General features: G+C 43.3%; 6 protein-coding genes and 1 long non-coding RNA gene across 8 annotated transcripts in view; 6 read left to right on the top strand and 1 right to left on the bottom strand.

Moving 5' to 3' along the window:
* Positions 1-3,229: 3,229 nt before the first annotated feature.
* LOC125883749 (steroid 17-alpha-hydroxylase/17,20 lyase-like) lies at positions 3,230-7,785 on the top strand. The gene is given in 10 exon segments (XM_049568273.1): positions 3,230-3,325; positions 3,328-3,593; positions 4,066-4,186; positions 4,362-4,500; positions 4,693-4,922; positions 5,863-5,949; positions 6,169-6,384; positions 6,668-6,837; positions 7,317-7,420; positions 7,520-7,785. Coding segments are annotated over 10 exon segments (1,680 nt in total). The 5' UTR covers positions 3,230-3,244.
* A 542-nt stretch (positions 7,786-8,327) lies between these two features.
* LOC125883742 (mucin-2-like) lies at positions 8,328-24,303 on the bottom strand. The gene is made up of 5 exons (XM_049568253.1): positions 24,089-24,303; positions 19,480-20,324; positions 18,178-18,339; positions 17,322-17,526; positions 8,328-16,980 (listed from the first exon to the last, which is right to left on the bottom strand). The coding sequence occupies exons 2-5, from the start codon at positions 19,622-19,624 to the stop codon at positions 14,943-14,945; spliced, it is 2,550 nt and encodes an 849-aa protein (XP_049424210.1). The 5' UTR covers positions 19,625-20,324; positions 24,089-24,303; the 3' UTR covers positions 8,328-14,942.
* Positions 24,304-28,032: 3,729 nt separating this feature from the next.
* On the top strand, positions 28,033-29,182 carry LOC125883818 (uncharacterized). Its single transcript, XR_007448599.1, has 3 exons — positions 28,033-28,073; positions 28,888-28,953; positions 29,152-29,182. It is a non-coding gene; the product is annotated as an uncharacterized LOC125883818 (long non-coding RNA).
* A 566-nt stretch (positions 29,183-29,748) lies between these two features.
* Positions 29,749-41,039, top strand: cnga1b (cyclic nucleotide gated channel subunit alpha 1b). Its single transcript, XM_049568271.1, has 16 exons — positions 29,749-29,780; positions 29,906-30,046; positions 31,314-31,447; positions 32,946-33,011; positions 33,213-33,266; positions 33,384-33,518; positions 33,686-33,790; positions 34,713-34,819; positions 35,190-35,364; positions 37,743-37,879; positions 37,977-38,149; positions 38,425-38,550; positions 38,652-38,804; positions 38,893-39,124; positions 40,153-40,328; positions 40,408-41,039. Exons 3-16 carry the CDS (start codon positions 31,338-31,340, stop codon positions 40,630-40,632), a joined length of 1,974 nt encoding a protein of 657 aa, XP_049424228.1. The 5' UTR covers positions 29,749-29,780; positions 29,906-30,046; positions 31,314-31,337; the 3' UTR covers positions 40,633-41,039.
* A 1,655-nt stretch (positions 41,040-42,694) lies between these two features.
* nfxl1 (nuclear transcription factor, X-box binding-like 1) lies at positions 42,695-71,683 on the top strand. Of its 2 annotated transcripts, none has more exons than XM_049568242.1 (25): positions 42,695-42,738; positions 43,204-43,409; positions 43,494-43,691; positions 43,776-43,885; positions 48,067-48,197; positions 48,310-48,354; positions 49,105-49,238; positions 49,406-49,491; positions 49,605-49,680; positions 51,247-51,344; positions 51,486-51,600; positions 51,781-51,905; positions 51,986-52,108; positions 52,679-52,769; positions 58,731-58,851; positions 58,937-59,093; positions 60,979-61,070; positions 63,107-63,128; positions 63,563-63,685; positions 63,890-64,044; positions 65,738-65,807; positions 67,678-67,782; positions 67,942-68,019; positions 68,118-68,171; positions 70,598-71,683. In XM_049568242.1, the coding sequence occupies exons 2-25, from the start codon at positions 43,223-43,225 to the stop codon at positions 70,790-70,792; spliced, it is 2,691 nt and encodes an 896-aa protein (XP_049424199.1). In that variant the 5' UTR covers positions 42,695-42,738; positions 43,204-43,222; the 3' UTR covers positions 70,793-71,683. The 2 variants fall into 2 exon arrangements, with proteins under 2 accessions (XP_049424199.1, XP_049424200.1); XM_049568243.1 differs by lacking the exon at positions 42,695-42,738 and adding an exon at positions 42,867-42,978.
* A 2,671-nt stretch (positions 71,684-74,354) lies between these two features.
* On the top strand, positions 74,355-109,214 carry corin (corin, serine peptidase). The gene is made up of 23 exons (XM_049568400.1): positions 74,355-74,478; positions 79,105-79,255; positions 85,006-85,323; positions 88,452-88,563; positions 88,761-88,865; positions 89,544-89,788; positions 89,894-90,007; positions 93,443-93,550; positions 94,961-95,083; positions 95,170-95,283; positions 97,003-97,234; positions 97,317-97,459; positions 97,591-97,698; positions 97,838-97,951; positions 98,041-98,151; positions 98,264-98,387; positions 98,506-98,634; positions 99,493-99,542; positions 101,668-101,854; positions 101,954-102,116; positions 102,228-102,336; positions 103,218-103,351; positions 104,554-109,214. Exons 1-23 carry the CDS (start codon positions 74,416-74,418, stop codon positions 104,734-104,736), a joined length of 3,240 nt encoding a protein of 1,079 aa, XP_049424357.1. The 5' UTR covers positions 74,355-74,415; the 3' UTR covers positions 104,737-109,214.
* An 8,325-nt stretch (positions 109,215-117,539) lies between these two features.
* The window catches only part of LOC125883752 (sodium/hydrogen exchanger 9B2-like), a 7,754-nt gene continuing 7,589 nt past the window's right edge, over positions 117,540-117,704 (top strand). Inside the window, exon 1 of the mRNA XM_049568285.1 lies at positions 117,540-117,629. Coding sequence (XP_049424242.1) covers positions 117,612-117,629 — 18 coding nt within the window. The 5' untranslated portion in view covers positions 117,540-117,611. The remainder of the gene's footprint in view (positions 117,630-117,704) is intronic.

Genomic DNA, 117,704 nt, shown 5'->3' with positions numbered 1-117,704 from the left:
TTTGTGATTTGACTTGTAAAGCTGTATTAATTTTCCTGTCTCCATACTCCAAACTAGGAGCGTCCATATTGTCTGTAGCAACAGTCCGTCGCAGTTCATTGGCCTGTGTCAGACGAGCACAGAACTTTCACCTGGTAGCCTGCTGTCTGTGTCCTAGTTATTTCAATAACAACATAGTGTGTTCGTCTGTGTAGCGTTATACATCGAGTGACATATATCACGACATATGTCACATTACTTTACAAACATACATATTTTAAGCCAATCCATGATGTATTTTAATAAACCTCACCACGTGCTTTTGTTGCCTAAACTGAAGCAAGAAAACCTACAAATCAGGTGTTTTACCAACATCCTGAGTTAATCTTGATACAGACTGAATTCCTTTAACAAGCAGAAACCGTACAATTCCTGTGAAGACAGAAGTGTGTTTTGAAAAGACACAAGCATGTAACGAATGTAAACTGACACGACGTCCCTGAACGTCAAAAACTGACACTGGAGGGGCACCACAAGCATCATAATGTGACACGTAGGGCCGTGTATTTATCATGTTGTGAGAATGAGTTGAGTAAAGATCAGCAGCTCCTGTATTCAGGGATGGTAAAACATTGTTTTAATCAGTCTAGTTTTGACGCGAGCAATGTAATGCCTTCAGTTGTCTGAAGCTTTCTGATGCAAACCAATCCCCAGAGATAATGTTGGTATTGTGCGTTTCTGTAAACCACAGATATGTTCCATCTGTACCGTATGAAGTCGCAGATGCATTGCCTAAACCGAACGTGTGGTTCAGTTTAGGGTTGTGGTTATTGTTAGGAAAAAATCATGTCTGGGCGTAAAAAATCCCCACGTTTGGTAGCACAGACGCTGCTGAAAAAGCAACTATAAGATGCTTAATAAACCACCAATATCAGGCATCACAAATGTTGCTGGAAGAGCTGTGATGGCTTGCTTAGAGAAACTCATGCTGGGTGGCACAAACGCTGCTGGAAAGGAAGTGACAAATTGCAAAAAAAAACAGCCACATTAGGCGAGACAGAAGCTGTTGGAAACGCAGCCATTGGTCGCTAATAAACACTAATGTTTGGTGGCACAAACGCCCCTGGCAATGTGGCCAGACGTTTGGTTTGGTGGCACAAAAGCTGCGAGAAATGTGTTCACTAAAAAACACCCACCTTCAGTGGCACAAATGTTGCTGGAGATGTGGTCAGCAGCCACTAATAAACATCCATGTTCAGTGGCACAAACGCTGCTGGAAACGTGGCGATTGGTTGCTAAAAAAAACAGCCACATTAGGCAACACAAAGTCGGTAATAAACACTAATGTTTAGTGACACAAACACCACTGGCAATGTGGCCAGTGGTTGCTGAAAAACACCAACATTCAGTGGCACAAATGTCGCTGGAGATGCGGTCAGCGGTCACTAATAAACACCCACACTGGTTGTACAAATGCTGCTGGAATCACGACCACTCACGTTCAGTTGCACAGACACCACTGGAATGTGGCCACCAGTCACTAAAAGGCCAACATTTGGTGGCACAAACACAGCTGGACTCACAAGCACGGATAGCTAAAAACAGTCATGTTTAATGGCACAAACGCTGCTGGAAACGTGACCATTGGTTGCTAAAAAAACAGCCACATTAGACGTCACAAATGCCACAGAAAACACTGTGACTCATCGCTAAAAACACCCGCGCTCGGTGGTTCAAACGTCACTGGAAGACGGTGATGGCTCACTAAATCATCTTACTTTAGTGTGTAGTGTTGCACATTTAAAATATTGACCTCATGATGGCGCTCTATGAAAACTCAGAGGATCATCAGAGTTAATATAATTCATCCTGAGGGAGCATGAATGATGAACCACATCTCAGCAGTTCCTCCACCAGATGTCGAGATGTTTCAGTGTGAGAGCAGACTGATGCTTGAACACCTTTTTAAAGTTAATAATTAATTATAATTTAAAGATGCAGATGTAAAGCCTCATCAGAAGAAACTAATCAAAGAATAAAATGAGGAGTTCTTTGCACAGCAGCCTTTAATGCAGAGAAATGAGATGTTTTCCTGTTGAGCACAGTCAGAGCTCTTTAGGAGCATCTAGTGGCCGAACAGAGGAACTGCAGCTCTAAACACTTGTTTATTAATACTTCAGCTGCTGTAGATTCATCTGTCAGGACTCTGCTCTTCACGAGTCTCCATGCTCAGAAGCTGCTGACATTTGTGTGTGTGCCCAGACTGACAGAAATAACCATGTGACCGATCAGGCCGTCGTTTGAGCCGTGATGGACGTGAAGAAGCCCCTCTGCTGGGACTATATGTAGAAGCAGAGATGATGGAAGTATGTGTGGGGGCGAGGGAAGAGAGACTGTTGCCATGGCACCGTGCCACCTTCTGTTCCCTCCACCTGTTAGAAATAACACACACACACACACACACACTGTGTGATGGAGCTGCATCGATGTGCTCAGAGCGTCGTGGCGTCAGAAACTCTTCGGCCTTCAGCTTCTGTCATCTGCAGCCACTGACTCACACTTTATGAATCCGTCACATAGAGCAGTCAGCCAGCCGCTCAGGTGTTAAAGGACTATTACACCTGTTCATCCTGCAACACCTGAGGACTCATGGTGGACACGCAGAAAGACAAAGGATCCAAATCGATGCAGCAGAACCAGAGATATCGTCTTCTTTTCCTGGTCTAAACCTGTTGCCTACATTACCCACTGTGCACCTCTCCCTCTGACAGTCGTGTGGTGGAGTGTGGTGTGTTATCCTGCAGCAGAGGACTCACGTCTCTCGAACTCCACACCTCCAGATGTTTGTCTTTGTTTCAAACCTGTCGTCTTAAAGTGACATTGTGTGTGGACGACGTGTTGACGTGTTTCAGTATCTGTCAATGTTTCACTCAACATCAAAACTGGAGACAAATCTAAACAGTGAAAACAGATTTGCGTTTCAGAACTTCTTCTTCTTCCTCTTCTTTTTCTTCTCTCTCGTTAATGTGATGGCCCCTCAGGTTTACCTGGGGCCCTCTGGAGGGGCCGACCCCGAGGTTGGGAACCTCTTAAAGAAGCTCCGCCCTAAATGTTGATACAGTTTCTAAACTCAGATGAGCTGACATCTCTCCTTTAAGGTCGCCATGGCAACCAGAGATGTGCAACCTGATAACATCAAGGCTGACCAAAAGAAAAACACACACACATGGTCAGGGTGAGGACACACACACACACACACACGCTGATGACCCCTGACCTCTTTGAGGTCGCTCTGTGTGTGCGACAGAGTTTAAAAGCAGGACTCCTCAGCCTCCCTCCTCATTCTCCTCCATCACAGCCATGTTCACTCGTCTCCTCTCCTCTCTTCCTCCCTTCATCTCCCCTCTGTCCCTCCCTCCCTCCTTCCTCCTCGTCTTCTTCATTGTTGCTGCGGTTGTCTTTTTCTTGAGCGTCTACCAAACCAATCCTCCGTCCTCTCGTCCTCCAGCTCGGGGCTCCATCCCCTGCCTGCCGACGCTCCCCGTCCTGGGCAGCCTCCCCTGGCTGGGAGGAGGCCTCCCTCCGCACCTCCTCTTCAGCCGACTGGCCCGCAGGTAAGAACTCTGAGCGTCCTTTAATCTTCCTGGAGGACAGGTGAGACACTGGAAGCTCCTGAAGAACACGTGGATGTGTTTGGAAGAACCTATTTGACCAGTTTTTATTGTTCCTTTAACGTTCGTAAAAACTCCTTTATGTTTTCAAGAACTAGTTAATGTTTCGAGTCAGTGTTGAAGAAATCATCAATGTTTAGTTATTACATTTAGAAAGAACCGTTATTGTTTGTAAGAACAAGTTAGTGTGAATAGTTAATGTTTGCAAAGACTTGTTAAGGTTCCTCCTGGTGCAGAGGGCCCTGGGTTCCTCCTGGTGCAGAGGGCCCTGGGTTCCTCCTGGTGCAGTGGGCCCTGGGTTCCTCCTGGTGCAGTGGGCCCTGGGTGAACAGATAGGACTGACTGGACATTACAAAGTTGGACACGTTGACGCTGAGCAGGACGAGTCACTGTGTTTACTTGTTGTGTGTTTGAGGTACGGGTCTCTGTTCGCTCTCTACCTGGGTCCTCACTACACTGTGGTCGTCAACGACCATCGACACGCCAAAGAGGTCCTGCTGCAGAGAGGACGAGACTTCGCCGGACGGCCGAGCATGGTGAGACACACAGAGACAGTTCTGCTAAATATACGACACCATTTTGCGTCCGCCTTCTAAAGATGGCGACGTCTTCACTAAGAGTGAATCAGATCCTGAATTTAAAGCTGTGATTTATTGTTTGAATGAAACAAACTGAGACACGATGGTTGTCACGGTGACCCTCTGACTGCAGGTGACCACCGACCTGTTGACCCGCGGAGGCAAAGACATCGCCTTCTCAGACTACACTCCTCTCTGGAAGTTCCACCGCCGCCTCGTCCACAACTCCTTCACTCTGTTCGGAGAAGGGACGAGTCGTCTGCAGGACATCGGTACTGTGTTTACTGATCCACCAGTTTCCTGTTGTTGACAGATCAACATCCTGACACGTCACACTCGCCGCAACAAATAACAACAAACATAACACTTTTTAAATTCTGATTTTATTATAAAGACAGGAAGTAAAAATATTGATTAAGTGACTGACTCGATGTCTCCATCGTCTGTCCTCCACGTCTCTCCAGTTCTGTCCTCTGTGGACAGTCTGTGTGCCGAGCTGTTGTCTGGTGGACGGCAAGGCTTCGACCCGTCTCCCGCGGTGACCAGGGCCGTCACCAACGTGGTTTGCACGCTGGTGTTCAGCGCCACCTATCGCCATGGCGACGCCGAGCTGCAGGAAGTGATCCGATACAACGACGGCATCGTGCAGACGATCGCCAGAGGAGGACTGGTGGACATTTACCCCTGGATGAAGGTGCGTCAACTCTGACCCTGAAAACTCAAACCTTTAACAGTCCACTCTGGTCCATAAGAAATGTCCTCACTGTCTAAAATGTCCTCACTGTCTAAGATTGTCCTCAACCCCAAAAATGTCCTCACTTTAATTGAAAATGTCCTCACTCTCCAAACTGTCCTCACTGTATAAAATGTCCTCTTTCCAAAACGTCCTCTCTTTCTAAGATTGTCCTTTTTCTCCAAAATGTCCTCACTCTCCAAAATGTCCTCACTGTCTTAAAATGTCCTCACTCTCCAAAATGTCCTCACTGTATAAAATGTCCCCACTTTCCAAAACGTCCTCTCTTTCTAAGGTTGTCCTCTTTCTCCAAAATGTCCTCACTCTCCAAACTGTCCTCACTGTCTTAAAATGTCCTCACTCTCCAAACTGTCCTCACTGTCTTAAAATGTTCTCATTTTAATTGAAAATGTCCTCACTCTCCAAAATGTCCTCACTCTATAAAATGTCCTCACTTTCCAAAACGTCCTCTCTTTCTAAGATTGTCCTCTTTCTCAAAACTGTCCTCATTTTAATTGAAAATGTCCTCACTGTATAAAATGTCCCCACTTTCCAAAATGTCCTCTCTTTCTAAGGTTTCCTCTTTCTCCAAAATGTCCTCACTCTCCAAACTGTCCTCACTGTCTTAAAATGTCCTCACTCTCCAAACTGTCCTCACTGTCTTAAAATGTTCTCATTTTAATTGAAAATGTCCTCACTCTCCAAAATGTCCTCACTCTATAAAATGTCCTCACTTTCCAAAACGTCCTCTCTATCTAAGATTGTCCTCTTTCTCAAAACTGTCCTCACTTTAATTGAAAATGTCCTCACTTTCCAAACTGTCCTCACTGTCTCTAACAGTCCTCACTCTCCTAAAATGTCCTCAGTTTATAAAAGATCACAGTGTGTCTCTGTCCCTCAGGTCTTCCCTAACAAGTGTCTCAGTAAGCTGAAGGACTGCATCAGCGTCAGAGACAGACTGCTGTCCCAGAAACTGGAGGAACACAAGGTAACAAACTCACAGACAGAAGGACTGTGAATAAACTCAGAGGGACGTAAAATGTCCTCACAGACACTGATTTATTAAAAAGAACAGAATGTTTTGGACCCTGTTTGTCCAGAGGACGTCTCTGAGTGAGGGGACACGTCTGCACACTTAAATAATGACTGAAATCAGATCAGACAACCAAAGACAATAAGACAATCTGTGTGACATCACATCCTGCAGGCGTCTCTGAGTGACGGTGACCCCCGCGACCTCCTGGACGCCTTGTTAAAGGGAAAGATGGACAGCAGGCAGGGTCAAAGGTCGGCTGGGTCCGAGGAGGAGAGGATAAGTGACGACCACGTCCTGATGACAGCAGCCGAGGCGTTTGGAGCCGGAGTGGAGACGACGTCCACGACGCTGCTGTGGATCCTGGCGTACCTGCTGCACCACCCTGAGGTCAGACAGGTTGTATTCACACTGCTGTCACTGAGGTCAGAGGTCACGTCCTGGGTCACCAGCTTCAAAGTTACAGTCTTACTGAATATACAAACCTGTGTCACTCTGAAGTCATCACATAGCAGTGCTCGGTCCGTGACTCCAGCGTCACTTAAAAAAATACTTAAGTCATTCTTTGAGTAAGAGATCTGAAGACTTCCTCCTCCGCCACCGTCAGTGCACTGTTGTTTGTTGGTCTTGATTATAAACAGTCGTCGTGGCCTCTTTGCCCCGCCCCCTCCAGGTCCAGGAGCGCGTGCAGAAGGAGCTGGATGAACACGTGGGCAGCGAGCGAGCGGTGTGCATGTCGGACCGCGGCCGGCTGCCGTACCTGGACTGTGTCATCAACGAGGGCATGAGGATCCGACCGGTCAGCCCCGTGCTGATCCCTCACACCGCCATGACGGACAGCAGGTGCGCCTCAAAAATCCTACTATATAATGACGAAAACTCTGTGTGTGTGTGTGTGTGTGTGTGTGTGTGTGTGTGTGTGTGTGTGTGTGTGTCTGTCCCACGTTTTTCTACTCACTGACGTGGTCAATCTGTGACTCAAGTCAAGTAAAAGCACAAAACACCTTAAGTTAAGATTTACCTTAAAGTCCGAGTTAAGGTTTTCTCAAAATAAAATCAGTTGCACAAAACACCCTTAAATATTCTCCTTAAGATTTAGTTTAGAGTTTATTATGATAAATGAAAAACACAACTGTTGTGTTCACAAATTACGTCACTCGCTTGATTTTAAATGTTTATTATGTAAGTGTCATACTTAAGGAGAAAACTTAAGGAGAAAAATATTTCGATTAAATGTATTTAGATGGATTCCATCACTGTAAATAACCGACAGATTTACTGATGATGAAAATGATCATCCACACTGTTTGTCTGTCTCGTAGTATCGGAGGTCACTCTGTCAGGCGTGGGACTCGAGTTTTGGTCAACATGTGGTCGATTCACCACGACCCCGAACACTGGGACAAACCCGACCTCTTCAACCCAGGTAAACACACAAACAAACACACAAACAAACCAACCACCTCGTCAAAAAATACAAGAGAGCACCTGAACACACCACCTCCCTGTCTCCCCTCCTCTCCAGATCGTTTCCTTGACGACCAGGGCCAGCGGGTCGCACCCTCCTGCTTCCTGCCGTTCGGGGCGGGGCCTCGAGTCTGCGTCGGCGAATCGTTGGCCAGGCTGGAGCTCTTCCTCTTCTTGTCCTCTCTGCTGCAGCGAATGAGCTTCAAGCTGCCGGACGGGGCTCCCCCGCCCAACCTGCAGGGGCGGCTGGGTGTGGTCCTGCAGCCGTTACCTTATAAGGTCGTTGTCACTCCGAGGGCGGGGTGGGAGGGCGGGGCAAAATGAAGGGGAGGTGGTGATTGTGGTAAAACTAAAAATTGTGTTGTTTCACTAAAAAAAAATTTAAAGTTCACATTAAATTAATCATCCTGAGCAAATTATGTGAAAGGAACAGACGAAACGACAAACTTCATCTGTACAGCTGCAGGAGTGAGTCCTAAGGCCCAGAAATGAGTTAGCATGTTAGCATGTTAGCACTTCCTGGTTTTTGGTTTGATGTGTGAAATAAGGTCTGTGGTTAAAACAAGCTGAAGAGACTTTCAGGTTTTGTTCTACGACATAAAATACGTCATTAAATACCCCGCTGTGAATTGAGAAGCTTTTATGTGTCTTAAAAAAAGTGGCTTTTCTCCTAATGGGCTTCTGATTTTCTAGAAATGAACATGAAATAAAACGTGACTGTTGTGACAGAGAGCTCGAGTGTGACAGAGGTAATCTGACATCATGAGCATTCTTAATCAATAAATGATTCGTCTCCAGAACGCTGACGGTGTTTCGTGTCATTAGCCGACTGTGGCTTCGCTGCAAGAACAGAGACAGACACGTGGTAGATTCGACAGTTTTATTCAGTATATCTTCACACACTTTTAGAACAGGCTGGTTTAGTTAGGTCACACACACACATACACCCACACATACACACTCACTATTAATTTAGTATCACTAATAATTAGCATTGTTATCATCATAATATTAAGGGGTTTCAAAGACTCATCTCTTCTCTGCTTCCTTCGACTCCTCTGACAGAAACCTCATGCAAACAGGAAGGAGAGAAGAGAGCAAGGTAAAAACGTTCTTTAGACGGAGGCTCCTACAATCGAAGGAACACACGGACGTTTTAGTAAATTAAATCATTTCGTCAAACACCACGGGTGAAGCTGCTTCCAGTCTCCTCATGAAACAAGTGAAAGTTGATCAATGGCCCAAAATGGTGAACATTTAATGAGGCCGAAATCCAGAGTTGTCTAAAACTTTGACTGGGTTCACATTTCAGTCAGGACTGGTGCCCCAGCGCAGACGAACGTGCCAGTATCGGAGGGTATCGCTCATCGTAGGGGATCTCAATAAAATGCATTTGATACAGATCGTGGAAACTGCAGATTGTGTTTGGCTGTTTCATGTTAGGTCTTAATCAGAATGTAGCATTCTCCAGTGAAAACATGGGATATGTTGGATATTACTTGGTTTTTAGGAGCATTCCTTGAACATGTATACACACACATGGAATATGGGTCTCGGGTTTCTACCGTAGTTTGCAACACCAACCTTTTCAAGAAGGTGGTTGAAGGAAGAAGGAGCCAATTGTAGCTTTTAGACAATACTGAACTCGTCAATCTGACATGTTAATGTGAATCCAGTCAGTGTGAAACTCTTCTGTCAGAGAGGACTACTTTAGGATATTTTGTCCACCATCGTTTGATGAAAACTTTGCTCTGGTTTGACTCGACAGATTTCTCAACAAAAAAAGTAAGACAAGGTTTCCAAATGTTCGGGCAGCTCTGACGACAGCCTCGTGTACAGGGAAATCATTCGCGACAATTTATCGGGCGTTCTGCATCGGCCGATATTTGCCTTGTTGACTGCCGTCGGCCTGCTGGCAAATAAGATGACATTCACCGTTGGCAGTGGCCGATGTTTTTCTGTGGTTGTTTCACTGAACATGTTACCCCTAAACACCTCACAGCACCTGCAGTGTTGAGATCATGAGTGTCAGGATCTTCAGGAATTTAACCCCCAACCCTGGCAGTGCCTTGCTGCACCCATGGAGCTACATGGAAACTAACAGATGTTGGGAATCTCTCCTGCTTCACAGTCTGTGATTTCAGGAGCTCTGACGATCCGTCAACCCTGCCTCCATGTCTACTTCTACTTCAGTCAGTGCTGACTACATTTCCCATGATTCCTCTAGAGAAGAAATGGGACCTTCTTCCATTCAGCCGGTAGAAGTGCGTTAAATATTGGCGCTGGTAATTCTGTAGATAATTCCAACCAATTCTTAAACCCACTGATTTGGTCTCTGATCACAAAACCTTCGTCCGTCTGGTTTGACTGTCGAAGTGATTTAAAAAAACAACGCCCAGGTGCCGATCGTTCAGTCTGTGTCAACTCTTCCAGACAGTGACTACGTTTACTTGTTTATTCTACTATTATTCCAATATGACAATATTCTGGATCTGATACGGGGAAAAGAAGAAACCACCTACTTTTAAACATTATGAAAGACTTTGATATCAACAGGTTCACTGTCAGCGGAGAACTTTGAAGAAATAAAAGGAAACCTTGATGCAACAAAGGGCACATTGATCGGCAATCCTGTCTCCTAGAAATTACCCTTGTATGTTGCTGAGCTGCTTTCGCATTTATGTTGTTGTGGCAACAGAGTTAATGCTTGTTCAGAGACATGTCTTTTAGGTAACGAAACACTTTCTTCATGTTACCCTTGAGGCTTCAAACCGAGGTGGTTGGGGAGGATGGTGGGTGGACAAAGTGCAGGACTTTGACACTAGAACTTCGACTTTGCGTCCAAACACCTGTCTTCGGTTTACGCAACAAAAGCACTTTGGTTTTAGTAGGAAAAGAGCGTGATTTCAGTTATAGGTTAGAGCTACTGCAAGTTGCCTATTATGGCAGAAAACAAGTGAAATGCATTGTCACTGAACATTTTGCTGATACACCGAGTATCAACATTTTTGCAGTAACAGAAGCTGTAATGTGTTCGGCATTATGTTTCCGTAAAAATGTATTTTCTGTTTCAGATTAGCTGAATGTAAACGTAAGCAGGCAGGGCTGTGATTGGCTGCATGTAAACACGAATATAAGTGGAATATTTATTTTCATTAGCCGTGTGAACAGGTCAGTAGGAATACTGTCTTTTTTGGAATGAGGGCAAAATCTGGAGTATGTTGTGCATGTAAACACAGTCAGTGTCAACACTCCTGGTACTGTGAGGACATTTGGATAAAATCCTAAATAAATTAGAAGGCGTCGCACCGAAACCAGCTGTGTCTCCTTTTACGAGGCCGATGTTAGAGCCTTCGGAAACCCGAGCTACAACAGACAGATTTAAGACAACATTTCCCAGTCACTCCGGTCGAAAGTCCACACCCACACAGAGCGATAACAGCTCTATCTAATGCTAAGTAGTAACAGTTGTCAAGTAGAAATGGCACTCTGTAACCATGGAGATATATAACCTTATTAGTTCAGGTAAACAAAAAACACCATCAACCACAACATCAACAGCTCGGTATCACCCTTGAGCTTTCTCGAGGAGGTCCTTCGAGCCTCTACGAACTCTTACACCTCAGTCCACAGGCGCAGATCTGGCCTGGGTTCAATTGGACAAGGTGTCTTTTCGATCTCAGTCTGAGACGAATCACGGATGCCATCATGGAATCTGCTTGAGCTGTCCGAACTCCACATCTGCTCCTTCCTGTACCAGTGAATTTTGCCACAAAAGGTTTAAAAAACAATTTTCCTTTTTTATCCATCCATGAGTGAATCCCATCTTGTGCATGCTGGTTTCCAAACTGACGACCAAGACTTACGGAAAACATCCAACCAATCAGAGTTTGACATGGAAACTGTCCACTCTGCTGCCATCATTGTAGTCAAGCCACGCCCTCTTCATGGCATAGCTCTGTCCATGCTACGGGCAGCTCTGTCAGCAAAATGATACCCATCATCCTTTGCAACAAATGGGTGGTGAAGTCTGTGTTGTAATGCAGCATGGACACAGGCTTTAGGGATCATTCAACCAGACTCATACATCTTTACATCAGAGGGGGTTGAGTCAATGATACCCATGACTCGCACAATCTTCAGGTGACCGCGGCGGTTGCCGTAGTTACACAGGGAACACAGATTATATTGCCTGTGTCTTTACTTTCAAAGACGAGAACAGACATTCCCACGTTGCGGTACAATCTGATGTCACTGCACTCTTTCTATTTATACACAGACACTTGCTGATGAAAAATATTGCTCTTCACTAATTACATATTCTAAGGTGACTTCAAACACACCAGCATGTACTACACACACGTTAGTAGCGCTATCATTGACAAAATATACTCTTTCTGTCACAAAATATCAATATCGACACGTCCGTCTTTCTGACGGTGTACGAAAAATGAATATGTTGGAACAATGGCCTGAAAATAAATCCTGAATTACTTGTTGTTCAATTCTTTGATAGGATTGATGTTACTGTCACTTTAAGGCCCTAAAACAGCTCAAGGTGTTGGGTGAATTTTGTAAACGTAGTCTATTAATCGATCAATTCATTAACCAGTAGAATTACTGGTTCTGAATGTGACTATGAAAGGAGAGATGCACAAAGTGAAGGGAATATTTCAGAGTTAAGACTGAACCTAGATTGTGTGCTGTCCACAACGAATTGTTGTATCTGACCTCAAATTCAGGGAAAGAGACAAAGACGGGAACGATGACGTGCTGCCGTCTCTTTGTTTGGCGCTTTGTTTCTGTCTAAAAGTGCCCATTGTTTATTCCCTGTTATGCAAAAGCTTTTCTCTGCCGAAAGTCTGACGCACAGAAAACCAACTGATCCATCAACCCTGAAGCCCTCCATACAGGATCAGATCTGAGAAACCGTCTCTCCCATCTCAGAGACTACCCACCTAATTCCGCTCTCCTGACAGACTTCAAACGTCCCCTCTCATGAATGAATCAGTCTTCCCTCTGTCAGTCAGAGTGAATCACCCGCCCACATCAGTCACTCTTACAGTCCAAAACAGCCAGTTTGTCCCCGGCACGTTTCCAAACCTCCGTCATCACCCAAGACAAGCGAGGTGTCCTCTCCTAAATGTTCAACTATTTAAAGTACTTCTTTTCTTGCTGGTGACGGACGTAAGAAAGAAAATGTCATTTCTGTCAGCAGCATTATGCACGCTCCGGCGACAGAACGTAGCAAAGGGAAAGATTCTCATGTTTCCAACTCATGAGCATTAACGTCATTGGACCAATCAAGATGGTTTTATAATTTAAGAACTGGTTGCATGGGGGTTAAAAATTAGCCTGGGTGAACATGCAACATTACATCTCTTAAATTATTATTTAATTACCTTTAACGATGTCTGGCACTCCCAGTTGTAACCACAGCTCAGATGCTGATGTGAGCTCTAAATCAGTATTGGATAACTGTCGATATTCCTGTATGACATAAACGCCACATTAGCTTTTTGGATATCTCAATCTCACAACCCGTCAGATATTGGTCTGATAACGACAAGAGTCTGAGGGCAACAGAAATATTTCAGGAGATCCGGTGTAGTGAGCAGATATCTGAGCCAATACTTTTCTTCTGTGCACTAATCGTTTCAGGTGATCTCTGTAAACCGATACCTGCATATGAGTGCAGATGCATTTTGTTTTTTAAAGCTAGCAAAAGCTAATCAGCTATCAGACGATAACTAATTGCATTTCGGCAAATGCCTCTCCACAAAGACTTTTTACTTGTCGCTCAAATGTGTTTGGTCAATTCTACTCGGACTACAAACTGAAACCAGAACGCTTCTGATACTAAAATCTTGCCACGTTGTCGACAGATTCTGCGTACATACGCAGATATCTCTTTATAAAGATGATGCTAGCTGCATTTGTGTATTTTTAAACAGAATTGAACAGTGAATAACTGAATGGGCAATTATTGTCTACTTTGATCAAGAGCTAATCAAGTCCTCATTGATTTTGTGTTAAGAAAGTAGAAAGTGTTAGCTAGCCATAGCATCTGTTCAGCTAACCACCACTGTGCAGTTATTAAAATCTTTCAGGAATATTCAACATACAGTAGCAGGCAGAAGCTAGCATTAGCGTGTTGATGTTAACATCTAACACTTGGCTAAATAGGCCTGATAGCTAGTTGCAGCATTGTAGTCAAGACAACCTTTAGCAAGACCAAGTCATGACCAAGACCAGAGTGTATCGAGACCGAGACAAGACCAAGTTTTGAAGGGTTGAGATCAAGTCGAGGTCAACACCAGACAAGTGCGAGTCCCACGCTGCAGGATACACTGAAGATATAAAGTGTACAGGTCATCCAGTGGTGTCCCGCAGATGTTGTCTTGACCACTCTCGAAATGAAATCTCAATTTCTCTACGTAAACAATGCAGTTTTTAAGTTTTTTCAGTGCACAAAAAATTTGTGGGACACCCATTTAAACAATAATGAAGTCACATGAAGGCCAAGGTTTTAGTTTATAGTATGGGTCAAACTCGTACAAGTACAAGTACACTGGATCTCGCACCTCTTATAACGCCACTTAAACAGCATCTTTTATGAGACCCTTCGTGCCGGGTAAATGCACCTGTTGGTAACACAGGTGTCGGATCAGAAATATGTGTGAAATTGGTGGAGTCCACCTCTAAACTAACGCTGGCAGTCTTTCATGAAGACAGAAGTGAATTTACACATTCGTGTGTATCTTTGAGGACAGGCAATGAGTTTTGTAGAGAAGCACAACGAGGTTTCTTTGACTGGCTGTACCTTAGCACCAACTAATTTGAGCAAAAGATGAGACCGTTGACTGTGTCACGTAAATGTCAACAGATAAATCAACCTTGTTAGACTGTTCACTCTGACTGAGGACACAACTGAACAGTTGTACAGACACAACACAACAAGTTGCTTCAGCTAGCTCTCGGTTCATAGTCACTGCTTCACAAACATCTCTCCAAAGTTACTTGAGGGTGGATCGCTAACTTATTTGTGTAAACTGTAAAACGTTTGTTGGGATCAAAATGGAAATCAGGCGTCCTAATCCTGACACTTTACAAACTGCTAACACCAGTTCTGTACTTGTTAAGTTTTTATAGCTCTGGATGCGATCGGAGTGAACGCCTCTCCATGCAGAAACTTCTGAACCACATTTGAGTAAAATTCCAAATCACAGTTGAAGACCCTTTGTTGAAATGAGCTAATGCTTCCTGTTGAATCTCTTCCTAACATGCGACACCTATGCTGGTCTGACAAACAGATGCTGAACAAGCGACGTTTATTAATGTGACGCAACTGATTCCTAATCACAATCGTCAAAACCTCCCCGGTTACAGAACAATCTCAAAAACAATCTCAAGGGTGGATGCCATCAGAACTTCATCCCGTGTCTGGATGACGGATGGTATGATCCGACCACTTCTGTCAATCACACTGTCTCCATGACGATAACGACGTCACCACTGTCCTCAGACGTTGGCGTAGCGGTGGAGGTGGAGTTACACAATATGAGTCCTTCACCTGTGGTTATCTGACCTCTGGCGGGGCAGTCTACGCTGTCATGGAGATCAGTGTTTCCACCTCCTTTTTTATCCCTCTCCGATCCTCCTCCTCTCCTGCCACCCTCCTTCTTTTCCCCCTCCTCGTCTTTCTCCTCCTCTTCCTCATCTTCCTCCTCCACCCGACACCTGCACACCTCGATGCCGGAGTCACCAGTAAGTCGCCGATGTCTATACTGGCTCTCATCGGCTCCCATGTCCTCATCATCATCATCATCATTGTCCTCATCCTCCTGTTCCTCATCACCATCCTCCCAGCTGGGAGGTCCTGGTTCAAAGATGTCCACGCAGGGTGAGAAGAGAGTCTGTTTCGGAGGGGACTGAGTAGCACGAGGGGAGGGGGAGAGAGAGGAGGCGTGGCCAGAAGAAGATCCCCCTTTGTTGGACTGGTGCAGAGCAGTGAGGGGGTCCAGTAGTAAAGCTGGAGCTGGGAGGGAAGTAGAAGACAGGACTGGAGGAGTTGGGAGGGAAGGAGGTGAAGGAAGGGACTGAGGCGAGGATGGGGAGAGGGCTGCAGGGAGGGAGGGAGTGAAAGAAGATTCAGGGTCTATGGTTATGGCTGGGCAGGAGGACGGGGAGGATGCAGGTGTTGGCAAAGTGAGCACTGGGGCAGGAGTGGACAGTGGACCTGATCCAGTACCCGAACCAGCCTGGACATTTGATGGTAATGGACTGATGAGATCTGACTCTGGTGATTGAGACTGGATCAGAGAAGGAACGGGATCGGCTGGTGCTGTGGCTGGATCGAGACAAGCTACAAGAACAGCAACAGACCCTGGGTTCCCTGGGCTGGGAGGAATCAGGGCTAGACCTGACCCAGGTGACACTTTTTGAATCTGACAATGGTCTGATGTAAGTGCATCTGTAGCAAGGGCAAGGTTTGAATGTGCAGGTTTAAGAACTGGATTCGTTTCACACTCTGGCACTACAGTGATTGTGGGTTTTAGGTTTGGCACAAGGGTAAGGGTTGAGGGTAATGGGTCTGCAGCTTGGGTAAGGTTTGTAAGTACTGGGTCTGGAAAGGGGCTAAGGTCTGTGGATACTGGCTCTGGAACTTGGGTAGAATTTGTAGGTACTATGGCTGGAGCTTGGGAAAGACTTGAAGATACTGGGGCTGGTGCTTGGATAAAGTCTGAAGGTGCCAAGATCGGCACAAGGCTAGAATTTGGGTCTGGAGTTGGGAGACTAGAAGAGCCTGTTATCGGGACCAAAGTTCTTCCAACATCTGGGGTTGGTACCGAGGTTGGGCTACTTGGAACACTGACTGTTTCAAAAGTTCTTGGTAGGTCGAGGGTTTTGAGGGTCTGGGTGGCTGTCGGGCGGTCAGAAGTGCTAGCTGTTGGGGTAGAGGGGCCTGACACTGAGGTGGTTTTGGGGTTAGGGGTAGTTTCAGGACCCTCGGTGCTCATTACTTGGATGGAAGGAAGTGTGGTGTCAACAACACTCGGACTAGGGAGTGTACTCGGGCTACCTGTGCTGACTATTGGGGTACACGGTGCCAGGTCAAGGTGTTGCTTTATGGGAGATGTAGTTGCAACAGGAAGAGCCACCTCTGAGCCGGGAGAAGGCAGAGGCTGAGGGGAGGCCGCCCTGGTAACAACCACAACAGTAACAGCCTGGTTGGGAACCGATGAGTCCGTGGCAACAGTTTCCTCTGCTCTGGCAGCATCTTCATCACCGATGTCAACCGCCGCTGAGGCAACCATCCTCTCAGAAACAAATCGTCTCTCATTTACCTCCAAACAGGTTGCCGCTGCAGTGATGGTCTCCATAGTGACATCAAGAGTGAGGGGTGCGGCCTCACTGGGCGTGGTGGCGTGGCTTGTGTCAGTCTCATATGTGACAGGTGCCGATAAGGAGGAGCTACATGGAGAGGAGGGGCAGCAGGAGTCGCAGGAACAACTGGAGCTACAGGAAAGACGCACATTTATTATTCATCTAGATTTATGAAAACATGAGAAAACAATTTCTTCTTGCTTTGCACCGAGTGTGTGGTGCGTCTCATTCTACACCCAAAACAATATCGACATTTTAAGCTTCCTAATCAGCAGTAGTAGAGTTCTAATCAATATTTTATTTTAAATATTCCCAATAGCGTTACAGCATTCCTAGGAATGTCACCACTGTTTTCTGAGCTGCTAACGTTATTTTCCAAATGTTGAGTACTACTGCTTCTCTCCCTGTGGTGTTAGCAGTACTTGCAGTGGCCCCACCATGGCTACCCACATTAGCATCAGCAGCATTGTCACCTGTTGTCGGAGCTGAGGGAGGAGGGACCATCACTGAGCGGCCGGTGCAACAGCGGGTCGTGCTGCGTGAGCAGGTGGGGGTCGGCGGTACGCGGGGGCTGCGGGTAACGTGGGGTGGTGAACACGGAGCTGTACGGTGGAGGAGGGGTGGAGGGTTGAGCCGCCACCTCCTCGTAGGACGGCAGCTTCAGCGACGCCAGGAAACCTAATAACAGAAGAGGTTAGACAAACAGGTTCTTTCATACCTGTAATAACTGATGTTTTTGGCCAGTAGGGGGCGGTGGAAACAAGCTGTGAAAACAACATCATATCAGGTAGAGTACAGCGTACCTGAGCAGGTAGAGGACAGTGGCTGAACCACAATACCAAAGTTGTGACTGGACAAATAAACAACGAGTTGAAACTCGTTGTAAATGAGAACAGTCAGTGGGGGGGGGGGGGGTGACAGGAGATTTTGGATAAACATGGTGTAAGACAAAGGTTTTTGACAAAGGTCCCAGTTTTTTGTTCTACATAACTTGATTTACTGCCCTTCATTTCCCACATGATTTAAATATTTAGGGGAGTTTCCCTTTACGACTGAGGCTGAGCTGTATGTTGCCGCCGGCTGACACAACAGCTGCTTGTGTTATATGTACTGATGCAACAGTGCACTGAAGGAGAGCTCTTGCAGGACATAATCAGAATAAACAGAAGGAAAACTCCACTGGCGTCCGAGCTGTAAATTTCCACTAAGTTGTCACGGCGACAGATTACAAAAGCATTTCGTCACAAAAGGACAAAACACAAAACAAGAGGCGTCTTTATGTCTTTGTGTTGAGAGTTGAATGTAAAAGCAGACGGTCGGTTGTCTTACTGAGGTCCAGCATGGAGGACGGGTAGGAGTTGGCTCCATGGTAGGCCAGCAGGCTGATCTCTCGCTGCCTCTGCTGCTGCTGAACCCTCAGTTTGGCTCGGCGGTGTCGGTACGCACAGCAGCAGCTGAACAGGATGAGGACGGTCCACAGCAGCCAGAACCCTGAGTACAATATTACAGCGTTACTACGACACAAACAACCACTCCAGACCCTCAGTCTGGAAACACCTGTGGGTCCAGTTTAGTCTTCAAATGTCTTTCAGATTCCAGATTAAAGCAGCGAGAGGAGGAAATGGTCCGTGTCTTTTTACTACCCTGGTTATACAATGTAGACTGTGTTCAGAATCAATAAGGAATCGATAAAGAATTGGACTTAGCAGAATTGAGAATGGCATTCGTTTCAATAAAGTCTTTTTGATATCCATCCCTACATTTCACCTTTTTTTAACCATATTAGATTCAAAACTCAGAATCAGTTACAACCATAATCAATAAGCAGAATTGGAATCAGATTCAGAATCGACAAAATTCACGGCCCGAATCTTGATCTTTGCCGCGTCAGTCTGACATCCTGACATGTTGTAGACTCTTCAATCTCTCTAAAAAATTTTTTTTAAAATTTTATAATAATTCTTCAGGGAGTGCTCGTTCCGACAGCTTGACGGACCATCCAAAAGGGGTGTGGCCTAACAAAGGGTTGGTTGCAAGATAAAAAGTTGTACGTTTCTGCAAACCATGGACACGTTATATCTACATGTTATTACATAGCGGATATGTTGAAACTTTACGCTAATGTTAACGTGCGGATAAGTTTAGGCATGAATACCACTTGATTATAGTTCGGACAAGATCGTGTTTTGGCTAAAAATACTCGATGAGTCGCTATGAAACACCTACATTTGGTGTCTAAAAAGCAGCCGGACTCACTAAATCACAACTGCCTGTTGGTCTCAGCAGTCTGTAGCTTGGCAGATGTCTCAGCTAGGGGTTGCGTCAACCATCATCCCCCCACCCTCAGGTGACAAAGTCAACTCATATTCTGTACCACTGATATGATATGTATGAAACATGCCCATGGATTTGTGGTTTGTAGAAACGTACACTTTTCCTCTGCGACTTTCATAGTGAAGGTTGCCGACTCCTGTTCTAGCATAAGAATTAAAATCACCACAGTAAAAGCAAGATTAAATCATGCTGCATATTGCGTGAGATAAAACTATAACACATCCCAGACAAACGTCCCAGATGCCAGTCAGAGCTCTCGGTAACCATGCCAACAGGAAACAGTCCAGTACAACTTACACCAGAGTTCGTAGTAGTAGGTGCAGCAGCCGGTCTCTCCGCAGCAGTGTCCCGTCTCACACAGGTATCCTCCGTTAGCATTGGCCCCGGGGCAGTACCGTGGTCTCCCCAGCAGGGGCAGGCTGCCACCGGAGTGGTACTCCATCGCACCCCTGCTTTGCCCGGACCTAGCTCCGCGCCACCGCTACCTGCTCGCCACTAGCCGCTAGCAGCTAACAAGCCGTTAGCTTGCCAAACACGTAAACCAGGTCGGAGTCCAACTACATTTTTAGGTCGTTTATTTTCAAACTGAATTTTATCTCTGTTTGCTTCGGATCGAACGGCTGCGCTAGCTGTTAGCTGCTAACTGCAAGTAGCTTCAAAATGAAGCTAATCTACATTTTCAGAGCAGGTGAAACACTCGTTGTGTTTGTGCTGCAGCTGAGAGAATTTCACGTTGAAGCAGCTGCTAGTGGAGCAGTTTCATTTTTCTCACAACAAACTATTGAGCTCATCACCTGGAGACCACGTGGAGGAGTCAGGGGCCCAGAATCTGAAGCATCATGCTCGAGAAGCCCCCGCTAAACTCAAGCTAACGAGCTAAGGAAGTCGTGCCCAGTCCGTTAGCACCAAAATGCATTGATACACAACTGGAGGTGTGTTCAAAGCTGCTGTGGGAAGGTTGGCAGAGCCCCACCCCCGCCCCCCACGCTGCTTCACAGGTCACCTCTCTGATGTTTCACTGCACCTCTGCTAGCAAATGTTACTGTAAGAGTGCTGACTGTGAAACACTACGAGTACTGCAGCTGTAGTAGAGTACGGGCCGGTGGAGCGAGACGGGATGACGGCCAATAGGAGGTCCTGAACTGCAGAGAGAGAGAGAGAGAGAGAGAGAGAGAGAGAGAGAGAGAGAAGAGACACAATAGTTTATTGATCAACGACACGACAGAACGTCACACACTACTACAGCCCTGTTTGATATTCATCACTGTGTCGCCTCAAACCACAAGACGACACAATGCTCCCTCTCTCCACGGCACACACACACACACACACGTTTGTTTTACCATACTTTTGAGGACCATCACTTACACGCTGCATTCCCAGGACTCTCACCTTAAAGAAGGTCACAAGTCCATCTCAGAGCGATACTCACATTCCCACAACTACTGCATTTGTTTTCCTGTCCAGAAAAATATCAGTGACCATCGATGATTACAGAACACCCATAATATTCTTGTAAAACAGATCCTCAAGTCCCTCTGTGATCAGTTGCTCTACTGCAGCATTTTAAGCAAAATATAGTGAAATACAAGAGGCCTTTCCTTTTAGTCACTGAGCTTTAGCGCCACATTTCAGATCTCTGTCCATTTAAAGGTGGAGACATTTTAATGTTTTGCCTTTTACTTTATTCTCCATTGGCTCTGCTGACAGTCGGCTAACTGTTAACATATGGAAACAGCACCCACTGCCCACCCTCCAGTCTCACCCCATGTTGCCCAAATGCTTCATTTTGAGCCACAAACCTCTTTAGCATTGTTAGCTATGTTAGCACCACTAGCCATGTTGAACAGTGCTGACAAAGCTAACAGTGATAACAAAGTAAACGATGCTACAGGGGCTTTGTGACTCAAACTGAGCCATTAGCTCACCATGGCAACCTGGGTGGAGACCGGAGGATGGGCACAATGCTTCCATAGCAACGCTGTTGGGGTGGGAAGAAGCAGCGCCACTAGCTAGCTCCCACCAGACCCTGCTGATGCACAGAGCAGAGTAGCCAATGCTAACGATAGCTAAACAGTGAAGATGGACAGTGAGCGCTATGTTTTTACATGTTAAAGCAACGAGCTGTCCGTCTGTCTCCCACCAGACTCAGATTCGGCTGGTGAACAGTGCAGTAAAATGAAGAGTCAACAGAACTGACAGCGTCCTGTCGTCCTGGCAACAACAGAAAACGTGTTTGGTATGGACATAGCTCTCTGCCAGGATGCCGCCAGGATGAAAGGACAGTAAACTCATTACCATCACGCCGGGTTTGCGGCCTATCGTTCTCCTCGAGAGCTTGTTAACGTTAGCCGTTAGCACTAGGAGCTAAGAGAACTAACAGCATTGAGTTACATCATGATGCCTTCAGGCGCTATCCAGTAAAAACTAGTTTTGGTGGAAGGTAAATTATAATGTTCTCATGATGTGTTCAAATGTAACCTTGTAAAATGTAGTTTTTTTAGTGAGAAACTTGAATAAATCAGCTGTTTGAAGAGAAATGTGTTTTCACAGAAACATAAAATAGATATCAGAGAGGAAATGTTTATATAATTAAACTTTCTTTGTTTCCCTGGCACAAATAACAACAGAAACAAAATAAACAACAACATCAGTCCATCTGTAGTTTTGTTTTGGCCCTGCAGAGTCGGTGTCCTCACAGGAACCCTGAACCTCAGACCTTCGGCTGAGTCTTATCAGCTCTGAATGCTGAGTCTAAAAGAAGGACTGAGTTTAACCCTGCAGAAATGTCCTCGCTCCCAAGGCTTTACAACTCCACACACACACACACACACACACACACACACACACACACACACACACACACACTGCTGCAGGAAGCGCTGGTCGTCTGTAAAGAGTTTCTTACCGGGCCAAGTTCTGCCTGCATGCTGCAGTGCTGCACACTGGAGGAACTGCTATGAGGTGACAGCCACTACAGTGTGGTAAATATGACTGTCAGTGAATGCAACACAAACACACTTAATAATAACTTAATTTAAATATATATACAAATATATTAAAACAACAATCGTCCTGATGAAACACGAGTTCACAGGTGAGTTATATCTCTGTTGTATCTCTGTACAGATCTGATAACGAGCTGAAAATACTGCACTACTATTAATATCACTTTAAAATGTCCGTATAACTTGTGACTTTATATATGCCTCCAACATTATCTCAGTGTTTATCACACACGTTTCTCAGCAGACAGTTGATTCTGTTTCCTTCTTTAACATCAGTTTAATATCTACATCACAGTGACAGTGTGGAGCCTCTGCAGACTGACAGGAGACAGATTTGTCTCCCAGTCTCAGGTGCTGCTGCAGAGTCTTTATAAAACACCCACATCCTGACCACCACACCCAGTCTGCTGTTACTGGTCTGTGCTACTGGTTAAGATTTCTACGAGACTGAACAGGAAAACAAACTACTTCAAATATGTCCTGCAGTTTATACGACTGACTCGTTTATATGGAATTAATTAAATACAAAATTAAACATGTTCGGCCCTCGGACACCACGACACACTCAAACTATCACTGAAGGGTCATGTGATGTGACAACAGCGCTGACTCTAAAGAAAATCAAATATCTGACACATTTACATCAAAATAAGTTGTTTTTAACTTTTTTAAAAATTCTCCCATAGTATTTTTAAAAATGAATTTACAGGACTAAAGGTCAAGGGCCCCTTCAGGGGGGTACCAGACGGACAACACTGAGAAACACAACAATGCAAGCAGAATGCAGAGGAGCAGAAATATGGCAGATGAAGAGGCCACTGTGTGATATTCATTTTTTTTAATAATATTTTCTGACTGTTTTACATCAGTAAGACACAGTGAAATTAAATCTATGGCTTCAAAAAGCAACGTAACAGGATTCAAAACAGATTTACATCAAATTAAGAGTTGAAAAAATAAAAAAAAACAGTCACATTTAATTGATGTTTAAAAAAATGTGTCAAAAACATGTTTGCAGACCTTTAAGCCCTGTGGTTAAAAGTACATTGGAGAAATATTTTTGCCTGACAGAAGACAACAGTGAGTGTTTTAAATCATGAAAAAACAAAACCAAAGGAAAACAATGAAAGAAATGAAATTTATTGTGCAAAAATAAAAACAGAAAAACCCAAATATATTAAAGTTATGATGCAAAAGGAAAAAAAGAGTTGAAATTCACTTAAACCTGCTGCGGTCGTTTGCAGCCTAAATATATTCTGCCACTCACACAGCTGACTCCTTTACATCAAACTAAATCACCTATAAATTAAGAAATCGTCTCCAATCGTGTTTAAAATTTAATTTATGAGAATAAAGTCCGCGAAAACGAAGGTCAGGGGCCCTTTAAGGGGGCCAGACGAGATCAGTCCATGACAGCGTCTCACACACACACACACACACACACACACACACACACACACACACACACTGATCACTGCATGTTAAATTAAATATATTTCCTGCCTCACAGAACTCAGCTGTGTTTTAAATCAATTAATTAATCAATTGATTGTTAGACTGATAAAGGCAGGTGATGTGTGCTGTGGGGCTCCTTGATGGGGCCCTCTGGTCAGGCTGGGCCCAGAGTGTGACACCCCATCATACCCAGTAACTGACACAGAGGCCACAGATGTGTGTGAATGTGACAGCAACATCCGGTCAGTGTCACAGTCTGTGTAACATTCAGGGACCGAGTCACAGCACGTTAACATGACTCAATACACACTGTGTGTGTGTGTGTGTGTGTGTGTGTGTGTGTGTGTGTGTGTATTTATAAATGCAGTGTGTATATTCAGCCCGCAGACAGCCCCCCCCCCCCCCCCCCAGCACCGACAGCTAATAAACAAAAACAACCGTACCGCTCCATCCATCCGTCCGTCCTCCTCTCCGTCAGCCTGCGGGCCTCGCTGCTGCTGTTGTCGGTGTGATTAGTGGGAGTGTGTCGGTGCACGGTACCGCCGGGGCCTCCTCTCTCTGCTTCTCCGGTTCCCCGCCTCCTCGCTCTCCCTCCTCGGTGCGACCCTCCGCCAGCCCCGCCGCCATCAGCGCGAGCGGCTCGTCAAGCCCGCGCGTCGCGAGACCACACACTTCCGCCCTGTCGCCTGTGTTGATTTCAAAATAAAAGCCGCTCAGACCTGAAAACTCAAGAGTTTATTATTGTCACAGACGAAAGTCTGACACAAATGCACATTTACAGGTATGAAGTTAAAGTACTGCATTTAGACTGATGCTACAAAAAAAGAGAAAATAAATTAAATTTAAAAAAGGGATTATTATTGGGGATATTATTATTATTATTATTATTATTGATATTAATATTTCAGTTACCTGCGTTTAGAAGCAAATAATTAACTTTTTACACAACTAAATGTATTTTTTTTAAATTTTATTATTTTAGTTACTTTGCAGATTTACATTATTAATAGAAAATACAAATAGAATTATCATAGATTAATCTATTTATTAATATGTATATCTAAATATATATATATACACACATATTAATAAATAGATTAATCTATGATAATTCTATTTGTGTGTATATATATATATATATATATATATATATATATATATATACATGGTAATTAAAATTAGCTCTACTTTTACGTTAATTATTGCTACTTTTACTCAAGTACAAGATCTAAATTCTTATTCCAATAAGTGGTTGATCTTCCTGTAGGCCACAAATGCCATTTAAGGTGCAGTACAAAAAATAAGAGTGCCAAAATATAAATTATGAACATCTTAAATGTTTATTATTATTATTATTATTATTAGTAGTAGTAGTAGTAGTAGTATTGTTAGATAAGTTTTTTCTTAAATGTTTTTTCTCATTCGCTCTTGTTTGCAATAATGCATTAAATATAAAAGTAAATGATAGTACTTATTTATAACAGGGTGGAAGCTTGCTGAGGGTGCTGAATATACTGCATAAGAACATATACATTAGGTTATAGAGTATTTATGTTCATGTTTATGGAAAACTGTTTGATTCAACGTCTGTTTTCTGTCTCTGAGGGAACTTCGTCACATCCTGTGTTTTATTTAATATAGGGGCATGCAAGAAGGTATCGTGCATGTGTGTGTCTTCCCGACCTGTGTGTTAATGACAAAAAGAGTGAAAAAAATTAATTTCCCCTCAGGGGGATTAATACAATATATAATTTTTTTTAATTAAAAAAAAATTACTGCCTTTTTTCCACCAGTGTGTTTCTTTCCTGTCCTGCACGTACGCTATCCATTATACTTTATTATATTTATGTCAATTTAAAAATGAAAGAAGAAGACAAAAGACTGAACAGTATCTTAAACCGTATGTCAAGAAAATTACTTGAGTAAAGGTGATAGATTCCATATCTATTAAAAAAAAAAAAAAAAAAAGTTTTATTTTGTAAAGCAGAAAACAGCCGTGCCTAAACCGGAAGCTCCGCGTGTGTCCGTTATTTGAAACTCGACAGCCCCGCCATTACAGCCACCAGCCGGTAACGGCACCGAGTCCCCTGCAGTGAAGGATCAGCGGACTGTCGGTGATAGAAACGACACAGATGAAATTACACATCAGAAACATGCATCATTGTTTATTGTGATCTAACGGTTATACTGACAACAACATGTTTGTGTTACAGGATGAAACACACATGTTTATAGATTCAGAGTCAGTGTGAAGGAAACACGGTTAAATCAACAGAGGGTTGATACAAATCATTGTATTGATAATAAATGGTAGTATTGATAATAAATGGTAGTGGGCTACTGATGGTGGAAAAAAGAGGGATTATGGATTCTCATGGCGGACGCACTGGCATCTGATTGGCCCGAGGTGACGGGCTGTGGGCCAATCAGAGTGCACGCTGGGGGAGGCTGCCGCTCCTAGCAACAAGAGGAACTTTTATTTTTTGTTAAAGCTGCTGAAAAAAACAAACTCATAAATACTTATCAGAGTTTTTACTCCTTCCTGTCCAGTGATAAGCATGTATCTGTCAACTGTCTGTGAAGGATGAAGTGTTCCTCTATGTGTCGGATGTTTGTGATAAACTGTTTGGGTCTGATTGACTGTAGACATGCAGGAGTGACATTACTGGGGTGTCATTTCAGTCACACTAACATGTTTACACACTTCAGAGGGACCACCCTGATGATGTCACTGTGTTAGCATGTTAGCATGTTAGCATTGTGGCTGTGAGCATGCTGAGACTCTTAGTGTTATCATGGCATGTTAGCACACACACACACACACACACACACACACACACATACACACACAGACGGAGGTCTAATTCCTAGTAAGCCTATCAAAGCTGCCTGTTGAACACTAGTGTGTGTGTGTGTGTGTGTGTGTGTGTGTGTGTGTTATTAGGGTTACACTGCTGACTCAGGAGGATCAGATGTTGTTAATCCGCCCCTCCTCACTTTTCATCACCTCCTCCCTCTCAGTTATTTCTGTCCTCTCTCCCTCTTCATTTACAAACGCTGATGTCCCTGTAGTGCATGTTCCTGACTCCAGAGCCTCTGTGCTGCCTCGTCTCACAGGTTCTCACAGATCAGCGCTGTGCTCGGATTGTTGGTCATTCTTCTTCTATTATTATACACATATGAATTTCAAGGTTCAGAGTTCAGTTCAATGTCATTCAAACATGTTAAAGAACATGAGGGAGTGGAAATCATTACCCAGGTCCAGCTCCATACAGAATAACATTTAATATCTATTATTTTTATACATATGAAATTAAATATTAATAATAGTGTGACTGAGATTTATACCCACAACGTCAGTGTTCTACCAGGTTGAGGACCCCACAAGTTTAGGACCCCACAGTGTCAGTGTTCTCCCAGGTTTAGGACCCCACAACGTCAGTGTTCTACCAGGTTTAGGACCCCACAGTGTCGGTGTTCTCCCAGGTTTAGGACCCCACAGTTTCAGTGTTCTCCCAGGTTTAGGACCCCACCACAGTGTCAGTGTTCTCCCAGGTTTAGGACCCCACAACGTCAGTGTTCTCCCAGGTTTAGGACCCCACAGTGTCAGTGTTCTCCCAGGTTTAGGACCCCACAGTTTCAGTGTTCTCCCAGGTTTAGGACCCCACAACGTCAGTGTTCTACCAGGTTTAGGACCCCACAGTGTCAGTGTTCTCCCAGGTTTAGGACCCCACAGTTTCAGTGTTCTCCCAGGTTTAGGACCCCACCACAGTGTCAGTGTTCTCCCAGGTTCAGGACCCCACAACGTCAGTGTTCTACCAGGTTTAGGACCCCACCACAGTCTCAGTGTTCTCCCAGGTTCAGGACCCCACAACGTCAGTGTTCTACCAGGTTTAGGACCCCACCACAGTCTCAGTGTTCTCCCAGGTTCAGGACCCCACAGTCTCAGTGTTCTCCCAGGTTCAGGACCCCACAACGTCAGTGTTCTACCAGGTTTAGGACCCCACCACAGTCTCAGTGTTCTCCCAGGTTCAGGACCCCACAGTGTCAGTGTTCTACCAGGTTTAGGATCCCACAGTGTCAGTGTTCTCCCAGGTTTAGGACCCCACAACGTCAGTGTTCTACCAGGTTTAGGACCCCACCACAGTGTCAGTGTTCTCCCAGGTTTAGGACCCCACAGTGTCAGTGTTCTCCCAGGTTCAGGACCCCACAGTTTCAGTGTTCTCCCAGGTTCAGGACCCCACAGTGTCAGTGTTCTCCCAGGTTCAGGACCCCACAGTTTCAGTGTTCTACCAGGTTTAGGACCCCACAGTGTCAGTGTTCTACCAGGTTTAGGACCCCACAGTGTCAGTGTTCTACCAGGTTTAGGAACCCACAGTCTCAGTGTTCTCCCAGGTTTAGGACCCCACAACGTCAGTGTTCTACCAGGTTTAGGACCCCACCACAGTGTCAGTGTTCTCCCAGGTTTAGGACCCCACAGTGTCAGTGTTCTCCCAGGTTCAGGACCCCACAGTTTCAGTGTTCTACCAGGTTTAGGACCCCACAGTGTCAGTGTTCTACCAGGTTTAGGACCCCACAGTTTCAGTGTTCTACCAGGTTTAGGACCCCACAGTGTCAGTGTTCTACCAGGTTTAGGACCCCACAGTTTCAGTGTTCTACCAGGTTTAGGACCCCACAACGTCAGTGTTCTCCCAGGTTCAGGACCCCACAGTTTCAGTGTTCTACCAGGTTTAGGACCCCACAGTGTCAGTGTTCTCCCAGGTTTAGGGCCCCACAGTTTCAGTGTTCTCCCAGGTTCAGGACCCCACAGTGTCAGTGTTCTCCCAGGTTCAGGACCCCACAGTTTCAGTGTTCTACCAGGTTTAGGACCCCACAGTTTCAGTGTTCTCCCAGGTTCAGGACCCCACAGTTTCAGTGTTCTACCAGGTTTAGGACCCCACAGTGTCAGTGTTCTACCAGGTTTAGGACCCCACAGTGTCAGTGTTCTCCCAGGTTTAGGACCCCACAGTGTCAGTGTTCTACCAGGTTCAGGACCCCACAGTTTCAGTGTTCTACCAGGTTTAGGACCCCACAGTGTCAGTGTTCTACCAGGTTTAGGACCCCACAGTGTCAGTGTTCTACCAGGTTTAGGATCCCACAAGTTTAGGACCCCACAGTGTCAGTGTTCTCCCAGGTTCAGGACCCCACCACAGTGTCAGTGTTCTCCCAGGTTCAGGACCCCACAACGTCAGTGTTCTACCAGGTTTAGGACCCCACAGCGTCAGTGTTCTACCAGGTTTAGGACCCCACAGTGTCAGTGTTCTCCCAGGTTTAGGACCCCACAGTGTCAGTGTTCTCCCAGGTTTAGGACCCCACAACGTCAGTGTTCTACCAGGTTTAGGACCCCACAGTGTCAGTGTTCTCCCAGGTTTAGGACCCCACAACGTCAGTGTTCTACCAGGTTTAGGACCCCACAGTGTCAGTGTTCTACCAGGTTTAGGACCCCACAGTGTCAGTGTTCTCCCAGGCGGGTGTTGGTAGCGTAGTGGATAGTGCCGGCGCCCCATGTGCAGAGGTGATGCCTCGCTGCAACAGTTGTGAGTTCGACTCCGGCTTGCAACCCTTTGCTGTATGTCGTCCCCTCTCTCTCTCTCTCTCTCTCTCTCTCTCTCTCTCCCATTTCTCACACTGTCCTGCCCATTGAAGGCAAAACGCCCAAAAAAAAAATTAAAAAAATTCTCCCAGGCTTTGTTGCCACTGTGTCAGATGGTAACTGTGATCCACACGATAAATGATAATGTAAAATTACAGATGAATCTATCCAGCAGTTTGTAACGTGATTAAAATGAGCTCCTCCAGCTGCAACATTAAACTGATGAACACATTAATACATCAGTAATACAGTAGCATAATGTGTTATTCTGCATCATGAGTACTTTTACTTTTGGTACTTTAACATCACTTCCTGTGTGTTCTTTTATTCAACATGTCACTGATGCTGCGTCATGTTTGTCTCCGTCTCCTCCACAGGATGATGGTGACTCACTTTCTGCCCCGTCAACTCTTTCAGATCTTTTCCAAACAAACGGTGTGGGTGAAATGTGACGTTACATGATGACAGGTGAAGTGCACATGAGGGTGGATCCCTGAGTGCAGGTGAGACAGAGAGTATCATCCTCCCCTAATCTCTTTATCCTCGTCAGGGTGACAGACGAGACGCTCCTGCTCCAAACACTCCTTCACCTCTCCCATCCCTCCGCTCTCTCCTCTTTTCTCTCCAGACTTTGAAGGATTTAAGGGGTTCAGCCGTGTGACTGTGTTTGTGTCGGGGGGATACTCCTCTGTTTCCATGGCGATGAGTCTGAGGGGCAGTTGGTGCATTTAGGCCACGAAACCAAGGGCGACAGATTATCATCTGACAGGTGAGTAAGGAGATAAAGGCCTGAGGGCAGGGGGGAAATTATTATGCAAAATATATTCATGGTAATCATCAGCATGTGGAACAGTTTATGATTTGCTGCTATAAAAGTTTGATGTGGTCCGATCAGATGTGTGAGACGACTGATCGATATGTTTCAACAAAGCTTTTAAGGCGTAGAATGACCTCTGTACAGATAGACGTTATTTAAAATGAAGGGTTTGTAGAATAAAGTGCTGCACGATGGTTCAAACAGACTGACAGAGACAATCAGCAGTCATTGGTAAAAGAAACTGTTAGCTTAGCATCTGAACGTTTGCAGATTTAAATAGAAACAGAAGCAGCACAGTGGAGATATCCAATCACTGATGTACATGAAATGTCTCCCCTTCTGTTCCTGAGATATGACGTTAAAACATGATGATGTCACAGTCAAGCTGACCTTTGACCTTTTGACCTTCTTTATTTTATCCTGTTAGACATTTGTGTCAAGTTTGGTCAGAATTAGTGAAGGAACTCTTCAGTTATGGCCAAGAACATGTTTGTTGAATCCAAGTTGACATTTGTGCCAAATTGGAAGAAATTTGTACCAAGTATTCTTGAGATAACGCAGTCACAAGAATGAGACAGGCGCAAGGTTACAGCAACCTTGAACTTTGAGATATAAAATGTCACACTTCATTATTTTATTCTTATTAGACATTTGTGTGAATCCTTGATTCATGGCCAATTACATGTTTTTGTCAGGTCACAGTGACCTTTGACCACCAATATCTTTTCAGTTCACCCTTGAATCCAAGTGGACGTTTGTGCCAAATTTGAGGAAATACCCTTAAGGCCTTCTTGACATGAGACTGAGAATAAGGTGGACTCAAGGTCACAGTGGCCTTGACCTTTGGCCCCTGACCACCAAAATCTAATCAGTTCATCTGTAATTAAGTCCAAGTGGACGTTCTGTCCCAAATTTGAAGAGATTCCCTCAAGGTGTGTCCCCAGGTGTCACACCATCCACCATCCCCTCCACCTCCTGATGACAAAGTCAGCTCATATATTACATCACTTGAGAAATGTTGATATGATAGAGATGAACACACCCGTATTCGTGGTTTGCAGAAACGTACAACAAACCCCCTCTCCCCTCCCCCCACACACCTTTAACCATAAACCACATCATCCTCAGTCGGAGTCTTAATGTGTTTTTCTTGTTCTTTTCTTTTCTTTTCTTGTTCCCCTCTTATCCCCATATATCAATAACTTTTCTCTGTGAACAGGAAGTCAGAAGAAACAATATCTCAATGGCCAAAGTAGCTCCATCAGTCCCATCCCCCATCTCCAGGATAACTCCACCCACCATCGTTCTACAAGACATGGAGGAGGAGCCAGGTGAAGTCAGAGAGGGGGACAGGTGAGTGCTCATAATGAGTAATAATGATTGTTGGCAGCTTGTTGGATGTTTTGTCCTTCAAACTCATCCTGAAGAGTTCAAGGATCCCAGAGTCTCTTAATGAGGTTTCAGGGTTCCTCAAGGAGGTTTAAGATGTTTGTGAAGTGGTTCTGCAGATTCTAGGAGTCCTTTAAAAGATCCAGGGGTCCTGGAGGAAGTCTGTGGGTCCTTGAAGAGGCTCTTGATGAGGTTCCAGGGTTCCTCAAGGAGGGTTTAGGTGTTTGTGAAATGGTTCTGCGTGTTCTAGGGAAGTTTATGGGTCCTTAAAGAGCTTATTTATGAGGTTTCAGGTTTCCTCTAAGAGGTTTAAGCGGTTCATTAAGTTGTTCGGCAGATTCCTTAAAAGGATCCAGGGGTCCTTGAGGAAGTCTTTGGGTCTTTGATGAGGTCCTTTTTAAGGCTTCAGGATTCCTTTAGGAGGTTTAAGTTAACTGTAAAGTGGTTCTGTGGATGCTATGGGTCCTTTAAGGGATCCAGTGGTCCTTGAAGAATTTGTATGGGTCTTTTAAGAGTTTGTTTTCAAGGCCTTGCGGTTTCTTGAGGGTTTGTTAAGTGGTTCTGTGGATGCCAGGGGTCCTTAGAAGGACCCAGGAGTCCATGACAAGGTTCTTGGGATTCTAGGCATCCTTTCAAGGATCCAGTGGTCCTTTAGGAATTTGTATGGTTCCTGTAGTTTTCAAGGCTTCGTGGTTCCTTTAGGAGGTCTCAGGGGTTCATGATGGGGCTCTGTGGGGGCAGGAAGTAATGGGTTCTTGAAAGGTTGTACTGGCTCTTTAAACAATACAGGAATCCTTGAAGAGATTTAAGGCCCCCTTGAATATGTTCTAGGGGTCTTTTAAGAGGATCTAGGAGTACTTCGGGACGTTTTATTGGTCTTTGAAGAGATTCTTTATCAGGTTTCAGGATTCTATAAGGGCGTTTAGGGGGCTCATGGTGGAGCGCTGTGGATTCTTCCTTTAAAAGATCCAGAGATCCACGAAGAGATTTATGAGCCCTTAAACATGTTTAAGGGTCTTTTATAAGGATTCAGGAGTTCAAGAAGAGGTTCTTCGGATTCTGGGGATCTTTTAAAGAATCCAACCGTTCCTTGGAGAGGTTCTTTATGAGGTTTCAGGGTTCCTTGAGGAAGTTAAAGGGGTTTGTGAGGTTGTTATTTGAATTCTTGAATGTGTTCTAATGTCCTTTAAAAGGATTCAGGGGTCCTTGAAGAAGTTCTTTAGATTGTTGGATCCTTTAAATTATCCAGGGGTTCCTGTGGAAGCTCGAGGGGTCAATAAGGTGGCTCTGTGGTCCTTTAAGAAGTTCTAGTGATCCTTGAGAAAGTTTTATGGTTCCTTGAGAAGTTGCAGGGGTCACTGAGACAGTTCCAAGGTCCTTGAGGATGTTCTTGAGGTCTACTTGAAACAGTTGAGTGAGTGTCATCAGTTAAATCGTCCTGTCGTCTGATTCTTTGTTTCAGAGCCAATCAAAGAGCCGGACCAGGAGTTCTGTTCAATGTCAATAACAGCAACAACAACGAAGAAGAGTAAGACACACACACACACACACACAGAGTGTAACACACACACCAGCCACATCATGTAACATCCATCAGCTGAAAGACTTCTGTCTCACAGACAGAAGTATCCGAGTACAGACGTCAGGATGGATCTGTCTCTATATATGATGAACATACAGACAGTTACATACATGTAAACTGTGTGATGCGTTTCCTGTTGTCTTCCAGTGAGGAAAAGAAGAAAAAGAAGAAAGAGAAAAAAGAGAAAAAAGAGAAGAAGGAGTGAGTCCTCCTTTAATCCTCACCTGTGAATGAAACACAATCATGTCTCTTTAAGTTTTCATTTGTGATCACGTGAAATTCAGTTTTCCTTCATGTGTCTGTGTTCTTTTCTCCCAGGAAGGAGAAGCAGGAGAAAAAGGAGAGGAAGGAGAAAAAGCAGAAGAAGAAAGAGGAGAAGGAAAAGGAGAAAGAGAAGGAGAAAGAGAAGGAAAAGGAGAAAGAGAAGGAGAAGGAGAAGGCCAAAGAAGAGCCGTAAGTTTGGTTTATCATATATGAATCAGAAAAATATATTACAGACTTTCTTTTTATAATTCTTGAGATTAACCTAACAAGTTAGTCTGGACACTAAAATGTGCCTCCATCATTATTATCACGATTCATGCTGTAAATAATAATCATGATTTATTTCTTGTTTCCAGTCCGAAGGAGATCACAGTGTTTGATCCGGCCGGTAACAACTACTACCACTGGCTGGCTGTTATCACCATCCCTGTAATGTATAACTGGACCCTGATCATAGCCAGGTAACACATCACACTCTACATTCAGTTTCTAACCTGACCTGAACTGAAATCTAACCTTAACTCCAGAAATTAGCAACACAAAGTTAAAGTTAACAGATTCAGTGTGCTGTCATGGTATGGTCCCAACAATGTTAGTATGCAACCAGGTTTGAGTCCCAGCAACGTCTCCTGGCTGCCAGAATTTGGTTCCCTTGGTGCCAGTAAGCTACCAAGTCTTTTCGTCCCCACAAGGTCAACAAGCTACCAATTGCTGTCCTCACAATGTCAGTGTGCCGCAAATTCTGTCCCCATAATATTTGCAGTCTCTGCAGTGTTGAGTTCCTGCCCATACACTGCTGTGCCATTGATCTTGAGCACACCGATTGGCACACACGGCCGTCAGTCATGATGTCAAATAACTAATTAAAACCAAACTCCTCAGAGGTGTGAACACTTGAACAAACACCAGAGTGATTAGACCTACCTCAAACAACCCACTCACTAACATAAAAGGGGCGTGGTTTATGACCTATACTGCATTTAGCCACCAGAGGGCGATCCAGATGTTTTAGCTTCACTTTTGGGAAACTGTCATGGTGTCCATCTTTATATACAGTCTATAGTTCAACCAGTTTGGGTCCCAGAGTGTCAGTGGTTTACCAGGTTTGGTACCCACAGTGTCAGTGGTTTACCAGGTTTGGTACCCACAGTGTCAGTGGAGTGCCAGGTTTGGTCCCCACAGTGTCAGTGGTTTACCAGGTTTGATCCCCACAGTGTCAGCGGTGTACCAGGTTTGGTACCCACAGTGTAAGTGGTTTACCAGGTTTGGTACCCACAGTGGCCGTGGTCCATATGTTTGGGTCCACTTACTTTCGCCCTCACAAACATGTGCATGTAGTTTTGTTTCCTCTGAGTGACACCTTTTGCCTGATGTGTGTTTCAGAGCGTGTTTTGAGGAGCTACAGTCAGACTATTTGCTCATGTGGTTCCTGTTGGACTTTATCTCTGACTGCATCTACATCGCTGACATGATCTTCAGAACGAGGACTGGTATGAACACGCACACCAACAGATGAACATTCTGCTGGGGCTGCTGGGGCTCAGGAGGTAGAGCAGGTCATCCATTAGACAAAAGATCGGTGGTTTGATCCCCGGCTCCTCCTGTCAACAAGATACTAAACCCTGAATACCTCCTGATGTCATCAGTGTTTGAGTGTGATTAAACTGAGCAGCCTGTGTGTGAATGGGTGAATTGGGTGTAAAGGCGCTTCAAGTGGTCGGAAGACTAGAAAGGCACTATAGAAGTGCAGGTCTGAATTACCACACATGAAGGTTGTTTCTGTGTGTGTGTGTGTGTGTGTGTGTGTGTGTGTGTGTGTGTGTGTGTGTGTGTGTGTGTGTGTGTGTGTGTGTTTTGCAGGTTACCTGGAGCAGGGTCTGCTGGTGAAGGACGAGCAGAAGCTGCGTGAACGCTACATGAAAAGCTTCCAGTTCAAACTGGATCTGATCTCCATGATTCCCACTGACCTGCTGTACCTGGTCTTTGGCCTCAGATACCCCGAGATCCGCCTCAACAAGCTGTTCAGGTTCAACAGGTACACCCAAAAAACACCCGTCTGGTTAAAGGGAAATTTCGGTTTATTTCAACCTGTCTCCTATCGTCCTAAATTTGTTTCAAGTGACTAGTGACATAAAAATAATAGTTAGCATGTTAGCCGTTAGCCTAGATACAGCCGGGGCGCATAGTAGCGTCAGACCGCCTCATATCGTTAGGATATGTTTACCATCTAGCTCTGCTTTCCAAAGAAATATACCTGGCGAGCTCTAGATAAAGCCCAGCTGGATACTACTCCAGGTGGAGGTGTCTCGTCCTCGGTCACATCCAGACCTTGAAAATAAGGCTGCAACCGGTCCCATTCCTTGCAACAGAGGCATTCCTCTTCTGTGGGCACTGGGGCACAGCATTCACAGGTACACCACCAATCTCCAGAGCTACGCAGCCTTGCAGCAGCCATTCCTCCTCTCTCGTCCTCTACCTGTTGCGCCTCTCTCTCTCTCCTCCTCCGTTCTTCAATTTCACGAAGCTCTTCGTCAGTGTATTCTGGCTCAAATAAATAAGGGCGGCCATCAAACTCTGCAAAATCAAATTCCTCCTCCACAAAGTGGAAGTCTGGCAAAAAGTCAGCCATTGTTCTATAAATCTTTCATAAAATAAATGAATGAACTTTTCAGGCTACTGTCTGGTTCACTGCTTGTTCTCGCGATATTTCGGCCGCACTCTGGAAAGCAGAGCTAGATGGTAAACAAACATGGCAGCACACCGGTAAGGTAAGACAACACGTTTACATGTCGTTTTCTATATGTTCTCTGACATTTATCCTAACCATATGAGGTGGTCTTTGTGGGAAAAAAAGCTTGTTTAGTGGACTAACTTTGCACTTGAAGGTTGCCCGTTCACTTACGTTTTAACAGGTCTGACGCTACTATGCGTCCCGGCTGTATCTAGGCTAACGGCTAACATGCTAACTATTATTTTTATGTCACTAGTCACTTGAAACGAATTTAGGACAATAGGAGACAGGTTGAGATAAACCGAAATTTCCCTTTAACAATTTATTAAACCGAAAGTAGAAATTATTCTAAAGAGAAAGTCCTGCATTCAAAAATGTCCACGATAAAAAGTACAGAAATATTATCAGCAACATGGACATGAAGGATCAGAAGTTTTAACAGCGTGTGGATGTGAATATAATTGTAGCTACTTTAAATACTGTCAAGTAGTTTAATCTATAATAAGGCATCATGTTTTATAAACGGATGTGTTTTGTGTTCTTAATAAGCAAAGTCACAAGTTACACAGTGTTCAGGGAGTCAGGGAGTACTGAATAGATGCCCTAAAATGTAACTTGTAATGCATTCAATTAGATTACTCAAACTGAGTAATGTATCCTAAATACTTTGGATCACTTTTAGAATACTTCAGAATTGTCTCACTGAGCTCATTTGTTTGGGTCTTATGTCAAAAACCAGTGTTCGGAAGGTTACTTTCACAGTACAGTGTAAAATGTCATAGGTTTATGCTAATGATGTTAGCATGTTGTATTTGTTTGAAAAACGCGTTTAGTATAAAAAAAGTTGTTTATTAGTGAACCTTGTGAATTATAATTAAGCCAAATTTTGTGAAAAGTCCCCGTTGTTCCTATCAACTGAGTAGAGGGAAAGTCCGCTAGCTGCTAGGCTAATTTAAACAATGTAAAATGCCATAAACTTGTGCTAATAATATTAGCATGTTGTACTTGTGGGAAGAATTTGTCCAGCTGTTTTGTCTGTGAACATTCAGAGATATAATGAAGCTGATTTGCGTACTTGTGTTTGAAATTGTCTCTATTAAGTCATGTTTAATGCGTGTTTGAATCAATAGATAAATCATTTCACAGATAACCCACCGCCAACTAGTGTTTTGGAGGCGTAACTGCAGAGTGACACAGACACACCACTGCACAAGTATAAATGCTCACAACAGTGGCCCAGATCCACAGGCTACAGTGTAGGCTCTGCGTAGAGCTGGTGCACAACTATAAATCCGCCTTTACTTGTACTTCGTTACTCCCCAACCCTGAGAGTAACTATAGTTGTGAAATGAATGTAGTGTGCAGACACAGTGGAGCCGGAAATAAATGCTAATGTCACAATGTTAACATGGGACATAAACCAGAGTATAGGACACATTAAAATGTTGACCTGATGATGGCGCCAGATGAAATGTCAGCGAATCATCAAAGTTATTACAGTTCATCACTGTCCAGAGCCAACAGTAGTTTCAGTCTGGACCACATGCCGCTAACATGACCAAGCGCTTCTGAGATGCCACAGTCACATACGATTCTACACATGCTTCAACAACAACACAATACTGAAACCTGGTTGATATGTGCATTCTGAGTTTGACTGAAAATGTTTTTCTTTCTTTCAGGATGATGGAGTTCTTCCAGAGGACGGAGACCAGGACTAACTACCCCAATGTTCTCCGTATCTCCAACCTCGTTATGTACATCGTCATCATCATCCACTGGAACGCCTGCCTCTACTACTCCTTCTCCAAGGCCATTGGTGGGGTCGCTAGTTTGAATCCAGTCTCTGATTGATTGTTTGATTGGTGGTTGCCATATAAAAGCCTCTGACACCTCGTCCTGTTCCGTCCCCTCAGGTTTTGGTGCAGACAGGTTTGTGTATCCCAACCCAGCAGATCCAGAGTTTGGTCGTCTGGTGAGGAAGTACGCCTACAGTATGTACTGGTCCACACTGACACTCACCACCATTGGAGAGACGCCGCCACCTGTGGAGAACTCTGAGTACTTCTTTGTCGTCACTGACTTCCTGGTGAGTGTGGCCTAAAGTGATCAGTGGTTGCCAGGTCCCCACAGTGTCAGAATCCTACCAAGGATTGGTTCCCTGCATATGAGTGGTCTACCAGGTTTGAGTCCCTACAATGTTAGTGGTCTTCCAGGTTTTGGGTCCCCACAGTGTCAGTGTTCTACCAGGGTCTTTTGTCCCCATAATGTCAGTAAGCTATCTTAGAGAGACTCTGCCCCTGTGGAGAACTTTGAAACTTCTTTCTCGTCACTGACCTCCTTTCGTATCGTCTCCTCCTCCAGGTGGGTGTGCTGATCTTTGCCACCATCGTTGGTAACGTTGGTTCCATGATCACCAACATGAACGCTGCCAGAGCCAGCTTCCAGGCTCGCATCGACGCCATCAAACAGTACATGAGCTTCCGAAAGGTTAGCTGGTTAGCTCGGTGGTTAGTCGACTGTGTGTTAGCTTTATTTTGTCAGTTGCTTTTGTTTAACCCGTCCCTCACTTCTTGCCCCGCCCCCTCCAGGTGACTAAGGACCTGGAGAAGCGAGTGATCAAGTGGTTTGACTTCCTGTGGACCAATAAGAAAGCAGTGGATGAGAGGGAGGTGTTGAAGTACCTGCCTGACAAACTGAGAGCTGAGATCGCCATAAACGTCCACCTGGACACGCTCAAGAAGGTCCGCACTCACTTAAATACAGTCCTCATTAAAAACCACTGTGAGCGAATGAAAGAGCATCAGGTTTATGTCTTCTGTCTCTGTGTAGGTTCGGATCTTCGCGGACTGCGAAGCCGGTCTGTTGGTGGAGCTGGTGCTGAAGCTGCAGCCTCAGGTCTACAGTCCAGGAGACTACATCTGTAAGAAGGGCGACATTGGCAGAGAGATGTACATCATCAAGGAGGGCAAACTGGCTGTTGTTGCTGATGACGGGATCAAGCAGTTTGTTGTCCTGAGTGATGGAAGCTACTTTGGCGAGATCAGCATCCTGGCTATTAAAGGTAAACTGACATCACAGCCGAGTGTTTCTTCGAGAGACATTGCACCGTTTTCCAGCCGTTATAGTGCCATAAAGAGGGGTTGCTTTATCAAGGCATTGCTGCGTTTTTAGCGAGGATACTGGCACAAAAAAAACGGTTGTTTTTTTACCAAGACATTGCTGCATTTCCTGCCAGGATAGTGTTGCAAAAGGCAATTGTTTTTTCCTATGACATTGCTGTGTTTCATGCTGAGACAGTGCAATGACAAAAGGTTGATTTCTACTAAGACATTGCTGCATTTCCTGCGGAGATAGTGCATCTAAAGTGGTTGTCTTTTAGAGGGAAATTGCTGTATTTCTAGCCAGGATAGTGCCACAGGAAGCGACAACTGTTTCCCATGACATTGTTGCATTTCCTGTGGGGATTGTGCCATGAAAAGCAATTGTTTTTTTTACCAAGACATCGCTGCCTTTCCAGCTTGAATAGTGCCACAGAGACGATTGTTTTTTAACAGAGACATTGCTGCATTTCTAGGTGGGATAGTGCAAAAAAGTGGTTGTCCTTTGCTGAATTTCTAGCCGGAACAGTACCACAAAGAGCGAGACATTGTTGCACTTCCTGTCTGGATTGTGCCATGAAAAGCAGTTGTTTTTTACTATGACATCGCCGTGTTTCCTGCTGGGATACTGCAAAAAAAGTGGTTGCCTTTAGGGGGACATTGCTGCATTTCTTGCCAGGATCGCACCACAAGAAGTGACAGTTGTTTCCCAAACCATTGTTGCATTTCCTGTCTTGACTGTGCCATGAAAAGCAGTTGTTTTTCACAGAGTTGTTGCTGCATTTCTAGCGGGGATTGTTCATTCTTTCAAACCAAAACACGATCTTTTTATGCCAAAACCGAACCATATTAACCAGCTTTGTTGAAATGTTTTTAACATATATACACATATCCATTGCTACTTGAGTTCTTGACGTCTAAGATTAAATGTGAATGAGGCAGAGCATTAGGTTGATTTTATTCACTGACAGTCCATCTTGTTCTTCAACAGGCAGTAAGGCAGGAAACAGGAGGACGGCTAACATCAGGAGCATCGGTTACTCCGACCTCTTCTGTCTTTCCAAAGACGACCTGATGGAGGCGCTAACAGAGTATCCTGATGCTAAAGCTCTGCTGGAGGAGAAGGGGAGGCAGATCCTCATGAAGGACGGACTGCTGGACCTGGAGGTACAGTCACATGATCCCATACACTGACAACAACAAACAACAATGAGGCTGAATGTAAACACCTGGTGTTGTCCTCCAGGTGGCGGCGCAGGGTCCTGACCCCAAAGAGATCGAGGAGAAGGTGGACAGGATGACGAGCATGCTGGACAACCTGCAGACACGTTACGCCCGGCTGCTGGCCGAGCATGAAGCCACGCACAGCAAACTCAAACACAGAGTCACCAGGCTGGAGAAGAAGCTGGTGCCACTGCCACAAGCTGACAAGCCAAGTGATTCTGCGCCCCCTCCAACACCTGAGACATAGACAACCGAAGAAGAAGAGAAGAAGGGTTAGTTAGACTTTCCCCCACTGTAGCTGAAAGGAACTTTACATCTCTGTGGACTCTGAACATTTGATTGGTTGTTTCTTTGAACGAGAAACATTTAAATTTGTGGCACAGAAACTCAGATGAAGCCTTGGTGAGGCTAACACGAAAATGTAATGAAATAAAAGCTGTTTCTTTGAGTAACAATGCAAGCTCTAAAAATGTAAAATGTCTCTGTAACTTTTTCCCAGACAGACTCTCCTCTCACGTCACCTCCTAGATCGCCTGCTATAAAACAAGTAGAGGTCAAAGGTCAGCAGATATGACGACAGAAAACTCACTGCATGTACGTCCCTAGGTTATTTTTCTATAAAGAAGATTTTGCCTTTATGTATTTATTTATTTTTGTCAGGGCTTGTCCGACCAATCACATCACTGCTTTGTGTAAGACGTCATTAAAGCTGTTTAGTGAAAACATGAACCGAATGAATCCTGGAAGCACTGCGCTGAAATAAAGATATTTTATAAGAAAAAACACAAGTGCCTCTTTTATTCTTAAACAGCTGAGAGATGCATCAGGGTGGAAATTAAAATGGTCAAATAGGTCTGGAAAATAAAGACATATAGAAAATAACTATATATCTTTATTATATCTCAGAGGGAAATATTGTACTTTAAACTGCACCACATTTATCTGTCAGCTTTGATTACTGTACAGATTCAGCCGGTTCGATCCCGGGCGTGGGAGCCCTTCTGTGTGGAGTTTGCATGTTCTCCCCGTGTCAGCGTGGGTTTCCTCCAGGTGCTCCAGCTTCCTCCCACAGTCCAAAGACATGCAGGTTAACTGGTGACTCTAAATTGTCCGTAGGTGTGAATGTGAGTGTGAATGGTTGTCTGTCTCTATGTGTCAGCCCTGTGATAGACTGGTGACCTGTCCAGGGTGAACCCTGCCTCTCACCCAGTGTCAGCTGGGATAGGCTCCAGCCCCCCCGCGACCCTCAAGAGGATGAAGCGGTTAGAAGATGAATGAATGAATGAACATAACGCTGTCTCAAGTATGTCCCTTTACGTACCTGTATTTTCAAGATGGCGCACGTACATGATGAGACACCAGTCGCAATGTATATGTAAATACATACATAGATACGCTGACGGAGGTAAATACACGTGCTATTTGTTTGTCTCAATGAACAACTGAAATTGTTACACATAGTGCCTTTAAAATGTATGTTTATCATGAAATCTTCAGCCTGAACCCAGTACACTGCAAATTATTTCCATTATAATTGGTTTTTGTACTTTTATCTCTGACATGTATTTGTTTATAGTGCGTTACAAGTGATCAACAGGAGGACACATATGACACGTGAAAGACAAAAGGAGGAACTAGACTAACAAACAAACATGACTACTGTTACTTATTTACTCTTTTCCAATAATCATTACTTTTTTTAATTTAGTACTACAATTATTTTTAATTTAACTTTATTTTCAAATAGTTAATGCATTTTTCACATTGAACAAACGAACAGAACCATTACTACTTTATTTATTTGCCTCAGTCATTTAAAAAAATTGCTTCTATTTAATATAACAAATATTTTTTCAGTACTTTGTTACCTTTAATCAATTAATCAATGCGTTATTTAAATTCAAACAAACAAAAACCCCCCCACTAATTTTACTTATTTTCCATTTTTTAAATTACTTTTTATTTAATGCGACAAATATTGTTTAATTTATCTGCGGTGCTACCTTTAATTAATTTAGTAATGCATTTATTCAATTTTAAAAAAAACCCGCCAGGTTTCTACCGGAAGTAGTGAACTTCCTGTAGTCATTTTAAGCAGTCAACAGTTTATTTTGCTGTATTTATTTTTGCTGCAGAATATGAATGAAACGTCTCGTCTGTTGTCGTTGACACGTCGCACTGCCTGCGTGAGTCGCGTACACCGTGGGACTTGTAGTTCTAAATGTAAAGATACCCACTGTGGCGTCAAGCAGCCTCACTTGCTTGTAGGACTACAAGTACCGGCATGCACCGCGAGGCGCTGCGCATGACAATTAGGGAGCAGACTGCACTGCTGCTGCTGCTGAGTGCTGAGGTGTGTTTCACAGAAAGCTGCTTAAATTACTTTAATGTTTGAATTATGATATTAAACTTTTACCAGCGGCTCAGCTCGCGTGCTTATTTATGTTGTAATAACGGCTGCTGACCGGATGTGACGTGTGCTTCCGCCTGTTTTAACTGCTTATTACAACGGCAGCAGCTGGTTAGCTTAGCATAGCTAGCCGGCTGAGAGCAGTTTGAACTGAACTTGACTGTTAACGTGAAGTAACGGCAGGTAACGGGAGTATAAACCGGAAACACGAGCCAGGACTCGTCACGAGCTCCTTGTGAAGGCCTCGTGTTAATGTGTGTTACTGTAGGGCTGGGATTCAACATGTAGTGTGTGTGTGTGACACATGTACAGAGTCCATACATGATCATACAGCAGGCTGTAGTATGTTGACATAATGTCCTGGACACGTGCTGTACACACCTCACCTGTCTTGTTCTCCACCTGTAGAGTCTCAGAGGCGGTTGCCATGGAGCCGGCCTGGCGACAGCAGGGCAGGGGGCGTGGCCGGAGCCAGGAGGGTCAGGGTGAAAGGTCACGGCCCCCACAGAAGGAGAAAGAGAGGCCGGGGGGCGCTGCACCAGGAGTGTGGGGGGCAGGACGAGGAGGAGGAGGAGGGAGGACGAAGTCTGCCACAGCACCTGAGCCTCAACACGGTGAGGACGCCCTCGTGTTGTTGAACACACACACACACACACAACATGATGTAGGCGTTCTGATCGTCTGTTTCCGTCCGACAGGTGTGTCGGTCCAGTCCAAGTTTGAGGAGATCAGGAAGTCAAACCAGGCTGCTGCTCAGCGATTGGTGGAGAGCCGAATCAGCTCCTCCTCAGATGAAGATGATGATGATGACAATGGTGATGTAGAGGTCAACCACACGGATGGAAAGAGAGGGAAGATTTTGGCGTCAACCTTCACGACCTACACCGACCAGACAGGTGAGCCACGCCTGTGTTTGCAGTCTGTATGCTAAGCTAAGCTAAGCTAAGCTAAGCTAAGCAGCAAGATCTGTCTCCCTGCAGGTGGTGATGCCACAGCTCTGGTCAGGACTGGTCAGTATGTCAGCGACCTGTTTCAGTCTGGAGCTCTCACCTGTCTCATCTGTATCGCCTCCGTCAAGAGGACGCAAGCGGTGAGACACACACACACACACACACACACACACACAGGCTACATTTCAGTACCCATGAGCCTCAGCTGCTGTTGGAGGAGAAACTGTCACTAGTGTTGGGTCTCTGTACCGAACAGAACTGTACTCTCTCTAATAACACTGACCAGCTTTGCTTCTCACATTACAAATACTGCAGTTATTCCTCAGAATAAACGTTGGCGTCGTACGTTACATTACATTTACGTGTTATTATGCAGAGGATACACTGAACATTCACATTCATCAGTGGTGCTGTGTAGGTACAAGAAAACACTCTGTGATGGTGACATCATGTGTGGGCTAAAACATTTGGGTTCTGGGTGCTCGATCTCTGCTGGAAAAACACAGATGTCTCAGTGAGAAAAGCTGCTTTTCTATGGAAAAACAACAATGTGTCAACAATGGGAAATAAGTCTCTCCAAACACGAGGGGTGAGCCACCTACGGTACCTTATGATTCGATTTGGTTATTGATTCACAATGCTACGATTCTGCGATTACAGCGATTATCAGTGCTTTTCCCCACACAGGATAGATTTTCCTCTCAATCAGTGGCTACTTGTTACTTTTAAAACAATGTACATTTGTGAATATTAATTAAATCAAGGAAACAAATATTTACTTCCACCATCTTTTATTTACAAATTGAAACACTCACATTTTCCAGAGAAATAAAGTGCACTCTTCAAGTGGAGTGGGTCATTTTTGTCGCGTAAACGTGTACACAGGTTTCACCGCTGGGTGGTACTATTGCATTATACCAGTAAAGCCCCAGCTATCTGATTACCAACTGAACGGGCCATTCAACCAACGCGGTGTTTAACAGAACGGAGCACGTAGGCTACTGACCTGTTGCCTGGTCTCACACCATTATCTTGTCATATTCACAGTTGTTACTGGCCAGCCCCTCGCTTTAAGACGGTGACCGTGTGGATGTGACGTAATAGATGTTGTGGGAAGTAAAGTGGCGTGTAGTGTGTATGGACGGGAATGCACTGTGAAGACAGTACTGTTCATGCTCTGGGTGGTCGCAGTCTGTTTACAGTGTTTAGATAGGCTCCAGTTACAGCATAGTCTCTGTGAGAAGGCCCTGTGTTATGTTATGTTATGTTTTCCTGCTGTAGAGGAGAAATAAATGTGCTTCGGCACGGACGACAGTTCTGCATCCTCGTTCTGCAAGCAGAGGTGGTCCGGACTCCTAGAGCTAGTTACAGCCACGAGCCAGGTTGTAAAGATAATCTACAGAAAACCAGTGTCTCCCAGCTACGGTTCAGAGCGCCAGACTGGAGAAGGTAACACAGTCTGTCACAGTTAGTCAACAAAGGCCCAATCCCAATTCCTATCTTAACCCTCAATCTTAATTCTCAAGCTCAACCCTCAGTCTCACTAGCCCTCAAAACCAAGTGTTAAGGGCTATCTAGTGACTTTAAAATGGGACACCCCTCAAAGGCAAATACGTTTTAAGACTGTCGGGGGCAGCAATACACCAAAACTCCATCCAGTCTGTCAATTCAAAGAAGAAATATATGTCATCAGTAGTCGTCGATAAAAAGACCTGATGAGTTTTTTTCCCCAACACTTTATTTCAATTCTTGTACAAAACAAGCAGTGACAGACGTGAACAGAACAAATATGCCAGGGTTAAGAGAAAAGAAAGAGAAATAAAATAAACAAACAAATAAATAAAAAAGTTCAGCCGCTCAAACAATTAAATTGTTTACATATTTTCAGTCTTTATAGCTTTGGAGTTTGTGAAGTGCTGAACGGTTTCTAAGTATTCATAAAAATTTTGAACAAGGGTTTTCTGTTACAAAATTTACTCTTATGAATATGGAATTTCGCTAAGATAATAAATAGATTAATGATATAGAATTGTTTTTGTTTTGAAATGCTGACATCATAAAATCCAAACAGCACATCTTTGCACAGTAGAGAAAATAGAACATACATGTTGCAACGAATATACTCAACAAAATCTTACAGTACAGTTACCAAACAACAATCAATGTCGTCTGCAGCTGTGCTGATTTCATATTGAAACAGAATGCTTGATCACTTGGGGAACAGTTGCCGTTGTGACTGAGAATTATGTTATGAATATGAACAGTTCACAAGTTACAAATTACTCACTCCCATAGTTTTTTTGGAGTCTGTTTGCTTTTGGGAAACGTGTCTTCATTGGTGGCCCTGAAATTAATCAGGGCTTGTGTTTTGTGTGGTGGCCCTGAAATGGAACAGAGATAACAGCATTACTTTTATTTTTTATTTTTTTGGGCTACCTGTCAGGTATTCGTTAAGTTACTGGTTTAGTTTCATGTAGTATTGCAAGTATTATCACAATGAATGGTTAACATCCAGCAGAACTGGTGAGGCTGTTTACACAGTCACACAAGTGTTACCTGATGACTTTCATCCACGTTAACGTTTCACTCTTTGGGTTATAAGTTGATATTCAAACAAATAAGCTGTACCACAACAACCGACGTAACTTATTCAGCGGAAAGTCACCAGATAATACGTTGACTAACGTTAACCTGCAGCTGTAACGTTACCAGCTGCAGACTCTACGGCTACAGGAGATGACACCGTCCGGTCATCTTACAAAAATGTCGATGCAAACATTTCACGTACATTAAAACAACTTAACAACTACATTATCGCTGAGAAAAGACTTTCGGAACTGAATAACAGCATACTCGGTTATCAGAGAACCGGGGTTACGTGCAGGGGCAAGCGCCCGTTCGTTAGCTAGCCAAAAGAATATGTGTGTTACGCTACAAAGAGGTCTATAGTCCACAAAATGACGTTAAACTAAGATAATGCAATGGTTATCATAATTTTAAAACAACTATTAACGAGGAGAATGCTCACATTGATAACTCTGCTTTCTTACGCCTGTTGCCGCCATCTTGCATTGACTGAATCATCTGTACTTGGCTGGGTTCGGTTGGGCTCGGCAGATGATACGCAAAGGATTCTGGGATAGCACTTACTGCCAAGGGTGGTCCTGAAAAATCTTAAAAGTGAGGGCCATACAGCCCTTATTCTTGACCCTCAACTCAACACTCTGAGAATCGGGACAGCACTAGCACTTCGCGGGAGCACGGATTTTTGAGACTGAGGGTTAAGATTGAGGGTTAAGATAGGAATTGGGATTGGGCCTTAGTATCACCCCCCTCCACCCTAAAAAAAAAAAAAAACGTTTTTCGTATACTGATTTTTCATAACTGTTTATGATCTCAGGACCCCTAACACACACACACACACACACACACACACACACAGAGAACAAAATGTTTCTATACACTGGCTTGTAATCCCGGAGGCGAGTGAGTTGCTCTTTCCTTGGCGGTCATCATTTGAGTCTCCCGTGTGCTTGTGGTGGTCCGCTTGCAACTGGCTAACTTGTCCGAGCAGCAGAGCACGCTACTTTTTTTTTGTTCTGGGTGCTGCAGCTGTGTTGCATTCAGTAATTAATGAATCGATGCTGAATCGTCACGTGTCGCATGGCGATGCATCGCAGAATCGAGTTTTGTTGCCCTAAAGACTACTGGCATAGGAGCCATGGGTCACTAAAAAACAGACAAGTTTGGTGAGTTGAAAAGCAGCTGGAAAAACAGCACCAAGTTCCCGAAGAACACTTTCATGTGGTTCCTTTCAAGCAGCTGACAGAGGAAACATGGGTCACATAAAGATGTTTGGTGCCTAAACATCAGCTGGAAAAAGAGCCACTGGTCACTAAATCACGACTGGGTTAGTAGTTCGGTGGTGCTGAGCAGTCTGCAGCTTGGCAGGCGTCTCTCCCCCTCCACCTCCTGATCACAGTCAGCTCAGACACTACGTCAGTGTGGAAACGTTGATATGACAGAGATGAAACGTACAGTGGCAGCATTTTCTTCTGGTGACTGGAATGCGCAGCGAGCGTTGTCTGCCTGGACTTTCAAAAAGTGTCCAGACTGGAAGTGCATCAGTCGTGTCTTTACCTCGCACACCTCACAGAACAGATTCACTCTGGTTTTAATCCATGCAGTCGTCTGCAGCAGCTTCATGGAGCCTCACTCCTCAGCTGCGCCTCACTGAGACCTGAAGAATTTTAACACCCTTCAGGTCTGTGTAAAAAGACAAAGACAGAGTCAAAGCTAACCTCTGTCCCTCTGTCTGCAGGTGTGGAGCTGCTCCAGCTGTTTCTCTCTCTTCCACCTCCCCTGTATTCAGAAATGGGCCAAAGACTCGGCCTTCCTCGTCTCCTCTGCCACTGATGAAGACTTTGGTCAGAAGCAGCACCCCTGGCCCTGGTGAGGGAGCTCTCCGCTGTTGAATTTAACTTTGACATCCACAGTCACTTCCTGTCACAGCTCCTGTGGTTGTCAGTTCTGTCTGTAACGTTTCCCTGTTTCCTCTCTGCAGTCCAAAGTGTCGAGCTGAGTATCCCCCCAGTGCCACGCCCAACAGGTACGCATCACTGCATCTGCTCAGGCTGTCTGACTACTGCTGGCCAGTTTGGGTCTGAGTGATTTAATTACCCACAATTCATTGCAGTACGGACATGAATGTGTAAAACAGTTATTGATCAGCCAGAAATAACATTTAACCACGTCAGAAAGCCTATTTGTGGATTTACATCTGCAGAGACAGACGAGCAGATGACTCTAACAGCAGTCATCACCTCGCACATGAGTTGTCGCTTGAATGTTTCCACGGCAACAAGTGAAAAAGACTTGACGCCTGTCAGTCAGTCAGCAGCTTGCGGCTTCTGCCCTCGTAGACTTTACGTGATGACAGTGAACACGTCACAGAGCGTCTCACTGACGTCCTGAGGCCTCAGTCTGCAGGTCCAGAGGCTGGACGACTGGACTCAGCCTGTGACTGCTGCAGCCGTCCAGCAGGGGGCTCCACACAGTTCACCTCACATGTCACAGATCAGCTGGTCTCTTTCAAAATAAAAGTCTTTTCATGGAAACAGGCAGAGGAAATATTCTGTTTGTGATTAAACAGAATTATTTTCTGATATCTTTGGATGTAGTTTTGTATGTTTTATTATCTAAATGTGTAAACTGTTAACTGAAGGAACAAACTGTGACACAGCTGATCAGTGGAAACTAATTCATCTGCAGCACTTCTGATCATCGATTGATTGACTCACATGAGTCTGTTGTTGGTTTGTTGGACAAACAAAACTTACTGAAGACTATTTATTATCAGGTACATGTGTTACTGTGGGAAGCTGCAGGATCCTCCGGCTGATCCCTGGTTGGCTCCTCACTCCTGCGGCTCCGTCTGTCAGAAGGAGCTCAAACCCACCTGTGGACACACCTGTCTACTGCTCTGTCACCCCGGTAACCACACACACACGCACACACACACACAGAGTTCCAGTCATTACAGGAGTAATGAGAATAATTAATGTCATGGAGCCTGAAGTCTGTCACAGTTAATGCATCTGCTGTTTTTTAAACTGTCGGTATTTTCAACATTTGATTTGTGTCTGAATGTGTGTGTTCAGGTCCCTGTCCCCCGTGTCCAAAGATGGTGTCCGTCTCCTGTATGTGTGGCAAAGCTAAGCCCCTCCCCCGTCGCTGTAGCAACAAGGTACACCTTCAAAAGATTTAAACAGCTGTTGTTTCAGTGTGTTACTGGACTGAGTTACAGTTTCTACAACTGTGTGTGTGTGTGTGTGTGTGTGTGTGTGTGTGTCTCCGCAGGCCTGGTCGTGTCAGCAGCAGTGCAGCAAGTTGTTACCCTGCAAACAGCACACCTGTACGCAGCCCTGTCACACAGGTACACACACAAGATCTTGTTCTTTTATCTCTGTGAGGACATGAAGCATTTCCTGTTCCCTTACTCTACCCTTAACCTCAACCTGTCCCTTACCTTAACCTCAACCTAATTGTCACCTGGACCCTCAAACAGGCGTCTGAAGAAGAGAGGACCAAACAACACGTCCTCACTGTTGGTTTAAAAACGTCACAACATGGTTCTTTAAAAGTCTTGGAAAGCGTTAAATTAATTAATCTAAAAATAAAGCTTTTATTGGTTTAAATTGTCTTAAATTAATTTGTAATACACTTAAAAACACTCAGACATCAGAAGGATGAATTTATGAATAATTTTTATGCCTCCACGCCGGTGATAGCCACGGCCAGAGGAATTATGTTACCATGTTGTCTTCCCGTCCATACTTACATCTGTCTCACTCTCATGGACGCAACATCTCAAGAATACAGAGTTCTACCAGTTTCTTGAAATTTGGCGCGAACATCCACTGTGAGTCAAGAACAGGGAGCAAACAGCTCGCTTTTTCGGCGACTCTCGCTTTTTTCATGAGGGGTTGTGGCGTTGGCGTGGACGTGGAAGAGTCTGATTAATAATTCCACTAACACAAACGAATTGAGCAGATGACAATGCTGCAACGCCTGAACGCAACACAGGCTCCGCTGCATTGACTGTGTGTACAGTGCCGAGCTGCGGGCTCCAGCCAGGCTCGGACTCTGGTCGGTCTAGTGTGCTCACACGCAAAATAATGTAACTTTAGTTTATGAAGAGATCAGACGGAGCCCTCTCCTCTCCTCTTATATGCTTTACTCATAAGCTCTCTCTTTTTCGACCATGCACCTGTTTGCATCCCTGCAAGAAGGAACTGATTACATTTTGGTGGTCAGAGGTCAGCGTGACCTCACTGAAAATGAGTTATGAAAGCGTACTGTGCGTCCTGTTCCTCTGTCTCGTCTCAGCTGTGTCCCACCGCCGCATTTTCTTCACTGACTCGTGGTAAAACATGTCTAAAGACTCTGACAGACACGAAAGACACGGAAAACGAAACCTGTTCTTAAAACTGTAACAACGCACGAAAGTTTCAGAGTCAGTGTGGAAACATGATTCACACAACGTGAGGTCGTATTTATTTTTAGACGTGCAACAATTTTGGATGAAAAAAAAACGGACTCGGTGTGCAGACACCTTTAGAGGTGAAAATCAGCTGCAGTCTCTCTGCTGTAACGTTATCCTCAGCTGCCTGTTGCACCACACTGACCTCTGGTGGCGCATGATGTGAACTACATGCAAAACATCCTGTCTATGTTTCTGACAGTACTGATAATTAAACTGTGGATTGTTAAACACCCTGGTGAACTGTCATACTGTGACAGCACCCAGACCTGCTCCCTGACCCTCAGGAACTGATGCTGGCTCATGTTTTGTTTTTAGATTTGTTGTATAATTGGTTTTAAATTTTCTTTTCTTTAAAAGTCTTAAATCTAACGTGACTCAGGCTGTAGCTGTCCTGCACAAGTTCAACCTGACTGACTGACTCCTGTGTGTGTTTCTGTGTGTGTTTCTGTGTGTCAGAGTGCTCTCCCTGTCCCAGAGTCAGTGTTCAGAGGTGTGTGTGTGGGAAAGAGAAAGCAGAGAGACCCTGTGCCAGCCCCCAGTGGAACTGTCAACAGGTAAAACTGCACTCACAATACTGCAGTACTGTACTCTGTAGGGCTGCACGGTATATTTCATGCTCTAATCACAGTCCCAGGAATGTCACCAAATATCTCTCCTTCTCCTCCTCCTCCTCCTCCTCCTCCTCCTCCTCCCAGGTGTGTGGCTCTCCTCTCTCCTGTGGGAATCACACCTGTGAGGTTTTGTGTCATGATGGAGTTTGTCCTCCGTGTCCTCGCTCCGTCAGCAGATCCTGTCCCTGCGGCAAGACCAGTGAGAAACACACACACACACACACACACACACACACACACAGGAACATTATTTATTTAGAATGTTTCATCTGTTTGAAGGATTTATTGAATCGATCCAGTGACTCCACATAAATTCATTTTAATCTGAGCTAATCTCTAATGTGTGTGTGTGTGTGTGTGTGTGTGTGTGTGTGTGTAGAGTCGTCTCTGCCCTGCACAGAGGAAGTGCTGCCATGCGGAGACACGTGTGACCGGCATCTGTCATGTGGAAAACACACCTGTTCGATGAGATGTCACAGAGGGAGCTGTGAGACCTGCAGACAGGTGAGATACACACACACACACACACACACACACAGAGAAAACACTGAACCTGTCCGTCTGTCTGTCTGTGTGTCCGTCAGGAGGTGGAGAAGGAGTGCAGGTGTGGTAAATACAGGAAGTTGATGCCGTGTCATAAAGAATACCTGTGTGACTCCAAGTGTCCAAAAACCAGAAGCTGTCAGAGACACCAGTGCAGGAGGAAGGTCAGTACACAGCATCATCATCATCCTCATCATAATCCATGTGTTTGTCGGTCTGTGTGTGTGATGTCAGCCAACACTAAGGCTGAACACACTGACACATCCAGAGGAGAAATCATCTGTGAGTCACGTTAAGAATCATCAAACGATCCAAATGTCAGGATCCAGAAGTTGAGCCTCATGTTTAGATGAAGAGGATGATGAAGATGGTGAGGTGTTGTATGTGTGTGTGTGTGTGTGTGTGCGTGTGCTGGTGTAAATGTCAGAGCGATGCTGTCTAATCAGAGTGTGATCTGATAGTTAAAGGTTGAGCGTCAGATGTGTGTGTGATGTGACGGGATGAGCTTTAACTCTGCGCGCTGATAACAACATGTGATTCTCATCCGTGTGGACTCAAAGCGTCCTGCTGAATGTCGTGTGAATGTCACCTGTGATGTTCTCCGCACGCTTAAGAAACTTTAACTCGCTTTAGACGCGGGGGAAAATCCTCCGCCGCCGTGGAGACAAACGAAAAGACGAAGAAACAGCAGGAGTCTGTTTAAACTCTGTTTCCCATGGTGCCTTGTGTTCCAGTGTTGCCCCGGTAACTGCCCTCCGTGTGACCAGAGCTGCGGTCGAACTCTGGGGTGTCGCAACCACAAGTGTCCCTCTGGCTGTCACCAAGGTAACACACACACACACACACACACAGACACACACACACAATGTAACACAACATGACCGGTGTCTAATTCTATATCTTGCTTCAAAATATATCGACTTATCGCACATGGTCGTGACATCACCCAGCCCTCATCACAAATCAGTTTGCCAACAAAGTAACACCGCTAAAGCTGCCAAGGAGAGAGAGGCAGTATGGGGTGCGTGCGCAACACACACACACACACACACACACACCCCTCCTGTCATCTCCCTATATCTCCCCTTGAATATAGTGTTTCCCTCAAAGACAGTAGAGACAGTAGCTTACATGAAACTATCACGAGCTCAAATCCGACTTTGTTTATAAAGCACTTTTCATACATGAAAATGCAGCACAAAAACTGTGAACTACGAAATAAGGTCACCAGCCCTCTCACATATCCCACTGTCTCAACTAGCCGCTACGACGATAATATGCTAGTCGTCGTCACTTACATTGTACTCACCAGACACATACTCGCACAGCTCCATGTGTGTCTCCGCCTGTGTTTGTTCGAGTACTGAGGTGTGCGTGTGTTGTTTAATTCTTCAAAATCAAATATTGTCAGGATAAATTTCTCGTCTTTGGATTGCATTGTGTTGTCTGTCGCTCGTAACTGCTGTAGCTGCCACAACAAAACAGGAAGGAGGATTTGATTGGCTGCCTGGGCCGATGACGACAATGACGAATGGTGCGACTGGCGTCTGACGCTCAAAAAGTTGAAAATATTTTAACTTTTCAGCGTCTACGCGCGTCTGAAACGAAGCATCTATAAACAGGGTTTCCGCGGGTCATTAAAAAGCATTAAGTCATTAAATAGATTTTGCGAAAATTAAGGCCTTAAATGGCATTAAAAAGCATTAAATTCGATGTCCAGAGACATTAAAAAATTACATACACTTGATGGGAAAAAAAAACATTATTATTCTCGATTTATTTTGATTGTATCAATATGTAATAATTTTGATCGAAGTATAATGTGATGATTGTCAGGCAGAACCCTTTAATTGGCTATTGTTTACGGCCAGTGCATGAAGTCACAACACCTGATGCTTGGAATGCAACGTTCTGTGAGCGTGCTCATGCTGTGGCGAAAGAGCGGAGGGAATATTAGCGAAATGTCGGAAAAATGGGAAAATGGAAGTTCCAGCAGAAGTGATTGGATGAGGAACTATTCAGAACCTGGTTAAAGCCCGTCGACGGTAAACCCGAGAGGCATTTTGCAGCGTGTGCAAAAAGATCTTCAAACTTTGCACAATGGGCGTCAATGCGGTGAAATCACACATGCTGTCAGATAGTCACAAGTCGGCGATTAAAGGCAGGCAGCAGTTAACTGTGCCGAATTTCTTTGCCGTGACCAGCAACGCAACTTCTGCTGTCGCCACCACAACTGCAGCTGCTGCTGCTACCACCACCACGCCTGCCGCTACAGTGACCGCCTCCAGCCTTTTCAGGTTAGAGTTAGTTTTTCACATTGTTCTTCAGGCTGGTTTTGTTATTTTTGAAATGTGCAAATAAATTCTGAGACTGTGAACCGTCTTGTGAGCCATTTCTAATTCACTATAGAGTGACAGTTAATGTAAATTTAGATTTTCTCAAATATTCAAGATTAGCATTGTTAAATGCTTACAATTTTGTCTCTCTCTCTCTCTCTCTCTCTCTTTCTATATATATATATATATAAAATAAATAAATAAAGGACTGTATCTGCAGTTGGACATGGGCATTAAATTTGTTTAAAGTGGCATTAAAAAGCATTAAATTAGATTTGCTGATACCTGCCGAAACCCTGATAAAAGCACACGTCTAAAAAGAAGCGTCTATAAAAACGCCTGTCTAAAAAGATGCTTGAACACCGGTCAGACACGCAGTATCATGGGAAAACAATGGTTCTACTGGCGTTGCGTTTCTAGCGCCTCATTTCTGTGTGATCGCCCCTTTAGGCCTTTCATTATGTACTGTAAGCCACCAAGATCATATAAAAAGCTACTGTTCACAAAAAAACGTAGCACGATGCACATTTGCTCTGATGAGAGTGCACGTCTGTGGTGTGTCAGATTTGACATGTGTGGCTCGTAAATGATTGAGTCTAATATGAAACGGTACGGTTCAAACAGACATTCATTGGGGGAAAGACAGCACATCTAAACGGGGTCTGAAGATCCTCTCCTGGTGTAAAGCATTGTGAGTTAATTCTGCCTACATACGAACAACCCATGTGTGTCTGCCAGCTTGCTTCAGGCTCGGCAGGAGGGAGGACACAGGGTGAACTCAGGGTTTCTTAAAGAAAACCTGCCAGCGAGCAGGTTAGGCTCACAGAGTCAGTTGCCATGGTGATTGACTCAGACTTTCACTTAGCTCTCTGTCTGGAGCTGAAAACCCAGAGTTTCCCTCAGTTCAGTGTTAACACACTCAGAGCTTTCACTGAACCCGCTCTCTGGAACACCCCTCTGTAGCTGTTGAACCAGTGGCAACACACCGTGTCGGCATCAGCTCGTGAAGTGTGTGTGTGTGACACAGTGGCAGAGCTGGCCCCGCCCCTCACACACAGCTCTCCTCTGGACTGAAATACATCAGTGTCGATTGTCTTCATCTTATCACAAATTAGAAACAGAGTAAGTGAGATAAAAACTACAAGATGACTTTTATGTAATTTAAATGAACAAGAAATAAGTCTTCTGATCTGCTGCTGGTTAGATCCATCTATAATAAGGAGTCGGACACATGCTGCGATCTTCGCGCCCTCAGTATCATTGTGTGTAGTGCAGACGTGCAGCAGGTGCGCTCAAATACCAGCGCTGCACCCTGAGATAAAATGAGTTCACCTGTCATGTGACGAGGACCAGCCAATCACAGCCCACAGGTCTCTTTCCTCCCTCAGTAAATATCAGTGTGTGATCAGTATGGAGGAGGAGCTGATCATGTTAGTGCAGAGCTGTCAGAGCGTCTCATCTGTCACACACACACACACACACACACAGGAAGACGTCACTACAGCTGTCAGATACATGTGGTGAAGGATGAAATTACAGAACGTGGAAATACTCGAGTACAAGTACCTTAAATTATACTTCAGTACATGTTCTGAGTTACTTTCCACCGACTCTGATCTTTACCTCACCTCTTCCTGTGTCTCTGTTATAAAACAACTCACACACACACACACACACACACACACACACTCAGAGGACGTCACATCACATCACTGTCTGTCAGATACATTGTGATTTGTTGACGGAGTCACAGCTGGTGGAAGGTCAGAGGTCAAACACAGGAAAATTCTCTCCCATAACACCTCCTCAAGTGTGTGTGTGTGTGTGTGTGTGTGTGTACTGACATTTGTTCCAGCTGATAACACACACAGTTGATTGTGGGAAAAAGTTGACCTCTCCTTCCTGCTGAACATCATTAATCCTTTTATTAACGGTGTGTGTGTGTGTGTGTGTGTGTGTGTGTGTGTACAATAACAGGCAGCTTCCTGTGTCTATTGTTTCCTGATTGAACGATAAAAAGGATAATTTATGCGCCCGTCTGCCTCCTGATTGGCTGAATAGATTAAAGATAATTTATTTGTGTGTCTGCGTGGTGATTGGCTGCTCTGACCTTTTTTAGAAGGTCGCACCGCCGCCAACGCACATCAGCATGCAGATAACAGCTGACACTGTGCCCTCTGTGTGTGTGTGTGTGTGTGTGTGTTTGTGTGTTTATTATTGATGAGTTAAACCAGTGAGTTCACATGACGACTTTTAACGATCCTGGATAAATAAACTCGACTGTGAGTCTCAGCTGTCGTTGCTATGGAGAACAAATCAGAGTTATTGAACTGATCTCAAACTGATCCAGAATCAGAAAGTCGCCGTCTGCGCTTGTTAAAACTGACAGCTGTGATCTTTGTGAACCCAACGCTGGATTTCTGTGACAGACACCGATACTAGGGAGTAAACAAATTCTAACATAATATTCTCCAGCTCGCTCTCTGCGATCAGATACCCTGAATGTGCTGTCTGTCCGTCGCACTCGCCTTCAGACCCGTGGTGATCGAGCTTTCCTGTTTCCTCACGAGCTGCTGACTCTGTGGTTTCTGTTTAAAGCTGAAGACTCACCTGAGATTTTGCCGCTTGGGCAGGAGCCTTGCAGCAGGTCCGACTCTGCAATGAAATCAGATTTTACCCGTTTAAACAGTCAAATCTGCAGTAAAGTTCAGTCAGTTAGACGAACTTCCGAGGTTCCGCAGAATTCGTTGGGACCTGCTGAATTTGTGTTAATCGCTGGGATCACAGCGTCCTGGTGGCACCGTCTTACCTCAGGAATATGTTGTGTAGGCCGAGGCTCCTCTGTGACACCACAGTGCTTCATTTATTATGGGATGTTGTGACACATGTTGCGCGTGGCCACGTTGTGATTAATTGTGCAGCCCTCGTTTTAATCCTTTTTTATTGCTAATTAATGAACAGGTTGTGATTTTAAACACAGACTTTTCTCGACCTCCTCTGTTGCCTCTGACAGCCCGTGGACTGATTTCTTTGCAAAAGATTTGGGACGAATTTTCTGGGAAAATCTGAGGAATGTGACGTTAAGCTTGTTCGTAAGTGCCGTGTCTGTCTTCAGCTCTGCTACAGCGCTAATGGAGCTAACGTTAGCTGAGAAATGGAGTCCAATAGGGCTGCAGTGATTAGTCTTGAAATAAAATAATCTGTGACTATTTTGGTAGTCGACTAATCGGTTTGAGTCATTCTTCGTATAAAAGTCCCCCAAAATACTCTTATTGCAGCTTCTTACGCTCAGATATCGGCAGCTTTACACACTCTCCCATGACGGTGAACTAAAACCCTTTGGCGTGAGTACGAAACAAGACATTAGATGACATCATTTTGGGGTTTGGGAGAGACAGGCCGACATTTTTCAACACTTTAACACATTTTTCGATGAAATGATTAGTCGACTAATCGAAGAAATAATGGACAGATTAGTCCACAATGAAAATAATGGTTAGTTGCAGCCCGAGAGTCCGCTAACATCACCATGGACCAGCACTCACCACACTGTGTTTCTGATATATTTTGCAGTGGCAGCCCGACAGAAACAAACCTTCACTTAGCTCCCTGTAGCAACTCAAATTCAGCTGAAGCACGGATGAGCATCAGGGGTTTTAAATGTGGTTAAAATGGATCCTGAAAATGTCTTAAAGGGCACTGAAGTGTCCGACCCTGTGAGACGACGATTACCTCAGTTAGGTCCTCGCCTTGTTTGTTGCATCCTGTATAAAAGATAAATAAATAATACCAAATGGGTGATTTTTTTTTAAAAATTCTTTTACTATTTTATTTTATTTTGCTTCATGAGATCAGGCTTTTATTTACGCTTATCTGACTTATTAGCTTTTATTTAATTAAAATGTACCAGTTATTCACACTGCCCTCACCACCACCACAGCTGATCTACTGGAAACACTGCGAGTCGTTCAACATGGAGCCAAAGACTGGAATTTAACCTGCCAGTGTGGGTGTTATCTGTGTCAGCTGTGACACACACACACACACACACTCTCTGTGCTATCTGCTGGTACACACTTGTGTGTGTTATGTTGATGGGACTCTTTATAGAAGCCACAGCAGAGAGAGTGTCGACGGACAAAATCCAGACTCCTCAAAGACCTTGTTCAGAAATACTGCCGACTTTAATTCACAGCAAATACACGACATCGTCATGGGAACGTAACTAACGTATGTTGGTATGTTGCTCTGAAGGAAACAGAACGTGATCCTGTTGTCTTTGTGACAGCGGCACCAACAATAAAACCACTTGAAAATGACGATGAGGACGTTGCTGAGGTCGAGAAATATCCGGAGCTAAACGACCCACAGTCCTGTCATGATAAAGACAACCACCGAAAAGATATATGTGTATATGTGAATAACTGAAGCTGTCTCACCTGTCCTTCAGGTAGCTGTTATCCCTGTCCCGAGTCGGTGGAGGTCAGATGTTCCTGTGGCTCCACCGCCCTGGCCGTCCCCTGCGGGCGAGAACGCAGCACCAAACCTCCTCGCTGTAAAGAGACCTGCAGGTAAACTCCCAGCACCATCACCTGCTCTGCCTCACCTGTAACCTTGATTCAGTCACCACATCCTCCACCCTGCTGCCCCCCCCAGGTGTCCTCCATCCTGCCACCACCCGACCAGAGAGAGCCACCGCTGCCACCCCGGGCCCTGCCCCCCCTGCAGACAGCCCTGCCTGCTGCCGCTGCCCAGCTGCAGCCACACCTGCCCGCAGCCCTGCCACGATCGCGTGCTGGTCAAGTCCCAACAGGTCAGACTTTATGGACATATTGGGTCGCTGTTCTTTTACTTTGAGTTAGCTGCTAACTGCTAACTGCTGCTAGCTGCTTTTTAACTGAATGTCACAGCCATCCCGTCCTGATGTTTAGACTGTTAGCACACACGTTAATACGGCGCTGTTAACACCTCTGCTGCTGACTCCCCACTCTACTGTCGTACCGTTTTTACAGAACGGCGAGGTGAAATAACAACACGGCATTCCATGTAAAAGGCTAGAGACACATCGAACCACAGATTCTGAACAAACACAACATTCCAGGAGATGGCGCTCTGCTGCTTCACATCAGACACTAAAGTAGCAAACAGTTAAAAATTTCCTGGATTTCAAGATATTAAATGTATGAAAACAAACATAGTTTGGACTTCCAGCCTCGGCGCTGGTGATAGCCATGACTGGAGGCATGATGTTTTTGGGTTGTCCATCTGTTTTTCTGGCCCATGCTCGTCAAAGGTCAAGGTCGCTGTGATGTTGCATCCATCTCATTCTCACAAACACAATATCTCTAGAACAGCTTGAGGGAATTTCTTCAAATTTGGCACAAACATTCACTTGGAAGAAGAATAAATTGAGCTGTATTTCATGGTCAAGGGTAACTGTGACCTTGAAAAATAAGTTTTGGGCCATAAATCAAGAATTCACACAATAGTTATGACAAAGTTTCACAGAGATGTCAAACAGGATAAAATAATAAAGTGATGAAATCGTATATCCCAAAGGTCAAGGTCACCGTGACCTTGTGTCTGTCTCATTCTCGTGAACACAATATCTCAAGAACACCATGAGGGAAGGTCTTTGAATTTGGCACAGATGTTCACGTTGAGTCACGAATGAACCGATTAGAAATTGGAGGTCAGCGGTGACCTTGTCACTGTGATCTTGGGTATGTCAAGAAGGCCTTGGGGGAGTTTCCTCAAATTTGGCACAAACATCCACTTGGGCTGAAGAATAAACTGATAAGACTTTTTTGGTCAAAGGTCAGTGTGACCTCACAAAACATGTTTTTGTCCATAGCTCCAGAATTCATTCACTAATTCTGACCAAAGGTGAAAAGGTCAAAGGTCAGCTTGACTGTGACATCATCATGTTTTAACGTCATATCTCAGGAACAGAAGGGGAGACATTTGGTCAGATACTGAATTGGTGGGCGGAGTCATATAACCGCGGAGCGATGGCACTAGTTCTCCAAATGTAACAGGATCGTTCAGTTTGTGATTCGTACCGAACCGAAAGCCTCGTATTGAACAGTTCAACATGAATACCTGTGTTGTCACAGCCCTAATTATATATGTATATGTGATAAATATAGTTACTTTGCAGCTTCACATTAATAACAGATATTAATGAAACTAGAGCTGCAGCGATGAGTCACTGATGGACAGAGAATTAATCTGCAGCTATTAACTGATAATCACTCCATGGTTTCAGTTTATTTTAAAGCAAAAATACAAAATATGATATTTTCAGGTTGTCTGATGTGAAGATTTGCTGCTCTCCTCAGTCGAATGTTAAATGAATTTACTATTTTCAGGTTTGGAAATGTTTATTGGACAAAACAAGTGATCTGTTGAAGTGACTTCAGGCTCTGTGATTCTGTAACAGACTCTTCTCTCTGTGCACTAATGTTTGTGGACCAAATGATTCATCAAGGAAAATGAGCTCCACCTTCTTCAGCTGTAAAATTAAAGTGATTGTTTTTGTTTGGTTGATCTCAAACTAACTAACAGCATGATAAAGTGTTTATTTATTTATTTATGTTTGTGTGTCAGAGCGCCGTCATCTGATCTGTCATCAGTTTCCTGTTGTTCTGTCAGCGAGAAGAAATGATGTTTGGATGTTTTCCTCTGTGTGTGTTTAGGTGCAGTTGGCCGGTCCGTGGGAGCAGCCGTCTGAACCAGCGTTTGTCCAGAAAGCTCTGCCCTGTCCGCCCTGTCAAGTGCCCATACCAACGTAGGTCTCACTCACACACACACATATTATTAAAAGAGATTACATAAACGTTCAAACACATGAATGCTGTGACACACTCAGCAGATCAAACAGAACTTTGAGCTGAGGGGAATGACCTGGTGAAGACAAGCTGACAGTTTGTTCCTGATCACACAGGAAGTGTGTTGCAGGCTGCAAATCGCGAGGCAGACTGCCATTTTTGTTTTGTTTTGTTTTTAAATTGAAAAAAATGCCTTTATTGTTGCCAGGCAACCACCCCATCACCTCCTCACCCTCACCTTCCCGTGTAATCACTCTAACGTTTATGTATCCTGCAGTGATCAGTGTGTAGCTGCTGCCATGTTGAGGCAGAGGGTGCTGTCTGTAGCTCTGGTTGAGGGTGAGAGGCTGTCAGCAGATAAACAGAGATCTGTGTGGGTACATGAGACCCTAAAAAAGAGGCTGGATCATGGGGAGTGATGGGAAAACATTCACTATATGTCAGTATGAACACACAGGTGAATAAATGAAACTGAACAGGAGGTGGAGTCTCTCTGTGTGTCGACTGCTGCAGACATTTAAATGACTGTTCTTTGTTTTCACCACGAGGAACCCAGACGACACACACACACACACACACACACACACACACACACAAGGTCTCAAAGTCCTTTGGTCCTGTCATGGATCATTAGACCTGAGATTACAAAACACACTGCATGCTGTGTAGTGTGTGTGTGTGTGTGTGTGTGTGTGTGTGTGTGTGTGTGTGTCGTCTGGGTGTGTTGCCAGCTGCCTGCAGCTCTGTGACGCAGTGAGCGACCAACACCAAACATCTGTGTGCAAGTGTGTGTTGACGTTGAGGAAACTCAGGCCAACAGCCACAAACAGGACCGACACATTGTGTGTGTGTAATGTGTGTGTGTGTCGACCTCACGGGTGTTACTGTGCAGTCATTCAACATTCGGCCATAACAAACTGTAAATAATCAGGTATCAGCAGAAATACAAATATCACAACTTTGAACGGTGAAGTGAATGGAAGTGAAAACAGATCAGAAGTGAAGTGAATGATGATGATTCTGAGAAAGAAGTGAAGTCAATAAAATAATTAATTTAGTTTCCTTGTCTTAGACAATATGTAATTTATTTTTGGCAGTGATGTTCCTGCCAATAAAGATTATTTAAATTAAAGCTGAAGTGAAACGAGACGGTGAATAAGAGAAATCTTTATTGATCCTCGGAGAGGAAACTCAGATGGTGCAGCAGCACAGAGACAAAAATAAATACAGATTAATAGATAAGAAATAAAATAAAAATAGGAATATATATATATATATATATATATATATATATGTATAATTCTAGAATTCGAATAGAGGTTAAAAAAAGAAAATGCAGTTAATAAAGAGGAGTAGTGAAGAAAGTGAATGGAGGTAAACAGAAAATAAATGAATTAAAGTAAAGAAATGATGGAAGTGAATGTGAGGCTTCAGTCATTAAAGTGATTATTCAAGGAATAAAGTGAATGAAGGTCAATGGAAAGTGACTGGATGAAAGTTAAACAATAACGGAAGTGAATGTGAGGCTTCAGTCATTAAAGTGATCATGCCAAGAATAAAGTGAATGGAGGTCAATGGGATGAATGGAACAAAAAATATTGTGATTTTTCCAAGTTAATGAAGTGAGTGGAAATAAAGGGTAGAAATAGGAGTGAGTGTAATGTTTGAAATGAAATAATGTGAATGAAACAAACAGGTAAATTGAGTGAGTGTCAGTGTCAGTTTACACAATGTACAAATAAAGTTATTTATTTGTATATTTTTAATGTATTTATGATTTAATTATCGTTCCTGTTTTTTATTTTTATTCTTTAAATGACATGAAGTTAAGGTCTCGTTTTAATGTTGGACAGTAATCCATGATGTTCCTCAAACTGGTCGAGAACACATTTGCTTCACTGTTATTAGAATTTAATTAAAAACATTAATTACAGTATGTCTGGAAAATAAATGGGAGTCAATGGTTACAGTCAGTCTCTCTGTGTTTGTGTTTCAGGGCCTGTTTTGGAGAACACGAGGTGAGAACCAGTCTGTTTCCGTCATGTTTGTCTCCCAGTTTAACCAGTGTATCACCAGTGCATCCGGGGTCATCACACACACACTGTTATGTAAAATCTTCAGCTGTCATTTTAAGTTTTATCACTTCCTCCCGCCTCCTCCTCTCCACTCGCTGGTGTTTTCTTTTCCAAACGTCTCCATTATTAGTTTGTCCTCCTGACCTCGTCCTCTCTCTCTCTCTCTCTCTCTCTCTCTCTCGATTTGTCTGCTGTGTCCTTCTCTGTCTCCCTCTCTTCCATTTCATCCCATTTAGGCCCACTTTGTATTCAACATACACACTCACCTACAGACGAGGTCAGAACTCACAGATACTTAATAAAGACGTCTGGACTGAACTGTGTGTGTGTGTGTGTGTGTGTGTGTGTGTGTGTGTGTGTGTGTGTGTGTCGCTCAGGTCAGCCCTGTGCCGTGTCACCGTCAGGGACGATTCTCCTGTAAACGACCTTGCGGACGACCTTTGACCTGTGGAAACCACAACTGCAGCCGCGAGTGTCACCTGGTCACCAATAGCAACAAGGTGAGGACCTTTATAGGAACTTTATGTGTGATACGTAGCAACTCTTTAAAACACTGAATGTGGAGTTGGTGAAAAATGTGTTAATAAATATTTATCGACACCTAAAAGACACACAAGTTGACAAAGCTGTTTCCTGTAGGGCAGTAAAGATTGGTTTCTGTTATAAACTGATCTGACCAATCACATCTCTCCGTCTCTCTGCAGTGTGAGGTGTGTGAGGAGGCCTGCTCTAAGCCCCGCCCTCCTGGCTGCCCTCACCCCTGCTCCCGCCCCTGTCACCCTGGCAACTGCCCCACCTGCAGCCAGATGATCCGCCAGCGCTGCCACTGCAAGATCAGCATGCTCTATGTGGAGTGCACGTCAGTACACTAACACACTTTAGATATGTTTATTTACATCTACTGAGGTGATTTATCAGACAGTGACAGATCAAAGAGTAACGGCAGGTTAGAGAATGGCTGAGTGTGCGCCCCATATCAGCTGAGTTCTTTGCAGCAGCACAGGTTCGATTCCAGTCCATGGCTCTTTGTTGTGTGTCAACCCTTGTCTCTTTCATCTTTCCTGCCTGTCTGTCTGACCTATCAATAAAGGCAGAAACAATAATGCTGCAGGTATATTCTGTAAAATGTGAACGTAGCAGAGATCGGAGCTGCTGTCAGAAAAGACAGAGGCTGTGCACATTTACACAGGAGGAGCAGCAAAACTTTGATTACTGGGATCTGTTTGGGATCAATTAAGTGCTATATATCCATTATTTCACAAGCTAAAATTTTAGCTCTGTCAAGTTTTGAATTACAGTTTTTGTTATGATATTTGCTGCAGTGATATTGTGTAAAATGTCAACATAGCAGAGAGCAGAGCAAAAAACAGAAGTAGCGTTACTTAATTTATTTTTTTTTTAGGACCTAAAAGTTTACTTGTGTTTTCTCTGTCAGGTTTCTAACTACAATTATTTGTTATGATATTTGCTGCAGGTATATTCTGTAAAATGTTAACATAGCAGAGATCGGAGCAGAGCTGCTGTCAGACAAGACAGACGCTGTGCACATTTACACAGCAGGAGCAGCGAAACTTTGATTATTGGGATCAGTTTGGGATCAATAAAGTACTATTGATCCATTATTTCACAAGCTAAAAGTTTAGCTCTGTCAAGTTTAGAATTACAGTTTGTTTTTTTTTTGATAATCGCTGCAGTGATATTGTGTAAAATGTCAACATAGCAGAGAGCAGAGCAAGAAACAGAAGCAGCATAACTTATTTTTTAGGACCTACAAGTTTAGTTCTGTTTTCTCTGTCAGGTTTCTAACTACAGTTTTTAGTTAAGATATTTGCTGCTTTGTATATTCTGTAAAATGTGAACGTAGCAGAGATCAGAGAAGAGCTGCTGTCAGACTAAGGGAGAAGTTGTACACATTTACACACGAGGAGCAGTTTAACCTGGTTGATTATTTCAGAAGCTTAACGTTTAGTTCTGTTTCCTCTGTCAGGTTTGTATCCACAATTTTTAGTTTTGATATTATCTGCAGTGACATCACTGCTCGAACTGCATTACTCAGCAGACAACTCCTCGCTGCTCCTCTTCTGACAAATCCGTCATGTAAGCAGCAGTGTACCTGGTGCGCCTGTCTTCTAAAGGGAAAAGGAGACGACACTCTGATTGGCTGAATTCACGTTGAGCCCACAGCACAACTATGATAAATTAAGGGACTAAAAACAACCCATTTGACCCTTGTATCTGTGCACACACATAATGGCCCAGTTAACTAGCAAAAGAAGAATTGGACACACCCAAAAAGCACGTGCGCCATGAGCTTTAGATGGTTTGAATATGACTCCTAATGACTCATCACGTTTCTCTGTAACTGTTGGATACGGAGTAAAGAAACTGATCACAACTTAAAACATGACATAATAATGTTTCTGCTGGAAACAAACAAAACAAACAAAAACATCAGTTACTGCAGGTTCAAGTTCCTTTGTTATCGATACACACGTTCATCTGATTACCAATAAAGTTATATTGAATATGAACGATTGTTTTTGTCTCTGCAGGAAGTTGACATCAGCTGATGACAAGACGAAAGTGGAGTTGGGCTCCTGCAACAACCAGTGTCCTAAAGAGGTGAACACACACACACACACACAGACACACAGACACACAGACAAGACCAACACCCATCTATGGAGACCTCGAAAAGGGCCCCATTGCATCATGGGACTTGTTTATCAGGCTGTAGAAGTGGAGTCACCTGCGTCTCATTACTGTCACCATGCAGAAAATAGTGTTAGGAGATCACACTGTTCTTCCTTCTCGTCTTCCTTCCTTTGCTTCTTCTGCTTTCCTTCCTTCATGATCAATAATCGATAATTGTCAGTGTCATGGCAGCAGTAACACAATACTCCCCATTCTTCTCTCTCCAATAATCAATTTAGCTCTGTGGCGCCAGACAACACACACACACACACACACACTTAGTATCTCTCTGAGTGTGTTTTACTTTCACCTGGGAATGATTTAGTGTTTTCATTCTGTCACTTACTGGCACTGACACACACACACACACACACACACACACACACACACAGAGTCAGATGTTTGTTTGAAGAGTGTGTTAGTGTGTGTGTGTTTTCACAGTCTGCAGTAACTTAAGCCCCTTAGAGCCTCAACACACACACACACACACACACACACACAGAGTTGGAATAACAAACGTACGCAGTGGAAAGTTTGCACAGCGAGCCCCGACTGATTCCTTCTGACAGCTTCAGCTGATAAAATTGATTTTTCCAGTTCAGTTAAAAAGAAAACAAGACGCTTGAAAAAGAAAGAATCTGGAGTTTTCTTCGACATCAAAGATGGTAAAAGTGAAGGATCAAGATGTTTGAAGCCCAGAATTAAAAAGTCAGTAAACATCAAAACCATTTTTTATCAATATACAACATGTATGCTGTACGATGCTGACGTAAAGTCCAGTGGAAATGATGATAACTTACCATTTAATGATCATTAACTTCCATTTGGACAGAGACACATCCATACATCCTGGACCTCAGTCAGAACCAGGATTGTGGACAGCTGCTGCTGCTGGAATCATGTTATCATCAGTATATTAATCAGTCACCCTTTATGAGTTCTGTCAGGGCGTAATGTGTTGAATTAGGGTGTATTGTATGTTATCAAGACACAATGTGCTTTATTAGGACACTGTTTTATTGGGACACTGTGCATCAGTACTTTTTTTCTTTAATTGGACTGTATTATAGAGCATTAGTGTGTGTCACTGTTTCTCTGTGTACAGTATGTGAGATGTATTTACCAGGACACTGTGTTTTATCAGGACACTGTGCATTGATAAAACACACTATTTTAGAGCATTAGTGTGTATCCCTGTGTTCCTGTGCAGTTGTGTGTGAGACGTAGTGTGTTGAGTCGTTCCAGCAGTCTGTGTTCTGTGTTTTGATTGGTCAGAGTCACTGTAGTCTGAGTGGGTGGAAGTTCGCTGCATAGATCAGCCTCTCATTGGGCGGAACGAGCCACCCGCTGAAGTCCCGCCCTACCACCTCCGGTTGCAGTTTTCAACACGTCCTTTACTAACTTTTGCGGTGTTTGATCTTGCGGGGATGTAGCCATTTTTCTGCCATGGTTTGCGTCCTGTAGGTGATATTTTTGTGGGCGTGTTACACCAAAACCTGTTTCCCCCCGGCAATATTTTTGCAAGCACACCGTTGCTGTGGCACCGCCCAGAACAATTGTGATTGGTTGAAAGAAATACAAGCAGCCGGGGCGTTTTTTTCGAGAGTCGGCCCAGCCAGATCTTTCTTTTCTTGAGAAAGGTCTGGTGAGCGAGACTAGAGTCACTGATGAAACAGGATCATGTTGGAGAAACACACACACTGTCTGCAGATCTGCTCTGCCTCACTGAGAACCACAGTGTGACACTGTGTGTGTGTGTGTGTGTGTGTGTGTGTTCATTCTGTGTGTGTGTGTGTAGCTGAGCTGTGGTCACCGCTGTAAGCAGGTGTGTCATCCAGGTGTGTGTGAGGAGAAGTGTCAGCAGAAGGTGAAGCTCAGGTGTCCCTGCAAGAGGATCAAGAAGGTACGCACACACACACACACACACACAGACACACACACACACACACAGACTGTAGTTTCTCTGTAACGTTCACAGCTGCTGTCTTTCAACACATACTCATCTTCTGTGTGTGTGTGTGTGTGTGTGTGTGTGTGTGTGTGTGTGTGTGTGCGTGCGCAGGAGTTCCCATGCTCTCTGTCGGATCAGTCGGTTCAGTGTGACGACGCCTGCAGAGAGCAGCAGAAGAAAGTCAGCCAGGTACACAAACAAACACACACCTGTACAGTGACTGAGTGTGTCACACTTGGATACACACTAACCTCTGTGTGTGTGTGTGTGTGTGTGTGTGTGTTCAGCTGAAGGAGGCGGAGCAGAGAGCAGCTCAGGAGGAGGAGCAGAAGAGACTTCAGGTGAGTCTGCACTTTATTAATTAGATGTTTTAATAAGAACTAGTTAAAGTCAATTAATCAGTATTTAAGTCTTTAATAACTTCACTGTGACTTCAGTCAGTAAACAGGACTTTATCTTAACGAGTCAATCTGTTCACTTAAGTTCTTAATTAATGAGCTCATAAGTCTGAACTAACAAGTATGTTGTATGTTAACAAATGATTTTAACTACATCGGTACACCTTAATGACAGAATTCATACTGGATTGTACATGTATGGTAGTAACTGCATTAGTAAGTTCTTAATTAAAAAGCAATTAAATCTTAATAAATTAGTACTTAAATGGTTATAATGGCAGGATAACTGAGTTCATGATAAACTTAAAAAGTTAGTACTAAAACATCTGTAACTGTGTCAGTGAATGTTTCTGAAAAAACAATAACATCTTAATAAATTAATACTAAGTTGATGTTAATAAAAGTACTATCTTATATATGTTAATTAACAGAGTTCTTAATTAAAAAGCATTTCAATCTTTTCAAATAATATTGCCCAAATGGTTAGAACTAGATTTGTCAACCTTAATTATAAAATGATTACTAAAAAAGCAATCAGATCTTAAAGAATTATTACTTAAGTGGTTTTAATTGCACCAGTAAACTGTAATATAAGTAATTTCTTAAGAAATAAGCAATTAAATCTTAATAAATCAGCATTTTAATGGTAATAACTGCATCAGTAAATGTTAATTAACAGAGTTCTTTGATGAAAAAGTAATTAAATCTTAAAAAAAATTCAAAAGTTATAGCTTCATCAATAAAGTATTTTCTTAAGAAATAAGCAATTAAACTTTAATGAATGAATACTTAAATAGTTATAACTGCATCAGTAAACCTTAATAACAGAGTTCTTAATACACAAGCAAGTACATTTTTTAATAAATTAGTAATTAAATGGTTATAACTATCAGTAAATGTTAGTTGGGAATAAAAAAGTGTTTCAATCTTCAATCTCAAAAAAATTCCTCAAATGGTTAGAACTACATTTGTAAACCTTAATAACAAAATGATTAATAAAAAAGCAATCAGATCTTAAAGAATTATTACTTAAGTGGTTTAAACTGCACCAGTAAACTGTAATAACAGTAATTAAAAGTAAGAAATAGGCAATTAGATATTTTAATAAATTAGTACTTAAATGGTAATAACTGCATCAGCAAATGTTAATTAACAGAGTTCTTTGATGAAAAAGTAATTAAAGTTTAAAACAAACTGTGCTTCAGTAAATATAACTGCATCAGTAAACCTTAATAACAGAGTTCTTAATACACAAGCAAGTAGATTTTTAATGTATTAGTAATTAAATAACTGCATCAGTAGACATTGATAACAGTTTTCTTAATTTAAAAAAGCAATGAAATCTTATAAATTAATACTTATTATAAATAGTTATAATTGTGAGTTAATGTTAAAGTAATATCTTAAGAAATAAGCAGTTACACTAAAATGAATTAGTATCTTTATGATAATAACTGTATCAGTAAATGTTAATTAACAGTTTGTAATAAAAAAGCATTTCTGTCTTTTAAAATAAAATTCCTCAAATGGTTAGAACTACATTTGTAAACCTTACTTACAAAATGATTAATAAAAAAGCAATCAGATCTTAAAGAATCATTACTTAAGTGGTTTAAACTGCACCAGTAAACTGTTGATGAAAAAGCAATTAACGTTAAGAAATATGTCCTTAAATAGTTATAATTGCATCAGTAATTGTTCATAAAAGTAATTTCTTCAGAAACAAGCATGGTTATAACTGCATCAGTAGTGATAACAGAATTATCAAAAACAAAACAATGAAACCTCCAATTATTACTCACATGGTGAATCAGTGAAATGTTAATAAGAATAATTTCTTGATAAATTGATACTTAAGTGGTAATAAATGCATAATCAAATGTTAATAAGAGTTCTTACTGAATAGGCATTAAATCAGAATACATTTTATCTAAATGGTAATAACTACATCAATTAATATTGATAAGAGTGATTTCTTAATAAATTAATACTTCAATGGTAATAACTGCATCTGTAAATTTTAATGAGTCATTTCTTAATAAGTAGTAAACTTAATTTGAGTTTTTGATAAATGAAAACAAAAAAATTACGACTTGATAAACCTCAATAACTTCTGTTATTCAGCCTCAGACAGTATTTGAGCTTTAACAACTTAATTAACAACCCTTTTTCTACCTTACATTATAATACTGTGGTGTTCAATCCTTAATAGTTTTAATCTACAATATAATCACTGTAATTAAAACTTAATAAATGTCTCGTTAGGCATTAATTAAGTCAGAAACTTGTATTTAAGCCTCAATTATTAAATCTTTAAGCTTTATTAATTAATAACATATCGAGTTTGTATTTGACGTCCGTGTGTTCAGGAGGAGCTGGAGGCGTTCGAGAAGCGTCAGCAGCGAGGAGGTCGGAGGAATAAGAAGCGGGGGAGGAGGGAGGAGGTGGATGATGAGGCGGGGAGGGTAGGGAGGTGGTGGAGGAGGTGTGCCGCCTTCGTCCTCGTCCCGTTGGGTGGAGCTCTGCTGTCTGCCGCCGCCTACTACCTCCTGACCACGCCCTGAACCAGCGCATCAACAAAACCACGTGAAAACGTGTCAGCTGTGTTTCTGTTTTCTGTCTTCACGTCATGTTTCCATTGCTGCCTGCAGCTTTATTTTGTTTGACTCTTCCTGTTTGTGACTTTTTCTGTCGGTTTCTGCCTCTGTAATTTAACATTAGTCCCTGTAGAGAAATCTTGTTTTTCATAGTCGTAGTTTAGTTTCTTCCTGCTGAAGGTCAGGTGAAGGTTGAGTATGATTTAAAATAGTTCCCATACCAACGCCAACAAACATCACATGAAATAAACATTTAGTTTAAATCATTCAACAAACTTCTAAAAGTCATCGCTGTTGAATTTCTGAACTACAGCTGATCATTTCCCTCATTGATTATTCTGTCAGTGAAACGTTTGGATGAAAACACAGCGGAAAACGGTGGGAAATATCCGTCAGCATATCCTTGAGCCCACAGTGATGTCATCAGATGTCTTGTTGTGTCCGACCACCAGTGCAAAGACAATAAGATCTTCAGTTTTATTATACCAGAAAAAAAAGACGGAGGTCATTTATCACAGTTTTCTGTTGATTAATGCATCGACTAATTGTTGCAGCAGGTCACGGCCAACTGAGTTTTTAATCAACATCAATGAAAACTGATCAGTAATCAATAATTAATAATCACAAGTGTAGAAATCAAAGTTAAGTTTTATATTTGTTTATGTGTTTGATTTTGGCTCCAGATGAATAAAAGTTTAGTGTTATTATATTTCGTTGTGAAGTCGCCTCAGTAACACGGATCCATCAGATGCTGAAAAGAAACCTTTTACTTTGGGAACAAAAAAAGTTTCCATGTTTTTTGTTTTTGTCTTTTCTTTTTCAAAACATTTGAAAAATAAAACATATAAAACTTTAAAAAAGTTTAATAAAGGTTTGTTTATCTTCGTTTTTTTTATTTAACTATGAATTCAGAAACATGAGTGAAGTTAAAGTGATGGTGCTTTACTGAGCTGAATGTGTTTACAGCGGCGAAAAGAGAGGGGGCGCTGTTCCTCCAGAGCTGACGATGAAGAACTGAAGGTAGTCATTATATTTATACATCATGATGGAGAGTTCCAGTCAACAGTGTAACGTGGAGGTGTTTTTATTTATGTCTGTTAAATCATTTAAAACTTTAAATCATTATTAATCTTTATTGATTCACTTAAATTAGACTTTGAGTTTAGATAAAAATCAGTTTACATATACACACACTGTATGATAGTTTTGTTTCTTGCATTTGATCTGAATGATCTCATAGTGATATTCTTTGAGTTCCTGGCATCGTTCTGCTTTATAAACTTTACTAAATGAGAAGTCAGAGTGGATGTTGGTGGGGGCGGTTTAAAAGGTGCTCATGAGAAGAGCTGCCCACTGAGGAGCTCCCCTGAGAACGACACCGAACAGAAACTTAAACCAACACTTTTCTTTTTGCTCCTGTTTTTCAAATCTCATACTCCTGTCAGTACACTTCAGTGTTGTCTCAAATCGTGCACTGCTGTTATGTACTTCCTGGAAGTGACGATGGCTTTTTTTTTAACTGCCTCGTCTTCTTCTTTGAGACGGTGGAGCTCTATCGCCAACATTTGACCGCTGTCTCCACCCACACACAAACCAAACCTGCACCACAATGTCAATGCTGATTAAATGTGCTGCTGTAGCTAGCAGCAAGCTAGCATTAGCCCTCACATTATTGTTGATGGTACCAAATCATGACAGACGGCTTCTATTCAACAACAGTATTTAGCGCTAAGAATGTATTAATAACGTGGTGGTGTTCACTGTAGCCAGCTCAGGCTCCTTGCTGTCCCCAGCCGCCATGTCAAAAGTTAAGGAGTTTGCTACGTCACAAAGATGGCGGCCATTGAGGCTGAGAAATGTCCGTCATTCCACACTCAACTTTTGGACTGTTTTGAGTGCTCCAGCAGTACACTGTGTTCTCCTGTACTGTGCGGTGTGAACACACTCAGAATATGAAGTGTTTTGTACAGAAGCAGGTCTGAGACACTGTTAGTTAAAGATTTAGATTTCTTTCCATTAAAAAGATAAATTTCTGTCAAATTTTGGTAATGTTTTTTAATATCCGTGTCAGTGAGCACTTCTCCTTATCCAAGATAATCCATCCACCTGACAGGTGTGTCTGATTAAACAGCATCATTACTACACAGGTGTGTGTTGAGACGTCACACTTAAACCTGATGTTAGATCGCATGACACAGACGGAGCGTGTTGTTGTTAACATGTTGACTGTAGGAACGTGCACCCGAGCTGTCGACTGTCAACTGAGTGACGTCTCCAGTGTTCTTTCCGTGAATTTGCCAGTACATCCAACCGACCTCACAACCCTGGTGCTAATGATGAGCCTGCAAATTAACTTCTCTGAGGCGGTTTCTGATGGTTTGTGCAGATATTTTTCAGTTGCACAATCTGTGTCTACGTAGCTCTCTTTTCCTCAGCGCTGGCGTCTTGCTATGCCTCCACACCGGTGGTAGACGTGGCCGTAGGCGTTATGTTTGCAAGATGTACGTCCATCTGTCAGTCCCATCCTTATGAGCACGACGTCTCACGAGTGCCTCAAGGAATTTAAAAAAATTGACACAAACATCCACTTGGACTGAGGTCGACTTGGCACGCTGACTGCAGGAACATCCACCTGAGCTGTTGTCTGTCAGCTGTGTGGTCAACCCTCTGTTAACGTAGCGTTACGTTAGCTACCTAGCTAATCTTAGTGTAATTAATGTGTTGTTGGGAGCAGTTTTTTATGAAGCGTTCCCAGCGCCCTGCCACCGCTTCTCTGCTGCAGAAAAACGCCATGCGGACACAGCCGAGTGTCTCAATCTCCAGATGCTCCACAGCCGAGCTCCTCCTGAGCAGCGCTGCTCACGCGGGCAGTGCGGCTGCTGTAACCGGTTGACACAGGTGCGGGAACAAAAAAATCTGTGACGCACACGTTGCTCACGCAGGCAGTGAGTTCTGGGCCTAACTGCATCAACTTACGAAAATAACGTCATCTTTGGAGCGTCCTACTAGCAAGCAAACAGAGCAAAAAGGGGCGGGGCTTAGCAAGGGCTAATTGTGAAACATGTCAACAGGATTCAGACTGATGTTAATTCTAGAACGAAGTTTTTAAAACAACAATTTGAGGCGACGACCGCACAAAATATCCCCACTATTCCAAATGTCCTCACTTTGACAGTGTGAGGTCTAATTGGTCCTCACAAAGACAGCAGAACACACACACACATGGTATAATTAAAGTTGTGTAGCTGTGTGTGTTTCTAACAAGTGTGTGTTTGGGGGTATTTAAGACGCACACAGGCACGAGGCTCATGTCCCAGCATGCACTTGACCGCGAACTGTGTTTAATCCCATGTTAAGGCTTCGTCACGTGCAGACAACTTGAGCAGTGTGTGTGTGTGTGTGTGTGTGCGTGCGTGCGTGTGTGTGCGTGTGTGTGTGTTGGAGGGAGGGCGGTAGAGGGACGCGGACAGAGAGAGAGAGAGTCTGAGGGGGCGGAGCCAGCGCGTCTCGTGCTCGGTTAGTTAGCGGAGCTGCTCGCGGGCAGCAGGCAGAGGGATGGTCTCGCGCTCAGCGGCGGGCAGCATCAGGTCATGTTGTCCGCGCGGCGGGAGACCTGCCCGCGTGTCACCTTCAGCGGAGCGGGAACTGTGACGGTGAGTCGGGTGTGTGTGTGTGTGTGTGTGTGTGTGTGCGCGTGTGCGTGTGAGAGTGAGTGTGTGTGTAGCTGTGTCCTCCTCCTGTCTGCGCTGCTGTCCTTCAGCTCTGTCTCCTTGTGTCTGTCCTCTGTCTCTCTGTCCTCTGTCTCTGTGTCTCTGTCGGTGTGAGAGCTGCTGTGCTGCTTCAGTTGAACCTCTAATAATCAGATTAATCAGAAAACCTGAAACTCTAAATTAGTTTAATTATTAACTGGACAGAATTAATTTAATAACAAGTCGTTTTTCTTATTTTCAGTTTCAGCTGAATCAGAGTCACGTTTACTGAGAAGTAAATTTTCACTGAAGGAATTTACTTTGTTGTTTTAATGGTGCAAAGAAACATAAATATATCGAGAATACAGAAAAAATACATTAAAATATTTAAAAAATCCAATGCAAGTCTTTGAAATCAAAGTGCTGCAGGTGTGAAGGTGCAGCAGTATTTTTCCTTTGGGATAAGTAATTACTAAAAATAAAAAGTGTATCTGAGATAATCTGAGCTGCAGCTGATTAATCTGGAGATTATTTTCATAAATTTCTTGTCCCATCATGTCTAACACACAGACTGAGTACTATTAATGTCACTGTCTGTTTTATTAGTTACATAAATCATAATTTTGTCAGTAAAATGTCAGAAAACCGGTCAACACAGTTTTCTTGTGCACAAAATGATGTATTTTAATGTCTTTGTAAATCCTAAAAACAGTTCAGATTAATTACATTTACTACACTGGAGTCTTTGCAGATTAAGCAGATTAATTTGATGTCTTTTGACTTAATAAATTAATTGTTGCAGCTTTAAAATGAATATTTGTTTTCCAACTGTTGGTCAGATTAAAGAAACGCCTTTGAAGCATCTATCAGCAAAAAGTTTAGATCGTTTAGTGCACGGGAATGTTTGTTTTATTATGTTAATGTTTTGAAGCTGACAGATTTTTTAAAAGAGACGTGTTCACATAAGGGCGGGAAATTTGTTCAGAATTTAGGGAACACAAAGTCTTTGATTTCTGAAAAATGAAAGTCCTCTGTAACTTTCACGTCTTTGTTAGGAGGGAAAATGTTCTAGATGTCCAGAGGGACGTGTCCCCTGCGTCCCCCCAGACGTCTACGCCCGTGCTGTCACATCACCAGCAGTTATTTTATCAATAACGATAATAAGAGCAGCTTCAAACTCAAATCACGTCTGAGCCCTCCAACAGCTCTCGTTGATAACACACATCATTGATCAGTGAGACGGGACGGAAACAAGCCTGTGATTAAATGAATCAAACTCACTGTAGCCAATGAATATTTTTATATGATCAGTTTATCTCCTGATCATCATCTTGATTTTAATATTTTGCCTATAAATTCATTAAAAAAGGAGCAATGCCTGTGATTATTCCCACATTTCCCCCTCACAGAAGACAAAAACATCAGATCCTCATGTTGCGTTTGAAAGAAAGACGTTAGTAATAATTGATGATTTAGTGACGTGTTGTTGAGCTGCAGTTTAATGACTGTTACTGACCGCAGTATTTAAAGTTTAATTATCAGTATCATATTTGGAAAAAGGTTTTATTCACGTCTTTATTCACTGCTGATAAAACAGACAGAAATAATTATGTTTTACAGCAGCAATCAGAGCTCGACTGATAAAACCAGCCGATATCGACCTATCACAGAAGATATATCGGTATTAACGTACATGTTTTTTTTTTTTTAAACATTATGCAGGAAAAGATGTTTGGGATAGTTTATAAGTATTAAATCACTGACGACTGTTTCACTGACCTGATGTCACAAGAGGTTTGACTGAAACCTTAAATAATAAATGTGTTTGTAGGGATCGGGGAAAAGATCAGTGCAGCGTAGTATCGGGATGTTTTTCTGTGGCAGTATCTTATCAGTGTGGACACCAAGTATACATTTATTGTATTCTATAAATATCTAATATTACGAATCCAAATGTAACTGTTGGTCGCCTACTTAACTTTTTCAGTTCACTACATAAATGCTGCTGTAATAAAAATGGCACAGGGGACATCATTTACAGCTGAACAAAGGTAAGAAGTCAGAATGTATATTATCATAATTCTCAGCATATCACAACACGTTTAAAACCCTGCTAATGTTATATCATGAGTTAAGTATCGTAATAATGTGGTATCGTGGCTCCTCTGGTGATTCTCATACGCATCATGGTTTTGTCACATTGGCCGATACATCAATATATTGGTGACGCCTCAGCAGGAGACGAGATGTTTCGGGGTTGTCCCTTTGTCTCATTTTTGTGAACGTGATATCTCAAGAACACCTCAACGGAATTTATTTGAATTTGGCACAAACGTCCACTTGGACTGACGAATGAATTGATGAGCTCAGAGGTAGAGCAGGTCATCCATTAATCGGTGGTTTGTTCCCCGACTCCTCCAGTCCGCGTGTTGAAGTATCCTGAACCCCAAACTGTTGATGGCTGTTCAGTCAGTGGTGCCGCATACGGTCGCCTCGGCAACCAATGTGTGAAAGGGTGATGTGAATTCTCAAAGACGTGATCTGAGCGATGTGTTGATGTGTCGCAGACGCCTGAGAGACACTCAGTCCCTCCAGGACTTTGTGAGCTGTTTCTGTGGTTGTTGTCAAATGCCTGATGTCACAGAAGCTTTGCCACAAATCTTCGATGTGCGTTGTGATGTTGACGCCGTCGTTCGCAGTGAGCTTATTTTTTATGACCCTTCAGCGGGGGCGGGGCAGACAGCTGATTGCTGACCAGGGTTTTAGAGATTTACTGTGATATTAAAAATAGTTGACAGTCATACCGTGTACAGTTGCTTATCTACGATACTGGAAAGAAGACGTTGAATCTCTGCTTTATTTGAGTTATATTCTAAGGCGAGACTTTGGACACAAACTTCCACTTCAAGTTTCATTTATAGTAATAAAACGTTTGTTCATCCAACAATACCATCATCATCCTCACTGTGACCTCGTCACATGTCCACGTTTGGTCATGGACTTTCCACGTCCACATATGACGTCCAAGGTACCCTGGGTGTGTTGGTTGTTGACGTTCTGGGACGCCGTGTCAACTTCAGCCTGTTACATGCATTGTCTGTTTTCAAAATACACTTCTGTTTTCACAGGAAATGTACAGTTTGATACACTCTCTTTCAAAATAAAAGCACTATGTCAGTACAACACCACCAACTAATGTTTTTTCGTTAAACAAGGACAAAAGAACAGGGTTTGACTTTACAATCTTGCTCTCTCAGGTGAAAGTCGTTGGACCCATCCACCACTTCTCCCACCAGCCCCACTCGGACATTTGGCGCCTTAACTTTCGTCCTTGTCTTGCCGCGTTTCCCCTTGATGCCGCTGGGCGCCATTAAACTATAACAGCCACCTGCTTTGTATCACGCCAACGTTAAAGAACAGCTTTTTTTATTGGTTTCTGACGCTGTGAGTTGCTGCCTAAGTGCCGGATTGCGACGACTCATTCTGGATCATTCTGACTGATAATATAAATTCTGTGATACCATGAAACTGTGACACTTTCTGACACGTTCATCGTACCGTGAAAATCTTTCACAGACATTAATGGAAACTGACTCATAGCGATAGTTCTAGTTAACGTCCTTATGTCAGCATCAGCCCCAAAAATCAAGTATCAGCTGAGCTCTAGTAAAAACTTATATTTATTGATCCTCAGAAGTTGAGCTGACACGATTATTCAAAATGTTATGGGCAGTGATCGAGTGGTGACGTTAGGGTCGTGTTCTCGCTCTGAATTGTGAATATTTGCTGGTTTTCTTTGTCTTCTGTGATCATTAACTGAATGTTGTGTGTTGTCAGATTCAACATGTTAGTCTGGAACCAGTAAAATGTTTTTCTGACATGAAATAGATCAAATAATTCAGTGATTGATAAAATAAACAGCAGACTGATATTAATAGGTAGTTTGCACCTGTGCTAATAAACAGTCATTCAGTGACAGTTGGACTCTTTCAGTGTGTGTGTGTGTGTGTGTGTGTGTGTGTCACAGTCAGCTGATCTGATCTGAGGTCAGACCAGATAAAAAACCATTAGAGTAAATGTGTGTTTGTCCTTTCAAAATAAAAGCTTCTTTAAATGAGCACTAAGTTAAGACAGCCGACTGACGCCCATAAAACCAACAGTATCTGCAGCTTCTGACACAGATCTATGGGCTATATGTGACCTGTGACTCGATCAGATCAGTAATCAATACTCCTAATGATTCAATAATCAAAGTATTGGGGGGGGGGGGCAGAGGCAGAGGGAGCTGTATTTAAAGCAGGGAGGTCGCTGTGTGGTGTCGAGTGTCGGCTCGCCGTCACATCACTTTAAAAATAACTTCAACATGTCCAACGGAAACTCTGAGCGGACAGAAACACCCCGCCCCCCCCTCTGCTCGTTAAAAATAACCTGTGGAGCAGGGGGCGGGGCTTACAGTGGACTTAAAGGGTCAGCGTGGCGTTTCCCAGCCCGCAGCTCTCCTTCACTCAAACCACCTGCTGATGTAATGACCTGGATTCAGTTGCTTGGTAACGTCTGCTGGATGTGACCTGGTCTCCGTGTGTCCCCTAGGCGCCGGCTCGAGGACCCGAGGTCGGGATGGGAGGGGAGGCGTGTCCTCACAAGCTGGGGTCGACCAATCACCTTCGACTTCTCCTCTACATCCTGATTCCCACCGTGAGCCTGCTGGCCGGCCTGCTGCTGCTCGTCCTCGCCCTCACAGGTACACACACACACACACACACACCTAATCGGGTAGAGAGAAGGAAAGGAAGGAATGAAGGAAGGAAAGATGGTCGGGTAGAGAGAAGGAAAGGAAGGAATGAAGGAAGGAAAGATGGTCGGGTAGAGAGAAGGAAAGGAAGGAATGAAAGATGGTCGGGGAGAGAGAAGAAAGGGAAGGAAAGAAGGAAGGAAAGATGGTCGGGTAGAGAGAAGGAAGGGAAGGAAAGAAGGAAGGAAAGACGGTCGGGTAGAGAGAAGGAAGGGAAGGAAAGAAAGAAGGAAAGACGGTCAGGTAGAGAGAAGGAAGGGAAGGAAAGATGGAAGGAAAGATGGTCGGGTAGAGAGAAGGAAAGGAAGGAATGAAGGAAGGAAAGATGGTCGGGTAGAGAGAAGGAAAGGAAGGAATGAAGGAAGGAAAGATGGTCGGGTAGAGAGAAGGAAGGGAAGGAATGAAGGAAGGAAAGATGGTCGGGTAGAGAGAAGAAAGGGAAGGAAAGAAGGAAGGAAAGATGGTCGGGTAGAGAGAAGGAAGGGAAGGAAAGAAAGAAGGAAAGACGGTCGGGTAGAGAGAAGGAAGGGAAGGAAAGAAAGAAGGAAAGAAAGAAGGAAAGATGGAAGGAAAGATGGTCGGGTAGAGAGAAGGAAGGGAAGGAATGAAGGAAGGAAAGATGGTCGGGTAGAGAGAAGGAAGGGAAGGAATGAAGGAAGGAAAGATGGTCGGGTAGAGAGAAGGAAGGGAAGGAATGAAGGAAGGAAAGATGGTCGGGTAGAGAGAAGGAAGGGAAGGAATGAAGGAAGGAAAGATGGTCGGGTAGAGAGAAGGAAGGGAAGGAATGAAGGAAGGAAAGATGGTCGGGTAGAGAGAAGAAAGGGAAGGAAAGAAGGAAGGAAAGATGGTCGGGTAGAGAGAAGGAAGGGAAGGAAAGAAGGAAGGAAAGATGGTCGGGTAGAGAGAAGGAAGGGAAGGAATGAAGGAAGGAAAGATGGTCGGGTAGAGAGAAGGAAAGGAAGGAATGAAGGAAGGAAAGATGGTTGGGTAGAGAGAAGGAAGGGAAGGAATGAAGGAAGGAAAGATGGTCGGGTAGAGAGAAGAAAGGGAAGGAAAGAAGGAAGGAAAGATGGTCGGGTAGAGAGAAGGAAGGGAAGGAAAGAAGGAAGGAAAGACGGTCGGGTAGAGAGAAGGAAGGGAAGGAAAGATGGAAGGAAAGATGGTCGGTAGAGAGAAGGAAGGGAAGGAAAGATGGTCGGGTAGAGAGAAGGAAGGGAATGAAAGAAAGAAGGAAAGAAAGAAGGAAAGATGGAAGGAAAGATGGTCGGGTAGAGAGAAGGAAGGGAAGGAATGAAGGAAGGAAAGATGGTCGGGTAGAGAGAAGGAAGGGAAGGAAAGAAGGAAGGAAAGAAAGAAGGAAAGATGGAAGGAAAGATGGTCGGGTAGAGAGAAGGAAGGGAAGGAAAGAAGGAAGGAAAGATGGTCGGGTAGAGAGAAGGAGGGGAAGGAATGAAGGAAGAGTGAGTGAAGGAGAGAAGGTAGGGAGGTAGAGAAGCTGGATGGTGGAGCTGTCACAGTCTGACGCCCGTTAATGGAACCAAACTTCACTACCTGAGTTCCTTCTGGAGACTTTTCGCCGTACGCTGTTGGCGACATGTGCTTAGGACAAGCTGATTGGCTGCGAGTCAGTGACATCATGGCGAGCTCAGATGAAACCTGAGACCTGTCTCCACACTGATTGGCTGAATTTGATGGCAGTATGACAACATGCTGGAGGGACTGTTCGTCTGGCAGGTCAAATATCTGGACCTGGCTGTGAGTCCAGCTCTTGTGGTGTAAGAATGGTTCTGAGCGGCGGCGATGGCGGCGATGAGCTACAGCTGACGAGCGTGTAAGATACAGGGCGAGGGAAACGTCAGATCTTGTTTGTCGTCCAACTAAGGTTTTGTTTTTGTGAGAAATAAATGAAGCCTTTGCCCTCAGGATGTTCAGGACACCTGTTCAGGGCACATCCCAAGTGCTCTTGATAGACACTCAGCGGCCACTTTATCAGGTACACCTGTTCAGCTGTGCATTACTGCAAGTGGCTAATCGGCCAATCAGGTGTCAGCAGCTCATTAACATTCGTCATGTAGACACGGTGAAGACGAGCTGGTCACGGGAGACTGGTTCAAGATGATAGAAAGGCAACAGGAAGTCAAATAAGCACTGGTTCCAGCCAAGGTGTGCAGCAGGATAACGCACCATGTCACAAAGCTCACGTCATCTCAAACATGACGATGAGTTCACTGAAGAATCAGATGAATGAATGACAGATGAAAACATGATGGATGAAGGAGAGACGGAAGTAGAACAGACTGACGGAGGAGTGTGGAGGAGGAGAGATGACACATTTTCAGATCCTCTAATTAATTCACAGGACACTTCATTACATCATACGAGTGGGTGTGTGACACAGTGTGTGTGTGTGTGTGTGTGTGTGTGTGTGTGTGTGTGTGTGTGGTGCTTCCTCTCATCACCATGACAGCAGGAAGTCCCTCGGCCAATCAGAGTGAACGTCTCAAACATTCAGACAGAAAGAATTTCAAATATTTACGCAGGTTGTAAAACTGAACCTCCTCCTTTTATCACCCCTCGTCATAATACTCTCCTCTCCTTTATCTTCTCTCCTCCTCCTCCTCCTCCTCACCTACTCTTTACTCTTCATCTTTCTCTTTTCTTCCCTTCATCCCTGACTTCTCCTTCATGTCTTCATTTCAACATCTTGCCTCCCTCTCTCCTCCTCTGCCTCCATCTTTATCTTCCTCCCCTCTTTGATCTCCTCCTTCACCTTCCTCGTTTCATCATCCCTTCATTTGTTTTCTCTTTGTTCGTCTGAAGTCCTTAACTTCTTGTCTTGTCTTTTCCTCCTTTGTAGTTTTTTTATTGATGTATTTCTATTTTATTCAGATTTTCTTCGTCTTTATTTTTTATTTTTCTCTCTGTTCTTTTTTCTTGTTTCTTTCTTTCTTCAAAGTCAGTTTACATCTGTTTGTCAGTGTGAGCTCTGCTTTTCTTCTCCTGTCATCTCTGCAGCTGTTTTCTGTTGTTTCCTCCTCGACTCATTAAACACACACACACACACACACACACACACACAGAGCTTTATGATGGATGTGTGTGTGAGTCGTTTCCCGCCATTAAACAGTTAATGGTCTCTGCAGCCTTTCATACGTCTTTGTCTCCTGCCGTCTGTTCACACGTCTCTTCTGTTCGATCGACGTCCCTCTGAGTTCAGAATCACCTCCTTTGTTTCAACATTGAATTTAAATTCTTACAGTGTCGTGTGTTTCCACATCCTGAGTGAACAGCGTGACACATGACAGAGAACAAAATCAAACTGATGTGGACACCATCATGGATGGATTACTGGACATGCCGACTGGTCACAGGTCCAGAGGCCCACAGTGTCGTGCTCCTGTGTAGAGAGGTGGTGAGAACAGCAGGAGTGCACTGCTGTATAGTCTCTGTTAATGCACGTCTTTCCTTAAAGAGACACTTACCTTTCTTTTTGTTTACGTTAAAATGCTATTAATAAGCTGACACACTAAACTGTAAGTGAATTCCAGCAGAGATACAAACTCATAATCTTCCTCACGTGGAGGCCTCCGACTGACGTAGCCGCTCGCGTAACTCATCGGTCATCACTGACTCCGGTTGAGTTTTAAAACTCCGGGGTTGCGTCTGACTGTCTTGGTTGTAACATTAAGGCCCTGACACACCAAGCCGATGGTCAGCCGTCGACCAAAGTCGGGCCGTCGGTGAGCGTGTTTCGGCCAATTGAGCATGTTGAATCGGCGGCGGAGCTTGTCAGTGAGAGAGATCACTCTGATTGGCTGTTCAGGTTTTATTTCCTCGCCCCTGTAGCGAGTGAATCTGCCTGTAGTGAAACCGGGGCTAACCGGTGCTTCCTCCTCAGGCTCCACTTCACTCAGCTGCCCCACAGACCCGCTGCTTCTTCCCACTTTAACCTGAATAACAAACCGGAGCTAGCTGGGAGCGGCTAGCGGAGCGTTAGCCGCAGCATGACCGGAGGGAAGCACAGCCAGTTAGCCTCCGCTAGTCTCTGAGCTAGCCCCGGCTCTCCGTTTGGATCCAACCGGAGCACCGAGCCCTGGTTTGTTATTCAGGTTAAAGTGGGAAGAAGCAGCGGGTTTATCAGGCAGCTGAGTGAAGTGGAGCCTGCGGAGGAAACACCGGGACCGTCTGGATGTAATAGTCCGTGGAGGTGCTGCGGTGCTCGGCTGCACAGATAGGAAACCCCTCGGCTGACAGGATGTACCACTCTCTCACTCCGCTCTCTCTCACGCAGGCGCAGAACGTACGTGCTACTTGGCCGTCGGATGTAGTCCGTGTAGTGTGTTCAAATGCAACTGACACAGGGTGACGTGAGGCGACGTAGACGACGCAACAGTCGGCTTTCATCGCCGCTAGTTCTTTGATGTCGGTTTGGCGTGTCCGCACCTTTACACTCACTCTCCTCTTCCGTGTATCTAACGTTACCATGCCGACGCCTACGTCTATCATAGGCATAATGAGGACATGATGGAGGAGGCGGGAGTTGTTGTTGCTGTGTGAAATGCAAGAAAGGTAAGAGTTGCTTTAACCAAGGAAACCTTTTCAGAGATTCTGTGAAACACATTTCATTCATTCAGTCAGTCATTTCCTCAGCTAAGGAAAAACTAAACCTTAAGGGTCATATTTAAGGACCAAATTTAAATCATTAAAACCATTAAAAACCAAACTTATCCTCCTGAGACGCTGTGTCCTCATGTGAGCACCTCACATTTTGGGTTTACTCGACCTTATACTTCATTCTACTTACCTCAGACCTGTTGTCCTCGTTCGTGGACACTAACAGTGCCATCTAGTGGTGATCAGAGCACGACACGCTGATACATGTAAAAACAAGATAGCGGCCATCTCTGCCAAGTCGGTCTGCAGCTGATCCCGACGCGAAAGTGGACAAAACCTGACCACATGTTATGGCTGAAACTTGTTTGTTTATGATAAATAAAGTTTGATATGGCAACAGATTTGAGATCCTGCTAATACGAGAGGACCTGATTGAGGACACTGGGACTTAATTATCATTGACGATGTTCAGTTTTTATACTTGCTGGTCGTACTGAGAGTCAGGAGAAACTAGAAATGGTTCAGGTGACACTGCAGCAGGTACAGACCCAGCTCAGTGAAGAGGACTCCTCTTCATTCATTCATTCACCAGCGTGTTGATGTTCCACCATCACAGCCCATCTCTGTTCACATTTAGCTCGTCACGTTTCCTCACTCTGATTGGCCGTGGGTCGGTCCAGTCACACGCAGCGGCATTTTGATCTCCAGCTGCTGACAACACATGTTTATACGCAGTGTGTTGTTGTCATGTTGTGTGTCAGACGAGGTGTAAATAGATCAGCCTGTCCGCTTCACCATGGTAACTACATCACTGCCACACTATTCATAGAGTTTTCCCACTGTGTGTGTGTGTGTGTGTGTGTGTGTGTGTGACACAGCAGTTGTTTCATGGCTTTAACAGGACGTTCGACACATTCAAATAAACACATGAAGAAACAAACATGTAACCGACCACACAAATATTTTTATTCTCTTTGATCTCATACAGACAAAAACATGTCACATAAGAAAAGAGCCCAGAGCGCAGCGCTGTGATTGGCCGAAGCCTCTTCCTGTCCTCACCTGTGTTTGCTCCTGATCTTCAGGTATATTTGGCAGCGGCCTGCTTGACTCCAGCCCCCTCCCCTCCCCCGAGCCCATCGCTGACAGCGACCCTGGTTACCACAGCAACAGCACAAGCCCCTCCCCCTTCTTTGAGACGGAAAACGTCACGGCTTCGCTGCACATTGACGATGACATCACATACAGCGCCAGCACACCTGCTGCTACCACCAGCCTTCCTCCAGCATCCTCCTCTCAGGCTCCGCCCGCCCAGACTTACACAACGCCTCCTGATTGGCTGAGCTCTGTGACATCACTCAGCACCAGCTGGCCGATCAGCAGCACCGCGGCGCCTGACTCAGGTATCAGTCGTTTTCTTGTTTCTTGTGTCTGAAATGAATTCAGTGCTTTTATTTGTAGTTCTTGTCAGGGTGACAAAGTGAAACAGGAAGCAGCAAGTGTTCATGGGACATGTGGTCTTACAGAAAAGGCCGTTTTAAAAAGTTTAAGTGTGTCACTTTATTTAAATTATCATCAAAGATTGTGAATTTGTGTCCTGAAAAGTGAAGAATTATTTCACTTAATATACACAGTCAATACGATAGTGTGGAGTCAGATGCCAGTCATGGCTGCGCACATTTTTTCCGACTCACGTGATCCAAATAATTCCAATAATTCTGTCATTTGAAGTCCATTCACAAAATTTTTATCTGAAAAAAAAAAATAGATGTTCTTACTGTACTTGTCTGAAAACAGTATAACTAAATGAAATCATATTTACATAAACACAATAACTAATAATCTGTCTCGGCTCTGCCAGTGATGATGCACAAGACGCAGTTGCAGCTGTCACGTCCCCTAAAAACTACAAGTCCCAGGATCATCTGTCGTCTCTGTCCTTCTGTCTCAGTGTCTGTTCTGGACGTGTCCTTCTCTGTCAAACACTAAAACCTTATTAGTCTCCATTAGTGCAGGACGCACGAGTAGATACCTGAGAGACGTCTGAGCTGAATTCAGATCTACTGTCCTCTGTTCTCCTCGACTGACCTGACTCTGTGTGTGTGTGTGTGTGTGTGTGTGTGTGTGTGTGTGTCTGTGTGTGAGAGATGATAAATCGTTCATTCAGCTTCTATTTTAAAATTCTCCTCGTCTCTGTGTCTCTCTATTCCTCCACTGTCCTTCAGTGTCTCTCTGTCTCTCTCTCTGTATTAATGTGGAGTCGAGGTGAATGCTAATGAGCTGCGGACCGTCCTGTGCTCTGATTGGACGCTGGGTGGTCACCAGACTAAAAATAAAGGAACAAATGAACGTCCTCACTACGTCCACAGTCATTGGTTGACAGGTGACCGCTCAGTGTCGCTGAATGAGACATCACATGTTCATCAATGAACAGGAAGAACAAGACAGACACACAGAGACGCAGACAGACTGACGGCTGCTCGGCTGCAGACCAGACGTCAGCAGCATCTCCAGCCATGATCATGGCACCATGTTCTTAACAAGACACCAGGGCATCTCCAGCAGCAGTAGCAGCACCAAAACCAGGGTTTGTAGTGCGACATCACCGCAATTCTGGTGGCAATTCTGGTGGCACCAAAACCAGTGTTTTTTAAGCGAGACAAGCGAGAGCATTTCCAGCATCATAAGTGGCACTGAAACAGTTTTGTTTTAGCGAAACATTGTTGCATTCCCAGCAGTGACCAAGTGTTTTATTCGCAAAACACTGGGGCATTTCCAGCATCATTAATGGCACCAACATTGGGTGTTATTCAGGGAGACATCAGCAGCATTTCCAGCCATGATGACGGCACTAAAACTGCATTTTTAGCGAACAATCAGCAGCATGTCCAGCGATGTTAGTGACACCGCAATTGTGGTCGCAATTCCAGCAGTGATTGTGACACAAGACCAAGTGTTTTTTTAGCAAAACATTGGGGAATTTCCAGCTGTTATTGTTGCACCAAACCTGGCTATTTTTTGGCAAGGCATCAGCAACAATTCCTGTGGTGACTGTGGCAACAAAACTGGTGTTTTTTAGCATAGGTGATTGTGACTAAAACCAAGTGGGTTTTTTTAGCAAAACATTGGGGCATTTCCAGCATCGTTAATGGCGCCAAAACTGGGTGTTATTCAGGGAGACAAAAGCAGCTTTTCCAGCCATGATTACGGCACTGAAACTGCGTTTTTTGCGAACAATCAGCAGCATGTCCAGCGATGTTAGTGACACCAAAGTGGGTCTTATAGCGAGACATTGGCATAATTCTGTTGGCGATTGTGGCACCAAAATCAGTGTTTCTTAGTGAGACATCAGGGAATTTCCAGCAGTGATTGTCGCACAAAGCCAAGTGGTGTTAGCGAGACACTGGGGCATTTTTAGCCGTGCTTGTGATATCAAATTCAGGTTTTTTTTTACTGATACATCAGCAGCATTTCCAGCCACAATGTTGGCTCCAGTACTGTGTTTTCAACGAGACAATTGTGACATTTCCAGCGGCGTTGGTGGCACCAAAACCAGGTCTTTTGTAGCGCAACACCGCAACTGTGGTTGCAATTCCAGCAGCGATTGTGACACAAGACCAAGTGTTTTTTTAGCAAAACATTGGGGCATTTCCAGCATCATTAATGACACCAAAACTGGGTGTTATTCAGGGAGACATCAGCACCATTTCCAGCCATGATGACGGCACTAAAACTGCATTTTTAGCGAACAATCAGCAGCATGTCCAGCGATGTTAGTGACACCAAAGTGGGTCTTATAGCGAGACATTGGCATAATTCTGTTGGTGATTGTGGCACCAAAATCAGTGTTTCTTAGTGAGACATCAGGGAATTTCCAGCAGTGATTGTCGCACAAAGCCAAGTGGTGTTAGCGAGACACTGGGGCATTTTTAGCCATGATTATGAGATTAAATCCAGGAATTTATTACTAAGACATCAGCAGCATTTCCTGTGGTGATTGTTGCAACAAAACTGGGTGTTTTTCAGCATAGGCAATTGTGACTAAAACCAAGTGATTTGTAGCATAACATCACTGCATTTCTAGCAGCAACTATGGCACCAAAACCTGTGTAGTTTTTTTTTTTTTACCAAAACATTAGAGCATTTCCAGCTGTGAATGTTGCACCAAAACCTTATGTTTTTTAGGGATATCATTTCCAGCAGCATTTGTGGCTAAAAAACAGGGTATTTTTAAAACATGATCTATTTCTAACCATAACCGAGGTTTCACCATATCCGCTACATGAAATCTACAAATGTGACATATCTGTGGTTCGTACGTCAACATTTATTCTGGTGATTGAGTTGGCTGATCTGTTGAGTCAGAAACTGAATGTGCAGTGAGAGAACTGAGAGGAGATTTGAGCAGAAATAGTTTAGTCTCTGCTACACGTTACTGTTTAAATCAATGTGCGTTCCTAATAAACTGGACACTCAGCCTTTCAGGGACGCTCGTTTAATACTGAACACTTTATATCCTCTCTGTCTCCAGGTAGCTGTCAGCTGATCGTGGAGCCTCAGTGTCACATGTTGCCGTACAACCAAACATGGCTGTCCTCCTCGGTTGCCGTGGTGAAGAGTTCAGAGGTCGACATGTTGCTAAGGTAACCACATCCAAAAACACAAAGCCTCTCTTCACATCTTTGAAACCGGTGACTTTCTCACCTGAAACACATCTGCATATTGATGACACAGTTTGTCTGAAGTGTCCTGATGAAACAGGCGGAGCGAGGACGCCTCAGGACACCTGGACTGAACTTGTGTGGACGTGAGTCGTCCTCTGACTGATGATGTGTTTCAGGTTCTTCAGCTACCTCAGCAGACTGTCCTGCTACAGACACATCATGCTCTTCGGCTGCTCGCTGGCGCTGCCCGAGTGTATCGCCGCTGACGGGACGCACAACAGGTAACACAGAAATACCTGAGAAAACAGACCCACTGACTCACAGCCAATCAGCTCGTTGTGCTGACCTCAGCATGTGTTGCTAACAGCGTACGGCCAAAAGTTTCCAGGAGGAACCTGAGCCCGTGAACTTTGGTTCCACGTGAGGTGTATCTGTGTATACTGTATGCAGCGCGCTGTGACCCCGTTACCATGACAACGACCCTGAATAAATGTGACCTGATGTTACTGATGAAGAGGATCCTTAACGCTCGTCTTCCTCAGTCACATGACCCTCCTCATGATGTTTGTATCACACTGTTCAACTTAATCATTGTAAACAAACAAGGTTTGTGACGACGTCTGGTGACAGGTGGAGAATCATACAACACACACACACATACACACACACACACACATACACACACACACACACACACTGACAAGAACAAACCTGTTGCTCCACATGAATCTCAGCTGTTCAGACTGTAACTGGAACAGCAAGTGTGTGTGTGTGTTTGAATTTCAGAGTGCGTAAGGATGTTATTCTTGGAGTACACACACACACGCGCGCACATGTGTTCGGTGTCAGCGGCTTCAACTCTGAACGACCTCTGACAGGAGGATTATGGGTATTAGTGTTTTATTGCTGCTACTGAGACGTGCGTGCGTGCGTGCGTGTGTGTGTGTGTGTGCGTGCAGACGGGTCGTGCTGCCCTGCGCGTCGTTCTGTGAGGCAGCGAGGGAAGGCTGCGAGCCCGTCCTCCAGATGTTCAACGCCTCCTGGCCCGACTTCCTGCGCTGCTCACAGTTCAGCAACGTCACCTTTGCTTCGTCGCCACCATCAACGCCATCTTTGCCATCCTTCCCATCATCATCGCCCATGGCAACAGCAGTCCCCGCCCCCCCCGCCTGTTACACGCCGAGACAGATCAAAGGGAAACCCTGTGAGTAAAAACACACACACACACACGTTTTAATGTTTTAAACTCCACACTGATCTGATGGTTTGATGACATCACTGCTCCACCCTCTCTGTGATTGGTCGACAGCTGTGTGCGGCGGGAAGGACCACTTCCTGTGTGCGACAGGGATTTGCATCCCACAAAAACTGGTGTGTAACGGGTACAACGACTGTGACGACTGGAGCGACGAAACACACTGCGGTGAGACACACACACACATTCATGTTTACATCAGATGTGGGGTCCATAGTGTTGTGGTCACTTGTGAGAACACACACACACACACACACACACTGTATTGTGATCTGTACAAATAGCAGGGGAAGTCTTCAGCCCGTTGTCGTGGTGATGTGTGTGCAGGTGATTGATTGGACGACAGTGGTGGAAGTTCCGGAGCTGTTTGTGACAGAGAGGTGGTCGTCGTGGCGATATACGGAGGCTATAGGCTGAGACCACTGGAATGTAACGACAGAGAGAGTTTTCTCTTTGTCTGTGTATGTCTGCCGACCTCTCTCTGACCTCTGAGGATGTTTACGGCCGTGAAGACCGAACACAAGAACGAGAGAGGGAACAAAGAGTTAAAATAAAAGAAGCTCCAAAGGAGGAAGAGATGACAGGAGATAAAAAGAGGAACAGAGAGAAGGGAAAGACGTATTAAGGCAGAAACACAAAACAAAAACTTAATGAGAAGAAAAAGGTGAAATAAGAAACGAAACTTGAGGAAGAGATGAAAACTGACGACCAGTGTTGGGCTTCTTACACATTATTAGCACTGTAGTCAACCACAGAAAATCTTGGTCGACTAAAGTCGCACATAATCTTCAACTAATCGATAAGTCGTGGGAGAAAAACTAATCTGCACGTTATTTTTACTTCTGTGGTGGTATGTCTGTGTCACTCTGCAGTTACACCTCCAAAACACTAGACGGCGGTGGAGGACTGTGTTAAGTGCTGTAAAGTTTAGTTCAAATCAAACTTTATTTATATAGTTGATTCAAAACACACATTAAACACACATTACACACACATTAAACACACATTACACACACATTAAACACACATCAAACACACATTAAACACACAGTAAACTCACATTAAACACACATCAAACACATCAAACACACATTAAACACACATTAAACATGGCTTCATAGAGACAGTTTCAAACACAAATCAGCTTCACTATAACTCGCAGCATTCACAGACAAACACTTGTCTTTATCTGGACACATTTTCCCCACAAATACAACATGCTAATGTTATTAGCACAAGCCTATGGCATTTTACATTGTATAAATTAGCCTAGCAGCTAGCGATCTTTTCCTCTGCTCATATAAAACCAGGAACAACAGCAACATGTAACAAAGGTAACGGCACATAATTTGGCTCCATTACAACTCATAACATTCACTGACAAAACAACTGTCTGATACTAAACATGTTTTCATAACAAATGCAACATGCTAACATTATTAGCGCCAGCCTATGGCAGTTTACATTGTATAAATTAGCCTAGCAGCTAGCAGAGATTTCCTCTGCTCATATGAAGCCAGGATAAATCACACACAAGACTGAAAATGCTATTTTAGTGGAGGCTTTATTGTCTTCACAATTTATTGCTTCTTATCTGTGAAATTAAAGTAAATCAAAGCTTTGTTTCCACTGAGGGAAATGGTTTCAGCTTACAGAGACAGACAGGAGGTCTGCGTCACTGTGACGCTGAGTGTGAGGGTAGGCGAGTTCAACTTTCTGTCAACAACAACCCATTTTCACAGGTAACTTAGCCTGTCCCCCTGCCGCAGGAAATAATGGATTAATCCTGGAAAGCTGTTGATGTAGCACTTTTCTCCTTATGAAAGTAACACGGCGATTATTCGACTAATGAGAATTTGGTTGGACGAGAGCATAGCGACCAAATAATCAACTAGTCGACCAGGAGACTACAGCCCTACTTGTTATTCTTTCCAAAAATAATAATATTACTTTACTTATTACTCTCTGCCAACGGTAATTCACTAGACTACTAGTTATATTACTTTTCCATTACATCCCATAAAGAAATTCAGATGTTTCTCCGTGTGAATGTCAGGGCAACTGCCAGGAAATGTAAATTCAGCCAGTGCAGAGCTACAGCTGATCTCTGCAGCCGAGGAGGGCTCACCTTTGGTGGGGTGTATTTCCTGGAGCTTCATGTTGTTGTGCTGTAGGTCGTGGTAGCTGAAGTGTTTCAGATGCATTTTTCACAGTGAAAAGAGTTTTAGTCTGACGACCTGCAGCAACAGTGTTCTTGTCATCTTTATTTCCACAAAATCAATGTCATGGAAATTTTTGCAGTGACTAAGGTAAAAAGTTTGTGTCCTCCAAACTGTCTGCACATTGAGACCATTAAAATGAGTCAGCAGATGATATTTCATGTCAGTTGTGATGTGATAACAAAGTCATGTTTTAATAAGTTTTTTGGGGGAATTGTAATCTCATTACTGAAATGTAATCATTAATTTGTTACACTACTTGTTACTGGAACTGGAACCAACGCCAATAGTAACGTGTTACTGCCCAATACTGCCGACAACATGAGAAAGACACAAAATTCGTTCAGCAGAAAAAATGTGTGACGGTTCAGACAAAATTTGAGAGAAAAACAAGTAAATGACAGAAAATAAAATGACAGAAGAAGAAAAATATGAGCGTCAGACTTTAACCAAAAGAAATAAAATGAGACAAAAGCAAAAGACAAAATGAGGAGATATTTGAAAAATAAAAATGAGAAAGAAAAAACAGACAAATTAGAGAATTTTAAAAAAAAGAACAGAAATTTGGACAAAGACAAAAACTAAACGAGAACAAAAGATGCAAAACGAGAAAGACTCAAAGAAAGAAACCTTGTTGGAGACGTCCCGACTTTCAGATGACCGGTGCAGATCTAATGCAGAACTGAACCTGTCCTGTGACAGCACCACGTTCAAAGTCACTGAGCTCTTTCTGTTCCACTCTACAGTCTCCATGTTCCTCTGTGGAGCCCTCACAGCTGTGTGCTGGATTTGACACACCTGTTAGCGGTGGGTGTGGCTGAAACACCTGACCTCTGTGACAGGGGTGTGCCATATCATATTGTTTGCGACAACACTGCTATTATTTTATTTTATCTTTTGAAGATGTTTTATTGTAGTGCAGCTAGAGAGTGACAGGAAAGAGGGAGAGAGAATGGAGACGACACACAGCACAGGGCTGCACGTTGGAATCGAACCTGGGCCGCTGCAAACGACTACATGGGGCGGACACTCAACTCGCTGAGCTAGAGGCTGCCCTGATAACGCTGTAATTTTTAGTATCATGATACTCGCAGCATTTCTACTCTTTGAAACATTGACGTCACACTGTTACCCACGGCAACAGCAAGCACGGCTGAAAGTGAAATGATGATGGACTCTGCGGTGGTTCCAAAAAGAGGAGGAGCTTCAGTAGTGTGAAATAAACTGTGGCGTCCGCTCAGAGGGAACTCAGTCAGCGGCTCCTCCAGCAGAAACAAAAACAATTTGGCATATCGTCAGGAATATTGTCAAAAACACCCCGATGTTATTTTAGGGTCATATCGCCCACCTGAACTCAGTCATCAGTCTGACTGTCTCTCTGCAGTGTGCACAGATGGAGAGTTTCGGTGCAGCACCGGTCGGTGTCTGTCGCCCGCTCTGGTGTGTGATGGCTACGACGACTGTGGAGACCTGAGCGACGAACTCAGCTGTGGTGAGAACACACACACACACACACACACACACACACACACAGTAACACACACAGTCAGTGACGCAGTGTGGCAGCTCAGGATCAACTGAGCGAGGGAATCCACCACCTGTCCATCTGCCAACACACACACACACACACACACACACACAGTATCATGTTGTGTCTGTCAGCTGTTAATCTGCTCTAAACGAGGGGGCTTTTATTTTGGTGAACAGCGACCTTAAAGTTTGAGATTCTCTGAAAGCATTTATTTTAATGAGTTTGTTTCTTGTTGCAACTTGAAATTATTTTAATTTTAAAATAAATTATTGGTTATATTTTGATACTGAAGTTTAACAGAAGCACGTGCTCATGGCGGTCACTTCCTGTCAGCGTTACAGATCAGAAGCACAGAGAGTCGTTGACTAGAGATGATACGCCGTCTCATGGCGGTCACTTCCTGTCAGCGTTACAGATCAGAAGCACAGAGAGTCGTTGACTAGAGATGATACGCCGTCTCAGTTACACTTTGTGACCAGCGTCCAGTTTGAACAGTGACGAAAACTATGATGATACGCCGTCAACAATCTTCCTGTCAACGTTACAGATCAGAAGCACAGAGAGTCGTTGACTAGAGATTGGTGGCTGCCGTTTTCATGGCGGTCACTTCCTGTCAACGTTACAGATCAGAAGCACAGAGAGTCGTTGACTAGAGATGATACGCCGTCTCATGGCGGTCACTTCCTGTCAGCGTTACAGATCAGAAGCACAGAGAGTCGTTGACTAGAGATGATACGCCGTCTCATGGCGGTCACTTCCTGTCAGCGTTACAGATCAGAAGTACAGAGAGTCGTTGACTAGAGATGACACGCCGTCTCATGGTGGTCACTTCCTGTCGACGTTTGACAATAGTCGTTTGTTCTAAACTTGTCTTGTCATGAATCTTTGGTCTGAACTGGACTTTTACACGGAGCAGAACTGACTCCATGTTTTGCATTTGGACATTTGGACACTATAATGTGGACATTAAAGGGAAGCTGTGTTTAATTTACTCAAACAAATAACCGAGGAAATCAAAATTCATTTGTTTCTTCTTGGATAAGCTTGACTGTTAGCAGACAGCTCCCAGATGTAGCTTACGTCGCTCTGAGATGTTTCCAGTGTTTTTTAACAGCAGCTAAAGATTTCTTGTGATAAACAACATAAAAAGATGACGGGTAACAGGTGACTATTTGTTCAAAGAAACGGAGCTGAAGCTTCTCTTTGTTTGTCAATCAAACATCAAGAGAATAAAGCTGTGCTGACAAACACAGCTGAGTCACTCTGATGATTCATGGTGCTGAAATTCACTGCTTTGTCCCCAATGACTGTTTTTTTAATTGTTTTTATACTGACTAGTTTCAAATATAACTCTGATGTGTTTGTGTGCAGCCTGTAAGAGTCAGGGTCTGCTGGAGTGCAGGAACGGTCACTGTATTCCTTCTGCGTTTCGTTGTGACGGAGAGGACGACTGTAAAGACGGCAGCGATGAGGAGCAGTGCAGCAGAGAGCAGAGTGAGACATCTGTCTGTGTAACACCCGTCTCACATCTCTTCATCCGTCGTCATCTCTGGTTCTTATTATTTCTGTGTGTGTTCCAGCTCAGGGTGTGTGTCCTCCTGGTCAGCCCAGCTGTATTTCCACTTCCTGTCCATCAGTGTGCGGCGTGGGCGGCGCTGCCTGCGACCCCCGAACCAACAACAACAACAACTGCAGTGAGTCCTCACTCTGCATGATCCAGAACACATCCTCACTACGACAGATAAACCTGAATATAACACATCAGAAACTGTAGTGCTGCACTCTGTACTTACATATTAATCACTGCGGGTGAAGAATACTCAGAGCTTTCATTAAGTTCTGTACTTAAAGGTTCTGTACGTCTCTTTTCTACGTGTATCTTAAAGTTTTTTATAACCTCTGAGCAAACAGGTTATAACGTAACTTAAAACTGAGGCCCTCCCTGACTTTCTCAGTCGTCTCAAGCAGCCTGTGGACTGACTTCACTTAGTGCCCTGTAGCAAGTCAAGTTAAGCCGGAGCAAGACTGAGTGCCCAAGCGCTGGGGTCTTATCTTGAACCCTGCTGTCGACTGCCTCAAGGCCCTACTGTAGCAGCAAACTTTCTGTTGCTACCCTTACACAGACTAAACCTGCTGTGAACCCGGGGCTGGGCTTTACACCAGCTGAATTTGAGTTGCTAAAGGGGCTAAGGTCAGAGCTGCCATCTGCTCTGGTGTCCAAGCGGTGGGGAATAAGGCTGAAGCTCTGCAGGCTGTGTTAGCTAGAAAACTCATTTGTTAACTGATGAACAGTGAATCCATCAATTTCATATCCAAATCATAATTCCAGTTCCCCCCAGTACCAAATAGAAACCCTAATGTTAGGACACGCTGACGTGTGAAAGATATTGTGGTTTCAGCTGGCTTACGTTATATAACTTTAGGTTGCTTGATAATGTAGACAAACTGCTAGTTAGCTAGCAAACGCAGCAAAATACCATTGTGAGTGATAAACATCGTAACAACAACAAGGCTGAATTAGCTAGCTTGCCATGTGAGAATTACTCAATCAGCTAATGTTTCGAAGCAGCCGACACCAGCTCAATACAGCGTAGCTTAGTTTCAGCTAGCTGGCTAACTTAGCTTACATGCTTACTGCCATTATCACTAGCAAGATTCTGTCTGAGTGTATATGTCAGCTAGCTAGCTTGCCAAATTACTTCTTCAGCTAAAGTGATCCATGATCCTAACTTATGTTTTGTTATGAAAACAGTGTTGATGTAACAACAATAAATAAATGATGAAAGGGTACAAAGCCCTTCCTGTTAGCCAAAAGCGATAAAGGGACGGCTAGCGAGCTAACGTGACCTGAGATAAAGTTGACCAGATAGGTCCCTTTTTTATTTTATTTTTTTTATTATTATTATTCACCACAAGACACGGAGCAAAAATATTATACAAAACAAGAACATAGAGACATTAGGATATTAAAGACGAAAGTAAATAACTACAATTATTTTTTTTAAAAAGAGTTAAAAAAAAGAAGGAATGAAACATATACCATCCCGACGTACTCTGATACACATAGTACATTTTGTACTTTTTAAATAAGTAAAATTTTGAATGACCTTTACTTGTAATGGTGTATATTCATAATGTGGTATTTATACTTTCCCCTCAGAAGTTTAACATCTCCGCACTTCTTCCACCACTGAATACTACAGTTTAACAGTCATTTTTCTTTTTCTGTGTGTGAGTTTTTAGTGCATGAGTCTTCTCAGGTAAAGTACAGGTACCTCAAACACCAGTAAATCACCACAGCTGAGTGTCAAGGTCAAGTTTATATAGTGTGACAGTGTATGACTGTGACTGAGTGGAGAATGTCTCCCCCCGGTGGTGGCAGCTGGTACTAACTGTGCCTCTGTGTGTGTCAGCCCGCTGTGAGCCCATCAGCCTGGAGCTGTGTATGAACCTGCCCTACAACCTGACCAGCTACCCCAACTACCTGGGCCACCTGTCCCAGAGGGAGAGCTCCGTGTCCTGGGAGTCCTCTCTGTTCCCCGCCCTGGTTCAGACCGGCTGCTACCAGTACCTCATGTTCTACGCCTGCACGCTGCTGGTCCCCAAGTGTGACCCGGTCAGTCTGCAGAGGGTCCCGCCCTGCAGGTTAGTTAATCCATCACCAGGTCACCCTGCAGAGGGTCCCGCCCTGTTACTTTATTTTTTTAAACATCTCTCGTCCTCGCAGGTCTCTGTGTCGTAATGCGAAGGAGAAGTGTGAGTCTGTGCTCGGCATTGTGGGATTGCAGTGGCCTGAGGACTCTGACTGTAGTCAGTTTCCAGAGGAAGGAGGGAACACAACCTGTCTGCTGCCAGAGGACGGAGTCGACGGTACTGTCTGTCCGTCTGTCCTGATATTGAGGCTGAACTGTTTCTGCTCCTGAAAAAAAACAACAACATAATAATTGTGTCAATTTCTTGTTTCCTTGTTTGTTGTCTCTGGTGTGTTGCCATGGCAACAGAGTGCTCCCCCAGCCACTTCAAGTGTCGATCAGGTCGCTGCGTCCTGGCAACCAAACGCTGTGACGGACACCTGGACTGTGACGACCACAGCGACGAGGACAACTGTGGTGAGACACGCAAACATTTCAAAACAAGAGTCCCCCTGAATGCTGCAACACTTCCTGTTGGCTTGTGTTGTCTCAACAAGTTTTACCGTACACGTCCACATGACTCAGGTTGGTGCTGATGATGTCACCTCTCTGTCAGGCTGTTCTGAGCGCGCTCTGTGGGAGTGTCCCGGCAGTAAGGTGTGTATTAAAGCCAGTATGATCTGTGATGGCTTCCCAGACTGCCCCCTTCTGGTGGACGAGGCGAACTGCTGTGAGTGGACACACTGCTTGTATTACTGGTGTTATTATAATCTGAACACATGATCGTGTCATTAATAACATGTCTGACTGTGTCCTCAGCGGTGTGCAGAGACAACGAGCTGTCCTGTAACAACCATCAGTGTGTTCATCGGACTCTGTGGTGCGACGGAAAGAAACACTGCTCAGACAGCTCGGACGAGTGGAACTGTGGTACGACGGTGGTAGAGAATCCTCTGTATTTATCACATGCATATATACCGATCAGGCTCTGTATTGATCAGTGTAGCTGATCAGGTCTTGTACTGATCCGTCCTCTCTGCAGTGTCTCTGTCCGATCGGTCGGGGTCTGTACTGACGGTGTTCAGGACGGCAGCAGAGTATCAGGTCTGCGCAGACGAGTGGAACCACGAGCTGAGCAAACTGACCTGCAACCAGCTGGGACTAGGGTAAGGTTAGTAACACACACACACACACACACACACACACACACACACACACACACACGCACACACACACAATCTAATGGTGTGACAGATGACCTACAGTGTGCATGTTCCTCTGCAGAGTTCCCTCCTCTGTTTCCATGGTAACCGACCACCCTGGAGTCCCGGGCCGCCGGCGTTGGTTGCACGTCCATCCTGAGTGGAGCCAGAGGAACGGATCAGCTCTGCAGGCCCGCCTGGAGAAGAGAAGGTAACGGTTCAGCCTGTGAGAGCTGTCAATCAAACACAAACAGCCGGACCGCACTCCACCCTCACAGGACCTCGCTCCGCCTTCACAGGACCACGCTCCGCCCTCACAGGACCTCGCTCCGCCCTCACAGGACCGCGCTCCGCCCTCACAGGACCGCGCTCTGCCCTCACAGGACCGCGCTCCGCCCTCACAGGACCGTGCTCCGCCCTCAGGTCGACTCCGGTTCAGCTGAATACTTCAGACACCACGTAACAATTTTCCGTTCTCGGAGCGGGGCCGGTCATCAGGAGCGCTGTTGGAATATATGCTCCCTTCACTTATTCATTGCTCCGCAGTCTCGGAGCGCCGAGCGTTCTCTGGCACAAACGGAGCAGCAGAATGTCGCGCACAGTGAAAATGAAACTTCACAGTTCGTCGCGCTGCATCTGACAGTTTGTTTTCACTGCCTCTGCAGCAGCTGCTCCTCTCATCCATCGGTCTGATTAGTTTATCGTCCCTGTGACTCTACAAACTGCGTTAAAGTGATCTCATGAAGAGTTCCACCTGTGCTGCGTTCACAGATCCACAAAACCATCTGAGTTTACAGAGAGGACACAGAAACACAGCTGGTGCCTCAGCTGTCAGTTCTTATCTGTTTAAACTTTATGTTCATGTGAGATCATATGGTAACCATGGTAACATTAAAACGTGACTGAAACAAGCACACAGTAACTTCACACACCATAAACCTCCACTAGAACCATATAGGAACCAGATACAAACACCTGGGACCTCAGCTGTCTGCTTTTTAACTCTGAAACTCTGTCACTTGCCAGCTGCTGTAATCTGATTACTATTGTCTGTCTGTCTGTCTTGCAGTCATGCGTGTCATTCCAGGAGGAGAGTATCCGTGCTGTGCACCAGAGAAGGTAAAACTTTATTTTCCTTTGAATCACAACAGTAAAACTTCCTGTTTAAAGTCACTGTGTGAAGATTTGTTTTATATCTGAGCATCTTTTTAACTCATCTGACGTCGAGCTGCAACGAACCATAATTCTCATAATCGCTGAATCTTCTGATTGTTTTACAGATTAATTATTTGGCCTTTGTAACATCAGGACACAATTTCCTGGAGCACAAAACAAAACAAGACATTTGATTTCATGCCAGATGTTTTATGGCTGCTCTGGATGTTGTTGTTTACAGTTTTAGCTTCTAATGAAGTTTTCAAAGTTCTGTCAACATATCTGATGATGTCATCACCTTAAAAACAAAAAGAATCCCTGAACAAAACCCTCAGCTTGAATACAGGGTCTCATCTGATGCAATGAATCAGCTTTCTTTAGTGAATAGATGTACCTTATGGTGCTGTTAGACTCCCTCGTTACTACTTTCGCAACAAACATAAACTGAGGCAGAATATTTCATCAGATCAAACCTGTTGTGAGTTTGGAAATGACTTTTGGACTTAACAGCACTCACTTTGGATCACATGAGATGTGAAGAGTCCTACGCAGCCGCCACTGGAATTTAATTCTACAAACAGTACGATACTAAAGCCTCCTGCAGACTGTGAGATCTATCAATCTTAAAAGTTTAGTGCAGCTACGCTGTGTGACGTGGAGCCAATAAAATCTGATGTAAACAGACTGTATGATGCACAACATACTGAGTGCACAAGGATGCTTCACCCGTTATTACTTCTGCAACTGTGAAGCACAAGATAGAGTGTCACATTAATAAAATGAATAAATTGTCAGATAAATGTTGATAAAATTTCAGAAAAATATTTTTAAAGACCAAAAAAAATTGTTGATAAAATATCTGAAAAAATGTTGATACATGTCTGAAAAAAATGCTAATAAAATGTCCAAAAAAAGTTGAAAAGTGTCGGAAAAATATTTAAAAAAAAAAAAAATAATTAAAAAAAAAAGTCAAAAAAAAAGTTCGAAAAATATCAGGAAAAATGTTGATAAAATGTCCAACAAACATTATTAAATAGTTAGAAAAAATGTTAAAAAAAAATGTTAATGAAATGTCCAATAAAATGTCAAAAAGTCTGAAAAAAAAGCTTTAAAAATGTCAAAAAAAAAGTTTAAAAAATGTCAGAAAAATGTTGATTAAATAAAATTCCCCCAAAAAGATGATAAAATGTCCAAAAAACATTATTAAATTGTTCGAAAAAATGTTAAAAAAAAAAGGTTAATGAAATGTCCAATAAAATTACAAAAAAAAAAATTACAGAAAAATATTAAATTTTTCAGAAAAAGAAAAAAAGCTTTAAAAATGTTTAAAAAAAAACTAAAAAAATGTCCAAAAAAACAAAGTTTGAAAAATGTCAGGAAAAAAATAAATAAACACCTCCCCCCCCCCCCCCCCAAAAAAAGATAAAATGTCCAAAAAATATTATTAAATTGTTTGAAAAAAATGTGGAAAAAAATGTCATGAAATGTCAAAAAAATTATTAAATTATCTGTTATCTTATCTGTGCAGAAATACCAGCTTTAAACAAAATGAATAGACATGCAAAAAACAACAGCTGTACAGCATTAAAATGATGATTCAGAATGTGACTGTGTGTAAAATGAGGCTCTGAAGCTTCAAACTCTTCAGTGCAGCTGCACTGCAACCCATTAATTTTACTTTAATGTTGGAACAACAAATGTATAATTTTCTGAAAAAAATTATACAAATAGTTGCTGGATAATTTTCTGTTGATCAACTAATCAATTTATGGACTAACGGCTGCTGTAATGTGATGAAACTGAGAGGACAGAAACAGTTTGTTTGTTTGTTTTTCTGTAATTCCTGATGCGACCACTAGATGGAGCCAAACATGCTGCGAGGCATTTATGATATCTCTGATACTAACGATGAGAAATAGAGTGACGTTGTTGTCATGACAACTCATGTCATGGTTTATTACAGCATTAATTCATTACTTATTAATAGTTAACAATGTCACAAAGTTTGTACTAATCAATGTATGATAAACATTAAAGGAGTGGTGGTCGACTGAGACTCCGTCTGTCTGTCTGTCTGTCTGTCTGTCAGAGTGTGGTCTGCGCCCGGCAGTGAGCATCCACCCCCACAGGAAGAAGAGGATTCTGGGAGGACGTGTGTCCCGACGGGGGGCGTGGCCATGGCAGTGCTCGCTGCAGAGCGGTCAGAGCGGTCACGTCTGCGGCTGCGTCCTCATCGCGCGGAGGTGGGCTCTGACCGTCGCTCACTGCTTTGAGGGGTGAGACAGGTCACAGGAAGGGAGACGGGGGGTCGTCACAGTGTGTTAACGAGCTGTTAATATGGTACGTGTGTGTGTGTGTGTGTGTGTGCGCACCAGGAGGGAGAGTGCGGACCTGTGGAAGGTGGTGCTGGGTCTGAATAACCTGGATCACCCAGGTGTCCACAGTCAGAGCCGCGGCGTGCGCTCCATCATCGTACACCCGCGCTACAACCGGGCGGTGGTCGACTATGACATCAGCGTGGTGCAGCTGGACTCAGAGGTCAGAGACAGACACACTGAGTATTGATTATCAGTATTGACAAGTTACACATGTGGTGTCTGAGTGTTTCTGGTTTTGAAACAACCATCGTGTGTGTGTGTGTGTTTTCAGATCGAGGAGACGCCGTTCGTCAGACCGGTGTGTCTGCCTGAGCCCGCCCAACTTCCTTCTCCTGACTCCTACTGTTACATCACAGGCTGGGGTCACATGGGCAACAGGAGTGAGTGTGCACACACGCACACACACACATTTGGCACAAACATCCACTATGAGTCAAGGATGAACTTTATAGTTTGTTGTGGTCAAAGGTCAAGGTCACTGTGACCTCACGGTTGTCTCATTCTCATGAGCATGATATCTCAAGAACACCACGAGGGAATATTTTTCTTATTTGGCACAAATGTCCACTTGGTCTCAAGAACAAACTAATCAGATTTTGGTGTCAGAGGTCACTGTGACCTTATAAAGCCTTTCAACAATTCAACACTAAAATGATCAGATTTGACACAGCTGTCTGAAGACTCTCCACGTTGAATGTCCGCAGCAGCTGGGGACTTGTACCAGTTGTGCGCACGTGGTTCTGTTCATACTGTAACTGAGGGTCCATGTTGGTCTGATGTTCCACACATGCATCTCGCAATCTGAACTCCAGCACAGTCCGACACAGTCTTTGTGCTCCTTTAAAGACGAATTCTATAAACGTGGGTCACAGCAGATCTTACTTCAAAACAAACACCCATTTCTTCTTCTTGGTAAACAGCTGGAGGTGTGTAGGCCACCTCCTGGACCAGAGCATGTGCAGTTTATGCGCTCGCTAATCGCACAGTCCGATCAGTAACAAAAACTGGACTGTACGCAGATGTTGACGTAGGGGTCATAGGTGGATGACGACATATATGTCACTCAGACCAAAGTGAACCCTCGCAGACACACAGGAAGTATGAAGCAGCTTTGTAGGATAAAACCATGACTTGATGAAATTTAACATCCAAAGGGTCAAAGGTCAACTTCACTAACATCATAATGTTACACAGTTATGTCAGGCAGTGTGAGGCCAAAGTTTTTAACTGTGTGTGTGTGTGTGTGTGTGTGTGTGCGCAGTGCCTTTCAAGCTGCAGGAAGGAGAGGTTCGGATCATCTCGCTGTCTCAGTGTCAGTCCTACTTCGACATGAAGACCATCACTCCCAGGATGCTTTGCGCCGGTTACGACGCTGGAACAGTCGACTCGTGCATGGTAACGTCTGCACTGACAGTCGGTCCACTTCATGAACAGAGAAATGTGCCTCTGCTGAACGTGTTCAGACATGTTTCATGTCCTCTAACTCACTCACAGTCAGACTTATTCCGTTTCAAGTTGTTTCATTCTCAGGAAGAAATACTTTTCCTCCCTCGCTTGGTCAATGATAGATCGATAGAGTTCTTTGATCATCCCACAGGGAAATTTTGCTGTGACTAAGAAAGATAATGAATTTTTATTTTTTTATTTTTTATTTTTTTTGATGGTTCAGACTTTTGAAACCTTTTGCATCACTTTTCAATGTCAAGTTTTGGTAGGCAACAATGACGGGATGTAGGCACAGATGATGGTACTTTGGTGATGACCATAGGACCTAGATGACAATGACGGGTGATAGGTGAAGATAACAAGATGTAGGCATTGATGACTGAACCAAGGGGACGACGGGAGATAGGATGATGATGATGATGACAGGGCGTAGGCAAGATAATGGTACCTAGGCAACAACAACAAGACACAGGCAAAGATGGCAGGACCTGGGTGATGACGACCAGACCTGACGGACCCAATGAAGACAATGAAAGGACATAAGCAAAGATGACATAATGCTGTTTTCAATAAATCAATTATTTATTGAGGTTATTATAATGAAAACAAAGCCATCTTAGACTCTGGGATATTATGGAGCCATTACTCACAATTGTCTGACATTTATAGAGAAAAGGATTTAAGTACCTGCATATCCATTTAAAAACATTGATGACTGTGAGAACTTTCCAGCTGGTGTCTCATTCTTGTGAACGCCATATCTCAAAAATGCCATGAGGGAACTTCCTCAAATTTGGCACAAACGTTCACTTCGAGTCAAGTATGAACTCATTAGATACTGGTGGTCAAAGGTCAACGTCACTGTGACCTTGTCTGTCTCACGCTTGTGGACAAGATATCCCAGGTGTAATACCTTGAGTGAATTTCTTTAAATTTGGCACAAACGTCCACCTGGACTTGACAATGAACTGAAAAGAATTTGGTGGTCAAAGGTCACTGTGACCTCACAAAATACGTTTTTCGCCATAAGTCAAGAATTTGTATGCCAGTTATGACAAAATTTGACACTAATCTTGGGTGTCAAACCTTCCACCACTGGCATATTTACAGTTTGTGTGTGTGTGTGTGTGTGTGTGTGTGTGTGTGTTCAGGGTGACAGCGGCGGCCCGTTGGTGTGCGAGGAGCACAGTGGTCGCTGGACGTTGTTTGGCCTGACGTCGTGGGGCAGCGTGTGCTTCAGTAAAGTGCTCGGACCCGGAGTGTACAGCAACGTGACGCACTTCACTCCCTGGATCCAACAACAGATCTACATCCACACGTACCTGACCGACTGACACTCACTCACACACACCTTCAGTTCCTCTACCTGTGCCTATATCTATACTGATAGCCTTCAGATGCTACCTGCTGGATGAGCAGTAGTATAAACTAGTATTACAGATGCTAACGAGTTAGCTAGTAGAGCTATTGTTGTCAATGAGTAAACTACACATTCATGAACACTCAGAACTTAATACTTATTATTTTTACTACTCCACGGTGTTTAGTTTCTAATGAACAACGACACACCACCACGAGTTTAACCACTGCTGAATACTTAACGTTGGAATTTAAGTGTCTATGTATTTGTAACGCCAAAATATTTTACTTTAAAAACCATCTGAGTTTTTGTGGTTTGAATTCCACCCCTGTAGATTTTAGGTTAATGTCAAAGCTTCATTCTAAGGTTTCAGATAACAAAAAAATATATATTGAAATTCAATTAGTCAATTTTGCATCAAAAATTTGAGTCAAAAAAATAAAGTTGCTCAAATTTAATTTCTGATCATGAAAACATCAAAACATCGAGAAAAGATTGAATTCACACCTCATAAATCAGAAAAAAGTTTACACTGTAAAATATTTCACTGCCTTCAATATCAGGGTCCTTTCACACCTCGTTTGGTCGGACTTACTGACTGTTCACTTTGATCCAAACTAAAATCACAGGTGTAAAACTTACCTGGACGAACAGCCGAACCTTGGTCTGATGAAAGAAGTGGTCTCGGCTGAATCGGTTCGGTTCGTTCGTAGTGTGAAAGCATTTTTTGGATGGTTCAGACAGTTGGACCCTTTTGCATCACTTTTCAATGTAAAGTTTTGGTAGGCTCAGTTCACATAGGTGGTAACAACGGGACATAGGTGAAGATAACTGCACCTAGGGGACAACGCCAGGATGTAGGCACAGGCGACGGGACCTAGGTGACGACAACAGGTGGTAGGTAAAGAAAACAAGATGTGGACAACAATGACGGTACCTAGGGGACACAATGGGAGGTAGGTAACTAGGGCAGGGCGTAGGCAAAGATAATGGTACCTCGGCAACAAAAACAAGACATAGGCAAAGACGGCAGGACCTGGGGTGCGGCGATGGGACCTAGGTCACAGCGACAAGATGTAGGCAAAGATGAAAGGATCTAGGCGACAATGACATTAAGCAGGCAAAGGCAACGTGATGTAGGTGACGATGATGTGACACAGGCAAAGATAATGAGATGTAGGCAAACATAATCACACCTACGTGACAATGAGGATAAGACTTAGGTGACAATGATGGGACAGAGGCGACGATGACTGGACCTAGGCGACAACGACTTGACGTTGGTGAAGACAAGAGGATGTAGGCGAAGACAACGACACCTAATAGACAACGACAGGACATAGGTGAGGATAATGGCACCTAGGCAACAAAGACATGACGTGGACAAAGACGACATGACATAGATGAAGACGTCAGGATGTAGGCAATGATGATGGCACCTAGGTGACAGGACATATGTGATGTGGAGATCTTCAGTGCACTCGCATCATTGCAACATGAACCCAAAACTAACCGGGTCAAACGTACACAGTGTCACAAAAACAAGAACCTTGTTTCAGACTTCCAGGTGTGAAAAGGCCCTCAGCGTTCAGTGGTGGTTAAACTTCACAGTTTGGTGTTCCTTATGAAATTTAAATGATCACAACCTTTCTTTGCCTCCATAAACACGTTACCTGTTTGTACTTTACCTGTAGCTTAGTGGCAGCAGCAACTCAGAGGAATTAAACTTTGACCCTGACAGGGATATTTCATTATTATATGATCAGATTATTGTTGCATTAATACAAAGTGAACTGAGCTCATTGTTGGGTTTCTGTGCGTTAGATGTAAAAACACACTTTATTTCCACAACATCATCCGATCGTCTGCTTTGAGTGTTTTAATTATCATAAAAATCACAACGTTCAGATGCTCAGTGCTGAATTTCTAAAAGCTGCTATCTAAAACAGACCAGTTGAGCACTCAACTTCCCACAATGCTTCACTCTATAGTGCCTGTACTTAAACTTAGCGATAAAAAAAGACAAAAAAAAAACCTTGTTACCTGTACAATGTCGTACTGTACGTGTGTGTGAGACGGAGAGAGAGGATTTTTTTTTTTTTTTTTTTTTTGCTTCTAAACACACCGGCAACTTATTTGGGCAACTTTGACGGACAACATTTATCAGCGTGATTCACGCAGCATTTTTATCCTAATGTGAAACAACACAAAAAACAAAGCAGTCCCACAAAATTTGTTTTTGTCTTGTGCTGTTACGTCTTACGTTACAAGATATTATAAAAAAGTCTCTCGTATCAGGACTTCAGGGGCTCCGTACAAAAAATGTCACGTTTTAAAACTCAGTCATAAATGTTGGATTTAATCTTTAAGCCTATGAACTGAAATATTCTTTTCTTACATGGGGTCAGAATTAAGTGCAAAATAAAAACTAAAACCAGGTTGTGACATGTAACTATAGCATAATGCTAACGTAGATAACAGATTAGTGTTGAATCATGATGTTAACAGCGAGATATCGGCTTCGGCTTAAACAAACCAATTTGCTCAAATTGTGTAGTTTTAAAAGAAACCCTTTTAGCTAGCTAGCTCACAGACTTGCTAACACAAATGATTAACTGCCACATTAGCGCTAGCTAGATTGTGAAGCACAAATGTAGCATATTTCCAATAGAGATCAATAATTAGTTTTCATAATGTTAGCAGTGAGGTACATCAGCTTTTGCTACGTATTTGTGAGCCAAGTTGATCCAGTTGTGTTTTAACTAGCTAGAGATTACAGCTGAAGCTAACTAAAGCTGAACGTAACTAGGAGATGTTAGGCATAAATAAAGTGTTAGCTAACTGCTAAAGTTAGCTTAAGGTATGAGTCAGTCTTCAGCCTCTACAGAGTTTAGTTTCTCAACAGACGTCTATCGTAAGTCAAAAATTATTAATTTATAAGTAAATTTTCCTCCCAAAATGTTGTTATCAGTCGTTCAGATTTATATTTCTCTTTCAGTGACATTTCTTTACTTTGGATTGTCGTTGGCACAGTATGGCTGATTAAATAGTCATGACAACCATGTGTATTGAAGCATACTCATAATGTTTTTGTCCAGAGCCAGGCAGGTGTTATGGAGGAAAAAATAGTTTGCACAATAAATATACAGATGAAATAACAGACCGAACGTTACAGATAGTTTTTAAGAAAATACTCTTTAATGTGTGTGTGTGGAATGTCAACACAATGTTGTTTTACAGAAGTCTCTCCATGTATCTTTATCTAAAAAGAAATGAATTGAATCTTTGAACAGAAATTATTAATAAGAGGGCATGAATTTGCCTTTTTCCCATCATGCTTTGTAAATTACTGATTATGGCCCTGCGCTGGTGATAGCGGTGGCCGGAGGCTTTATGTGGCCCCATTACGTCCCATTCTTGTGAACATGATATCTCAAGAATGCCTTAAAATTTGGCACACATCTCCGCTTGGACTCAACGATAAAATGAATAGATTTTGGTGGCTGCAGGCTAAAGGTCAAGGTCACTGTAACCCCATCCATCCCATTCTCGTGAATGCGATATATCTCAAGGATACCTAGCGGGAATTTCCTCAAATATGGCACAAACGTCCACTTGGACTCAAGGATAGATTTTGGTAGCCAAAGATCAAGCTCAGTGTGACCTTGCGTCTCTTATTCTCGTAAATGCTATATCTCAAGAAAACCTTGAGCAAATTTCTTTATATTTTGGCACAAACGTCGACTTGGGCTCAGAAATCATTGTTGAGAGTCATGACTCCTGACACCTGCCAGGCTTTGTAGGTTCGTAAAAACTGCAGAGTCGAGGAGCTCTTGAATTTTGTTTCATGGGTTTTAATCTGAACATTTTTACATGAATTTAATTTAAGAGGTAAAAAAGATTTAAATATTTGTTGTGTCACAATTTTGGGGACAACTTGTATCAAAACCAGGAGAAGAGTTGCCCAACAGATTGCCCGGTGTACCCTCCATGCTGACGTCTAACCGATATCCAGAACATTCCAAGTGGTTGTTGTTGTTGTTGTTGTTGTTTTGTGTGTTTGGTTTTTTAAGAGTATTTTTCTACAGCTTTTTGTAAGTCATGCTTAAACACAGGGCTGTTGGTGTGTGTATGTGTATGTGTGTGTGTGTGTGTGTGTGTGTGTGTGAGTGTGTGACTGTGTGTGTGTGTGTGTGTGTGTGTACATACAATCATGTGTATGTACAGACTGTGTGACTGTATGTGATTTGGCTCGTGTGCGTTTTTATGTCACTTCCTGATTTAGCTGTTGAGACTTTGTTACCATGATGATGATGATGATGATGATGATGATGAAGAGTGTTATTGTTTAATGATTTAAATGCTTTATGAACAGACTGTAGCCTCTACTGTTTTGTGTAAACCGTGAATATTTGGTTTGTATCACCTTGTATGGCACCAATAAAACTATACACACACTCTGTCACTGTGTGTGTGTGTGTGTGTGTGACTCACAGCCTGTGTGCAGACCTGTCATCCATCACATTCAGTCTGTTTCCACTTCCTCTGGTCCAGGAATAAGGATGAATGATGGAGATATTTAGAGTCTGTAATGTTTTTATTAGACTGAAGTTCAGACAGGAATCAAACCGTCAGCCATTTTATAATATGTGTTACAGAGACATTATGTTTTCAGGTTGTCCGTCCATCCATCCCATCAACACTATAATTCAACAACTCTTGGAGAGAATTTCTCAGAATTTGGCACAAACCTTTGACTTGACTCAAGGATGAACTTTGGTGGTAAAGGTCAAGGTTACAGTGATCTTACATTTGTCTTAAACACAATCAATCTCTCAAAAAGGCCTTGAGGGACTCTCCTCAAATTTGGCACAAACATCTCCTTGGTTTCAACAATAAACTGCTTAGGTTTTGGTGGTCCAAAGTCATTGTGACTTTGCCTTTGTCCTTTTCTAATAAACATAATATCTCAAGAAGGCATTGAGATCTTTTGTTTCTAATTTGGCACAAACATCCACTTGGACTCAACAATGAAGTGATTAGATTTTGGCAGTCAGAGGTCAAGGTCACTGTGAACTTGCATTTGTTTCATTCTCGAACACGATATCTCAAGGCCTTGAGGGTCTTTTCTCAAATTTAGCACAAACATCCAGTTGCATTCAATGATGAAGTGATCAGAATTTGTTGGTGAAAGGTCAAGGTCACTGTGACCTTGTCTCTGTCTCATTTGCAAGAACACTTTGAATGGGTTTCTTCAGATTTGGCACAAATGCTCACTTTGAGTCAAGGGTTAATTGATTAGATTTTGGTGGTCAAAGGTCAAGGTCACTGTGACATCTCATTTTTGAGAATAAAATATCTCAAGAATACGTTGGAGGAATTGCTTCAAACGTGGCACAAACATCTGATTTGACTCAACGATGAACTGATTCGATTGTGGTGGTCAAAATCAAGGTCACTGTGACCTAGTCCATGTCATTTTTCGTGAGCATAATATAGTTAAGATCACCTTGAGGGAGTTCCTTCAGATTTGGCACAAACGTCCACCTGGACTCAAGAATGAGCTGAGTGGAATTTGGTGGTCAAAAGTCAGGCTCACTTTGACCTCACAACTGTTGGCCATAACTCAAGAATTCCTACATTGATTATGACAACATTTCACACAAATGTCTGATAGGACATAAAATTAAATTGATGACATTTTATATCCAAAAGGTCAAAGGTCAACTTCACTGTGACATCATAATGTTCTTGGGTGTCCGCCTTAAAACTGTGCTGAATGTATAGATCTTCTGTGCCGCTGGGGGGGGGGAGCTGTTTGTTAAGCATCCATGTTTTAGAATATGTAGCCGTCCATATTTGAAACACTGTTAACACATATTAGTTCTTTATATCTTCAAAGATGCACTGATACAGTAAAAGTAGAGATAACCGGATTCAACATCACATCAGTGTTTATAATCCAGCCCCAAAACATAATTTACTTACCTGTGTATCAAGTCTTTCACTGCACATGTCTTTTAACTAATAGGGTACCAGAAGGGATGTTTTTGTGGGGTGTTATCGATAAGACAGAAACACTCCTCAGCTCCTACTTAAGACGTACATCTTTAAAAACAGAAATATATCTCATTTCATCATTAGATTCCTAAAACAGCTGCTCATTGTAGTTTTTATGGAACAGGATGAAACAGTGAGTTTGTTGGGGACTACTTTCAGTGGTGGATTAATCCACATTCGGTGCTCTACGGTGGGTATACGATCTGTGCACCACACCTCATTAACAAATGAGTCATTTTAATGCTGGTTTGCTGCTGGAGAAGTGACGCTGATTGTAGAACATGAGCTTTAAACCTCACCAGATATAATCCAGTTTTCTTATTAATCCAGGACAGATTATCCTCAGTGAGACTTTTACTGATACGCAACACTTAGATACATTCATGTTGGTTTGACAACATACAGAGTTGACTTTAATTGAACCATTAATACGAAGCTGTCTGTCATCTGTGAGGCGTGTTAATCAGCTGTTTCAGTGTGCGTGGAACAATGCTGTCACATGTGCGCACACACTGACACACACCTGCTATTATCTAAATGATAATAAGACGTGTTAGTGTCTGCAGGCGACTATGAACGCAACTCTGCTATCTGCGTGTGTGTTGCAGCCTGGTATTAACACGGTCGACAGTGTGACAGCGACCTGTGTTCCCTTAATGTCAGGCTTTACTACTGTACGTGTGTGTGTGTGTGTGTGTCATTTTGCACAGCGACAAACACAAGAGAGTGTAAAAACCAACTGTTATTAACACACAGCAGACAAACACACACACACACACACACACACACACACACACACACACTCTCTCTTTATGTGACTGTTGTAGCTGGATGAGTCAGTTGTCAGTCGTCTTTTCCTCTTTGTTCCAGTCACACAGCTCTTTATCCAGCAAAGGTAAGAGTCTCTATAAAATACTAATTAATTGATTATAATAAACTGGTGTCTGCAGTCATTCACTGATGATAATGTTGTGAGTGTAACTAATTAATTATCAATATTTGATTCATTAGAATTGTTTTTAATTGGTGGTAACTTTTAATTTGACAGGTCAGTAATTTCTTTATTATTTCCTGTAAAGTTCTTCTTGAGAGAAATGTGCACTTTGGTACTATTTATGTGTATTTGCTTAAAAGACAAGCTCTATTAACATCCAATAAAATAGTCCATTTATTATTGTAAACCTATTTTGCTGAATGGTATGTTAACTGTACTCAAATTTCAGTCACATTTTATTTTATGGGTCTGAAATAAACAGTTTCAAAGTTTCCTGGAAAACCATAATAATGTAATGTGGTACTAATTATATAGACACTAGAGACAGTGTTCAGTAATCTGGTGATTAATTCCAAAGACTTGCTGGTGAAACACAGGGAGGCTTTTATCTAGTGCGTCAGAGCTCAATTAAACTTTAAATTAACGTTTTATTTTACAGGGTAAATTGAGTTACAGCTCATGATACAGCACTTATATTACAAGTCTGTAATTTCCCTTTAGTTTCCTGGAAAAAAAATGCTTTTTACTCATCACAGAAAACAGGCAATCCCATTGAAAGAACTGCTTTCTTGAAATCCTGAACTGCTGACTTAGATACTCTGTAGATGAGGAATTAATTGGAATAAATGAATTAGACCAACTGAGCATTGTCTCTGTTTCCCTATAATTAGTATTAAACTATATTCTTCCATCAGCCTGTAAATTATTAGGAAGTTACTGATCCTTAAAATAAAGCATAACTTTGTAAAATGTGGAAGATGTAAAATGTGTTTCCTTGACTTTGACTCTACACTGGTAAGTGAGGACATGTTGATTTATGAGGACATTTTGTCCAGTCTTCACCGTGTTGGGCAGAAACATGTTAAGGAATGTGACTGCTTTGTTCAGTCATGGCTCGTCTTACAGGATTAAAATTTAAGTGTGTTCTCAGCTGTGTTGCTAACGTTAGCCACAGGTAGGCTAATGCTACGTTCTGTCTGAAGGGCTGCCTGCTTGTTAAACAACGTTTTCTTTTTCTAAATACAGAAGATATAATGTGTGTGTGTGTGTGTGTGTGTGTGTGTGTGTGTGGAGGATTTAAAGTTATTTCAAGTGATCTTTGATGAGGCCAAGTAACAAAAGTAAAGTAACAAGTAATGTAACTAATTGGTATGGTTATTACTTTTGCAGTGAGTAATGTGTAATACTCGATTACAGTGGCTCAGTTTTTGCCCAACACTGGTCGTTAACACCTCAAAGATCTTTTGTAAACGAGGGTCCTCACAAGTACAGCGTATAAATGTGTTTGTTTCAGATGATGGACGAAGAATCCACAAAGCGTTACCTGCGGACGAATGACGACACACAGACTCAGAAACAAGCCGAGGTACCAACTGTTATTAATATTGTAAAGCTAGCTAGCTGTTTAAGATCAATAGGACGTGATAAGTATGAAAACTAATTAATATTATCTTTGAACAGTAAGCAGGTTTTTATTAAAAAAAAAAAAGTCCTCACATGGGGACATTGGGTTTATTTTTAATAGTCACAAGTGTGTACTAAAGTATAAACCTGTTTATTTCAATTAATGAGTGTTGCTCTACAGAAATGAAATTATAAGATATTAAAATGTCCCAGTGTCCTCAAACAAGTTCTTCCTAGTAAACAGGTCTAATCTTGTTACTGTTGCTAAAATTGGTCAAATTTGTTTCCGTATCAAACTACAAACATTATTTATCATAAATAATCACGTTTCAACCATTACATGTGATCAGGTTTTGGCAGAGGTGGGTAGTAACTAGTTACATTTACTCAATTACATTTACTTGAGTAACTTTTTGGATAAATTGTACTTTTCAGAGTAGTTTTAATGCAAAATACTTTTTACTTTTACTTGAGTTATATTGTTTTAAAGCAACAATACTCTTACACTTGAGTACAATATTTGGCTACACTGTACATATATATATATATATATATATATACAGTATATATAAGAATATATTTGTGTTTCTTGTGCCTTGATTTATGTTATGTTTGTAAAGATTTAATTTATTTTTGTTTTAGTTAAATGGGTATTGTTTAAAATACATGAATTTGCAGATTATTATTTTTGATTGATTGACTACGTTCATGTTCTTATTTTACAAATAAATCAGGCGTTACTCAACAGTTACTCAGTACTTGAGTAGTTTTTTCACCAAATACTCTGTTACTCTTACTCAAGTAATTATTTGGATGACTATTTTTTACTTTTACTTGAGTAATATTGTTCTAAAGTATCGGTACTCTTACTTGAGTACAATATTTGGCTACTCTACCCACCTCTGGGTTTTGGACCTTGTTCACTTCTGTGTCGGGATCAGCTGCAGACTGACATGGACCAGTGTATTGTGGTTTGTCTACCACTAGATGGCACAAGACAGTGTCCATGAACAAGGACGCAGGGTCTCAGGAGGTTAAAACCACACTAGGTGTTTGGTTACTGCGGCCAATACATTTAAATCTCTCTGATTTGCTTTTGATGTTTTACAGTGATGATAAGTGCATCATAAACTTTTCCTGTGACTCCTGTACTACACACACACACACACACACACACACACACCCTTGAGTGACTCAGCAGACTCTCTGCAGTTCACTCTGAACTAACTGCAGCTGCTGGTTTATGTCTCGTCGGTCCTGAAGGTGGCGCTGCAGGAAACATTCACCGTGTCATTAAAATCAAGAAGTAAAGTTCAACAACATTTTTCCATCATGTGTTTATATGTGTGAGTGTGTGTGTGTGTGTGTGTGTGTGTGTGTGTGTGTGTGAGAGAGAGAGAGAGGTGAGTGTATCTGCTGGTTTAATGATTAATGTGATGAAACAATAAATCTCTTGACAAGATGACGGAGGGAGAGGATGATGGATGGAAAAAGAGGAAGATCAAATGGAGGAGGAGTGTGGGAAACACAAGAGCAGGATTGTGCAAACAGGAGAGACTGAGAGCAGAGTCTGATGTTAGCAATGTGACGCAGCTCCACAAAACAACAGCTTATTACTGAATATGTATCTGCATATGTGACCTAAATACGGAGCTAGTCACTGGGTCACAGGAGGAGCTACAAACACATTAAACAGTGTCTTTAAACTGTATTATTACTCTGTTTATATACTGCTCATCAATGTTAAAAAGGAGGAAGAAATGTAAAGATTACATTGACATTACCTTCACACAAACATTAACCATCATAACTGAAAGCCTGACCCTGTCATACTCTGCCAGGACTGTCTGACGGCGCTCAAATCAAATTTATTTCTAAAGCATGTTTCAAACAGCCAAAGTTTTGTCCAATAAAATAAGTGAAATAACACAACAACATGCACAAACAAACCAGTACAAAAGACAATAACGCACAGAATGGACAGATCTGAAAATAAAATATAAAAGACAAAACAGAAACGAATCGTTTTGTGACACTTATTCCTCCTTTTGATGTTTTCACATTCTCTCTGTCAGCATTCGTATATTAATGTATGTTCCCCTTTATACATTTATGTTCATCACATCCTGGACCAGACTGTGCATCTTCTCCTCAGATGACCTCAACTCATTGACTCCGACTAACTGTATTATATCAGTTATCTACAACAAGTCATCTCTGCCTGTTAGTATTGAAAGTTTCAGTCTCAACGTCCACTCTGTGTGAAAGGTTCGTCAGGTTACTGAACAGAGTCCGAGTCCATGTCAATATTTGTTTGAGTGGCTGAAGACATTAGTTCATTAGCGAGAATACAATAAAATTAAATAATACAATCCCAATTTCTGCATTTTAAACCTTTTTTTGTTAAACTATAGTCAGTAGTTTTTGTCAGTTCTGACAATTTCTCACGTTCACATGAACTCATTAAATATTCTGTAAATCTTGGACCTTTTTAACATTTAAAGCATAAATGATTTTCTTTTCATGGTAAATGTGAGCTCATTTCTTATCTAGGCCTAACCGCCATATAGATTTTTACTAAACTTGGTAGATATGTAGAACAGGACGCCTCAAGGTGACTGGAGAAATTTAACTCTAATTGGCAACTGGGTGGCGCTATAACAACAGAAAAATGCTTCAAAATGGCTAAAATGCGACCGATCGCTGTGGCTCCCCCTGTGGACCAATGTTGGTTTAAAGTATCTGCCTTTCAATGTCGTGCTACCTCAACTCCCCCTGTGCAATGTCATCAGTGAGCATGGGATATCCTACCATTGCTATGCTGATGACACACAGCTCTACCTCAGGACAACCCCCACTTCTTCTGCTCCCCTGCCAACATCCACACTGACCACCTGCCTGGAGGAGATAGAGGCGTGGATGAAGCTCAACTTCCTACAGCTAAACAGTTCCAAAACGGAAGCCATCCTAGTCGGCACACGACATCAGCTCCGTTCTTCCACCATCACTAGTATCACTTTCTCTGGTCAAAACATCCCCCTTTCCACATCTGTCACCAACCTGGGTGTTAAAATGGACTCTCAACTCACCTTTGACACCCACATCAAACACCTCTGCAAGACCTCATTCCTCCACCTCAGGATCATCACCAAACTCCGTCCAACACTCACCCTGGCAGATGCAGAGAAGCTCGTCCACGCCTTTGTCTCCTCCAGGCTGGACTACTGTAATGCACTCCTCATCGGGATCTGTGGCAAGAGCATACAGAGACTGCAATACATCCAGAACAGGAACTCCTCACGCACCCTCCGTTCTGCAACCACAAACACCCTCCAAGCCCCCAGAACCAAGCTCTGCACCATGGGTGACTGGGCCTTTTCCCCTGCTGCTCCGAGGCTGTGAAACGCCCTCCCTGACCACCTCAGGACCCCACAGACTACTGATGTTTTTAAACGACACCTAAAAACCTATCTTTTCACAAAAGCATTCTGCTAAATGTCTTTTATAGGTTCTCCTTTTAACTATTTATCGTTTCTAATCATTTTTAATAATTCTTTTTTTTTTTTTTAAATTGTATTAATTCTGTTTCAATTGCTTTTTTGTTTTTTGGTTTGTTTTTTTGTCTGCTCTGTAGCACTTTGAGATTGCTAAAATGTAAAGTGCAATACAAATAAAATTTATTATTATTATTATTATTATTATTATTATTATTATTATTATTATTATTATTATTTCAATAAAGCAATTGTACTATCAACTTCACAAACACTCTGTCTGAATACATTGCTCTTCTTAATGGGTTCAGTTGACTATTTAATCTGCAGTTTCCTATGACCTGTATCCCAAACACACACCATGTGAAACTGTACGTGGGCACCTGTGCACTCAATGGGTATGGACTAATAGTATTCTTTATTTTGAAATGTGCTTTGACATTCTAGTTCTCATAACAATCCCCACTTTTTACTAAAAGTAGCTTTAATTGGTGTCTTAATTATTCAGCGCTGTTCCATGTGTTCTGTTGGAACTCCCCGAGTCTCTATGTGTGTAAACATCATATGTAAGGCCACACGTCTTTCATGAAACACGTGCCACTACTTCTCCTTCAATAAGATGTTGACCCCCCCCACAACACACACACACACACACACACACACACACACACAGCCAGGTGTAGCTCTTCTGTGGTCAAAGTGCAACAACTCATTCACTGTCTCTCTCTCTCGCTCTCTTTCTCTCTTTCACACACGTCATGTCTCTTTCATGACTAATTTACACACTGTCACACACACACACACACACACTACTCTGTGGTGCAGGGAGGGAGTAAAGTTCAGGCCGGTCAGGAGGACAGAGAGATCACCGTCCTGCCGCGGAGGAAGACGAACGAAATGGACGACGCTGCAGGGGTGAGTGGTCGATAACACACACACACACACACACACACACACATTCACTAACACACACTGACATGCACACACACA

This window comes from Epinephelus fuscoguttatus, linkage group LG23 (genome assembly GCF_011397635.1).
Source record: "Epinephelus fuscoguttatus linkage group LG23, E.fuscoguttatus.final_Chr_v1".
Classification (NCBI taxonomy): Eukaryota; Metazoa; Chordata; class Actinopteri; order Perciformes; family Serranidae; genus Epinephelus; species Epinephelus fuscoguttatus.
This window is presented reverse-complemented; position numbering and strand designations above follow the sequence as displayed.

Bases quoted from the DNA above. Each gene is read 5' to 3' on its own strand.
- nfxl1 (XM_049568242.1), top strand. From the start codon at position 43,223: ATGGAGCCGGCCTGGCGACAGCAGGGCAGGGGGCGTGGCCGGAGCCAG. The intron at 48,198-48,309 runs GTGAGGGAGCTC...TCCTCTCTGCAG, and splicing joins AAGCAGCACCCCTGGCCCTG to TCCAAAGTGTCGAGCTGAGT. The intron at 49,681-51,246 runs GTACACACACAA...TCTGTGTGTCAG, and splicing joins TACGCAGCCCTGTCACACAG to AGTGCTCTCCCTGTCCCAGA.
- LOC125883742 (XM_049568253.1), bottom strand. From the start codon at position 19,624: ATGGAGTACCACTCCGGTGGCAGCCTGCCCCTGCTGGGGAGACCACGG. The intron at 18,340-19,479 runs GTAAGTTGTACT...TATTGTACTCAG, and splicing joins CTACTACTACGAACTCTGGT to GGTTCTGGCTGCTGTGGACC. The intron at 16,981-17,321 runs GTGACAATGCTG...TCTTTCCTGTAG, and splicing joins TCCCTCAGCTCCGACAACAG to CTCCAGTTGTTCCTGCGACT.
- corin (XM_049568400.1), top strand. From the start codon at position 74,416: ATGTTGTCCGCGCGGCGGGAGACCTGCCCGCGTGTCACCTTCAGCGGA. The intron at 99,543-101,667 runs GTAAAACTTTAT...TCTGTCTGTCAG, and splicing joins CGTGCTGTGCACCAGAGAAG to AGTGTGGTCTGCGCCCGGCA. The intron at 101,855-101,953 runs GTGAGACAGGTC...TGTGCGCACCAG, and splicing joins GTCGCTCACTGCTTTGAGGG to GAGGGAGAGTGCGGACCTGT.
- cnga1b (XM_049568271.1), top strand. From the start codon at position 31,338: ATGGCCAAAGTAGCTCCATCAGTCCCATCCCCCATCTCCAGGATAACT. The intron at 33,012-33,212 runs GTAAGACACACA...GTTGTCTTCCAG, and splicing joins AGCAACAACAACGAAGAAGA to TGAGGAAAAGAAGAAAAAGA. The intron at 39,125-40,152 runs GTAAACTGACAT...GTTCTTCAACAG, and splicing joins CAGCATCCTGGCTATTAAAG to GCAGTAAGGCAGGAAACAGG.